At 37.7% G+C, this 144,179-nt stretch overlaps 2 protein-coding genes across 3 annotated transcripts; both read right to left on the minus strand.

Moving 5' to 3' along the window:
* Positions 1–822: 822 nt before the first annotated feature.
* Positions 823–76,204, minus strand: UHRF2 (ubiquitin like with PHD and ring finger domains 2). 2 transcript variants are annotated; one of them, XM_059924753.1, is made up of 16 exons: positions 75,716–76,204; positions 69,795–70,028; positions 61,246–61,505; positions 42,492–42,710; positions 25,840–25,949; positions 23,381–23,567; positions 19,066–19,189; positions 18,690–18,797; positions 15,906–16,010; positions 13,082–13,188; positions 9,683–9,845; positions 8,854–8,994; positions 6,837–6,930; positions 6,375–6,532; positions 2,899–2,997; positions 823–1,873 (listed from the first exon to the last, which is right to left on the minus strand). In XM_059924753.1, exons 1-16 carry the CDS (start codon positions 75,866–75,868, stop codon positions 1,727–1,729), a joined length of 2,409 nt encoding a protein of 802 aa, XP_059780736.1. In that variant the 5' UTR covers positions 75,869–76,204; the 3' UTR covers positions 823–1,726. The 2 variants fall into 2 exon arrangements, with proteins under 2 accessions (XP_059780736.1, XP_059780737.1); XM_059924754.1 differs by lacking the exons at positions 23,381–23,567; positions 25,840–25,949.
* Positions 76,205–130,156: 53,952 nt separating this feature from the next.
* Positions 130,157–130,859, minus strand: TPD52L3 (TPD52 like 3). Its single transcript, XM_059926425.1, is given in 2 exon segments — positions 130,157–130,541; positions 130,543–130,859. Coding segments are annotated over 2 exon segments (564 nt in total). The 5' UTR covers positions 130,722–130,859.
* Between the last annotated feature and the right edge of the window lie 13,320 nt (positions 130,860–144,179).

The raw sequence follows: 144,179 nt of genomic DNA on the forward strand, positions 1-144,179 counted from the left end.
GCAATTTAATGATTCATTTTCAATCTAATTTAAATTTGATTCTTCAAAATAAAAATGATTCTAATGTTTAAAACTAGCCCTAAGTGACAGTAGCTCCAATCACGGTGCTGTGTTTCCCAGAGCTGATTTTGAGCTTAACTGAATGCAGGAAAAGCACTGAAACCAGTCTGGCTTATATTCAAATGTGAGAGTCTACATAGCCCAGAAGTAGATTGCCAGGTCTGGACTCAGCCTGTTTACAGCACAGCTCTGGCACTTCCTTGCCCTATGAACTTTGGCCAGTTTCTTAACCTTTCTGTGCCTTTGATATTCATCCATAAGAAGGGGATAAGAAATCCTGCCTATTAGGACTGTCAGTAGAATTAAATAAATACACATGAACAAATGCAAAACAAATATTCAATAAATATTGGCTCTAATTTATGGCTCTGAATTCAGGGTAGGAAAACTGATTCGATAATATTAAAAGTTTTATGAAAATTTAGTTTCAGAAACTAGAACTGTTTTAGAATATTCTCAGGTTTGTGAAATAAGTAGCACTGATTATGCTTAAATTGAACCTAAGACTTGGTTGTTATAGATAAAAGAATAGTCACTAGGTTCTTAATTTGAAACTTTTTCCCCATTTAGTTAAAAAAAACCCAAAAGATCAAACCCAGGGTGAAATCTGTCCCTTAGTGCTTAAGATTTCATACTAGTTCTCAATACCAAAAATCAAGAGTAAAAAATTGTGCAAAATGTTTCAGTAAAAACACACAATGAAATACTCTGGAAATGACTGATTCTTAAAAACACCTACAAATATAAGCCAAACAAATGTAAAAAAGTGAAACAAGATGAGCTATTTTTCTGGTCATAAAATATTTATTAAGGTATACTTTAGGGAATATAGTGAATATAAAATTTAGGATCACAATATGAAGCAATTTCAATCCTCTCAAAAAGTCAGCCCAGTCCTCAATGCTCTGCAGATGTAAAACCACTGGTGAGACTCACTAAAAGCAGTTTGATTAGTACAGAAGAGGCTTTTCACATGAACATTTACAACTAGATCATCTGAATACCTCTTTTAAGTGCAAAACCACACCACATTACACTAATGCAGCAACAATGCATTCATATTGTTTTCATTAGTAGTCAGCTTGCATAAAACACCAGAAAAAAGCACAATGGAGCTCACAAAATTGGCTAAAAAAATGAACCTGTCCTGCAAAACACACACTGTAATGGAAGAAGACATTAAAAATGTATTATGCACACTACAGAAGCTGCGTTCATTCCAACAATCTCAAGTGTCACTTCCTTTTCTGAAAATCAAATTACATGAACCAGGCACAACTAATATTTGGGAGGCAGTGTGTAGCTAAAATTTCATTTAACTAATTATTCAATGATTTAAAAAATCCCCATAAATCTTTTCTGTCCTGAGGTAGTTGCAAAATAAATCATAACTTGGATATCAACTAGAGCTGAGGCTTTGACTTTTTACTCATTAAAACTAGTTGTTAAACTGACAAGAACTACCTTTTGATATTTAAAAGACAGTTGAGAAATGGGCCTCTTACTACACACACAAGATGATGGCTACGTAGGAAAGAGGATTAGCTGCTTCAGAACGTGAGAGATATGGTCCACCATTGCTTCCACCCCCCACCCCCACCCCAACCATTTTAGATTCTTTATTGTCCAAAAAGCCACAGGGAGCAACACAGTAGAAGTAGACAGATCATCGTCCTTTGCTGTAGCCAGGGAAGAAAAGGTCAAGTAGAGTCTGCAGAACCTCATTGGGAATCATGATGTAATTCTGGCCAAGATCGTGCCGGCAAGCAGGGCAGGAGAACACTTGAGCCTTAAAGGAGCGCTGTAAGCAATCCTAAGGCAAAACCAAAACCAAAATGAAACAAAATAAAAAAACACCTAATTTCACCTGAGGGTAAAGCACATAGAAAGTACTCAACAACTTAGGCTTTTAAACAGAACTAGAAACTTACTGTTTGGCAACAAGAGAAACATAAAACATGAACAACTGTCAAGGCCTGAATCTGCACTATGAAAATTAACCTACAGACGTGGCTTTAGTTCCACCTCTGACACATACTGTGAAACTTCAGGTAAATGACCACTTTTGTATACATTAATTTCCTCATCCAGTAAAAATGAATGTTAGAATTCTGCATGTTTCCACTAGCCTCACCTTCTAGGTTGGATTTTAATCCTGATCTTTCCTGATAGAGCACAAAAGAAAAACAACTCAGGAATCCCCTGCTTAAAACTAAATTACGTATCTACTTTATGAAGTCAATGTATAATGTGCTTTCCAAAAATATATTTAGCTCTACTTAACTGACTCAAGGTCACATACAAACACTTAGTGGAAGGTCGGTTTCCATTTTACAAAAGAAACTAAAGTTCAGAAGTTAGGTCAGGGCACATAACCACCAATCAGTAGAACAAGATTCCAACCTTGGTTTGACTGAAATTCAAATTCCTTTTACACCACACTGATAAGACAATATTCAACTCCTCTGGGCATGCTGCCAGACAGAATCTGTTCTAGGTTCCCTCAAGTACACGAAATTATTTCAGTTTGCACTATAATATATGAAACATACGTAAGCTGTAACAGAAAATAGCAACAACACATTACTTTCTTCTCTATTTCAACCCCTCCTCAATAATTTCAAACATGATAGAATGTTGAGACTATACAGATTTGAATTACTACAGAATTAAAACATGGATTCACCACCAAGATGTAATTAAACGTTTCCTAACCAGCAAGTTTCCTTATCTATTCTGCTTCATGAAAAAAATGCTTGTTCGCATGCTGAAAAGAGGTTTGGAGGTCAGTGTGCCTTCTGGCCTAACAAGGGAAAATGAGAAAGGAGTTCTACTTACTTTACAGACATTGTGGAGGCAATCTGTTGTCACAGGCTGGTAAACTAGCTCCTGGCAGCAGACACACATAAAAGATTGTTCCAATTTTTTCAGAAAATTCTAGAATGGTACCCAAGGAGAAGAAAAAAAGGTTAGCATTTCATAATATATTAAAAGAATTGCAAATAATTGGGGAAAAAAGTGTCAATCCCATTTAGTATGTTTTCTATTAAGAAAAAAATCAAGTAGTGATTGTAACTAACAAGCAAATGTGTAATAGGAAACTGCAGAAATCCCATCCATAAGATAGACACATTAGTTTTTAAATCTTAGGATTGAGTTGCAAAGGTTGCAAAGTCAGGACATATGGCTTCAAAAAGTAAACTTCATATTCCAGAGATTACTATTTTTCACTTAAAAAAATCATGAACAGCTTGTCTCAGGTCATTACATACAGATCTATTTTCAAAAAGCTCCATGGTATTCTAATATATCTCTATATATTCAATCTTCTTCTCTTAAAAAACTTCAATACTTATTTTTTATGCTAAAAAAGATAAAAGCACTTGGCAATAATACTCTAGTATCTAAGACCCCAAAGAATCAACATATTTATTTACCTAGAATAATTTTCTGTGATATGTTGCCCCAATCCCCAAATCCCATATTTTCCTGGTGCTACTGTTTACTCAAATTGGGACTAAATTACAGAAGGTCGAGCTTTCTAAAGCAAACATGATCAGATGGGTAGTCTATAATCTTCAAAAGCCATTACTGGGTTCCATCTTACCTAAGCTGTTTGTTTAACCTAGAAGGAAAAGTAGTTTTTTGAATAGTCACCAGGATAATCCTCAACTCAGTTATTTTTTGGTAGTAGGGGAGTATATTTTATGTTTGTTCTTTATGTTAATAATAAAAGTAGAATCTACAGGAATTTCAAGTAAAAAAAAACCCCAAAGATTCCATTTCATAGTTATGTCTTGATAATAACTTATTTTTAAGCATGGATTATAAAGCTCAAGTGAATTATCAATGAAGTGTTATTCAACACACTAGAAGAATATACCAGTTAGGGGGAGATGTGGAAAAAACTTAACTTTAATACCAGGTACCTTCTCTCTGACAAACTACTTTGTTAATGACTGATATTTCCCCAGTATCTCCACAGTGCCTGTAATATGAGCATACTTAGTATCAACATTTTGAGTTCCTACAATGTACCAGGCACTCATCTACACAGCAGTAATAAAAAGGCCAAGTCTCTGCTCTCATGGAACTTTATATTCCTTTAGGAGAGCAGATTTTTAAAAACTCAACTTCATATAGTAGTATCTGACGAAACAAGGCAAATTAAAGCAACAGAGTAAGGAGGGTCTATTTTAGAAAGGATAGCCAGGGAAGGCCTCTCTGAGGAGTGTAGTATTTTGCAGAGACTTACAAGATATGAAGGAACAAGCCACATGAAGATACAGAGAGGAGAATTCTAGTCAGAGAGATAGTATATGTGTAAAGGCCTAGGAACAGGAACAGGTTGAGTGTGTTTAAATAGCACAGATGTCACTGTGGCTAAAGCAGTTTGGGCCTGAGAGAGCAGCAAGAGGAGAATGCAGAGGTAGGTAGGGATGGATGCCAGATCATATAGGGCCTTGGGAAGGTGTTTGGATATAAGCATACATATGTAATATATGCATTTATTTAAAAGTCACTGCTGGCCAAAACCTGATTTTTCTGGCTTACTAAATGTGTTCCTGGTTTATCTGAAAAGAATGGGCATGAAACCTACGCAGGGCAATAGTACATAAATGTTCAGAGTAACCACTAGCAGCAAGGTCACAGTCACCTGACCTAGGTATAGGTATGTAAGACCCTGCCACCAGGGGCAGGATTTTTATTGTTTTTGTTTGATTGAGAACTGTCAATTGGTGACTTTCACATAAAAGTTAAATTGAAAGAAGAGGTTGAAAAGTACACTTGATTTGCACATACCTACCGAGTCTTGCAGGATTTGACCACTTCAATAATTTGTTAAAAATGATAAACAGGATATATGAAAAGCCACAGATTGAAGCCTAATACACATGTCCAACCCAGACAACAGACGTGCAAAAGAGAACTTCCATGTGCACTCAGGTGGTATTATCCTTCACCTGTATCTGCTACTTTGTCTTCTGCCCACTCACAGCTGGAACTCACCTGAGTTATCACTAACCAGCTGTATCCTCTCCAACCAGAAAATAATCAGACCATGACCAACAACTGCTTGCTGTTTCTTACTTGCTCTAAGTGAAAAGGAATCTGACGTACCAGAGTCAGACTCTCCATATGCCTGGTTCTCTCTTGGCTAAAAAGCAAGTAACACTTCTCACAGAGCTAACTCACTTTTCTCTGTCCTCCAAACATGTAAGTCTCATTCTACCCAAGGACAATGCAAAATATCACATTTATAGACGAAACAAAGAAAAAAAAAACCTCCAGTATCAATCCAAAGGGTATCTGATAAACCTCATTCATTTCTAAGTCTACAAACTGTATCAGGAAGATGTTTCCATAATGATGACTATTTGTCAAACAAAAAGCAACACAAAAACTATGAGAGTTCCCTCTAAATCCACATAAAAGGGGCATATAGATATGCATTAACCCCATTTCAGACACACAAGAAGTTCTGGCCAATGTGCTCAGAAAAATGAAGAAAACATTGGAAGGAAGAAATTACTAAAAAATGACAAAGTGGAATTTCAAGAGAGGATACTAGAGGCTCACCCACAACAGCAGCTTTTCTTTTTGAAGGAAAGAAAGCAGAAGAGTAACGATATTACACATGACAAGGGGCTAATATCTAAGAAAACAGAAGAATTAAATTTATAAGCAAAATTAGAGACAATAAGAACAGTGAGCAAAGAATGAACAATTTACATTTGAAACCCCTACCTTTTGGGATTTGATAAGAAAGCTTCATTGCAAAACACAGCTTAACACAAAACCCAGATGTCAGTTAACCTTGAAATTCCTTTTCATTTTAAAATTTTATCATTACCAAAAAAAAAAAAAAAAAATGGAAAAAAAATCCAAAACATGAAATACTTAAATAAATGCTGGTTTATTTTACTCCTAGGTTGAACGTGCGGGCATTGAAAATTATGCTGAATTGCTTAAGACTTGTTCTATCAGGTAACTTTGAGCTGTAACAAAACTTTCCTGATGAGTTTCAGATTAAACTGAATGTGTTCCACAACTGAAAATTCTTCCTATGAACAGCAACTCACCATAAATTATCAAGTTCAAGCACAGAGAGGTCAAAAAACCAACATCTAAGAGGACTAAAATCAATTTAAAAGCATCAAGTGCTGCCTCATTTCTGAAAGGTGGCCGTACTGGGTGAGAAGATTGGATAAAAGGATCAAGTTTTAACTCACTTGTGAAAATGATAATTCATAGGGAAAATATTTTTCATCATTTGTTAATATTAGAAACTTATTAAAAAAATATTTACATACTGGTCCTTCCACAAGAGATGCAAGAACTTCATCCCATAGCTTCTGGTTTTGATGATCTTCTCTGATTAGATGTTGTTGTTGAGGGGTTAGTTGGAAAGCCTCAACTGCTTCTCCTGAATCTGATGCTTTCAGTACTTTGGAGGCACTTGGACAATCATCTAGATTTATTTAAAAATACATCAGCACACTACAAGTGGTTCTAAGCAGAACTATGAAACGAAAGAGTAAACTGGCACCAATTACGTTTAGCATGAAGATAACCAGGGTAGAGCAGCATTTAACTTTCCCATATAGTTTAGGATACTTTGTTTAGGCTCTGACACTATTAAGATATACAAAAAGCTCACCCCACCCCACCCCCACCAAAAAAAAAATCCCTTCATTTTTCTTTTAATTTCTTATGAGTTTTCTCTTTATTAGAAACTATGTTATTCAGATTTATGTCCTGCAATCATTACCTACCATCTGTAGATGGCCTTTTTGAGGCTCCACTGGCCTTCTTTGACTGTCCTTTAGTCTTCTTCCCTTCCTTATCTGAAGGGTAACCTACTGGATACTGACGAGGGAAAAAAGTACAATGTAGATTTAAGCTTCATAGAGAAGAGGGGTTCTAGATCCTTGTCAGAAATTTAAAAAGGGGAATGGGGAGGAATCTATACTTTCCCTAAATTGAAAAGATTTATATAAAGGACACAGACGTTTAAAGAAACAGAATTCAAAGGACAGAAGACTATTAAAAATCCCCAATTCAGTGTAAAACCATGTAGCTTTGACTGTTAAAGATATTCCATTTAATAATGTGATGATCTTAGTTTCAGATCAAAAAGAAGAAAGAACTTTTTAGGAGTTGTGACTAGGGGGCTTAAAAAGTTTGAGGAAGAAAGGAAAGTAGAATTAGATATGAAGGTAAGTGAAGATCAACCAAAGAGCACAATAGATGATACTCATATAGTTGGGGTTACACTAAGTTATGGAGCCAATCTTAAAAACAAAATACCCCATGAAGGGCCAAATTTCTATCTCGCCAAATTAAGAGGCAGGGGTGGGGTGGGGCGGGAGAGCTTTTAGAAGACCTAAAGCCACTAAATTACTGAATTCTTTATCAACCAAAAGGTTAGACTTTAAGGAATAAATTCTACCCTATTACCCTTGTGTTTTATTGGCTATGCTTTCTTTTGGACATGCTTTGTGATAACACTCATATTTAAAGCTCAATATGTTATACAGCCCTCATCAATGATATTAACTCATCATAGCTGACTGGCTTATATGCTTTGTTCTGCTCAACTGTTTCAAATTTAACCTATCTAGAACACTGCTCTGCTGAACAGTAGACCTGAAAAAAAAATCCTTTGAAAATGGATTTAACAATAGGTTTTAAAAATATTTAGTTATAAAAGGAATTATTTTGGCAGTTATTTTAGCAGCTGATGGGTCTCATTTAAACAATTCTATGAGTTTAAAAAGAAAACAAAAACAGAAACAGACTTGCACTAGAAGAGACACACTCACCTGCCTGGGTGGTCAGACACTTGCCCATAGTTCAGCCCCTACACATGCAGTGTGGGCAGAGCCAGGGGAAATGACAAAGCTGGTAGTCTTTACGAGAAGCACAGCGATGGGGAATGATGGAGGATGAACTCAAACCATGCTCTGAAGTCAGTGTCAGGGACAAAGTCTAGGGTGTATAGGCAGTGGAGGGGAAATGTAGCCATACCATCCATTATGCACAAAAAACCAACAAAGTCTTATATGGGTTAACAGCTGAGCATGGGCAAAGGGAAAAAAAAAAGGCAAAGCACTAAAGGTGGTGACAGGACAAGGAAGCAGCTTTGAGGGGGAAGAGAGAAAAGGGGTGAGGAAAAGTGAGAAGGGTAGAAAGCAGACCACTCTTATAAGCCACCTCCCCCCTTCCCCTACCAGAGACACACCCCCTGTGCCCTCTAGGATAAACTTCCCTTCTCAAGGCGTCTTATATCTAAATTTTAGGTATCCCTTTCCCTCATACTTCAAGTCCAGATTGAATTGGAAATACAGCTGACCCTTGAACAACACAGGGGGTTAGGGCGGGGCCAATCCTCTCAAGTTGAAAATTCCTGTGTAACTTATAGTTGGCCCTCCGCATCTGCAGATTCAACCAACCACAGATATGTACTGAAATGCTTGCTATTGAAAAAAATCCGTGTATAACTGGACCCATGTAGTTCAAACCCATGGTGTTCGAGGGTCAACTGCACTTTACATTTCATCGTCAAGCCCAGCTTTCCCCAAGCACAATTCTTGGTCTTAGGGCAGTTTGACACCTAGGATGCTACTTTTTTACTTCTTTTCCTTCCATATACTTGCATGATCTCATTCCTCACCCCTTACAGTCCACTGACCAACTGCTGTGGGTTATATCCAGTGTTAAGGCACATAGATAGTACAGAGGCATACATTTTTATGAAAATACAAGTAGCCTAGACAAATGTAATCTAACCTGCAAACGTAGACATAGTCTCCTTGACCGCTCTATTCCTTCTGAGGTCCAAGGAGCAGGTTCAACATCATCTCTCCTTAAAAGATAGCGCCAAACCAAGAATCCATGGCTTGATGAAATCTCTGGCCAGTATTTCACCACCTAAATCATAATATTTCAGTACTAGTTTGAAATGTAAAGTTTAGACTTATTCATAATGTCATAATAGCGTTTTAAGTAAACTTGGCAGAACTAAATGCAACTTTGAAAGATACTTGCTCTGCTGTAATAGTAAGTAAAAAATATGCACTTAAATATCGTTTTGACCTTATTTCCTAATTATGATAATTCCCTTAAGTATAGATTGCTATAAATTTGAAGTAGCAGCAAGATTATGCTCATTAATTAATAGAATTTTGCATAATAGATAAAAATGGTGGCAGTAGATGTCTTCATTTTTAAAACAAAGAATGCAACCTATTTTCAAAATTATGATGTGCTCCGCTTCGAAAAATCTATTACAATTAGAATCATTCTGGAAGATATAAGAATCAATGTCTACAACGGCCAAGTTATTTGAACAGTTTTATCATAAGAGAATATATACTTGTAAAAAAACTTAACCCAAAATATAACGCTGCCTTTAGGGACTTTGGATAAGCCTTAAAAGACAAGTGTCAAAATTAAGAGCTCGTTTTGTACATGTTGTATTTCCAGAAAAAGTAGAAAGACCAACTAAGATGGTCTGTTGTTTCCTTTAGCCCACCCACAGTAGAGCAGTTCCCTGTGGCAACCCTGTCTTGAAAGCCCAGGAAGAATGACTAACAAGATGTCATGCCAGATAGAGCACCTTATAAATGCCATCATATCTGTTGCCTTCTTCAGGAGCATATTTGCTGATCTTCCTCCCTTTAAAACTGCGTATCACTCTGACTGGCTTACCAGCTCTCCAATTCCGAGACTCTGCTCCAATTTTATCATCCAATGGAGCATCACAGTTTAGGGCCAATGCCCTAAAAAATAAAACAAAGTCTTTATACCAAGTAATCTTTCTTCAAGTATATAATCGCATCATTAGCTCAATTAAAAGGTGAATTATGCCTTACCTGATGGTTAAGATTCTATGATTCTTTCCATATTATTCCAGATAATAGGATTATGCTTTCCCCCACCAGCAGAGAAGACAAATCAGTTTTCTGATGTCACCCCCAAGCCAGGGGATTGGTTCTCAGATAGCCTGTAGGGTTCTTCTGAAAGTAATAACATCTGTGCCACGTATAATAGAAAACAACTAGAAATACATGGAATTTGCTTTAAATAACGTTTGTTGAGGGAAGGGAGAAAGTTGGAAAACTAAAGCAAGTGATTGTTGTAATAGTTATTTTTGATAAGGGAATGAGGTAAATTGCTGGAAAAATGTAGAAAGAAATCCAGAAAAATAAATTTGTCAGCAAGGTATGAATGACCTTCCTAGGTCTACTTTCCACATTCCAGACAATAGAGATTCCTTAAGTTTAGAAGATAATAAGAACAAGTTTAATATGAGAATATCCTTTAAAGACTTCCAGTAAAAAGGTAAGTTTAAATAAAACTGAAGCATTCAAATACCTGTGCTAAATCATGACAATAAAGATTTTTGGCTGCTCAAGATCACTACATTTTACTGACGACACATGAACAAGGAGGAACACTGAGCTGGAAACAGCACTGGATTTAGCTGAAGCTTCCTTAGTATGTGTACTCACCTAGTAGTAATTAATCAGTAAGGTTAATAGACGTTAGAAGACCTTCCTTGGGGAAACTTAGTCCTGCTCCCCAAAAGACAAACTAGAATGTATTTAAAGTTAGTATTTTTCCTCTAAGACACCTATATCCTAAGTGAAAAGAATCCACTAAGAACATTTAAGGTTAAAAAAAAGATACCCTCCCCTCAAATCTGGTAAAATCAGATATGATACAACATGCTTTTTCAGGGTATAGTTCTTTTTATGCAAGCTCAAAAACAAACAAAAAAAACCCCAAACAAACAAATGACCTTAAGACTAAATGACTAATCTACTATAATCTTTCTATCATAGTTAAAGTAAATGAACTTAAGTGTTTTGTTAAAAATTTTTTTTAATAGACGTGGTCAAAGAGTTAAAGGTCACCAAGTTATCTTTTTTATCTCAAATGGGAGATGCATTAAAACTCTGAGGTAGAAGAAAATGTAGCCATCAATTCTAGGGCTGGTATTATTTATGGAATACCTATTGAGATACATATACTTCATCCTCTTAAAGAGCTAAAGAAAGAGATATGTACTATCTTCACATTAATGAGTGGAATGCTTTGGTGCTCACAGGTACCTTCCATCATAATGACTGCACCATTAACTGGAATTATTAACTCACTTCTAGTTTCACATAAGTATGCAGTCTGTTCAAGTTTGTGTAAAGAGTCTAAGAGGATGAAACTAGGCAAAACAACAAGGCTTTTCCATTACTCTATCCACAGCTCAATCGATTGCCTCTAACCGCCCTGATAAAGGATGGCCAGGTTACCTGCTGCCCTCTTCAGTTTCATAAAGTGGAAGAGCTGAGAAGAAACAGGAACAAACTTCTCAAAAGCAAAAAGCAGGTATCAAACTACCTCTTAGTAGAGAAACAAAAAAGGAATTAGACCATATACACGTCAGGAAAGAGTATACTATGGGTCAGAGCTTTCACCTCAGCTTTCGTGTTTATAAAACATATAGGTACCTTTGCCTAAGAGGCCTTTACAATCACAAGGTGTACTCACAGCTTAATGTATAAATTACCTGAAGGAATGTTAGAGTCTCTGTGATAAGTCAATCCTAAATTGTTTTGAGTTTCTATTTCATTTTCACTACCTTCCTTATTAATATATACATTTTTACTACTTGTCAATTATTTTCTGAGATTGTGACATATGATAAACAGGGTATATTTATTAGATTCTTCAAAAGCTTGACAGGAATCTATCATGTACATTACAAGTGCAGGTAGTTACAAAGGAAGTTTCATTCAAGCCAAATAATCTTATTATTAAAGGGAAAGTATAATTTTCAGATTTGACAACATGAAAAAGCCCTTTTGCAAATTCAAGATACATTTTCATTGACAATACACATCGAAATATTTGTAATTCCTTTTAAGATCATTCTTCCTAAAGAGTTGCTTTCTTGTTAGAAAAAGACTGCGTAGGGGCTGGACTCCTACCTCAGCAATGTTTTCACCAGCAAATCTGACCTGTCTCCTCTGCTGGTTCAATAAAATAATCCTACTGTCAGAAATAATATAGAAGGAAGACATAAAAACAGATTCTATGTAACTTGGTATGCAACAAAGTCTTGAAATCATAAAGTATATTCTTTACTTCACGTGGTAATCAGAAATTAAGGACACACTACTTAAAACTGAGTGATTTAGACTCAGGAAAGCGAAAAATACTCACTTTTACTCAATATTCCACAAAATACCCTTAATAATAGGATACAAAAAATTTCAACTTCATGATCACAAAATTATCAGTATGACAAGTTATAATGTGGTCATTGATATCTGATGGTTTGGGTTACTTAATTATTGGTATTAGCATGCCATTTACGAAATAAAACATTTTGAAGTTATTAAATTTTCTATTCCCATGGAAGCTGGAATATCATGAATATTTCTATAGAATAAAGTCAGCACAAGGTGGCTCTTTTGTACCTAAACATTCTCTTTTTTAACAGTTAAAAGACATTTTATCATAAATCCTAAAAGCACCTTGTGTAGTTCTGATTAAGTTATCTGATGTTTCACTTATGCACATAAATGTGGCTCCCAAACATAACCCTATTTCACATTAGTCTCCTCTAAAAAGAAGTTTGTCACTTTAAAAGATAAATCTGTGTTTAGTAGAACATAACTTTGACCTATGTGGTAGTAGATAAGCCACCTTGTCCTCAATTTCATTAAATTATATAGGTTCCTTTCCTTTAAAGGTTTCAACATGTTTCCAAATGCAAAGCACATGTATTAAGACTGGGAATTATGTCATTTAAAAAAATGATACTAAGAAATAAGTTAGGAAGCTTATAAGTAATTATATACTAATCAGGTAATAGGATTTGTATTTTAGCTATATTAACTCACAATTTAAGATTCTCCTCTACAGTGTAAGTTATAAATTATAGTCCTATAATCCAACTTTTACACAAAGCCCAAATTCTAAACAGTCTTTACAAACTAACAATATAGAGTACCTGTTCATGTTTGTTAATGTTTGATCAGCCGATGGTGCACCAATTCTTTTATTACCAGCAAGATTTTTACCACCACTCCCAGTGTATGTGAATTCATCACCTCGGTCCTGCAGGAGAACATTTTTGGCATTAAAACACCTAAAGCCAGGTATAATTCACCAATTCTTGTTTCAGAGTCAGAACTTTTGGTTCGGATGTTATAAGTTGACATGTTCTCTCAAGGTATCTACCAAAGTAAGGCAAAATTCAAATGCAATCTTGTGTGTAATATACCTTCAAGCTGTATCACTTGATCTAAAGATTTCAGTTTAAGGTTATAGCTTCCAACACCTCCAAACATAGCTATTCTTATACAAATAATTTATAGAATGTTACAAAATAAGGTCTTATGGGTTGGGAATATTGTTTAATTTAATTCAATGTTATTAAAATCAACTTATCAATATTAATTTGTAGGTTCTTTACAGGGCACCATTTTAATAAATACTCCAAAACTGATTTCCCAACAGCAATCTATACCATATCCAAGGCTTACTGTTTTTTTTTTTAAACATCTTTATTGGAGTATAATTGCTTTACAATGGTATGTTAGTTTCTGCTTTATAACAAAGTGAATCACCATATCCAAGTTTGCTGCTAAATTTCAAACTTAAAAATCGTAACAGCATTGTAAGTTCCCCACATTTTACAGTCTATGGGTTTACTCAAATTATATTGGCATAAAACAATTACCTACCATTAAGAAGAAAGTTAGAAAAGAATTTGGATACTAAAAGTTGTATAGCATCTACTAAATGTGAAAAAAACACGCCCAAAGAAGATATTAAAAACTAGCTCCACGAGTATTTTTATAGTAGCTACAAATTTATATCGCTATTGTTTTTGCCTGATTCAGTACTTAAACCGAGGAAAGTAACTATCAGTATGTAAATTAATTCTACTAATACTATCTCAATAGTGGTTCTTCTTCAATGCAAGATTATTTTAACTAGTTCAGACTGAACTTAAGATAATGAAGTTTTCTCTACTTAATTCTTGTTTGTAATAAAGGTCAATTATTTTGCATCTAGTTTTTCCTTTGATTAAAAGTCATAACTAAAATCTCATGGTTTTAAGTGTTTCTATATGTCCTAAAACCTTCATTCAATTCACTTTGTTGACCCAAAATTGAGGTCTATATTTTGAAGAATAAGGTGTTAAGGAATTTCATCTTCAGTGTATACTCCATTTGAAGGAATTCTAATAAATAAGTACATCTAAAATAGTCCAGAATACTTCTTAAATTGATCAGATACAGTCTTCCAAATGGTATCTGGATTGACTTCACAATGCTCATATTTATAACCCTGTCGACTTTTAAAGTTATAACTGTGGTAGTGCTATAAAGGAAAAAGTAGTGTGAACTAGGTAGGAGAGAGCTTAATAGGGACAACATAAGTTCAACAGTGTTTGAAACATAAGAACAAAAACATTTCTGATTATTCTTCAAGCAGCAAATAATCATGTAAAAATAGTTAAATTCTATGTCATTAACTCATCTATACTTGAATTCATCATTATACCATGAAAGCACGCAGATGAAACAGACTGGGAGAAAATACCTCCAAACTACACATCCAATGAACAGTAAAAACAAACAAAACCCACAACCCAATTAGAAAATGGGCAAAAGACCTGAAGAGCTACACCACCCAAGAGGATATACACATAACAAATAAATAAATCATGTCCAACACTCTTAGCCATTAGGGAAATGTCAATTAAAAATACAATGAGCTATAAGTACATACCTATCAGAATGGCTAAAAGAAAGCAACAACACAATGCTGGTGAGGATGCAGAGAAACTGAATCACTCATACACTGCTGATAAGAACAAGAAGTAGTACAGTCACTCTGGAAAATACTTCAGCAGTTTCTTTTTTTCCATCTTTTTTTTCTTTTTTTGTCAGTTTCTTAAAGAACTAATCATGCAACTACCATACAACCCAGCAATTACACTTCTGGGCATTTATCCCAAAGAAATGAACACTCATATTTACAAAAAAACCTGTCACAATTTTAAATGCAGCATTATTTGCTGGAAATACCTGTCACAATTTTTAATGCAGCATTATTTGCTGGAAATAACCAAGATGTTCTTCAATGGGTGAATGGTTGTACTGTGGTACACCTATATCCATGGAACACTACTCAGCAATAAAAAGGAATGAACTATTGACACATGCCACAATTTGAGGATTATGCTGAGTGAAAAAAACCCAATCCCAAAGGTTATACACTATACGATTCCATTTATAAAAATTTTTGAAGTGACAAAATTATAGAAACAGAGAACAGATTGGTGGTTGTCTGGGGTTAAGGGGGTTTGGGGGAACAGATATAGTATGGTGGCTAAAAAAGGGCAACATGAGGGATCCTTGTGGTAAGGGAAATGTTCAGTGTCCTGAATGTATCAATGTCAGTATCCTGGTTGATATTAAACTATAGTTTTGCAAGATGTTACCAATGGCTGAATCTGAATAAAGGGCAAAGACATCTCTGTATTATTTCTAACGCTACATGTCAATCTACAATTATTAAAAATGTAAATGAGCCCAAAATTAAAAATGAGCTCTAAAGAAAATGTGACTATTTTCACTGCAATAATCAGTACACACAAAGATTAAGGACTGCCAATTGATTTACTTTTTGACTGGTAAAGAACTGACCACTTCAACATAAAAACGATGCTAAAAGAGATGGGATTTATCCTGGACAAAGCTTCTGTATTTTACTGAATGATCAAGACAGGTTCTAAAGAACAAGCTTGTATCATGACTTACTACTTCATCCGCAAATCCACCAGCCAGGACAAGAGAGTAAGCGCCATCATTACTTCGACCATGAATTCCACCAACATGGGGTCTATGGACACCCGCTTCGCTCACCTATAACATCAAGAGAGACTCAAAATACCTTTGAACAGTTCGTTAAGTTACATTTACAAAATGGTTTCACACATGTTATTGTATCCTAAAAGCCTCAACTAAGAACTGAATATCACACAGAATTCTAAGCTTTGCTCACAGACTACTTCTCCCCAACTATATATCCTTCAGGTACTGAATTGATGACTCTTAAAACTGCTCAGGCCTAGAATTGTGAGTTTCAAAATAACTATTAAATAATCATTATCCTATGTCTATTGGTAATTCCAGCTCAATTTGGGCAAAAAATAATTTACTGTAAGTGCTCTAGATCTCTTTTTTTCTCATTTCTCATCTTTCATTATGGCACTGTTCCCTAGCCAAGTCAAAAAGGCAAGAGTCATTTCAGCCTCATTCTTCTGTATTCTTCAAACCCATCTGGTCACAAATATTGTTGATTTGATCGCCTAAATCTCTCAAAACCATCTTTTTCTACTTTCACTGATATAAGCCTAGTTTGAGTATGAATACTTAAAACATACCCTTTTTCACTGCCTCCAGCAGTTTTGTTCCTTCAAACTCATTCTACCTATCACAAACAGAATGATCCTTTTAAGAACATATCTGCTTTTAATTTTCAACTGCTTAACATGTATTAAACAGTCTTAATAGTATATTAAGCCCAAGTTAAGTATTACATATTATCCTCTCTCAACCGGGCGCCTAGCTACCTTCCCAGCCTTATCTTCAGCTTCTCCATTTTGGAGCCTATACATCTGAGCCCAACTACTCAATGATAAACATACTACCCATTTTTAGTTTATTCATGCAATTCTTCTATTTCAATGGCCTACTACTTTTCCCCATGTACCTTCAATTCTGGCTCACTTAAACTTAAGTGTCACTTCTTTGTGTACCTCAAACTTCTTAAGAGAAGTATTCTAATTCATTTGTTTATCACACAACTGTTCTTAGCAGAGTAAATCCAAGCCTGTATAGTGGGCTAGGTAAAGAGGCACATTAGATGAGAAGCTGATAAAAGCAACAGAACCTGGATTTAGGCCTTGGAAACACTAGGTACTTTAGAGCATAGGACCATTTGATTCCCAACCTCACCAACCCCGATAATAAATCATGCTGAATCTTCCCTACTTCCTAAACTGCAAATCTATCCTCCTAAATGCTTCGGCCAATGACCTCAGTCATCTTAGACCATATTAATGAGGCTTTTACAATCTGGGAATGAATGACAGGCATACAAAAAAAAGAAGCAAACAAAGAACAAGGCAATTAAAAATACACTAAGTGTATTTTATTATAATTTTTATTTCATATATAAATATTATAAATAATACATAGCATAAAAAATAAATCTTATTTATTATTGTACAGGCATACCTCAGAGATATTTCAGGTTTGGTTCCAGACCACTACAATAAAGTAAATATTGCAATAAAGCGAGTCACACAAATTTTCTGGTTTCCCAGTACATATAAAAGTCATATTTACACTATACTGTAGTCTTAAGTGTATGACAGCATTATGTCTAAAAAACGTACACACCTTAATTAAAAAATAATGCTGTCGGAAAAATGGCGCCTATCGACTTGCTTGACACAGGGTTGCCAAAAAGCTTCCATTTGTAAAAAACATGGTATTTGTGAAGTACAATGAAGCAAAGTGCAATGCAATGAGGTATGCCTGAACTCAGTTTTTTTTTTTACTGTATTTATAGATCCAAAGTCATAATATAAGCCTTGAAAATTGATTTATTCAAAATTATGATATAACCATTGCAAGGATGAGAGGACAGAGTGTGTTAAACTAAATTCTTGTCTTCCATAGAAAGAGATTAATAAAACCAAAATATAAAGACAAAAGCTGTAACATGTTATTTATAAATAAGGAGGTAAATTCAGAAAAAGTAACTTTAAAGTGATTGCCTCTTAGAAACAGAAAATGGTGAAAAAAGAGGGTAGGTTTTTAAAATATAAATCATACTCTAGTATTTAACTTTCCATGCTATGTATATGTATTACATTATTTTAATCTTAAAATTTTATCAGTGGTCTAAGCACCAGTGCTATTCGACTCTTAAAGTTCAGAATCCTGTCTAACTGGAAACTGCTCTTTACCTAAGAGATTTTTTTTTCCACATTAAATTTTCCATAATGAAAAAATTACTTTTCTAAAGAAGAAATTAGAAAAATACAAGAGTTTTCTTTAAGAGGAAAAGAGAAGTAATTTAATCCTTGGATTATCTGACATTTCCTCTAACCAATATCTTAACATTCATTCAAGAGGATAATCCCCAAAGAAAACACCCTAAGTGAGCTTCCTTGCAGATCAATGACATTAAATGAGAACTTACTGCATGACTTAAAGATCTATTTCAAATATTAAATTCTTGGCAAGAAAAGTTCTTCAGAACACTTAATAACTTTAACTACCATAACTATAACAGAATAGTAAAACGAAGTGATTCAAAGGCTTAGAGGAAGCCTAATTCCATGATGTGTGCTCCTCTGTCTGCTAAGCTATGAGCAAGAGTCTACCCATCCTATAGGAAATCTTTCATTCTAACAACTGAATGCCCTGTGATACCTAGGTTAGTCCATTTAGAATCAATCGACACTGACACTGCTACAATTTGAACTATACCCAATTTTACCCTTTCAACTAAGCCAATTTAAAACATACCTGAACTCTAAATCTCCAAGTCGATCCAACAGGAATTCCAGGAATAGGTCCATAATGATTAGAAGGAACAATAGTACATTCTCTAGTGCGACCAACACAGGCCATTCCCTACAAGGTACCGAACAAACTGAGAAATCAGTTATGTTAAATCTTAAAGAAAGCCCTTAATTCCCATAAAATGTGGATAAAATAAAAACCTAACAATTTATATGATTAATAGTTAACAATTTATATGATTAATCAATATAGTTGTTTGTTAACATTTCAGATTCTTAACATCATTTATACCATTACTACTATTGGAACTGAAACATTGTAACTTGCGTCACAGTTATAAACATTGTAACTAGGAAGAAAAAGAGACTTCCTTCTTTACCCTGCCCCAGTCTCTTCGGCTTTCAGTACTAGCTGATGGCATCTTTGCTTTCTTTTTACTCATCTTGAGTCTTTCACCAGCCTTTACAACTTCACTAGAATCAGTTTTACAGGAAGGACAATACCTTAAAAAAAAAGAGGAAAAGGAATTTTGATAATATTATATTAAAGCCAATAACAGAATAATGGCCTTTCTAGGTTAGAACAAGTTTTAAGATGTAATACTTGGTGTATATTACAGAGTTTCAGTTGGCATTTCAGTATTAAGCTTTTCAAAATATTTACATGATTAAGCTCACCGAAAAAAACTTGTCATTCTTTTAGAGAACTTAAAAGATTTTATTATCAAATTCTCAAATGCAATGCAAAAGCCAAACAAGGCTGTCCAATTTAAATGGCACCATAAACTCTGATCTTATCACTAATCCTCAGAGTAGAAATTATTCATTTGAAGTTTTTATCATTAAAGCAAAAGTGGTAAGAATAGATGATTCTAGACTGAACAATGATCCATGCAACTGATATATCTCCCCATCTAAATTGGTTATTAGAATTCTCAGATTCAAAAATGTATAGTCTAATTGCAGGCATAATGAAAATGTGACTGATATTTGCATGCTGAACGGATGTCCTGTCACCTTGCTAAAATCACATATTACCTCCAGAAGGCTTTTTGTAGATATTTTATGACTTTTCTAATTAGAGAATATTGCTGCAAATAAAATGTTCCCCCCACAAAAAAAAGTATAGTTTATTATAACAAGTACACTGGATTCAAGGATGCTTGCTTATATTAGCCTTATCTCTAGCTCAATTTCAATTCCCTATACTTGTTTGTCCTTTAGCCTATCTGTAGTTGGTCATTCTACTGTAACTTGTACACCATTATAATCTGCCTTATATCATTTCTAAAAAGCAAAGCAGAAGTATGTCTATAGAATGAGATGGGACTATTCTTGAGTCACCAAGATATGGAAACTTTGAGTATATCCAAAGATCAACTGGCCACTCCCCCATTAGTCTTAGATTTCTTTTTCTATACTTCCCATTTTATAATGATCTATGCCATGTGGCCTACAGAGTAAAGAAGATGACACCTGTACCCACTAGTTAATTTTGACTGCCTAATTATGAGACATGTAAACAATTCGGTCCCTGAGAAAATTAGTCGGGCAGTGAGATACAGAAACAAATTCAAGGTAAAATTATGTATGATACGGCAATAAATACTATCAAGTAAAATCCCTACTAATTTGGAAATCAGGAAGGCTTCCAAAAATTAATTTGTGGTAAGAAAGATTGTATTTTACCTGATGTGCTAACCCTATAATTTTATCAAAGATCTTATGGTGAAAGCAGATATTATCTCTGATGAGAAAATGAGCTCAGAGGTTAAATATCCAGACAACATAATTTGGAGAAGTGGAAAAGAAGATTTAAGGTTAAGGAATTCCAGGTAAAGTGAAGGACCTCGATATGAATGTAGAAATATTCCATAGAGTAATCTAAGACAGTCTTCTAATTATAGTCATCCCTGGGATCCATCTTTTCATCAAGTTTGTTAAGAACTCAGACACTATTTTGGCACTGGGTAGGGATAAATGTTTGTGATCAAAATATTTGTAAACAGTTAAGGAAAACTACTAGTACATAAAATGAAACAATTTCAGAAAGTGGTAAATGCTATAAAGGAAATACATCAGGGTTATGTGGGTGGTAATAGTGATTAGAAATGTTATGTGTCTTTAGATACAATAGTTAAAGGTTCTGAGGTGGGATTCCAGCTGAGATTCCCATCAAGAGGCCAGGTAAGACATTCCAGGCAAAGAGGCGTTAAATGTAAAGGTCCTGAGGCATAGTAAGGAATGGTACGTTCTGAAGAACATAAAAGTAGTCAGGGGGCAGGTCATAGATGGCAAGGGTTGAGATTTTATCCTAAACGCAACAGGAAGACATTAGGGGGTTTTAAACAGGTGAGTAACCTGATTCAGGACTTAGATCATTCTGCTGCTCTGGCGAGAAGGACAGCTGGTAGACAATGTGAAAGCAAGACTAGTTCGGCATTTACTATACAGTTCAGGGTAGAGATAGTGGTTTGAACTGGGTGGTGAGAGTAGAGAAACATTATGGAGAACTGTAAGATTTGCTCATGTGTTATTGGATGTGAGTGGGGAGAAGAGAGAATCAAAATTAAGTTTAGCTTTTTGGCCCTCAACAAGTGGATGAGATGATCGTATTACCTACTGAAAATTAGGTGAGGAGCGGGATTTTAGGGGACACGTTTGTGGAAATCAAGATCTCTATTTGGACTCACTAGTTTTGTGATACTAGTGAAGCAGGCAGTTGAATATAGGGAATATAAAGCTCAGGGAAGACTGGATCTGAAAATATAAATTCCAAGCTGTTTGCTTGGTATTTAAAGTCTCATGATTACATGAGGTCATCTAGGGAGCAAGGATGAAGAGAGAAAACATGGGTAGTGCTTTGGGAAACTCTGAAATGTGGTAGATGAGAGAAAACCAACAAGAGACCAAGGAAAGGCCGGTGAGGCTGGAGGAAAATGAGAATAGATGATATCATACAAACTACAAAAACAGAGTTAGCAGGTAAACAGGACAGTAAGGAGAAGACTCAGAAGTGACTCTTGGGTTTGGCAACATAAAATGTGTAAGCCTAATATAAGCAGATATAGTTGAGTAGTGAGAGGGAAGGTCAGACTGGAGTGCTGGGGTATGGACAGGAGGAGAGCAAATGGAAATAATCAGTGGAGACAGCTCTGAGAAGCAAGGGAGTGGGCAGCTTTCTCCCACAATACAAAGGTGGGAGAAATGGGACCTAGGAAAGTGTGTATGTGCATGTGTTGTGAAAACAAGAGATTCTAGGATACTAATGAGAATAACCCAGTAATGGCAATTCGGGAGTGCAATTAACTGCAAGAGTGAAGTTCCTCAAAATGCAAAAGGATACGAAACTGTGAGAGCAGGAAGAAAGGTTCGCATTTAGTGAAGCAAGAACACATCGTCCACAGAAACAAAGAGGAAGAAGCACATGAGACTTCAGAGGAAATATAATTACTGGTGATGGTAAAATGCAGGGTGTGACCATGCAAAGTAGTGGCAGAGGGTTAAAGGAAGAAGTTGTATCCTTTTTTTTCTTCCCCCACCCCTACAGCCTCTGCTGTAATACAACAACCTTCCCAACAGGTGGGGAGAGACCAAAGGAATGGAGAACAATCTATTCTTCACAATGATATCAGCTACATAATGGTGATGTTAGTATTTCTGAGTACAGTCTGTCATCCCTCTAACTTAATCTTCCATGCTAACAGCATGAACTGTAGTCTAAAAAGAAAAAACTTCCTAATATGACATCTTAAGAAGCGTATTATAACTTTAACTGGGAACATTATCCCCCAGTCTCTTTTCTAATCCTTTCTGTTTGTAGCTAACACTACTCAGTACAAGTATAGATTCTGGCAAGTATATTTCACCTTGGTGCCTGGTTCTACTATTAACCTCATACGATTAAGTATGATAATCCATACAAAGCACTTTATTAGTGTCTTGCATGTATGAAGCACTTAACTGTTAAGTAACATTATAAAACATTTAATAGGCACATCTAAAATAACTAAGGGGTAGAGGGAACCATCTACAAAGGCTTCCCAGTTGAAGTCATACTTAAGTGAAAAAACCTGAAGGATGAGTATCATCCTGAAGTTACGCAAAGAGGAAAATGTTTCCAAGAAGAAAATGCATCAAGTGTAAACCCAGAGAAGATAAAGAACATGACTTATTTAAGAAGCTGAAAGATATTTAATCTGGCTAGGGTATAGAGTATTTGGGGAAATAAAAGAGGAAAGTGGCAAGGGATACAGTGGGAGAAATCAACTAAAAAACACTGTGCAGGGCCCTGTACAGTAACATAAAGCCTCTGAAGCAAAGGAGTAACTATCAAATTTGCATTTCTGAAAGAACACAGGACTCATATTGGAGAAGGGACTGGAGAGATTAAAAAATGGAGCGAGAGACTGGGTCAGAAGCTGTTGTTATAACTGAATAAAGTTATCAATGCCAAATAACCATTAGTTATACAATTTTAAGCCCTTTAATATACACTACGTAGGCCGTTCTCGCCTTCTGAGATGGACCGCATTCTGCCTACAGAATGTGTGTCTCTCTCAATAAATCTACCTCTTACCTATCAAAAATGTATATACACTACGTATCTTTAGAAATCTACTTTTGGTGTTTCAAAGACACATTTCACATGCAATTCTTAACACAGTAGCAACAAAAATCCCCTGATAATCATACCAGTATTCCTCTTCAGGGACCTTATCCAAAGGAGGATTCAGGCAGTAAATATGATAGGCCATGTTACATTCATCACATAGAACTTGCATGTTGGGTTCCTGTTTTCCACCACATATATGACAGGAGCAAGAACGGCATTTCTTATTTGGGTCTCCACCACAAAAGTCACATTCAGGGTCATTTTTCCCTATTAAGAACAAAATTATAGCGAGCCTAGTCTTAAAATCATTTTTATCTCTATGAATCTTATACAGAAAAACCCATGAGAATAACATGCAGCTTTTTTAACAAAGAGAAAAGAACCATAAGGAATAATCCAGTGTAGTACTTTAAAGTTCCCCAAATGTGCATCGAGATGCCTAGGGGCAATGCAGTGAACTCACGGGGCACTGTAAGATTTATTAAAATTTCAAGCAAAATACAATACTTGAACAAAGTTGTTTGGCTCTAACTACTTAATAAACGAAACTATTAGGTAACACCTATTCTGCAGATCCAAACCTTTCCTTGGGTGGACTGAACTAGGAGGGGTACGGCTGTTAGAAGTTAGCAAACCCATTTTGGTTTTGCTATGCCCCCAATACACTCTTTATTAGTAACAGTATCTAACAGTTTATTTTATTTTTTTATCTTACTTGTCAATTGGTTCAGAACTCTGGCAACTAACAGGTTCCACTTATTGCCCCCCGACTTCCCCCATCCCGCCAGCCTCCCCCATCTAAACCCAAACACCTTCTGCCAAAATATTCACTTGAAATTATAAAATATACATACATACACAGAAATCTTATAGTAATGCTAATACCAAAAGTTAAATTTAAATGTCAAAAGAGTAACAGTTGGATCGATTTTGTGTAAAATGAGGTAAGTTTATAAGAACTATAATACAGACGTAGCCAAATATGTTAAATTCAAAAAGGAAATTGCAGAATAAATTTTTTACACAAAATTAACTGTATAGATACACAAAGATGAATTATATAGATACAGAAAGATGTCTAGAATGACATATATTGTTAGAGTGATTACCTCTTGGGAGTTCTATAACTTATATAGTTCTATACTCTGAATTTCTTACAAATGCACACAATAAATTCGCGAGGAATTTACCGTATCAGAGCTGATTGTTCAATATGAGAAACAGGGAACAAGTACCTGACAAATAAGAGAGGGGGAAAGAAAACTGCCACTGATTTCAGTACTAACTTTCTGACTGATCACACTGCCTATTCTTGCTAATGAATGGAAGGTTACAATTTTGTTTCACTTCCACTAAGGTAGCTGTGACAACATATATAAGTAATGGAAATTTCACAGACCTAAAATGCCAAAGGTATGTTTAGATTTTTGGTTTGGAGAGTGATCTGGTCAATGGCAATCTGGCTGTGGCTCTGAAATGGTTTCTTTACACAGAAGTTCAAAGCTGTAGCTATAACATGATTAGCATTAGACAGAGGAGAGAACAACATATATATGCAGATATACTGAGAGAGAAAACACAAGAAAAACCTAGTCAATCTTGTTTTTCTATTGTGTTTTACTGAGAGCAAGTAAGTCACATTAAATAAGTTTACTCATCAAGTTTACCTTTATTCCTAGAATATAACCATACAGTCATAAACCATAGAAACAGTCATACACAGTATGCCTTAAGGTTCTTAATTCACGTAGATGTATTAGCATTGCAGCCTCAAAAAATGAGTATGGCTTAGACCAGTAACATGGAAATTTATTTATTGATCTGTTAAAGGTCTTGTCTTGTTCTAATCTTGCACAACTGTGGTAAGAAGAGGTTAGGCAGAACTATTTAATCTTGAATATTTCTTTACCCAGAATATACTAGACATTGACACACAGCATAAAGTCAATGAATTGTTCTCCAGAAAAAAAATCAGAATTGACAGAGTATGAGACACTGTAACCTATTTGGAAAGATAGTGATTGAACCATGAATGAAAAGACTTAGAATCTAGTCTACTTCTGTTACCAACTAGCTATATGATATTAAGTAAAATATATACAAGGAAGAGATAAGGCTACATTCTAACATCCTAACGATGACATAAACCTCATTCACTACCTCCCAGAAATTCAGGGCTCAACCAGCATTATTCTTCTCAGGCTCTACTAGTATAAAAATAAGTCTCACTATTCAAAATTAATCTTAAATGGCCACAACATTACCAAAGTGGGTTTTTAATCTGGACAGACTCTATAATAAACGAAACAGCAAGAAAATGGCAATAAAATGCCAAGATGAGAAAATACTTTTTGAAAACAAATTTTATCATTTGAGAAAAATCCATTAAACCAAAATAGATCTTATATCAAAATGGTTGTCTTGAAAATAAATTTGTATGGTCTACAATTTTATACTTTCTCAAAAGTTATTCCCTGGCCAGTTAAAATGGCAATCACGAACAATAAATGCAGTCTCAGCCCATAAGAAAAATCCATACTTAAAAACTTTCCATCTGCCAATGAAAGAGGATGGGCTCCAGGTTTCTCGATCTTGAAGATTTCATTTATGAATCTTATCTGACAGTCATTTAATTTTCCTTCAGAACCCCTGTTTAAAAAAGGAAGAAAGGTTAACCTCTGCTAGCAAAATCTAAATCATACACAAATAGTAATTAAAAGTCAGTTTGGAAACTCGCTGAACACTACCTATTTACAAATGGGGATTATAGCTATTCTAATCACTGAGTTATTGTTTCCAGCAGTAGGAAAAGTCCAGTGATTAATTAATATTTGAAGTTGTGTCACTTTTAATATTAGGAAAAAAAAATTCAAGACTCAGATCATCTGGTGAGAAGATAGCTATCTTGTAAGTTTAATTTAACTTAAAGACTAGGTAAAATGATACTCCCAATTAAAATGAAAGATTTAAACATATTTCCAATAAATATGGCAAGTTTCTGGGTAAATAGATGACCTCTTATTACAAAGAAAAGTCTTTCAAATACTAAGCCATATTTTTCATAGACACATTTATAGCTGTTTGCATATACTTCTTCAAAGTTTCTTGCTGTGATTGTGGATTTGTATAATTCTCCTTTTAATCTATCAACTTTTGCTTTGTATTTTTGAAGATATATTATTGGGTACATACAGATTAAGGATCCTTAAATCTTATGAAATGTCTTTGTATCTCTAGTAATGCATCTTGTATCAAAAGTGTACCTTTGGTTTTTTTGGTTACCATTTGCTTGGTGACTTTTTCAATCATTTCACCTTTTAAAACTTTTAATGTCAAATGCAGAAAATTTATAGATAAATGTATGGTTTAGCCAATTATAAGGTACACATCCTTGTAATCAACCATGACAAGAGATAGGACTGTCAACTACCTCAGCACTTCATGTCCTCCCTCCCAGTCACAACCTCTTCACTCCCTTCCACGAGTTATATTTACCTTAATTTTCTTCAATCTTCTCACCTGTCTGCCTCCCTAAGTATATGATATAGTTTTGTGTTTCAAAAACTAAATTCCTAATATTTTTCCTTATAATTTGTTGAAGAAGCCCCACCATTTGTCCTATAGAGTTTCCCATGGTCTCAATTTTGATACCTGCATTCCCAAAGTGTACTTTAGTTTTTTCTGTCATTTATATTTCCAGTAAATCAGTAGTTGGATCTGGAGTAAAGGCTGAAAACCCTTGGTCTGATGCCTGTTTTTAAAAATAAAGTTTTAATGGAACATAACTATGCCTATTAGTTTATGTATTCTCCATGGCTGGTTTCACGCTACAACAGCAGAGTTGAATTGTGACAGAGACCATCTGGCGGCCAAAGGTTAAACTATTTACTATCTGTCCCTTTACAGAACAAAACTGCTGACCCTTGCTCTACATGTTTACACAAATCCAGGTTCATTTTTTGGGTAAAACTGTCTATAGGTCTATTTTCATCAGTAAGCACCTAATTACTTAGTTGTCTTTTCCTACAGCAGCCATAGATGCTCAATGCCTAGATTAATTCACTGGGGATTGGAAAATGTTGATATTCTAGTTCTTTCATTCCCTTTTTACTTATTTGCTGGAATAATTCCATAAAGAGAAACCTGAGCTCATCAATTACTTGGTGACTCAGTGGTATAGCTCGTATAACAAATATAGATGAAATGCTTTCTTTAGCAGTTTAAAAAACACAGTTCTCAAACATTCTATGTAGGTGACCAATGAGTTTCTATATAACTAGGAGTTCATGTATTTGAGGTGTTTCAATCCATGCTAGTTATTTTCCTTATTGATGTTCAAATCATCTCATCTTTGGCCAATGGGATCTTCCAGTTGATTCTCAAATCTTTCTGACAAGAATTTAGCAGTCTTTGTGGGCTTCCTTGTTATGTGCAAGACAAGATGTTTGTTCTCAGTTCATCTTGTACATTTTCTGCCCCCACCCTGTAGTCTTTTTTTTTTTAATAGATCTCTATTGGAGTATAATTGCTTTACAATACTGTGTTAGTTTCTGTTGTACAACAAAGTGAATCAGCCATATGCATACATATATCCCCATATCCCCTCCCTCCCACCCTCCCTATCCCACCTCTCTAGGTCATCGCAAAGCACCGAGCTAATCTCCCTGTGCTTTGCTGCTGCTTTCCACTAGCTATCTATTTTACATTCGGTAGAGTATATATGTAGATGTTACTCTCAATTCGCCCCAGCTTCCGACCCCTGCCCCCCCCCCCCACAGTCTGTAGTCTTATCTCCAAGGAAGCCTAGTTTCTTTTAGGTGGAAATGGTTATTTCAAGACCACAATTTAGGCACTGGAAAAGCTTTCTAAAACTGGATTGATCACTATTTCTAGACCAAGCTACAAAATTTAGACATACACATTAATACATGTACAAGATACCTCATGAGTTCATGCAAACGCTTTCTGTTCAAATTCAGGACTAAAGGATAAGTCTGCTTTTGACAAAGCAATTATTTCTCTTTCTCCTTTCCCCCACAATCAGAAAATCCTAGTTCTCAAAGACACCAGGGATACCTAAATTAGAATGCTACAAGTACTTCTTTGCTTTACCCCACATTACATATGACATTTTCACCAGTTGTCATTATGATTACAGAAAATACTTTAAAGTTTCTTTGTATATTTCTGCCATGTCTTACAGTTATATCTACAGTGTCAGACCATAAAACCATTACATACTACACTTTCTCCCTTATGTACCTCCCTCTAGTCCCAGTTCTAGATGCAGAAATATTTTTAATGTTTATTACTACTCTATGTCAAATTGCCTACAATCATCTTGATGGTCTGAAACTAGTTCTCTACAAGATTTCCCAGGAAGGGTTCATGAGAACAATTCCTCCCCTAGTTCTTATAAGTTAATGATAGTTTGTCTCCAGCCTTTATACTGAAGGCCACTTTGGCTAGACTTAAAATTCTTGGCTTACCTTTTCTTGACTCATGGATGTCTTTCTGGGATATTTTCCTTGTAAGGGTGCTATCCTGGTTCCTTATTTTTTCTTTTTCTTCTAATTTTGTATGGATTTGACATCAATGCTTTTCTTTTGCTTGTTTTTATAAAATTTTCTTGACCCTTTAGAGGGTATAACTTCAATTAGGTTTGCTAGATCACAGCCACAGAGCTCCATATAACTCAGTTTTGTTGTTGTTGTTTTTTGGAGAAGCATTCAAAACTATGGCAGCTAAAATCTAATCTGATAGAAAGCAGATCAGTAGTTTGAGGCCAAGGTTGAGGGTTGTGGTAGTAATTGTGACTCTGATGGAGCCCACAGGGACTTTTGGGGGGGGGGGTAATGAAAAGGTTCTATATCTTGATTACAGTGGTGGCTTTATATGGTACATATTGCAATATGGTACATATTGCTTTAAGTAAATTTTGCCTCAAAAATTAATTTAAAAAAATGACACTATAGAAACTTCCTTTTGGTATCTCCTGGCTCTATTCCCCTTCCCTATTTTTTAACTGGACCCTTTTTTCCTTTGTCCTTACTGTTCCTGTCCTACTCAATTTGGACTGCATTCCTAGTAGTTTATTCTCAATATGGGACTTTGTCCTGGAATGGAACTTTAGCTGACTAATTTTGAGAGTTCATAGGGCTCTAATCTCTTCAGACCTTACTGCAAACTGTGTATACTCATCCAAACTGGGGTGCATACCCATTTCTGGCTTCAGCTACTGTATTAGTTAACTATTATTACATAACAGGTCACCACAAAACTAGCAGTTTAAAACAAAAATTACCTCAGTTTCTGTGGATCAGCAATTTGGAAGCAGCTTAGCTGGGTAGTTCTGGCTCATGATCTTTCTTGAGGTTTCAGTCAAGCTGTTGACCAGACCTACAGTCTCATATAAAGGCTCAACTGGGGGAAGACCAATGGGCTGTCTGAATTCTCACAACATAACAGCTGGCTTCCACCAGAGGAAGTGACGTGAGAGAGCCCAAAATGGAAGCTTCCATGTTTTCATAACCCAATCTCAGAAGTGGTATACCATCACTTCTGCCATATTCTACTGGTCACAAAGAGCAACCCTAAGAAAATGTGGGAGGGAACTCTGCAAGGTGTTGAGTACCAGGAGGCAGGAATTATTGGGGGTCATCTTAAAAGATGGCCATCATAGCTGCTACTCTCAGGTGAGATAGCTTGCTGAGGTAACTTAACTTATTATTTTGGAGTTCTTGGGTCAATCATATATCCTGTTACCCTCTTCTTCCTCTTGTATAGTTACCGATACCGCACAGGTCTTGTAGCTTTCAGTTGTTTATCTCAGTAGCTATCTTGGTGTTTGTGGGAGATACCACATCACCCTAAATGTTTGTAGATACTGCCCTTAATTTTTGGATTAGATCTTTTCGTTCTATTTGTTTTTATAAGGATATCTAGGAAGATTAAAATCTATGCTGTTGCCATCTTCCTAGAATCCCATCCATCCTTATATTTTCAACTTCTGTGATTTCATATTTAAGGAGATTTTCTTATAAGCAGCGTAAGAGTTTTGTTTTTATTTTAATCTAGTTTGTTGATCTTTGTCTTTATAATATTTAGTTCATATATAGTTAATATAATTGATGATATATTTGTTGCTACCATTTTACCATGTCTTCTACTTTATCTACCTTTTTGTCTTACTCTTCTTGATTGCCTTCTTTTGTATTATTCTATTTCCACTCTTAATTTGCTAATATTTTATTAATTTTTAGTGGTTCTTAGAGAATGCACCATGCAAACCTGAAAAAATCAATCTGCTTTACGTTTTACTTTCAGTACTTTCCTGATCATGTCAGAATCTCAAAGCTTCATTTACTAATCCCATCTTTCACATGGTTATCATGATTTTATTCTACACATATTTTAAACTTATTTTTTTCAGTAGTCTATTGGTACTCACATAGTTACCCTTCCTCTGTTCATAATTATTTCCTATATTTCCTTCTTTCTATCTGAGATCATCTTCCTTCTGCTTAAAGAACTCCCTTTAGTATTTCTTTTAGTGCAAGTCTGTTGGTACTGAATTCTCTCAGGTGTGGTCTGATGTCTTTATTTTGGTTTCATTTTTGTAGTGTATTTTCATAAAGAATGTATTTCTAAGTTGAGAACTTTTAAAGTCAGTGTTTTCAGATGCCATTCCACTGTCTTCTAGCTTACACTACTCCTGGTTAAAACTCAGCCGTCTTCCCTTTGACTCTATCTTTAGTTTTCAGCAGCCTTATTGCGATATGCCACTGTTTTCTTTTTATTTATCCTGCTTAGGAACTGCAAAACTTCAATCTTCGACTGACGTCTTTTATCAGTTTTGGAAAATTCTAGCTATTACATTTTCAAATAGTTTTCACCCTACTCTCTTTTGGGGAACTACAAATAGATGTAAACACACCTCTTCACAAAGTCCCACATATACAACAGTCTTTTCTGTATTATTTTCCATTATATTTTCAATGTTTTAGTTGGATATTTTTCACTGACTTGCCTTTGAGTTTATCCTATCTTCTGCTGTGTCTTATCTGCTGATAAACCAACCTAAGGAAGTCTTAGTTGTGGAAACTGTACTTTTCACTTCTTGTTCTCCATATGATTATTTTATAGATTCTAATTCTCAGTTGAAATTCTCTATCTTTTCAACTATTTTCTTAAGCATATTAATTATAATTAAAGTTCCTGCCTGATAACTTGATCAAGATCACTTATGACTCCATTTCTGTTCTTGGTTTATCTTCTTCTGGTTTTTGATTATGTGGCCCTGTCTTTTGGTAGCACAGTATTTTTGATTCCATGGTAGATAGTATATATAAAACATTAGAGGCGGGCTTCCCTGATGGCACACTGGTTAAGAATCCACCTGCCGGGCTTCCCTGGTGGCGCAGTGGTTGAGAATCTGCCTGCCAATGCAGGGCACACGGGTTCGAGCCCTGGTCTGGGAAGATCCCACATGCCACGGAGCAACTAGGCCCGTGAGCCACAATTGCTGAGCTTGCGCGTCTGGAGCCTGTGCTCCGCAACAAGAGAGGCCGCGATGGTGAGAGGCCCGCGCACCGCGATGAAGAGTGGTCCCCACTTGCCGCAACTAGAGAAAGCCCTCACACAGAAACGAAGACTCAACACAGTCATAAATAAATAAAGAACGTGAATTTCTTAAAAATAAAATAAAAAAAAAATAAATTTATAAAAAAAAAAAAAGAATCCACCTGCCAATGCAGGGGACATGGGTTCAAGCCCTGGTCTGGGAAGATGCCACATGCCGCGGAGCAACTAAGCCCGTGTGCCACAACTACTGAGCCTGCGCTCTAGAGCCCGTGAACCACAACTACTGAGCCCGGTGCCACAATTACTGAGGCTGTGCTCTAGAGCCCACGCTCCACAACAAGAGAAGCCACCACAATGAGAAGCCTGCGCACCACAACGAAGAGCAGCCCCCGCTCTCCGCAACTAGAGAAAGCCCGCGCACAGCAACGAAGACCCAATGCAGCCAAAAATAAAAGAATAAAATAAATAAATTAAAAAAAAAAGAAAAGCATTAAAAAAAAAACCACATTAGAGGCTTCAGTCATTATCTTACCATTAAGAAGGTCCAATCTTCCTTCTGCTGGAGAGATACTGCAGTGGTTTAACATTTTAATTAGCAACTCTGCTGAGGCAAGGCTGGTTCTTCAGCTTTGGTAAGATTTAGTCTACCTGTCTGCCTTAACCATCTACAGTTTTCAACTAAGAGCCTGTTGTATATTCTGTGGGACCACTCCACCAGGGATCCCCAAATTCATGTTTGCCTTCTAAGACTGCTAAAAACTCCACTTTGTTTTTTACTTATGTTTTTAGCCTCCTGCCTAGGAAAACCCAGTAACTGGCAAAAGTCCTAAGAGAACACAGGTCATATGCTTGAGGCATCCCACATATCTGCCAACAGCTCTGATTTCTTGTCTCCATACTGCCGCCAGTTGTTCAGTGAGGTTTGCCCTGTATCCATAATTAGCATAGTCCCCAGGGCAAAAAGCAACTACAAAAGCTAACTGTCAGGCTTCCCTGGTGGCGCAGTGGTTAAGAATCCGCCTGCCAATGCAGGAGACACGGGTTTGAGCCCTGGTCCAGGAAGATCCCACATGCTGTGGAGCAACTAAGTCCGTGCGCCACAACTACTGAGTCTGTGCTCTAGAGCCTGCAAACCACAACTGCTGAAGCCCAGGCACCACAACTACTGAAGCCCGAGCACCTAGAGCCTGTGCTCTGCAACGAGAGAGGCTACCGCAATGAGAAGCCTGCGCACTGCAACAAAGAGTGGCCCCCGCTCGCTGCAGCTAGAGAAGGCCCGCGCACAGCAACGAAGACCCAATGCAGCCAGAAATAAAAAAATAAAATAAAATAAATTAAAAAAAAAAAAAAAAAGCTAACTGCTTTCTAAGGTTCTTCCCTTTCCAGAGTCATACCCCTGGTCGTTCTCCTTACCTCTCTGCTGCCTTTCAGATGACAACTGTACTTGATCTGGCTATTCTAGTTGTTTTAGGTAAGAATGCTGATCTGCTGCCAGCTATTCCACCCTACCTGGAAAGAGAAACCTTCTATGTGCTTCAATAAAGTCATAAAATCAGACAGCTTAAAACTAAAATCACTTTTCCAGTCATTTATCATTTTAAGTTGAAGGCTTACTACATCCATTTCCTCTTGACTAAACTAATGAAGCAAGGCACAGATCACAACCAAAACAGGTAAATAGTCAATTCATTCCTTCAGGAAACAACCTATTTATTTCATTGAAATCTAATAAACGAACAATTGTAAAAATGCATTATTTTATATACTACCAAAAAAGAAACTGGCCTGCAATGGGTCAGTATAAGAAGAACCCTCAAATAAAGATGGGACACCAAATGAAAGCCAACAACTATAAGACATATTATTTTATGAAACCTCAAGCAAGAAAAAAGCCTGAGATGAGCTGTCTAAGAAGGACCCTCAAAGCTAGGACAACAAATGGCTTCTCTCATGTTAAAGAAAAATGGCAAATAAACCACCTTGCACATACAGAAAACAAAGATGCCTGTTTCAATATTACCCCTGGGTATAAGGAGAAAAAGTATCCCCTGACAGATATGAATTCATACTACCTGTGTGGTTTAAAAAAGCTCAAGCAGAAAATTTAACTTCAAGTTCTATAGATGGTACTCCAAGGTGACTAGCAGAAGTAAACTCAAATATCTGAAAGAACCCAACTTTAGTCAGTCCAATAGCAATTTTAAGATACATCATAATTTCAGAGATGTTAAAATATGGAAAACCGTTTATTTCAGATTCTATGAAATATTGCATTTACTGAACATTTATTTTAACTAGTGCTTAGAACAGGGCCTGACACACAGGAGCAAACAACAACAACAACAAAATCAAAGCATTAACATTCCAGTGGTATGCTTGGCAGAGTAATAGGCCCCGAAGACATCTATGTCCTAAGCCCAGGAACCTGTGAATATGTTACTTTATATGGCAAAAGGGACTTTGTTAATGACCTTTAAATAGGATTATCTAGATAGGCCCAATGTAATCACAGGGGGCCTTGAAAAGTAGAAAAAGGAAGAAAGAGCCTGAGGAAGATATGACTACAAATGAACAGTCAAAGATACAATTTTGTTGGCTTTAAACATGGAGAAGCAGGCCACAGGCCAAGGAACTGGGAGGCCCCTAAAATCTGAAAAAGGCAAGGAAGTCAATTTTCCTTCAGTCTCCAAAAAGGAACACATCCCTGCCGACACCGCTTTTAGCCCAGTGAAACTCATAAGACTTCTGACCTACAGAACTGTAAAATAGTAAGTTCTATTATTTAAGCCACTAAGCCTGTGGTAATTTGTTATAGCAATAACAGGAAACTAATACAAGTAGGGCAAGAGAAAATAATAAATGTCAGGTGATAATCAGTATCATAAAGAAAAATAAGTTAGACTAAGGGAGAATTCAATCATATATACACACACCTATGCCTGGTATCTGTCTGTATGTATGATTTTACATAGCGTGATCAAGAAAGTTGTCTTTCGAAGTGATATTTGAATAAAGAAATAAAACAAAAGACAAAGTAAGCCAAATGAGTATCTGTGTGGAGCAGACCAGTCAGAGGAAACAGCATGTGCAAAAGCTCTGAAACAGGAGCGTGTTTATATGATTAAGCAACACAAGGAGGCCACTATGGTTGGAATACAGTGAGCTTTGATTTATAACTTGATATGGACATCAAGTTCATAGTCTGTAAGAATGGTACATTCAATAATAAGATCACTAGAGATGTCATGATAAACAAGTATGGATAAAATTTAGTAAATAAAACCCTAAAAAATGACACAGAATACAGTAAGTACATCCATAGTTTTAGTAAGGTTAAAAATTTTTTTTTTTGCTATAGGATTCAAATTCTACTTAGGAATATCTAATCTAGTATAATTTCATATACTATTAAATATACAAGAGTAAGTGACCAAAGATTTGAAAAACTGATTTAAACCCTAGACTTCTGTTTTGAATTTTCTTCAAAGCTAAAATAGAAACAGAAAATGGCAAGTTAAAAATAGAATTTTGTTAACTAGAATTAGATAGTTTAAGCATATTCACTTTTTGGTACTCACAAATTAAAAATTAGATACAAGCATAAACTTTAACTCCAAGTTCCCTTATCAATTCTCCAAGGCAGACTACAAATCATGTCCTCTGTTTCTTCCTTTGCACCTTCAGTACAATAGAGAGGATCAAAGCTGAACGTTAGTTTTTTTGTAAATGTCTAGTATACGCCATGATCAAGTGGGATTTATCCCAAGAATGCAAGGATTTTTCAGTATCTGCAAATCAATTAATGTGATACACCACATCAACAAATTGAATAAAAACCATATGATCATCTAAATAGATGCAGAAAAAGCTTTTGACAAAATCCAACACACATTTATGATAAAAACTCTCCAGAAAGTGGGCATAGAGGGAACATACCTCAACATAATAAAGCCCATTTATGACAAACCTACAGCTAACATAGTACTCAGTGAAAAGCTGAAAGCTTTTCCTCTAAGATCAGGAATGAGACAAGGATGCCTACTCTCACCACTTTTATTCAACATAGTGTTGGAAGTCCTAGCCACAACAATCAGAAAAGAAAAGGAAATAAAAGGAATCCAAATTGGAAAAGTAAAACTGTCACTGTCTGCAGATGACATGATACTATACATAGAAAATCCTAAAGGTGCTACCAGAAAATGACTAGAGCTCATCAATGAATCTGGTAAAGTTGCAGTTTACAAAATTAATATACAGAAATCTGTTGCATTTCTATACACTAACAACAAAAGATCAGAAAGAGAAATTCAAGAAACAATCCCATTTACCATCGCATCAAAAAGAATAAAATACCTAGGAATAAACCTACCTAAGGAGGCAAAAGACCTGTACTCCGAAAACTGTAAGATGCTGATGAAAGAAATAGAAGATGACAAACAGATGGAGAGATATACCATGTTCTTGGATGGGAAGAATCAATATTGTCAAAATGACTATACTACCCAAGGCAATCTACAGATTCAATGCAATCTCTATCAAATTACCAATGGCATTTCCACAGGACTAGAACAAAAAAATCTTAAAATCTGTATGGAGATACAAAAGACCCCGAATAGCCAAAGCAATCTTGAGAAAGAAAATTGGAGCTGGAGGAATCAGGCTCCCTGACTTCAGACTATACTGCATAGCTATAGTCATCAAAACAGTAATGGCACTGGCACAAAAACAGAAATATAGATCAATGGAACAGGACAGAAAGCCCAGAAACAAACTCATGCACCTACGGTCAATTAATCTATGACAAAGGGGGCAAGAACATACAATGGAGAAAAGACAGTCTCTTCAGTAAATGGTGCTGGGAAAACTGGTCAGCTACATGTAAAAACATGAAATTAGAACATTCTTTAACACCATACACAAAAATAAACGCAAAATGGATTAAAGACCTAAGTGTAAGACCAGATACTATAAAACTCGAGGAAAACATAGGCAGAACACTCTTTGTCATAAATTGCAGCAAGATCTTTTTCAATCCGTCTCCTAGAGTAATGGAAATAAAAGCAAAAATAAACAAATGGGACATAACTAAACTCAAAAGCTTTTGCACAGCCAAGAAACCATAAACAAGATGAAAAGACAACCCCCAGAATGGGAGAAAATATTTGCAAACAATGTGACGGCCAAGGGATTACTCTACAAAATTTACAAGCAGCTCATGCAGCTCAATATCGAAAAACAAACAACCCAATCAAAAAATGGGCAGAAGATCTGAACAGACATTTCTCCAAAGACATACAGATGGCCAAAAGGCACATGAAAAGATGCTCAATATTGTTAATTATTAGAGAAATGCAAATCAAAACTACAATGAGGTATCACCTCACACCAGTCAGAACGGCCAACATCAAAAACTTTACAAACAATAAATGCTGGAGAGGGCGTGGAGCACCCCACACTGTTGGTGGGAATGTAAATTGGTACAGCCAGTGTACCAATGGAGAACAGTATGGAGGTTCCTTAAAAAACTGAAAATAGACCTACCGTATGATCCAGCAATCCCACTCCTGGACATATATCTGGAGAAAACCATGGTCCAAAAGGATGCATGCACCCCAATGTTCATTACAGTGCTGTTTACAATAGCCAAAACATGGAAGCAACCTAAATGTCCATTGACAGAGGAATGGATAAAGAAGATGTGGTACATATATACAATGGAATATTACTCAGCCATTAAAAAGAATGAAATAATGCCATTTGCAGTAACATGGATGGACCTGGAGATGATCATACTAAGTGAAGTAAGACAAATATCAAATGATATCACTTATATGTGGAATCTAAAAAAACATGATACAAATGAACTTATTTACAAAACAGAAATAGTCTCACAGACTTAGAGAATGAACTTCCCAGGGGGGAAGGGTGGAGGGAGGGATAGATTGGGAGTTTGGGATTGACATGTACATGCTGCTATATTTAAAATAGATAACCAGCAAGGACCTACTGTATAGCACAGGGCACTCTGCTCAATAATCTGCAATAACCTAAATGGGAAAAGAATTTTAAAAAGAATAGATACTTGTATATGTATAACTGAATCACTTTGCTGTACACCTGAAACTAACACAACATTGTTAATCAAATAGAATTTGTTAACTAGAATTAGACAGTTTAAGCATATTCACTTTTTGCTACTCACAAGCTAAAAATTAGGAACAAGCATGAACTTTAACTCCCAGTTCCCTTATCAAATCTCCGAGGCAGATTAAAAATCATGTCCTCTATTTGCTTCTTCCTTTGCACTTTCAATACAATATAGAGTATCAAAGATGAAGGTTAGTTCTTTGTAAATGTATAGTAAAACTGATAAACCTTTGGTGAGATTAAATCACAAACTAAATTCAGGAATGAAAAAGGGAACAACATTAACAAAGACTATACACGTTAAAAGATGAGGCTATCCAAACTTATGACAATAAACTAAAATTAAAATAGGTTCCTAGAAAATTAAATCCTATTTCAAGAATAGAAAATCTGAATAGTTCTATTATCATTACAGAAATCAAAAAACCTTCCCACAAAGAAAACTCAGCCCCAAAGGACTTTACTGAGAAGTTTTAACATTCAGGAAAAGGACACAAAACTCTACCATAAAATAGAAAAATATTATAGCACACGATAATTTTATAAAACCAACATAATTTCGAAAGGATAGCTAAGATAGGAAAGTTAATATACAAATTTCACTCATTAACCTAAATGCAAAAATCCTATACAAAATATTGTCAAACCAAATCCAGAAAAGCATACCTACAAAATACCCATCAAACATTATAATTATTGGTAAAATTTTCAAAGAGATATCAGGAGAAAAAAAAGATGCCTGCTCTCACCACCTCCTTTCAGCAATGTACTAACAGGCAACTGGTGAATGAAGACAAAAGTTAGCAATCGAAGGAAAAATACAACACAAAAATGTCATAATTCACAGATTACAATTATAAAAATCCTGAAACAATCTACATGTGAATTACAACTATTAACTCTAGTAAGGCTAATGGATCCAAAATCAAAGGTTACTTATATACCAGTAACAAAGAGAAAAATGAAATTTAAAAAGGATTTATAATAACAAGTGGTATCTGAGGTTAAATAAGGATAACAGACACATAAGGTCAGACCTCTGGAGAGAATTATATCAGGCTGAACCATATAATGGCCAACATTCAAACATTTTGAATCTATAAAAACATTTCATATGGTTCCACCTAATAAAAACATGACAAAATCATAATAAAGACCTAAGTAAATGGAGAGAAATCACACCCATGGATTAGATTTAATGTAGTACCTATCAAATTCCCAATGGTTTTTATGTAGAAATTACCAAAATGATTGGAAAACTCGAATGAAAGTACACAGAGCTAAGAACAGAGAAGAACTATTGAAGCACAAGGTAGGAAGACCTGCTCTGTCATATTATGAAAGTGTGGAACTTATATAAGGACACTCAAAACAGACCAATGATACAGAATAGAGACCAGATGGATGCATCAAATATAAAGATATGTGACGAGGTGATATTGAAGATCAATGAGGGGAAAATGGGCTTTTCAATAAATGATGCCAGGAAAAATGATTATTCATATGTATTAAGTCTAACCCTTACCTCACACTGTACAAAAAGACCTACTTCAAGTGGATTAAAGATCTAAAGAAAGGTAAATATTAAGCTTTTATAAGGTAATAATGGAGAATATCTTTATGTTTTCTGAGTAGGGAAAAGTTTCTCCCCTCCACCTCACTCTATGTTTTATTGAGATGTAACTGACATACCATTGTATAAGTTCAAGGTATACAACATAATGATTTGATATATGTATATATTGACAATGATTACCACAAAAAGTTTAGTTAACATCCATCACCTCACAGTTACAATATTTTTTTCCCTTGTGATGAGAGCTTTAAAGATCTACTCTCTAAGCAGCTTTCAAATATACAATACAGTATTGTTAACTATAGTTGCCATGCTGTACATTACATCCCTAGAACTTATATATCATATAACTGGAAGTTTGTACCTTTTGACCACCCCCACCTATCCCCAACCCTGACCAACCCCCAGTAGGTTTCTTAAAGCAAGACACAGAAAGTATGTGCATTAGGGGAAATTTTTGATAAATTCAACCCCTTAAAATTAAGACTACTACTCAAACATAGGGAAAAAAGATAAGCCACAGAATTGGAGTAGACATTTTCTCCACATATAACTGAAATGGTCAAGTCTCTACTCTACTTTAGGGTTCTCTAGAACTCCTAAAAATCAGTGAGACAGACTACCTAATTAGCTACAACAACACACACTAATATTTGAAACAGGATCCTTACAAGAGATATCCAAATTGCCAATAAACATAACGGTTCTCAATCTCATTAATAGTCAGGGACATGTAAATCAAAACCACAATGGAATACTATTATATACCCACCTGACTAGCAAAAACTCAAGCCTGACAAAAGTAAGTGTGGTTAAGAATGCAGAGCAATGGGAACTCTCATACTACTGTGGAAGTGCAATCTGGTACAACCACTTAAATATTTGGTCCTATCTATTAAAGTTAAAGATGCACAACTTCTACAACCCAGCAATTCTACTTCTAGACAAGACACATTCTACAGAAACTAACGCACATAAGCACCAGGACAGAGGTATAATGTCATGGCAGCACTGCTTGTAACAGCCCCAAACTATCAACAGCAGAATATATTTATACTTTCCCTCTGGTTATTTATCCACTCTTTCCAGTGAAGGGAAAAGATTTCTAACAATGAAAAAAAATTCCCATCCACAAGCCACAGTGACTCCTTTTTGACTCTTGTATCCCTAACATGTCTAGTAAAAACCTAAATGACAGCAAACATAATCCTTTATAGGACAGTGTGTTTTACTTTGGGATAGCCATCATATAATCATTTTCTCATGAGCCAATATTTGCCTATCTATAATTTCCACTCAATCTTAGTTCTAGTCCCTAAAGCCAGAGTGCTCCACTCTAACTGTACCTCAGAATTACTCAGGAAAACATGTTTTAAATAGCAAGCTTTTTTAGCTCAATGTTATGAGTACTGTTATCTCTTCCCATTGTGTATACATGCTTCTTTCCACTTCCTACACTCAAGAACATTACAAGAATCCCTAGATAACTAATTTATGTAGATGCTTTCTCCTTTCCTTCATGATATGTATCCATATCAGAATTTCAAGTTGCTTAGAACTCTGTTAATTGTTACGTCCTTAGCCTGGCAATAGAATCACACTTGTGTTTGTACAAATTTCTGAAACTGTTTTCTAAAAGATAAGCTCACAACATTCTTTTTCTTTATCTTAGGAGTCAGCAAACTTTTTCCATGAAGGGTCAGAGAGTAAGTAGTTCAAGATTCTGTAAGCCTCATGTGCAACCACTCAACAATGCTGTTGAGCACACACACAAAAAACCAGCCATGGCTAATACATAAATGGGGATCACTGTGTTCCAATAAAACTTTATTTTCATAAAACAGGTAGCCAGTGGGCCATAGTTTACCAACCCCTGCTTTATATTATTAATCATAAGCAGATGCTTGATCTTAGATTTGTCACCTCCGTGTTATAACAGATATGATAATATATGTCCATTATATATATAATACATAATATATATAATCAGTTAACCAGAACTTGACAAGAATGTTAGTTTGGCTGCTTCCCTTAAGTAAAAGAAAACTGTCAGGGTCTTTCTAGTATCCCCAACACAACAAATGTACTTCTAATAATTCATTCTAAAGAAAAGAAATGCACAAAAACATATACACAAAGTTGTTTACTTAAACATCGTAATAAAGAACTGGAAATACTTTTAACAGGCTTTTAAAAAAAGTAAATTAGTGACTATTTATCCAATACACTTTACTCAGAAGAACTGAACACAAAACGATGTTGATACTATTTCCCCAAGTATAAAAAGGTAGCTTTGAAACAATGCATAGTACTTTATCACTTGAAGGAAACATCTAAAAGTATTTCTTAAAGAATTAACAATGGAAATATCTGAGTAATATGAAATCTTGGGTGATAGTTTACATTTTGAATTCTCTTCATTAAGCTTGTTTTAAGTTCTTAAATTAAAGAAAATTACTATAAAAGAAAATTTTTGCTAGTCTTGCAAGTCCAGCAGACAGCTGCCTAGGTAGACATTCACTGGTGTTATATCAACATAGATTCTCATAGCAACCATAGCTATTGAAATGCTTTTGTATATTATTGGTTTAACCTAGGAGAATCCTATGTGGTAGGCAAGAATTTCTCTAATAAGATATTCAATTATTTCCAAGGTGCTTTCAAATAATACCTCCAGCCTTAAAGTAGCAATGGAGATTTAAGGGCCATTCTTAATAAAAAAATTCTCAAGAATTTATTAAAACGTTTTCCTCTAGTATGGAAATTTCCATCTTTCATAGATTCCTTTTTTTTTTTTTTTTTTTAACTAAAGAATGTGTGCTTAATACCTAAAAATTACACTCCTTAATTCAGTAATTAAATGGCATCAGTGAAGAGAATCTTACCCCAAGAAAACAGTCACACGAAGTTCTTTTTTGGTCCTTGAGATTGTCTTCAGTGTGGTAATTTCTGCATCAAACCAAAATCCTCTATTACTAGGACTTTCTACATTGTAATTAACCATTACCACATCACCGACATTTAGTTCGTTCCATTTCAAAGTGGTTCTAGCTCGTGGTCGAAGATCCTTTACATTTATTTCTACAGTACCACTTTCCGGATATCTGAGAAGACAGAAAAAAGAATCACAGAACACTGCTTATGATTATCACCAAGGAAGACTAAAATTATATGCAACATGTATAAAAACCTAATCATATTATTCTTAATGGCACTTAAAGTAAATGATATTTATTCCTGATTTTAACTGCCAGAATAAACAAGTCTTGCTAAAATCTTAGTAAGTCATTCTTTGCTAGCTTGGGGGTGGTGGTGGTGATAGGGAATAAAGAGTAGGGGTAAGTAAAAAACCCAAGTTCTTCTTTTCCACATTTTCTTAACCCATGTATAAAAATTACTTTAATAAGACTAGATGCTGACCTCCTCCTGAACTTGGAACCAGTTCATCAAGTTCTGCCATTTGCTTTACGCATAATAAGAACATAAATCTAGTACATTTTCAATGGCCTCCATTTTTCCAGAAGGAGAAAGATAAGATTTCAGTTCTTACATGTAGCTAGCTGCCTAGTAATGGCAAAATGAAAAAACAAAAAAACAAGAGCAAAAAAATCCTGGAATTTTGTATGTATCAGAAAGTAGAACCATGTGAAAGAAATCCAGCAGAATCTTGATCTTACTTGAATTTCTAAATGTAAGCTTAACAAACCTAAACCTGACCCAAACTTAAAGCTTTACAAGGTTCCTCACTTTTTGGCCTAACATCTGGTATCCATAGGCCAAAAACAGCAATGTAACAGTCCACAATGGCTTCTATAAAATTAAGATCTGTTGCCTTTATGTATTGCTTGCTAGTAGAGGGACAAAGAAATGAGTAATATCTGGTTCCTGCTCTTGGAAAACTCAATCTACTGGGAAAGGCCAAGCTACTGTAGCAGTGGTTCTCAAACCGGTGGTTCCATCTGTGAACATGCTATAAATGCAGACTCTTAGGCTCCACTTCTGATCTGACTCAGAAACGCCGGGAGTGAGGCCCAGTGATCTATTTTCACAAATCTTCTCAGAAATTCTCAAGCATACTCAAGTTTGATAAGCTACTGTGCTGCAGAAACACAAGAACAGTTAAATATCATACCGTTCTGTGACAGCATTAACAATGTAGAAAACTAAGGGAAGAGACCATTAACCCTTAACCAACTGAGTGGCCTACTCAAAATTTAAGTGGGCCTGAAGTTGGAAGCAGCTCTAGCAGCTAGCCTTGGCTCTTCCAAATCAAACAAGTACTATGCAGGCCTAGGACCCTCACAGTATACCTAACTCATTTATAATAAATGGATATTAACCCTGGGTAGAATTTTAATCACTCTATTTAATCAAGTTTCTTCAAATTTTAGTTAATTGCGGAAAGAAAAATCTCAGGATTAGCAAGAGGCCTCAGAAACAATCTGGTCCATTTACCCTCTCAGTACTATAAATTCCCCTTTACCACAAGCCTCCCAAATAACCATGCAACCTCTGCTCGGATGGTAAGTGATGAGAGGCCAGCTTTAACCCTAAGAAAAACCATTCTGTCTTCACATAGCTCTGACACAGGAAAGAGAATATACTTGATACTGGATCAAAGATAAACACAGAATGAGTTCCATAGCTTAAGTGCCATGAAGAAATCTATATACTCTCTCCACGAAAAGACCTAATCCTTGACAGTCTAAGCCTGTCACCCTGCCCTCCTCTATCTTCTAAGTATAAAACATTTCAAGTGAATTTCCTTCAACTTACGTAAGGTTTTGAATCCTTTATCATACTGGTCTCTTCACTCAAAATATGTTCTATTTTCAACCTGCCTGGGTTTAAATTCCATTTTAGCTTCCTACTACCGTGTATCCTTGGGAAAGTTACTAAACTTTGCTGTTTTACATGTGTTTAGTTTACACATGACTACCTCTCATGTGTAAAACGCACCTAATGGTAACTACCTCATATGGCTGTTTTGAGAACTAAAATGGAGAAGACTTGTAACTAGATATTTTAGGGCTTTTCTAATTCTAAAGTTGTGAATTTGTTTCCTGACTAAATATTCTTAAGGCCATAAAGGATAGAAAACTATTCTTTTAGATGAGATCCTTTTCTCAGCTGTATTGTGATTTTTACATCATGACATTATCATATATTCCTGTATGATTAACAAAGTAAAAAAGCGTATTTCACTGGTAAAAAGCTCTCCATTTACCTATGATTGCCAAAATTAGATACCAAGAACGGAAATATTTGTAACAAACTTTTAAAATGCTTATTGGAGATGAGTTAAAATAAATCATTGCCTACATCAGAGCAAAGGAATTTAAGCTGTTTGCCCTGAAACTAAGTATGATTTCAGAACAGAATTATAGAAGTAGAGCATATGAATACATCATCTTTATGTATACAGTAAGTGTGTAAAAGTCATGAAAGTGAAGTATACTTTTTCTAATGCTACCCAGAGATGATAAGTCAGTTGCTGTATAAAAAGATATAGAAGGGACCCAAAAACTACTTTTACCAAAGTCAAAAACACGCCCAGACTCAAATATCACTATTTTTCTTTTCTTGGGCATCTTCGTCTACACATATCTTAACATCACATAGAGTGATGACTCAGAAGCTCTGTTCTAACCCAAAATTCTCTCTTCAGATTCATATCCAACTACATCTCTAACACGTATGTCTCAGGAGCACCTCAAATTCAAGAAATTCCCCCATCCCATAATCTGCTGATGGTCAATATTCTCTAAATTTTCATACTCCCAGAAATTGGAGTCATCCCCAATTCCTCCATCCAGTTACTAAGTCCTCCTTATGCTATATACTGTTAACACTTCTTTAATGTAACTCTGCACCGTTAGTGAAGGCCTGCATTTCTCTGAGACTACTGTCAAGGCCAACACATCTCCCTGTCTTTAGGATTACACCTTAGACTCCATTATACTTTTGCCAAAGATTCTAAAACACAGATCTGCTTAAAACATTTTGTGACGCCTGATAACAATTTGTTCATAGGCTGTGGGAAAACAGGCATTCTTACATTGCTGATGGGAATACAAAGTGGTACTGTCTCCTTGTAGAGGGGAATTTGGCAATACACAGCAAAATTGCCTATATATTTACCTTTTGATCTAGGAATTCCACTTCTAGGAATCTATCCCAAACATAAGTAACAAAAAACCCCAGGAAAAGACACATACACAAGGCTATTTATAGCTGCACTATCTGTAACAGCAGGACTAGAAATAATCAAATGTCCATAATAGGAAACTACTTACTATATGATACAATTATATAATGGAATATTATTCTCCTGTAAAAAGGAATATGACATCTGCTATGGAGAGACATTAACTAAAAAAAAGACCAAGATGCAAACAGTATCTACGTGTACTTTCTACCTAATGAGTGTGTGTGGAAATACATACTTGTACATGTACATATATAAGTGTGTATGTATTTGTGAGTATACAAGTAATCACACATACATACATATATTTTGAGACAGAAGGATAAACAAAAACTCATTTAGTTACTACAAAAAGAGGTAAGAAATAGGGTAGAAGGAACCAAGATGGACACTTTTTCTTAATGTACTTGTTTTGAAGTTTTACCTATAGGATCGTTTAATGTTTCACTTGATTATAAAAACAATTTACAAAATGTGAGAAATCCCTAAAAACCAAAAGCAAAATGAAAAGAGTGGCTTAACTACTGAGAAATACCATTACATGTGACTTGAAAATATACTAACTATACATTCCTAGTGGGGTTATACCTATTTACTAAGGACAAAGTAAAAAACATACCAACTTTTCACTAATCATATTGTTTGCAATATTAGTACTGTTAGTCTGAAACCATCATATGAGTAGAATAAAACAAGTCAGTGGTGACATTAATAGAAACCATGATTTTCAAGGTAAGAGAAAAAATAAGAGATTAAGGATATTAAAATGATAACCCCTCAACTCTAAAATTAATTGGAAATATCAATACAAACATTTCCTAGCTGTTTCCAGTGTTAAGACCTAGAAACATGATCAAAACAGGTATCAATGAACAGCCGACTATACGCTCTTACAAAAAGAACTAGGGCTCCTTAAAGAAATGGCTGAATCCAGGCCTGGGCAGGAAATAGAAGAGCTTGGGACATCCTATTGTACCTGAATGCAAAGAAACCCTCATTATGTCAGGTTCAACTTGAAGGAGCCCCACAGGCCAGAGATGAGACAATCTGGGCACCAAAAAGAACTGAGTTAGAGTAAAACAAGTATTAAAATCCATTAGTTCATAATGAGACTTAGTAAAAATCTCACTGACCAACCTCTGGAGGATGCTAGGGAATTTATTCATTCTGAACACTGAAAAAGTTCAAGAATCAATAGTTTATCCTACTTTTTGTATATGAACCAACTGCTTGTTGAAGAAAGCTCCTTATGAAAAAATTATAGCTAATAAATGAAGGAGAGAATGAGGTATCACTATTTTTACTACATTTCATAAAATAGTGGCTGTAGGTAAAGATTAATGGCTACTAAAACTATTAAAAGCTGGCAGCAAATTTCACAATGGATGTATCAGGCTGACAACACCCAAATCTCACCACTAAAAAAGAAAGAAGCAGGTATTATGTGCCTCCCAACGCCATGTAATAGGTAAATAAATACCATCTCTAAACTAGTCTTATCAAATAATGAAATTTAAAACCAATCAAACCTCTAAGTACAGTCATCCCTCCATACTCATGGGTTCTGCATCCAGAGTCAACCAACCACTGATTGAAAATATTCAGAAAAAAATTCCAGAAAGTTCCAAAAAGCAGTTCAATTTGCCAGGCTCAAGCAACTATTTATATAGCATTTACATTGTATTAGGTATTATAAGTAATCTGATGTGATTTAAAGTATACAAGAGGATATGCACAGATTACATGCAAATATGCCATTTTACATAAGGGACTTGAGCATCCATGGATTTTGGTATGCGTGGAGGTCCTGGAACCAATCCCCCATGGATACCAAGGGAAGACTGTATAAACTTTCAGGAAACTAACATTAACAGAGGAACATGTTAAATACCACTACAGAAATGTAATCAGTAAAGTTCAGACTGTGGGAAAACTGAATAAACTGTCACTTGTCTTGTACAAATAATAGCAAGGAAGAAAGAATAGGGGAAACCTGTAGGTTGAGACTTAACCTATCAACTACATGCAATGGGTGGATCTTAATTTTGATCCTTATCTGTAAATCCCAAGTATATTTTAAAAAAATAAGTCAGTCTGAACATTGACTGGTTATTTGATTTTAAGGAATTATTGTAAATTTCATGTGGTTTTTTTTTTTTAATGCTTTAGGGTCCCCACCCCAGGATCAGTGACTCATTCTCACAGAGCACATAGTTCTTCCCATGGTTATGATTTACTACAATGAAAAGATACAAAGCAAATTCAGCAAAGGGAAAAGGCACATGGAACCAAGTCTAGAGGAAACCAGGTGCAAGCTCAAGGAGCCCGCTCCCAGTAGTCACACAAAATGTGCTTAATATGTCCAGCAACAAATTACGACAACATGTGTGTAATGTTACTACCAGGGGTGTACAGTGAAGAATGCTCAAGATTTTTATTAGGGATTCATCACATAAGCACTTAATGTCTAGCACATACCAAAATTCCAGACTCCCAGAAGCAGGTGTTTGGTATAAATCATATTTTTTTTTGCAGAGTTTATGCAGAGTGAACCATTTTTATCAAGGAATGATGGGAATCCTCCTGAAAGTTAAGTTCCCCAACACCAGCCAAAGGTCAACCACACACAGACCTTTTAAAGAGTAGTAAATCTCTGGCCTGATGTTAGCTGTCTTCTGCACACTTTAAAAAGGATCCTTTTAGAGTATTCAACTGAGAAAATAGCTAAGATGTCAAGATCAGGATGAACCTATGAAAAATAGGGAGAAAGAGTAGGACTAGGAAGCAATAGCCCTTAGACCACGATGCTGTCTTTCACTTTGAAAGGAGAAGAAAAGAGGGTTGAGTAGGAGAAACATGAGAGTGTGATACAAACAACATCTTCGCCAATCCAATCGTGAGGTCTGGAGCAATGTTGGGCATAATTGCCAGGCCCTAGAACTGCTGCCACACTTAGTCACCAGCTGGAGGATGCCAAGAAAGAGTGTGGCTTTGGCTCAAACACTGTCACAGATATCAAAAGTGCTGTGGCTAAAAGTTATCAGTTAACTGCATTCATTCCTTGCAGGTCAGCAAGTTCTGTCTTGAAGATCTGAGCACTGTGCCCACCACAGCTGCTAAGGCTATTTCTGGTTGAAAAGACTTAAGGTTTGGGACTTGCTTCAAAATAATCCAGTGGTGGTGCTTGGGGATGCTGGTACGGATTAAACAAGATTGGCCAGGAGTTCATAATGATTGAAGCTAGGTGATGAGTTCTTTCTCTCAACCTCTGCATAAGTTTAAAGATTTCTACAATAAAAAATAAAATGCTCTGTGCTGCAAGTTAAAATCCAAACAAAAGGCTCTTGCCACTTTTTGAAGTTTTCCCACAAGAGTACAAAACTCTAAGTTAACACTCAAGGCTTACAATGAGGACAAGCAGTCTCCTGCCCCAGTCCACCACACTGATTTCTATTCCCCTGATGCAACTGTTTAACTTTTAGCTACTTCTTTTATTTTCCACCATGTTTTAAAGTAACATGCTTACACATTGCTTTTTACTTCAAACTGTTATTCTACCCATCCTTGATGTACAGCTCATTTGCCTCCATCTCTTCTTCCTTATAATTACTAACACAAGGCACTGCTCTAAGTGTTAACATATTTACCTCTTAGGATAGAGGTAGGCACTATTCTATCCCCATTTTACAGATGTGGCACAGAAGTTAACTTACTTGGACAGGAGTAAGAAGCAGAGACATGACTCAAACTCTGATCACCTGGCTCTAGGACTTATAATCTTGCAAGAATTGACAAAATCTCTTGCTCTTAAGCACGTTATACAAACCAAGTTGTTTGTAAAAATCAGTATTTTTTACAATATTTTTTTTACATGTTGACTAAGTAAGTGTTCATAGCTAACTAATGAAGTATGCTTTAATTATAAATCCTTTCTTTCACAACTTTGTTTTCTGTTGAGTACTTAATTCTTCTTTTTGGTTGCTACTTGCTTAATTTTCCATGTACATATTAATTATCCCCATTCTGCCACAGTTGTTAAAACTCTTCTACGTTCAGACATTTCAGGTACTCTACTAGTGTTCTGGGTTGCAAAACATCTTCTAGAGAACCTCTGTCCTATTCTAATCTGGAAAACTTGCTCTTCGGGCTTAGACCTGTTCCACAGCTGTCATGCTGGGATCTCCTTTCATTACTTCCTGCGTTGAATCCTATTTCCTGAATACCATGTTTTCCTCTTTCTTGATTTAAGCCTTGAGTGGGGGTAGAAGTGATTAAAATGCTCTTTCATATAAATAAACCAATCCTCTTCTTCTCAGTTTTATTCCATATGCCTACGTCCAAAGTACCTGGTAAATCCAAGGTCTGAACCTTCCAAAGGTTCTTCGATGTCAATTTACTTGCTTGTTGTTGGCTTATCCTTAGGTTTCAGCTTTTTCTGGCCTAAGTTAGGCATCATTTACCCATTAGCTTCTTACCTTCCAAAATTTTGTTGCTTTCTCTTCTGTGTCTTACTTCTATCACATTTTTTTGTCCTCGGGGGTTTATGCATTTATTCTTTTACTGTCTTCTAGGAGGGTGTAAGAAGGAGTGGAGACAAACATGCAACTTAATCTGCCATGTTTAACCTGAAATCTTTATTCACCTTTAGTTTCATTTCTTACTACTCACCATATATCTCCTACACTCCAGCCATACTAATCTACCCTCAGGTAACCCCGTATTTTGTACCTCCTTAACCTTGGTATCCTGTGGTTCTCCTTCAGGAATACAGAAGTATCTTCTCTACCTTATAATCTCAGAACTTTAGGTACTCTAAATGCTAGTTGTGCATATTTCTATCACAGAACTTACACTATAAAATAGCAAGTTTTCATTGAGAAGCAGAATATACCAGGCCTACAGGGATATACCAGGCCTACAGATGTTTGGAAACATGCAACTCATTAAATAGAAAAATCTTTTGTATAACTAAAGCTCTTAATAAAATGTAATAAACTGGGACCACTGTGTTTTAGGGTAGTTAAGTGGCAACAAAGAATTCTATACAGAGATAGTAAGAAAAAGGCGTTTTAAAGATAACGTTTTTGGATTGCTTAAAACGAAGAAACTTGTAGTTAGCTCCACTGTTACTTAGACAAGTACGCAAGAGAAAGTCTTTTTAAGTATAGGCAGCCTCCAACACAGCATTCCCTGCCTCCCATGAAGTCTAATGTATGGCTGAAGATAACCACTGCAAAGTCTACAAATTGGTCCAAGCGCTGACTTCTTCCAGCATTTGCACTGGCGAAAACTGCAGGAGACTGTATGAAACATTTTGGGAAGTGTTGGAAGCTTGAAAAACTTCTAAAACAGGGCTCAAGATATCCCCAAAGACCTGAAGCAGAGAGGAAGGAACATACCGAAGCTGACTACACTGTGCCAAGAGCCAACGTACAGCTATGGAAGGATAAGACTAGGGTCCTTTTTTTCTCTTATTCTACATGACCTTCTGTTCTTAGAACCTGAAAGTCAAGGTATTACCCCACTACAGGTATAAGATTATTCTAGTTAGCTACTCTGCATCTTTGAGAATTTAGAAACACTTTGGTGTTATAAAGTCTATATTCTCAGATAAGCCTTAAATATCCTTAAGCTTATTTTCCCAGTAACATTTTCATTGCTCCAAATACTCTTTAGATGTCTTTTAGAGATATCCTTCAGAGTACATGCTTTTGATTATCCTGAACTATGTGACATTTTAGCAAAAACCAATTGTGTTTTCAATTAACAAATCATTGAGTAAAACCTGGGGAATTAAATTTCAGGGAAATTGATTAAGCACAATTTTTAAAACAGGTTTGTTATAAAATAGTAAAAGTGCATTTCCTTAGGTGACTTGTAAGCTAACTAATCATTTTAGAAGACTCAAACTGTATTAAGCAAAGTACTATCACTGAAACCTTCCTTCAAAACATGGCTTCCTGGTGTTAAAATGCTTAAATAAGGACAACATTTACCTGGAGGCATGTTCTACTTTAGCAAATCTTTAATGTCATACTACATGCAAAAAGAAAGCATTTCTTAATCTAATAGATAACATTACTCAGTTTCACACCTTAAATGTAAAGCTTACTCACAGACAAAAAATAACTTACTTAAAACTGCTTACAGTAGGACTTTACATATTACATGGAAATAAATCTCACTTGTACAACATGTTAACTATGGTGTATAACTGTTTTAATAGTGGAAACAATGTAATCAGGTTAAAAGATACCTATGCCAAAGATAAATTATTTAAGAGTACTTACCAAAATAACCTGGCTTTATTAATAAATGAAAAGCAGAAAATTTCACTATTATTACTGGATACTTTTCAAGGTTATTGGGGGAAAAAACAGAACAGGGTCAAGTAGGTATTTACAGATGAGGAAATTAAAGCTGAACAAGTTCAAAGAAAACAAAGCAAAAAACTCAACCAAAGACCTAGAATTCAAAGCAAATTCTGATTCTAATGACTAAAACTATAAAGCCTATAAGAGAACCAATGCTCTGTATACTTAATAGGCTCCTGGCTGCCTTTCTGAAAAGCAGATTCCTGGGCTCTACTCCAGGCCCACCCAATGCAGGGAGTGGGGGTGGGATTTGGTATCCCTCAGGAATCTGCATTATAAATATCGTACCTGGGTGAATCCGCAGTGTTGCTGACCATCGTTTTGAGAAACACTAATGTAAAGGAATGATGTATAAATTTGAAAAGGTGAAATCAACTGATATCTGTAGTCATTTTAACTGATACCTGTAATCATTTTTCTAAGCACCAAGTGATCTTTTAACACAAGAGAAGAGCAACAATAAAGTCAAAGATCTAACTTCTTCTGCCCTCCTTTTGATTATCATCCATTCAGAACACTGCAAGTCATAGAAAGAGGAAATATTCTAAGTCTTTGGCAAACATGTCAGTAACAACCAAAAAACAATGGGGGAGACTGGTCACTGCACCAGGGTTCTGAAACTAAACCTCTCATTTATAGCTCCCTACTCAAGATCAACATGACACTCTGATCTGATTTTTAAAAATCTTATTCCTTTTCTCCCATGAAAACCCAGACATCATTAAAACATTTTTGGGATTCCTTTAGAAATAGATCACATCAATACATTCAAGAAAATCAGTTTTGTTACTTTATAGAACAGCAACTTTTATCTAAAAATACCACTTGATTTTTTTCGAAATTGGTTCAGTGACTTCTATTTGCAGTAGCCATAATTAAGAATACTCAAAAGCATGCACCACAGGCTTAGAATAGCTCAAAAAATCTTAAAAGAATGCTGGCAGCAATGACAACATTATCCTAAGACGTTCGCCAGAAGAGCTTTTAATTGTAGCCTAGCGTAAGTTACCCTCCAAGTTCTAAGTGATGCTATGACATTTCCATTTGATCTCAATCCCATGGTAGAACACTGACACGCTGTTAAAAGCAGCAGTTTAACCTATTTGGTTTAAAAATCCTTTGAATACTAGCGAGCTATGCATTTTCCTTACAGAAAAAGACACACAGGTGTTTATTGATTTAAGGTTTCTGTTCTGTGACATAACTGGAGAGAATGACAGAAATTTTTTTAATTATGCAAACATAACTGCTTTATAATATTTTATATATACTTATTTATATATTAAGGTATTTTATAAGCATGCTTCTCTCAAAATGAGAGGTAGTATGGTAGAGTGGCTCTAAGTACGTGCTCTTCTGAATCTCAGTCTACCACTTATCACCTATTCAATACTAGGTATATTAACTTCTCTAAATCTCAGTTATTCCCTCTTTACACTTAGAAAAGTATCCACTTCATTGATTGTTTAATGAGGATTACATGAGATAATCCAGGAAAAGTACTTGTATAGTGCCTGGCACATAGTGTTGTTTTAACAAGAGAATTATTGAACCATGCTTTAAAAAGGGTACTTCAGAATAATCTACTAAAAAGTCAAAACAAAAAGAGTTTTTGTTTCTGAGGTAAACTGATTTCTATTTGAAATGTGAACACTATGGAGCATGAAAGATTATATAAATAGTTTTCATGTCACTATGAAAACTCTCTCTCATGTTTAAAGATTTCAACTTTGCCTAGCCATAGACAATTCACTAAGATATGACACATAAATAAAATAACTTTCATAAGCATTTTCCCTCTTTATATATATATACTTCCTTGTTCAAACTACTATGTGCTTTCTAGCTTACATTTCTCTTTATAGAAATCAGCTCCAATTTATAAATCAAGGTCTCTAAATTAGAACACTAAATTTAATGAAGCAATTTAAAAAACCAAGTCACTGACAAGACTAGTATTCACCTTTTTAACTGACCTGTAAATGTACCTGTTGAATCCTTAGAAGAAGGTATATGGGGAGATTCTGAGATCTAGTTTAACCCTAAGCCCAATTCAGAAAGCTTGTCTTAGAACTATTGACTGATGCATTTAAGAGTCTAATTCAACAGGAAAGCCAGAACTAGATCTCAGAACAAATATTCAACTACTACAGAGTATTCTCCCCTACTCAAGAATTTACCAATACTTAACGGTTGATGGAGCAGACAGAAGAAATAAAGAATACTTTTTAAACAGTGGTTCTGGAGCTAATTCTACAAATACTGCTCCCATGTTAACCTTTCCTTTTGTATGGTCTGGGTTGGGGTTTGAGTTCTTAAGAGGAAGTGCAAGTTTGGGGAATTCAGAGAAATTATCATCAAGTCAAAAGAAACATTATGTGAATGATGATATACTAAAATTGCCACAAAACTCAAAACAGAATATTTCAATTGGTTAAAAAGGAAAAAAAAGAATGTACCAATACAACATAAAAGATAAATTCTCCACAAACACATGATGGTCACTGCTTTCTATGTTAGCCAAGGTACAGATAAAGACTGCATTAGTGGAAAATGGTCCCTCATTTACATGATACAGATCATTTAGCTGGAATGAAATATAATTTCTTTTAGAAAAAGACTTAACTAATCATTTATGTATATGGAAACAAATGGAAAAATCAACAAGCCATAAGCCACCTATACAGGTACTAAAATAAAGATGAATACTCAGATTCCTCAGGTATTGTATATCATCTCCAGCCTTTAATATATTTACTATGTTTAAATTGTCATATCAACCCCTTTCCCCCATATTGGTTCTTAGTAGCAACTGATAAGGCTGTACAAAAGGCAATCAGTGAGTGGTTCTTAAACTTGAGTATACATATTAACCACCCAGAGGACTTATTAAAACACAGACTGCAGGGCCACCTCCAGAGAGCGATTCATTACATCCGGAGTAAGTACAAGAACTTAGATTTCTAACAAGTAATGTTGATGTTCCTGGACAGGACTATACTTTGAGAACCACTAGTCTAAGGCAGTGGTTCTCAACCATGGCTACACATTAGAATCACAGAGGAACTTTTGAGACAGCAATCCCCTGAGGTCCCAAAGATCAATCATACAAGAAGTTCTGGGGGTGGGTCCTGGGCACTGATATTTTTAAAGCTCCTTAGACAACTAATGTGTAGCTAGGGTTGAGAACTGCTAATTAAGAGGAATCTAAACCAAATCCACTAAGAACAGATGTTTCTTAATACAAAAGCAGGGTAAGGATTTAAGCCTTTATCTGTTGATAAAGCAGCCAAACGATGAGTAAAGATTAAATTCAGTAGTGTGGCCTCAGTTGCTTACATACCCAGGGTTTAACTCAAAGTTGTATAAGTGCTGTCTGCTTTAAAACCCAGGCCAAGTCTAAAGCAAGTCTTTAGGTCATACAAAATCGTTGACCTTTGAAGTTATGTAGGCTATTACCAATTACATGTACCCTGTTTAAGGCAGAGTGGCAATAATGCATATTGGTTAACCCTTAAGCTCTGGAGTCAGACAATTTAACAGATGTTACCTCTGGCAAGTTATGTAAGTAAGCCTTGGTCTCTTCATATGGGAGTTAATGTAACTAACATTATAGTTATTCTAAAGATTACATGAGCATTCATGTAAGAAGTTAGCTCAGAGTCTGGCATATAAGAGTTAATGTGATTAAATAGCTGTAAGCTATGCTATAGACATATTAACCTACCAGAAACACTAAGGTAATGATTGCCCCTTTCCCAGTCTACTTCCCTATCAGTCAAGATCATGGCTCATCACCACAATTAGCTTCAGGATCTCTACTCTCAGAAGACTGCAGTCACAGATTTGTGAATTTAGATGTTCAGGACCCTTAACATTTTTAAACCTTAAATAACTACAGAGAGTAACTAACTAATGGGAATAAAGACAACTTTTAGAAAGCTATGGAAATATACAGTACAAGCTTACTATGAAATAAGGGAAAATTTGATGTTCTTTTTCTTTAATTCACCATTTAACCACTCCATGGGTTTATAATTGCCTATATTACCTTGACATTTGCTCACTTCTGAATCCCCTTCCCTTTTGTTTTCTGCCCAAAATACCACTAAAAACAAAAGTTTCAAGCAGGCGTAGTCATTCTCCAATAAACACACTTTAGGGGTGTGGTCATTTTGTGATGTATAAATACTGAATCACTATGCTGTACACCTGTAGCTAACATAATGTTGTAGGTTAATTGTACCTCCTATACTATAGGATGGCTCTAATCAAAAAAAGTTTTGGTGAGAATGTGGAGAAATTGGAACCCTCATACACAACTCATGGGAATGTAAAATGGTGCAGCCACTTTGGAAACAAGTCTGGCAGTTCTTCCCAAGGTTAAACATAACTGCCATACAACCCAGCAATCTCGCTGCCACATACATGCCAAAAAACCAAAACAAATGCCTACACAAAAAAATAGTACATGAAGGTTCCTAGCAGCAAAAAGTAGAAAACACCAGTGTCCATAAACTGATAAATGGATAAATAAACAGTGGTAATATGGAGCATTATTTGACAATAAAGGAATATGGTACTGATATAAGCTCCAACATGGATGAACCTTGAAACATTATGCTAAGTGAAAAAAGCCAGTCACAAAAGACCACATGTTATAGGATTCCACTTATATGCAATGTCCAGAATAGGCAAATCCAGAGTCAGAAGATTCCCGATTGCCTATGGCTGAGAGGGGTTGGGGGAAGGGCTGGTGGGGGTAGGGAAACAGGGAGTGACTGCTAATGGGTACGGGGTTTGTGGAAGACCAAAATGTTCTAAATTAGATTGTGGTGACTGTTGCACAGTCCTGTTAATATACTAAAAAAACACTGAATTTTACACTTTAAATGGGAGAATTGAATGCTATGTGAATTATACCTTAATAAAGCTGCTTTTAAGAAGTTAAAACTTTACAGAAGATTTAAGAATCCGTTGGAATCTAAATCTCTAAAGTCTAGATTTAATATTTGTACTACTAGCTCTTTCTCCCAAAGTACTTACTGGATTGGTTTAATTCTAAAAATACAAAGCCCTTGCTAAGGCAAGGGTGATGACAGATGAATAGTATAGAATAGCCATCATGAAAAAACAAAACAGAACAAACCCACATATATGTTCTTTGTAGCAGGCACTTTGATGTTAACTCCACAATTCTGCTTTATATTATTTGCAGTAGGAAGCTCTCAATTCAGTCTATGTTCATCAAGGAATCTATAGAAAAGAGACCCCTGAAAACAGTAAAACTCTTAAACCTTAAAACATTTCAAACAAATCTCTTAACATAACCTGCTTTTTATGCACTTAGAATATTTGTATCTATAATTTTGAGAGGAAAAATGGAATAAGATTAGCAAACAAATGATTTCACTGAGATTCTAGAACAATATCAACTACTAGATTTGGCTTTTGGGAGTGTTGTTTTGTGGAACACATCTACCTAATAAGTAACATCATAAATCTGTTATACGTATCACTCCTCACAGATTAAAAATTGTTTTTAACTCTGCTCTGACTGGAGTGGGGATTGAAGATGCAGAGTAGTATACCTACTTATATTGTTCTGAGACAGCAATGCTTTTAATGAAATTCATTTCAAAGACTGAGAATTCATTTGGTCTGGTTAATATACTAGGACCTGTAGGTCACTATAAAAGTAACTTTTGAACAGTGCCATTTTAAACTGACAAACACTGCATATCCCAGAAGAATTCCTCGGACAGGTTCCTTGGCCCCATGTACAATACCTCTCTGCACTGGCTAAATGACAGGCTGTTCAAAACGCACTGCTGCACTCAGAGTTTGGAGACAATTAAGCAGATTACTTTCAACTTAATCTATGAGAAAAATGAAGTTAATTCATTGAGAGAAATGTCAGTACTAAATTAGAATCATAAATGGAATGGAATGGCAGCCTATATGTACTTAAAGTCTATTAACTACAAAAAAACTGTCTCACAAATACTGTTTTGGAAGTAAAAAATTAGAGTGACTGGATTAATGACCTCTAACTTTATTTCCCTTTGCAATGTAACATTTCTAGTAATTCCCCCTGTCTAAGGTTGAAGATAGCCAACACTTGTTTTTGTCTCCTTCTCAGTGTAGACCATTCTCTATCTTTAGAGATTTGACTGGTAGGAAGTTTATGTTATCCTGAAACGTACCTTCTATGTTGTACAGAACTTTCACCCAGAGCTTTTAAAATATGAAAACTATCTTGATCCCAGTCTTTTCAATGTAAATACTTAGTTCTTTTAGCTATTCTTCATGTTGATTTTACATTTTGACTTCTACTCTAAAGATGCACCAGGTCCTGTTGGTATTATTCTTAAAGCACGAAGATGGAAAACAATATTCCAAGCAGAGAATAACCAGCCCAGTAAAACGGTAGCACCACCAGTCTTGTTCTAGATATCTTACTTCTAATAAAACATCCTACAGCGTAACTATTTGATAGCTACATTCTATTGACTAAGTTGGAGCTTACTACTCAATAAGAATCTATTACTACTGCTAAGCCACATACTCCACAATCTGTCTTCAATGCATCCTCCGTCCAAGAACATAAGAACTTGTTTAATAAGTTACTGAAATTAACACGAACTTGACTATAGCTTTTAACTTTTCTGATAACCGTGACGAATGAAACTTTAACAGGATTCTTTATCACATCCATATGGGATCATGATTTTTTCTAGATGCTTATACTAGCTTTTTGTTATCTGGGACTTTTATCCAGAAACTCATCTATTTTATTTATTTCATACTTTACTCTGTATAGTCCTTTTCTCTTTTTGAAGATATGAATGACATTTACTAAGCTTCTGATATCTTATGTCTCAAAGAAAGTTCAGCTACCATATCTTTAAATTGCCAGCACTGAAACAATTCCATCATGTAAAATTATTTTGGACAGATAATTTTAGTCTTCTCATGCATGTTGGGTTTAGACTAACATTCATTCTAATCAACACAAACTTCTTCATTAAAAAATAACCAGGGCTTCCCTGGTGGCACAGTGGTTGAGAATCTGCCTGCCAATGCAGGGGACAAGGGTTCGAGCCCTGGTCTGGGAAGATCCCACATGCCGCGGAGCAACTAGGCCCGTGAGCCACAACTACTGAGCCTGCGCGTCTGGAGCCTGTGCTCCGCAACAAGAGAGGCCGCGATAGTGAGAGGCCCGCGCACCGTGATGAAGAGTGGCCCCCACTTGCCACAACTAGAGAAAGCCCTCGCACAGAAACGAAGACCCAGCACAGCCAAAATAAATTAATTAATTAAAAAAAAAATGATTTACTTAAAAAAAAAAAATAACCAAATAAACGCTAAGATATTGTGATTTATGTTCTAACATTGTACCAAACTCAGGTCTATCCCTTGGAAAGTCTTATTCCAAAACCAACCAAGAGCCCCTAAAACTGTAAAAAATTTAATAAGCCTTAGTTCACTTAGTGTTTAAAGCTTCTTACCCTATTTCTACACTGTGCCATTCTATACAATTTTTTTTTTTTTGGCCAAATAATAACTCCTTTATTGGCCAGAATCAGGTCCCAGGTAGCAGGTTTCTGAGTTATTTCTTCTTTTCTCCAAGAAATAGAATAAAAACTTGAAGCAAATCAAGAACTCTACTTGTTGACAGCCGATATACAGATAGCTTAAGTCCTCCACTCTTGTTTCTTTGCCATGGTATTCATAAACCCAGACACTGGTTACTATTAACACATCAACTCCAATCCCTTTCTATCCCAGGCTCGATTTACCAATATTGCCAGTTCTGGCCAATCCCAGATCTTAATACTCACTTTAGTTGTTGGTTCTATTATCATCTACTATGGTAAAAAACAGTATGATTGCACATTTGAAATAAGCCATGTTGGCAAGTTAACTACAACCATAAGAAGTATCAGAAAAGATGAAAGGGATCTACTTTTGACCCCTTTCCAGGTATCCTGGAAATCTGAGTTGACACCAGTCTTTTATACCATTTTTGTTAAGAAAAATCAAAACCATTTTAGGATCTTGAACTCACACCTGATAAAGACTTGGTTTCATACTTTCTATACATATTAAAATGTCACTTGAATGAAGACAAAGATCATTTAGTGTTGAATAAACACTAAATCTTTCCCCATAGTAACTTTTATACTAGGATTTTGAAAATAGGTAAGGAAAATAATTCAGTGTTAAAGTCTAAGCCGTCAAAGCAAGTTCTTAATACTGTTATCACATGAACATTTAAAAACATTTTGTTGTATAAAATAGATGACTAATAAGAACGTGCTGTATAAAAAAATAAATAAAATAAAATTCAAAAAAAAAATTTTTGTTGGGAGAGAGGGATTGGGAAGTGATTGCCGGGCATATAGTTTTTTGGGGGAAAATAAAAATGTTCTAAGAATAGTGTGTGATAATGCACAATGCTATGAATATATTAAAGACAGTGAATTGTACCCTTTAAATGTATAAATTTTATGTGAATTATCCCAATATTAGCTTTTAGAAAATATTTCAACCTCATTCTAAAGGCTATTACAGGGACTTCCCTGACCGTCTGATGGTTGAGACTCCGCACTTCCACTGCAGGGGGCATGGGTTCGATCCCTGGTTGGGGAACTAGGATCCCACATGCCCCACGGCATGGCCAAAATAAATAAATAAATGAATGAATGTTATTACATTACACACTATTATATACTTTCTAGAATATTATTAAAATACATAGCAAAAACCCTAATAGAGGACCAGACAAAGAGAAACCCTTACATGTTGAATTAAGCCAGGTATTAGGATACCCAAAACAACAAACCACTTAGGAGCCAGATGCTAAATGTTGAGGAGCTCTTATTATATTACAACCACTAAACAAACAAAAATAAAAACAAATGGTACTAGACTGAACATGACCCCTAGATGATTTCTTCTGAAAGACTATTATTTGAAAACAATCTTGAGATGAAAGATTTTGCTTCTACAAACAAAAACATGAATGAAGTCCTCAATAGCATGAGCACTTACTCATCATACTCGATACGATAAATAACGTCTTCATCAGCAGCAACAGAGTCTGAATTAGACGTAGAGGGTACATGGTCCAATTTATTTGTGTTCTCTTTGGAATTATGATTTATATTTCCATTAGTCCTTTTATAAGAACTGCCATTCTTCAGTGGAGTTTTGCCACGTGAGTGTCCATCAGAAGCTCTAGTAACACTATGTATACGTGCTTCAAACCAAGCACCAAGGGCAACATCTCTGGCATCCACCAATTCATTTACCTAAAAGAAAGTTTAAAATTAGTTAATGAAGCGTAATTTCATCTACTGCTTCAAAAACATTAATATAACTCAAGTTATTTTGAGGGTTATCATAGTTAATATTTGCAGATATTCATGTTTAAAGTAATTTCAAAGATTAGAACGAAACTATTCTTTTTGGATTATACTGTCAAATCTGTTATTTACTGATATGAAAATTAACTTTCCTCCCAATATTCTTCAATGAAATAGGTATTTTCTTTAACTATTCCTTACCCATATCTATATTAGACCTTTAAAATATAATTCTTGTGTACCCAAGAGTCATTCTGGCATGTCATTCATTAAGAATGTCACTAACAAAAAGCCAGAACTTTGAAGTATTATGACTGTGATATTAATTTGTTCCATTAATTTCTTCAGAATCCTACAGATAATTTAGTCAGTCCAACCAGAAAACACAGTATTAAACAGAAAATAAAACTCGAAAACGAGGGACTTACGCACATGTACAAAGGAAAGAATCTAGTGAACCTACCTATACAGAATGGAGATAAGTTCCACCAACAGCAAGTCACTAGCAAATGCATTATTTTAGTACCTCGAAGAACAAAGAAAATATAAAGAGAACAGAGCTATAAAGATGCAAAATGTATGTAGTCAACTCTAGTGGATGATCCAGAACTAAACCATACAATCTAACAAAAGGAAAACAGGGTATTAGAAGACAGGTATACCAGAGAAATTTAGAGTTACCTAAGGAATCGCGTTTAAAAAAAAAAAAAAATCCTGTCCTAAAAAAGCTGAGGGAATTGGTCTAAAGGTCAAAGCCCTTTCAGGAGGGACAACCAAGAGACATCCCTTCAACTTTTAAAAAAGTCTTTAAAAAGAAAAAAAAAAAAAGACATTACTAATACAAGATCATTACCTAATCAAGCTAGCTCTTCCTGAGGGTCTAAGACCACTTAAGTTATCCAAGAGAATTCTGACAGATGGTATCACATGGGGTAGGGGTGCGGGTGAGTATGTACTAAAGTTAATACCCATATACCAGGTATTATGCAAGGCTCCTTTAGTTAGGCTTGTCTAACTAACCTTAATAATTAATAAATCATATTTTACAGGGTAAGGAAACAAAGGCTCTGACAAGTTAACTTGCTCCAAAAGAAAGTTAATAAAATGTAAAACTAGGATTTGAAGACACCTTGACCTTAAAGCTTATGTTTTTGCTACTATTCATTACTATACACTTTGTAAGGCTATAGCTACCATAGTGATTCCTCTGATGGATCTCAGCAAAGTTGATTGAAAACATTCTGGAAAGAACTGACCATTCTCGATGCCATTAGGACATTTGTGATTCTTGGGAAGAGGTCAAAATATCAACATTAATAGGATTTAGAATACATTGATTCCAACCCTCATGGATGACTTTGAGGGGTTCAGGACTTCAATGTGATGGAAATGGCAAGAGAACTAGAATTAGAAGTGGATCCTGAAGATGTTGGTGAATTGCTGTAATTTCATGGTAAAACTTGAATGGATAAGGAGTTGCTTCTTATGGATGAGCAAAGAAAGTAGTTTCTTGAGATGGAAGCTACTCCTGCTGAAGATGCTGCAAAGATTGTTGAAACAGCAAAGGATTTAGAATACTATATAAACTTAGTTGATAAAGCAGTGGCGGGGTTTGAGAGGACTCAACTCCAATTTTGAAAGATGTTCTACTGTGAGTAAAATGCTATGCAACAGCCTTGTATGCTACAGAAAACTTGTTTGTGAAAGGAAGAGTCAATCTATGTGACAAAGTTGTTTGTGAAAGGAAGAGTCAATCTATGTGACAAAGTTGACAAAGTTGCTGTCTGATTTAAGAAACTGCCACAGCCACCACCACCCTGATCAGCCAGTGGCCATCAACACGGACGCAAGACCCTCCACCAGCAAAAAGATCACGACTTGCTGAAGGCTTAGATGGTTATTTTTAAATAAAGCATTTTAAAAGTAAGGTATGTACATTTTTAAAAGAAATTATGCTGTTGTACACTTAATAGGCTATAGTATAGTGTAAATGTAATTTTTGTATGCACTGGAAAACAAAAAACTTGTTTGACTTCTTTACTGCGATATTCCTTTTTGCGGTCGTCTGGAGCCAAACCCGTATTATCTCCAAGATATGCCCGTAGCCACATTTAGAGAAGAGTCTTTCATGTCCAAGTGTTTGATAAAAACTCAAACAAACAAAAAAACCCCAAGTACGGGAGGCAAGGAAAAATCATTAAAAAATAAAACAGTACCAAGAGCAAATACTAGAGAAATTACCATAGCTAGCTGTAGCACTTTGTATGTTCTGTGGAAAACTGAGGTTTATCTGCAGAGCTTGTGTGTTTAAGCCCTTGCTTATCACTTACTAGATGTAACCTTGAACAAGTTACTTAACCTGTCCCAGCCTCAGCTTCTTTTATAAAGTAACATACTTTGCAGTAATATTGAGATTAGGTGACAAATCTGTATGATGTGCCAACCTAGCAAGCATATAGTAGGAAGAAATGAAATAACTCTCCTTCCACTAAGTATCAACATATGTCCTATGTTAAAACTTAATTAAAACTCATAGTATGGTCTTATTACCATACCATGCTTATTTAGTAAATACATTAGCCATTTAACGTTATATACGTTACCTCCTTTAAAAATTACAATGCAACGTCATTCTTATTTTCCAATTAGGTTCAAAAGTGAAATACACTTGCCCTCAGAAGATACACAGCTAGAAATGGGAGCTAAGTTGATAAAGGTTTCTCTAACTCTGAACATGATTCTCTCATTATACCGTGTTTCTTCAGAGTTACAAATCAAAACACAATATGGTTCCATTTATATAAAGTTCAGAAAGAGGAAAATTAGGGATGCATACATAGGTTAAAGGTTATTAGAGGTTAAGTGTAATAAAAGGTTAAAGTGGGCTTCCATGGTGGCGCAGTGGTTGAGAATCTGCCTGCCAATGCAGGGGAAACGGGTTCGAGCCCTGGTCTGGGAAGATCCCACATGCCGCGGAGCAACTAGGCCCGTGAGCCACAACTACTGAGCCTGCACGTCTGGAGCCTGTGCTCTGCAACAGGAGAGGCCGCGACAGTGAGAGGCCCACGCACCGCGATGAAGAGAGGCCCCCGCTCGCGGCAACTAGAGAAAGCCCTCGCACAGAAACAAAGACCCAACACAGGCAAAAATAAATAAATAAATTTATTTTAATAAATAAATAAATAAATAAAAGGTTAAAGCTAATAAAAAGTAAAGAAATGACTACCATAGAAGTTTGCGTAGTAGTTACAACTAGGGAGGAGGGAGTTTAATAAAGAGGGGCACATGAGAAGCTCCTGGCGTACTGCTGTTCTATTTCTTAATTTGAGTGGTATTTATGGACACTGACTTCATAATATCTTGTTAAGTTCTACTCTTATTTGTTGTCTATTACATTTCATGATCAACAAGGTTAAATAGAGCAGCACTGCACTATAGACAAAAGACAGGAAATATAAGAAATCCATGATTTTTACTTAGTAATTACTGATAATTTTCCTCTTTATTTGCTACAATAAGCATAGACATGTAAAAAGTTTTAACAGTGCCACACACTTAGCTAAACCCTAAAAGCTTACTATCATCATGCTAAACAGTTATTATTTAAGCCAGAATGAGTCATTTCAACAGTAAGATCTGATGTGAGTCATACAAAGCTTCCACATCTAAAAACCAGAATTAAAACCAATTTAGGCATCAGAGGTCCACCTGGTTTCAGAAAATAAATTGCTTCCTAGAGTGTGGTTCAATGTGTTGTACAATGGGAATGGATGGACCCAGCCTCTGCACAATCTTCCACAGACTTTCTAAACATGATAGTGATATCTGGTTTTTTACAACATGTGAGAAGCTATCTGAAATTGACCAAATATCACTCAAAGTTATCAAATAGGGCAAAACAAGACTGATATTGGATAACAACTTCAGATTAAAATTTCATCTTAAAGTTTAAATGTTTACCTATGTCTGTTTTGAGTACACTACTTTGAAAATCCACTTTTTGTGCCTGCTTATCATGAGGTCCAAAAATATTCTTAGGCAAAAGGAAGGGAAAGCCTCCAAATCTGTTTGCTCATCCATAAAGAAAAATCTTTATAAAGCAAAAATTACATAGGCAAGAATTCATGAAGAGGAAAAAAAAAACCTCCCAATTTTTAAATGATTCAGACACAATTTAATGAAAGTTTGATATACCCACTATTCAGAGACTCGCTCTAAGGAAAAGACAAAATTCAAAGCAAACTCAAAATAAGTCAAAAGTAGAAGCCTCTGAGCATTTTCAGGCTAGCCCAAAAGAATATCTAATATAATTATGAAGGCAGAGGGCAATATCATCTGTTTACCTCATTTCTAGTACCTAGTACAAATATACACGAAATATCTAAATACTCAATGAATGGATTATCCAGAAATAAGCCCTTCTATATGAAAAAGTCACTAGTCAAAATTTCAAATATCTATGACAATTACCGAGGTTCATCCAAAAAAGCAAGTAAGTTTGTGTTAGCCTCTTCAACTAAAGAGGAAGGTTAAGTGCAGCTTTGACTAAACATATTACTTTACAAATAACAGTAGCCTTTTGAGAGTTTACATGCCAGGTTCCAAGTGTATTTCTAAATGAGGAAAGGGAGACAATGTACTTACTTGCCAAATTTGTCAAACTCAGAAAGCGGCTGAATTGAAATTTGAAACCAAGTCTGACAACAAAGCTCAAGTCCTTAACATCTATGCTATATATTAATATGAAATATAAGAGATGTTTAAAAATCGAAACAAAACCAAGTACTAGAAATAGGTGACAGCCAAAGTGCTAACACTGCAAATAAAAAGCGAAGATCTGCTAAGAGAAGTAGTTTCTCATGATGTTTGTCTGAATTAGTTTGGGGGAGGGGACACAACTGGGTATTGAGAAGTGTGCTAAACAGAGAATTTAAATCGACCTTAACTACTTAACCTTGATTAATCTCAGATCTGCAGATTCATAAGCTGGTCCTCCTATGAAAACAAATTCATACCTACATGGCCCAAAACAAATCAAGTCAAAAGTAGCAGCTTCTAAACTGTTGCCCTTAAAAGTTAAAATGTAATAATGTAAGCTTAATATGGACACAGATGGTTACATATTTATAGATACATGGATATACAGGAGTTATTATACATACTACATGTATTTCCTTGCTCTGTCAGCTGAGGGCCCTAAAAACAAGAACACCCCAGTAGCAAGGAGCACCTAGAGCCCAGATCTTAGTTTCCAATACCATTCTCCAATTACAGGAACCAAGGCTCCTTGGAGAAATGGTTGACTGCAGGACTGGGGCAGGAAACTTACAAGATGAGCCCGAAAGAAAAGCGCTAGGGCTAGTGCCAGTGCCAGAAAGAAAGCGCTTTAACGAAAATCAAAGAAATCCAAAATAATGGGGGTATATGGAAGGGACACAGGAGAAAAAATATCCATACTGATGTCAATAAATGACTGAAGAAATGGAGAAGAGACAAGTCTCCTGCATAAAAGAATTCCTAATAATTTTTGTAGATAATCTGACTCTATGCAGTTTGGGCTGCATAGAATGACTTCATCTCAAAAAAATACAGTATGTAAAGGGCGGTGGGGGAAAATAAACTGACAGTGAAGAAATGTGACACACACTACACCTTGGCCGGGTGATTATGGTTCACATCAACAGTAGTAAGTTACTATTGATGTAAAACCTAAATTATAATCACCAAATAGAATGTCGACAGTACAGTGCCCTAGATATGTGATGAAAATAGCACTTCACCTCTGTGCTCTTCCTCCCAAAATATGTAAATCCAGTCTAATGATGAGGAAAACAAATGAATCCTAACATGGCATTTTACAAAATACCTGACCAATACTCCTCAAAACTGTCAAGATCATCAAATACAAAGTCTGAGAAACTGCCACAGCCAAGTGGAGCTTAAGGAGATGTGACAACTATCTTAGTATAATACTAATGTAAATGTAATATGGTGTCCTAGATGGGATTCTGGAACATAAAAGACATTAGGTACAAGCTAAGGAGATATGGTTCATTAATTATAACAAACCTGCCACACACTAATGTAAGATGTCAACAGGGCAAACCAGGTGTGGGATATATGGAAACTCTGTAGTATCTTCCCAATTATGCTGTATATCTGAAACTGTTCTAAACTAACAAGTTTATTTTTTAAATAATATGAAAAAATATCAAGTAGAAAGTTTTGGTAACTGAAAGAGTGATGAAATCAATGAGTGACGTAGACAACAATTTGGCAAGTGGGCTTTCAATATTAACAATTCAATCTGAACTGTGAGCACTACATAAGGCACTAATTTATGTAAGTTTTGTGCATATCATGTAAGTTTATTCCCAGACTTTTGTTTTGTTACTATACTTTTTTCTTTTACTAAATGATCATAGTAAGGAAAGCTACTGGTAAACAGCCACTCTGCTGATGGCTCATAATGCTCTAAGGTATTTTCTCAGCTTTCCAGGTATTTCTAAGTAAAGACTGCCTTCTCCAGTATTTACAACACTTTGTTTTCTGCTTATCTGTATTACCTAGCACTTCTAGAAAGATGTTAAACAATAGCATTAACGGGCTTCTTTGTCTGGCTCCTGTCTTTAATGGGAATGTTTGTGGCTTTTCCCCACCATTAAGCATGATGCTGGGTGTGGTTTAAAATATTCATCTATTCCATCTGTTCCTCTTACCAAGGATTTTTAAAAAAAATCAGAAATGAATTCAAATTTTTATTTAGATGCAGAAAACAGATTAGATCATTTGTTTTCTTTGGTTTATTAATATGAAATATTAAAATATTTCTTAACAATGAACTATCCCACTTCCTGACAAACCACAATTAGTCAAGGTATGTTCTTATATACAGTTATAATTTTATTTGCAAAACATAACAGGTTTTACATCAATATGTAGTGATACTAGTGTGCTTTTTATCATGTTTTAAGTATCAGTATTACACTAAATTTATAGAACAAATGAAAGCTTTCCTTTTTTTACATTTGTGGGTCAATTTAGATATCTTTGTGGGTTTAAAGCAATTCATCAGTGTAGCCAGGCCAGGTACTTTGATACAACTCTTTGCCAGTTTTGATTCTTTCCATTTTTATGATCTGTTTGCATTTTTCCATAGATCTCTATTTGCATTTTCTTAATTCATTTTGTCTACCAATCTTTAATTTTTAGCCTTGAAAAAGCTCTGAAAAATTAAGTTTGGGTCCCAGTTTATCCCAACCAGTAAGAATTAAGAAAAAATATATGGATAGAAAAAGATGGAGCAAAACTGTCAATTATTCCTACAAAATTTACTAGAATTTGAAGAAGTTGCTGGATAACAAAGGTCAATAAATAAATCAATTGCATTTCTACATACCAAACAAATCGCAATTTTAAAAGGCAACCATTTGTAACAGCATCAAAAACAAAGCTGCTAGAAATAAGTCAAAGATATGTAAACAGAAAAGTAATTGAGAAAGATGTCAAAGATCTAAATGAATGGAGACATCTATCATCCGTGAATGAAGGACTCAACATTGTAAAGATGTCAATTCCCCAAGCTGATCTACAGATAAAATATGCATCGAAATTCCACCAGCACTTTTATTTCTAGGTAAAAATTCCTGAAGAAATTCTTCAACATGTATACCAGGATACACATAGTTGGTTCAAAACAGCACAGTTTATAACAGCTAAAACTGGAAACAGCCCAAATACCTATTAATCATGGATTAGATAAATGTATTGTGGCATGTTAATAAAACGCAATAACATAATAGTGAAAAATATCTATATGCAAAAAAGAAAAAGTTCAAATACAGGCAAAACAAAACATTGTTTAGCGATACATACATAAGTAGTAACACTAAAGAAAAATAAAATGACCATACAAGTGAGAACAAGTAGTTTACCTCTTAGGGAGAGGGAGATGTGTTCTGGTAGGGGCACACAGGAGGCTTCAAAAAGGAACTACTTAACCTTGGTGGAATTACACAGGTGTTTGCTTTATTATTCTCTGCACTGTACATATACATTTTATACATTTGTCTATATATCTTTCACTAGTATTTCAAGATTACTTTTAAAAGTTAAAACATTAACAGCCCAATCTTTACTCTCAAACAGCAATCAATGTTTTCTTGTTCACAACACCCTGAAGAGAACATATCTATATTCTCACAATTAACCAGAAGTCTGAGGAAGACAACATACCTTGTATAGTCCAATGCCAGGATCAATAAGAAAATCATGAGTTGATGTAGACGGCTGACCGGAAGGTCCCACCCTTGGGGTTTTCTTTACTTTAGGTGGACTCTTAGAACAGGGTTTGGCCTGTACATCAGTCTGTTTAGATGTGCTAGGAAGGTCAGGGTCTGGACGAACTAGCAGCTGAATTATATCATTCAGTCCAACATCATAATCAAATAAAGTATATCCATTTTCTAACTAGAAAAAAAGGATAGAAAAAGATTAAAATGCTTCTCTCAAGACTCAATCTTTCTACATCCTTAGTTACTCAAATGTCCTAGCTAAATTATTAAAATAAAATACAGAGCACTGCAATTTAGTGATTGTGAAGCCATTCCTATGGCCTCTGATGACAGCACCTTCTCAGGACCTCCATACATTCTTAAGAACCATTCTATATCAACTATAGGGAAATCTGATAGCCACTGAAACCAAAAATGTTATCACTGCTGCTGTGACCTCATCACCTAGGCAGAAAAACTCTAAACTTCAACAAGTTTTGTGTATTTTAATGAATCTACAAGAAAGGTGAATTTTGAAAGTGAACTGTTTTATGACCTTGTGTTCATAAAGACGTTTAACCATTTTATCTTTCTGAAGAGTAATTTTAAAAAATCAAGCGGAAAAAAAATTCAAGCAGGAATAATTACAATTCTTGCTTATGCTACTCCAACTTGCTCAAAGTTCTCTGTAAAGGTGATCAAGTTGTATTATGAAAAGTATTCCAGGATGACTAGTGAATAAATTATCTTGCAACTTACCCATATTTTGGCAAGGTCTCTATAAAGGACTGAATGGCGTCCACCAGCCCCACCCCCAACCCCTCCCAAATACGGTGAAGTCCTAATCCCAAGTAACTCAGAATGCGACCTTATTTATTTGGAAATAGGATCTTTACAGATGTAATCAAGTTAAAACTAGATGATAAGGGTGGGCCCTAATCCATTGTGATTGGTGTCCTTATGAAAAGTTTGAATTTGGACAGACACATGGGGAGAAAATAGCCACGTGACTGGAGTGACACATTTACAAGCCAAGAACACCAAGGATTGTTAGCAAACATCAAGAAGCTAAAGGAAGCAAGGAAGGATTCTTCCTTAGAGCCAGAGATAGCATGGCCCTGCTGACAACCTGAGTTCTGGCTTACAGCTTCCCGAACTGCTGGACAATAAATTTGTTGTCTTAACCCACCTAGGGTTTGGTACTTTGTTACGGAAGCCCTAGGAAACTAAGTCTCCATTTTGTTTCTTTATGAAAGTCAGTTGGCCATTTTTCTAAACTCCTTGAAGTTCAGAACTACCATTTCCCCAAAAACATTACCAATTTAATCCCTAGTCATTCTTCCCTCTTTGTATGTTAATACCTGTCACCATTCACAGCTCTAACACAATAAAGCCATATGTGAGAAGTCAACCAAAGAGAAAAGAATGAGAATCTGTCCTTGAATGACAAACTTACTAATGTACTAGGTAAGGTAACTTTAATTCAAGTGGTCCAAGAGTACACTTGGCACAATCCTGCACACTAAGAGTGTTCACACCGTTAAACAGAATAAGGGATTGAGAAATTCAAATCTTCCAGTGGGGGAATTAAATGAGACATTATCTCACAGATTAGTTAACATGCTTATTTCAAATAAGTCTAAGGAGTCTTCCAAGTCAGTAAGTAGATAAGCCCTTATAGGGACAGGATGTTAACATGGCTTATCTGATTTAAAAAACAAGAACTCCTGGGAAAACCTCAAGGAGCAAAAAACTACACATTCACACCTTCATTTTGACTTTCTCCAACAGCATCCCCTTCCCTCCCCCCCACCCCCAAGTAAGAACACACCAATTCTGTAACAACTGAAAAAGTACAACTTTGATTAAACATACAGCTGTTGCACATTATGACAACTACAAAAAAATGTCATGTTCAAAGTAGGGAAAAAACTAACAGCACAGAACATGCACATTAAGTGGTAGGGCATGCCCCAAAATGAAGATAGCTGTTAAGGTGATGAAATAATTGGAAATCCAAAGTATTTCCATAAACACTTTTCCACTGAAATTTGAGGTGTCAGTGAGAGGGACCTTGGGGGCATTCTTATACCCAACCCCTCTGACTAGTTTCTAGGAAGTGATCAGAGTAAATATAAGCTGCTTAAAGTGAGACTTGGTTTGAAAGGAAAAATAGCATCTTAAGTCATAGTGAAGCGCTAAGCATATGAAGACATGAAGCCCTGTAATAGAAATTAGGCCCACAATAACAAGTAATCACTTTTCCTCAATTACTCACGCTCGCTAGGATAGCGACTTTTACCCAGATTATATAGGGCTTCCTAATTCATAGGTACCCTCCCAGTTTTCCTGAAACAGTGATTACTATTCACCGCACAGAAAGTTCCACAGAGTTAGGCTATTGTGAAGAGTTGCGAAGACTGTTGGAATGTTATTTTAAAAGTACTGGAAATTCCCTGGCGGTCCAGTGGTCCTTGCGCTTTCACTGCCGAGGGCGCAAGTTTGATCCCTGGTCAGGGAACCAAGATCTTGCAAGCTGCACAGCTAAAAAAATAAGAATAAGTACTAAAGTTCTCCCAAATTTAATGAAAGTATAGATTGAAAATTACCTGCACTTAAAGTATGCTGAGTGGGGGAGAAAAGGACTGGGTAATTTGGAAATTACAAACACCTATGAGTTTCATGCATTTAACTATAGTCCATCAATGTCTCACAGCAGAAAATGTTTGATAACTGCCATCCTAGAAGATGGGGTTGCAGAATTTACAATATTAGAGAGGCAGGACTAGTCCTAGAATTTTTTCCTTGAATTGGGTTGAAGGAAGAAATTCCAGGTAACAGTAAGAACGGCAACAGTGATGCAAGGGAAAACTAGGAAGCAAACACGAATTGGCAGTGGCTGAGAAGGCAGAGAAGTCATTCCCAAGGGGCTAATGATAAGGGATGCAGGTGGAGGGCATTACACTTTCACAGCATATACACTATAACACACACACACACACACACACACACACACACACACACACACACACTCAAGTAGGCAAACACTTTTACTTTGTACTCCATGTGAAAACTGAGTCCAGGGGCAAAAGGCAACTACTCAGTTTTTCTTCAGTTCTGGTTCATGCCCCACATCTACGATCTATTCTAAGAGTCCCTACAGTGGTACAGGGAAGGAAAGAGAAGAAGGTAGAGAATCCTTTCGAAGTAGGAAAAACTCTGGATTCTCAAAAAGATTTAGAGATCCACCAATATAACTCTTCCTTAAAAAAAACCCCCAACCCCCAGGGTGCAAACTCAACTTCCCAGAGAAGAATATCCAAATGAGGTTACCCTACTTTAACTGGAACTTACAGCCCTGAATTGCTGCTCTCCATTCTGACTCTCTAAAGTAGAGAGAATCACATAATTACAGAGCTTCTCAAGCTTCATTTGCATACAGACCACCTGGGGACCTTGTTAAAATACAGATTCTACTTCAGTAGGTCTGGTGTGAGGTTCCCAGGTGAAGCTAATGCTGTTGGTCCTGCTGATCCAGGGACCATACTTTGAACAGTAAGAAACTAGTATGAGGCTATCCTTCAATATTCATTTTCAAACTCTGGTGCTCATCAGAGTCTCCCATGGGGTCTTGTTAAATTCAACCACTTGCAATTCTGGGGTGAGCTGAGCATCTATAATAAATATCCACAGGTGATTCTGATGTTTTCCAAGGATTAAAAGCGGCAGACCTAACATACAAAGGTGGGGGGAGGGGGGAGACCATTTACATCATGGACACTGTAAATTTGATTTTATTTATGACATTTTTCACTATGTGGCAGTAAGGCATCTTGAGGAAGGGTGGCCTTTTTCTAATAAGCACAAAGGCGTTTTACAGGATAAGGGCAGCCCTGTGACACCAATCCAACAGTAGGACACACTATCCTGTCCAAGGACTGTAGACACCAAAGAGGAAAGGAGAATAGAGATAATAATCACTGCCATGGCTACCTGTCAGCTCATAAGGAACAAACACAGCTTCAGCAATGTCTTCCTTCTGTCTCCAACTAAGTACAGCACCCAAGGTCCATTCCTAATTCCTACTGGTTTATCCCTATAGTGAAATCAAAGTAGGGAGTTATCAACTGTCCTGGGCTAGGAGGTACATAATGTTGTTATCCTCAAGTTTTTCCCTGAACCTGGAATAGCCTCCTGGTTTCCTGAAAATGTACCCTGTTGCCTTGAATTTATCCCAATCCCTACCTTTTCCTAAAGACAGCCAGGTGCACATTTTCTTTTTATCGTATTTGATAATTAGACTGTAAGGGGTGTCGCCCAGGAATACATTTTCATGCTTCATTTCTATCTCTGGTGAAGTCACCAAAGTATCCCAGGAATTCATGTACTATTGTTCCTAGCTAGAAAATAAAATTCAATAAACTTGATTACATGCTTTTCACTTTTGACCAAAAGATAAAAAGGTGTCAGCCACTGGAGGCATAGCAATATAAAGCTACATAGTGTTTAATACACATACATTTATTTCTAAAGCAAAGTTTACAACTAAATTGAACAGCTATTTTTACAAGTCTAACATTAGAAGATCAATATAAAACTGGCTACTAACACATATCAAAGATGCTATCGTTTACTTGAAAACAAAAAAACCCCTGGCTCTTTCTCAGAGTGTAATCTTGTTACTCTGAAATTTCTGGGCAGTTTTCAAAGGGTAAGCCTAGGAAGGGGAGAAAAATATTCCTTTCAAACCCTTTGGCTGTAGGAAAACGGCTACTTCTACCAAATCAAAGAGAGTTACACTTATTTCAAACCACAGGATTGGAGCCAAACTATGATCTACCAACTGGAGGATGCCAACTTCTTTAGTGGATTAACGTTTTTTAAAAAAAAAAAAAGGCAATAAAATAGGATGGGTCTGGGTCTCTAGGTACAGGCCATGTGAGTAGGAAAAATCTTCTTCAATGGGCCAGACCAAGGCTAAACTGTTCAACTACCAGCGACGCCCACAGACACCCTCACCGCCAAAAAACACTTTCAGCCTTCAAGTATGTACCGCTGGCTATGCTCCAATTGCTGTGTTAAAAGCTTGAGTGAGGGGTCTATTAGAAGGTGAAAAATAAGAGCAAAACGAATCTTTTACACTGCTTTTCACTCTGCGAACAACCCCCTTGGCAAACACCGGGCAGTTTAAACCTGTCCCGGGTTACATCAACAGCTTCTTCAGCCCAGGTCTCTAATCTGCCCCACGACAGATTTGATTATAGGAAAAGAGGTGAGGGAAGCGAGGACCAGAAGTTCTGTAAACCCTTCGAATCTTCAGTATATACAAATCCCTTCCACAGTGAGGAGACAGACTTCGGGTCTTATGCCCCAGAGGGAGCAATGTATGTTTCCCCTCCTATTTGGGAGCCCGGAGCCCGGCAGAGATACGGAAGCGATACGAGCCGTGAGCCGGGTCAGCGCGGTTGGGAGCGGGGGCCTCCGACCCTCCCCACCCGCGCTTCGGCATGGCCGCCAGAGCCCGCTGCCCTCCCCGCCCTCCAGGGGCCCCGGACCCCACCAAGCGCGGGAAGCGAGGGAACCCAGGCGCTCTGGCGGGCTATGCCTGCGGCTGGTGACCCGCTTGGTAAGGGCGACGAGGTCTCGGCGCTCGGGGCGCCCCCGCCGAGCGCACCTGCAAAGGGGTCGACCAGGACCCCGCTGCGCCCTGTAGGCGGGCCCAGGGCCGCACTCTGAGCCTCGCGGGTTGCCCACCCGAAGTGGAGCTAGGTGCGCTCTGCGCGCGCGGTGCACCAAGCCCTCCGGCCCGCCCAGCCCACGCATCCCCGTGGCGCCCCGCTGCCCTTGCTGGGCTTCCAGAGGGGTGCGGTGGGCGCGCCTCACCTGTTTGCCCCGGTAGAAGAGGCGCTGGCACTCGGGCCGCACGTCGAACAGCGCCCACACCCGTTCGCGCAGCTCCTCAATTGTGGCTTTCCGAGACACGTCCTCAATGGTGCGCGTCTGGGAGCCGTCGATGGTGCGAACCTGGATCCACATCTCGGCGCCGGGAGAAGGGGCCGGCTTCGCTTTGTCTCCCCCTGCGCTCTGGGCGCCGCGCCCCGCCCGGCCCGCGCCGCTTCTCCGGCTGCTCTGGTTCTCCGCGGCCGGCGGGCGAGCGCGCGCACAAGCGAGGAAGACCGACCAGACGCCGGGCCCGACAGGCGGCGGCGAATGCTAGACCGCGAGCCCACCTAAGAGAGCGGAGGAGGGAAGTAAACCGGAACCAGTCGGAAGCGCGGCTGAAGCAGCCCCCGCCTCACAAATAGGAAACAGCCTTGTCTGCACCGCGCGGAGTGTTTACTTATAGAGCTCTAGCTCCCACATGGAGGTCACGGCGCCAACCCGGATCTCGCGAGATCTACCCCGGGCTCCGCCTTAAAGAGGAAGCGACCAGGGAAGTGGCTATAGACCTGAGGGAACTAAAATGGGCGGGTGCGGGGAGGGCGGGGCGGAGGGGCGGGGCCGCCGAGAGCCGTTACTTGCGCCTCAGCGTGCACCTGGGCCCTGGACACGCCCTCTAGTCTTCGGGTGTCTGGCGGTTAGAAGGCCGCCCACATGGGTTGCACCCTTGGTCTCGGTTTCGCGACCCAGAGCGCGAGCGACTGCTCAGGCTTAGCCGATTCGGTTCTGTGGTCTCAAAAACACACCAAAGATGAGAAACTCTGACGTGCACTTGTATGATCATGAAAAGCGGTGTGCGTGCGCGCGGGCGCGGCCTAGATTTGTGAAAAGCGTGTAAGGAAATGAACCCGCTTCACCGCGCTCAGCCAGACACCGCCAGCCACGCGGCCTGGTGGGGCCGGCCACCCAGGAAAGGCCTTGGGGATCCTTCTGCTTCGCGAACTCGTTTCCCGCCCGCCCGAATGCTGCCTTCGCGCGGAAACCAGCTTCCTGGGGTTTCCCGCCGCTGGGCCGAGGTGGCGGCCCTAGGCCTGCAGGCTGCGGGGCCGGCTGGGATCGCCCTCTACGGGCCCGCTGAGCTCGCAACCGGACCTCGGGCCACGGAGGCGTTGGTGCCGTCGCCCGGAGGGCCTCTCGCGGTTTCCGTTTGTGGACCTTCCGGGTTAGTGAGCATTTGGCCTAAGGGATTGCGGGGTCATGGAAAATGCTTTTAAAAGATGCAAAATTACACACCCCCGAAGAAGGAATTCCAGAGAGCCTACCAGGAATAAATTCTCCGAAACAGGCCCAAAGCAGGGTTACCTAACACACCGAACAGTGGGCTTATTTCAAATAAGAAGGGAGAGAGCATATGAAGGTAGAAAAAATTATATATATAAGATTTTGACTTAATATTGGCCAAAATCCATAACGTGACTATTCAGGCTGGTGGAAATTATTACCTTAAAGGTAGAGCAGCATTTTTGTAATAACCACTTAAGATAACTGCAAGTACGGAGAAGTCCAGTAGTATGATAAAAAAAGATGGCCCAACATGGGAGGGACAGAAAGAAATGGAATACAGATACACACTTCGGTTTCTGCTCTTGTTGAAAATTTTACATTCACTGTATCCTCTAAATATAATTCATCTTGTCTGCTCCTGATTTAAGTAAAGCAAATACTGAGTATTCATTACATGTGTAAATATTAAACATGCTTATAACCTGCCCCAATAAGAGATAGCTATTTGCTATTATAGGATATGCTATGCCATTGCGGAGGCATGTTAAGATTTTTTTTTTTAATTCTCCGCTCACAAAGAATTTACAATCCAATTCAGATAAGATTTAGAAAAAATGAAAATATTGAAGAATAATTTAGTACTAAATAGTCTGTTGTTGGTTAAAACAACAATTAGAGATGAGTGAAGGGGGACTAGAATGATCTGTGAGCTTAAAGATAGGGGTACAACTTGACCTGAGTTAAATGGTATATTGTAATGAAGGCAGCATTTAAGTGTTCAGTTCGCGGATTGAGATAGACCTGAATTGTAAACCCAGTTTTGCTGTTTTCTTAAAATGTGATCTTGGACGAATTATTTACTTCAATTTCCTCAATGTAAAATGGTGCTTATAACATCTAATGAGTGTAGAGAGTTTAGCATAGTGCCTATCCCTTGCTGGTACACAATAAATTATTTTTGTGCTATTATTATGGAGAGGATTTAGTTAAGTACAGAATGCCCAAAGAGGAGAGAGTGCTTAAGCAAAGACAGGAGGTATGCATTTTTACAGGTCAGAAGAGATTGCATATAAGAGAAAGGTTGACTAAATGGAAAAGAACACAGTGTGAATATTAGCATTCAAAGCAGTAGATTTTGTGGGCCCCAGGGAGAAACTAAGGTTTTTAAAGGAGTCCACTGTTGTGATTAAATATGCCTTTGGAAAGACAGAAGAAGGAATGTGGAAGGATGCCTTAGGGAAAAACTAAGGGACAAGGAGAGGAGGGGGAGATGCTGTCAGAAAGCTTATTGAAGAGGCAATTGTGTCAGTTTTGGTGAAATTTGTGGCAATGGGTGAGAGAAGAAAGGGTAGCTTCTAGAGTATTCTAGAAAATCAAGCCTATCAGACTTGTAGAATGTGTGGATATGAGTAATGAGGAAAATGGAATGCTAAGAATAATTCCCAAGTTTCCAGTTTGGGAGACTTAAATGATGGTTTTGGTAGATGGTGATGCTCTTAACTAGAAGAGGAAGCAAACTGGGAAAATTCAGTGAGTTCCCTTTGCACTGTGTAGCATTTGAAATGCATCCAAAATATACCTACATGGAGATATCTAAGTGACAGTTGGAAATGCGGTCTAAAGTTTTGCAGGGAAGTAGAAAAGTTCTGAAAGAGGAACTAGTCAAGATCTCCTGTACTCATTCCCATAAGACAATTTGTCCTTCTTAATGTGGTGGGTCTTCCATGGAGAACCCTTGGTGGGGGGGGGGAGGATGGAGGGAAACTACTGTCAACATTGGGTATCTACTGGGACAGTATAGGATTTCTGTTAATCTAGTCAGTGTAGATCCCAAATGATTGACAGAACAGGGCTTAGAGCTGTGAGACTCAGAAAAGATACATTTGTCCTGTGCAGACCAAATTAATTACATCTGGAAACATGAGCTTTTGTGAATAGTATGTTACTTAGGCTATAAATAACTGCAAAGAGTGCTTTTATATGTAACAAAATACATCCTTCTGTGTTTCTCCACATAGTGCATGTTGTAACTAAGGTTTTCTCTTCCCCTGCAATGCTGTTGTCTGCTTAGGAAGCTGCCCGGTTTTAAAAACAAGATAGAAGTTCTCTGACAAAAACCATAATATCAGAGAGTTCTGACATACCATGCCTTATTACCAGATGTGTAGCTGAAACAACTTGGATGTGAGCAAGGAAAGAAAAGAGGAATTATTTACATGGATGAGAAGCAAATACTAAAGTTTATGCCATCTGTCATGATTCAGTATTCGTTCAAGTTAAAAGAGGCAAAACAGAAAGATAAAAGATTGATCGTAGAACTAAATATTCTAGAATCTTATCACCCCTCAGAATATCTCATTTTCTCAAAGTCAACACACACACACATATATATGTAAAGTGAATTTCAATCTGGTCTCTAAAGTTCTGATTACCACCTTTTCATCCGCACATCTTTGATGATTACCTTCCTTTTGCTCCTCCAGGGCCACTCTCTACCGGCTGGCTGTCCTGGAGTTCAAGGGCAGAGAGTACATCAATGGGGTCAGTGCTCTCAGGCTTCCAATTGAGTTTGGCCAGTGGGGAGGAAGCACAGACAGGAAACTGCAGGATGGGAAGAGAGGGAGGTCAGTATATTTATTCCCCTGGCTTTCTTCCTGAAAGGTCACCTCGCCTTCCTGGGAAGTCACTACTCCTCCAAAAGTGACCTGCTCTGCATGACTCACTTTTCCATGTTCTGGTAACCTCTCCCTTCTTTTATTTTATTATTTTTTAAATTTACTTTTGGCTGTGTTGGGTCTTCGTTGCTGCACGCGGGCTTTCTCTAGTTGCAGCGACTGGGGGCTACTCTTCGTTGCGGTGTGTGGGCTTCTCATTGCGTTGGCTTCTCTTGTTGCAGAGCACGGGCTCTAGGCATACGGGCTTCAGTAGTTGCAGCATGTGGGCTCAGTAGTTGTAGCTCGCGGGCTCTAGAGCACAGGCTCAGTAGTTGTGGCACATGGGCTTAGTTGCTCCGCAGTAAGTGGGATCTTCCCAGACCAGGGCTTGAACCTGTGTCCCCTGCACTGGCAGGCAGATTCTCAACCACTGCACCACCAGGGAAGCCCCCTTCTTTTATTTCTTTGGGTCTAGGGACTGTAACATTTTTACAGTCTTAGATTCATACATATTCCTTCAGTTCCCTATACCTTGGCTCACAGCCTCTTTTTTTCCCCCTTTTTTCTTTTAATTGAAGTATAGTTGATGTACAATATTATATAAGTTTCAGGTATACAATATAGTGATTCACAATTTTTAAAGGTTCTATTCCATTCATAGTTATTATAAACTGTTGGCTATATTCCCTGTGCTGTACAATATAATCTTGTAGCTTATTTATTTTATACATAGTAGTTTGTACCTCTTAATCCCCTACCCCTATTTTGCCCCTCCTCCCTACCCTCTCCCCAGTGGTAACCACTAGTTTGTTCTCTATATCTGTGAGTCTGTTACTTTTTTGTTATATTCACTAGTTTGTTTTATTTTTTAGATTCCACATATAAGTGATATCATACAGTATTTGTCTTTCTCTGTCTGACTTATTTCACTTAGCATAATACCCTCCAAGTTCCTCCATGTTGTTGCAAATGGCAAAATTTCATTCTTTTTTATGGCTGAGTAATATTCCACTGTGTGCATATGTGTGTGTGTGTGTGTATTTATATCTCACATCTTCTTTATCCATTTATCTGTTGATGGACATTTAGATTGCTTCCATATCTTGGCAATTGTAAATAATGTTGCTATGAACATTGTTGGGGTGCATGTATCTTTTTGAATTAGTGGGGTTTTTTTAATACCCAGGAGTGGAATGGCTGGGTCATATGATAGTTGTATTTTTAGTTTTTTGAGAAACCTCCATACAGTTTTCCACAGGCCCACACTCTTTTGATTGGTCCCTTGTGGGGAAAAACAAAACATTAGAAGTACCTTAACTGGAGGTTTTCTATTATAGTTTCTAATGCTATTTCTAAAAGAACTACATGTTACAAGAAGTGAACTAGAATTTCCATTGACTAAAAAGCACTTCATATCGTGATTCATTACTTAAACTAGCCATATTTTAAAGGGTGTTCTCTTTTTAATTGAATCACAGATTTTTATTGTGGAAATCTACTTCATAGATCATTCCTGTCTAAGCTCTTTAACAAAGGAGAAAATGATTTGGACAAGGACATGTAATCAATGAGTGACAGGGTTAGAGCTTAAATTTCCCATGTCCTTCCTCCTTAGCCAGTGTTCTTTACCTTTCAGCTATCCGTCTTTTGTTTCTCTGGAGGCCTCCCCATCCACTTTGTCCAGAGAATAATCCTCATCCTTCTTGCAGTGAGTGCTCTGGTTCTGTGGAATACCTGATGGTTCAAATAGGACTGGAGATCTGGGATTCTCATTAAACACCTGCAGTTTATTCCTGTTTTCAGTCACATGCCTTCTGAGATTGGTCCTTCTTATTTTCAACCTTTCTGAGGGTTTTTGGATCAATTTTGCTCAGATTTCTCCACTGAAGGCTGTTAGAGTTTAACTTCCTGATGATGGGGTCAATTTAGTGTTCAACTTCCATTTACAACTTGCTCTGCAAAACAAATTTTAGAGGTTTAAAATAGCAGTCATTTTACTGTTTCTCAGTTTCTGTGGGACAGGAATTCTGAAATGGCTTAGTTGGAAAGCTGGAGTTCTGGATCAGAATATGTCATGCTGCTGCAGTCAGATGCAGTTAGAACTGGAAGAATGGGGACTAGAACAGTAGGGAACTAGCTAGGCATCTCTCCGTAAGAAGTCTCAGGACTTCTCCATGTGGTCTCTCTCTCTGGGCTGGATTGGACTTTCTCACAGCATGGCTGCCTCAAAGCAGTCAGGCTGCTTACATGGTAGTTGAAGATTTTAACAGTGAGAATTCCAGTGAGCAAAGTGTAAGCTGTATCACTTGTTATGGCCTAGTTTGAAAGTCACATAGTGTCACTTTTACCATATTCTTTTGACCAAAACATTCACAAAAGCCCACTCAGTTTCAGGGGGAGGGGGTAGAGACCCCGCCTCTAGATGGGAGTGGTGTCAAAGCCACATTGTAAGAGTATATGGGATGGAAGATGTTGCAGCCATCTGGGGGCAGTAGAATCTGCAACATAACTCCTCCATCTAAGTTTTCCTTTTTTTTTTTTTTGTACAACCGAGAGTTTTCAAGTTATGAAATGCATCAGTCATACAAAAAAAGGTATAGAGAATAATGTAATAGACACTTGTATTCACCACCTTGCTTTAGAAATAAAACATTTCAAATTGTTAAAACCCCTCTCTGTTTACATTCCTCTTTCCCTTTTCCAAAGAGATAAACATTGTCTTATTTATTATTGTCATGCCTGTCTTTATACTTTTAATACATGTATCTCTAAACAGTAGTAAATTTGGGGTCTTTTTAAGCTTTGTATAACATGATTCTTTATAACACAAACTTACTTTTTAAACTCAGTATTATTTTTCTGATACTTACTCATGTTGATATATAGCTCTAGTACAAAGTTTCTTAAAGGCTCATATAGTAAATGTTAGATTTTTGTGGGCAGACAATTTCTGTTGCAGCTAGTTATTCTGCAGTTGTAGTACAAAAGCAGCTCTACTCAATATGTAAATGAGTGGTGTACCTGTGTTCTGATAAAACTTTATTTATAAAAATAGATGGCAGAGTACAGAATTTGGCCTATGGGCCATAGTTTGCTGACCCCAGCTCTAATATAAAATTTATGACACTTTAGATATATTGTGTTCCCTGAAAGTTATTTTAGGTTATAACTCATCCCCAACCCCATCCTTATCATGCTTCTCTGCATTAAGAAGAAATTTTAGAAATTTTAGGAACACTGAATAAAATTGACAGATTTACTAAATTTTGATTTATGAAAAGCCTCACTGGACTCCACTTTTCGTCTTTTATTCTTGAGGGTAAAGGTCAGTAAACACCTACCTTTAGACCCTTCTAGCCACCCTCTTTTGAACTTAGACTGGCTCTTTCCTACCATGTCTTCTCTGCCTAGAAAATTTTAATTCATATGTTAGGATTTCCTGCAAATGCCACTTCCTTGAGGATACCTTTCCTGATACCTCCCAGCTGAAGGAAAGACTTCCTCTGTATTCCCATACTTAGTTCATATGTCTAACATCTAACTCAGAGCTGTAATTATTTGTTTGCATGATTGTCTTCCCCATTAAAATTTTGATTCCCTAGGGAACAGAGACTTAATCTCTTAATCTTTGTTTCCAACACAAACAGTGCTTGGTACCTAGATATACTTAACAAGTGGTTGTTGAAGGATGGAAGGGAGGGAGGGAGGAACTAGTATTCAGGTGTCTACTTGGAATGAGAAACAAGTTTGCATAATATGCAGGGCCTCTAAAGGCAAAGACACTTCTCTTCATCATTCTACCCCACCTCACCTGAGATCATTTCTTCATGCCCTCCCACTTCCTCTTTGCAGGGAGGCAGATAAATCATGTCTTCTTTTATACAGATAGTTATAATTTCTGCATAGAAAAAACTTTGCTGTACATTTTCTAATGATCTAAATTCCTAAGTTCTAAGGTATTGAACACCCTCAAAACTATTACTATTTATGAAAAAGGACAAGAAAATTGAGATAAAAAATAGATTTTTTTCCTAGACTATTTTAGAGGAAAAAATAGTTTCAATCTCACTAATATAATATTTAGTTTGCTATAAGGATTATTGCCTGTGAAGGAGAAAGGTTACTGACATTAAAATACTTTCTATAGAAAGGTACACCCCCCCTCCTCATTTTCCAGTTAAAAACACATGTTGACATTATTTTGCAGATTTACATGAGTGAGAAATACTGTATAACTGATCCATATCCATTTAGTAATTAGTTTGTTTAATGCAGATTTAATGAAGTTATGTAGCATGACGGAAAGAACATGGGCTCTAGAATTAGATAGACCTGAATTTGAATCTGGGTTCTTCTCATTACCAGCATTATGGCATTGGGCGACTTATTTAATTTCTCTGAGCTTTGATTTCTGTACCTGAAAAGGGTATAATAATACCTCTCATAGTGCCACAAGAACTAAATGAGACAAAGTTTTATTGCACAGGCACTCAATAATGGTTACTTTCCTCTGTTTTTGTCACAACATCTGAGCGCATTCAGTCAATAGAATTTATTCTGGTTTTCAAATGATCTTGTTAGTGATTTGCGATAATAAAGAATTTGGGATGGGAAGCATTGGTGTTATTTTAAAAAGCATTTTATGGCTTTGGATTTATGAGCCTGAGGGAACTCTTTCCAATAGGGGTTCTGTCAGCTCAAGATGGAGATAAATTATGAAGTGCTAACTTCTGCTTGGCAAATTTACATGTAGCTAAATTAATTTGGTGTTTTATTAGTTCAAAAAGCAAATCATGTTTGTGAGGCCCTTGAGGCAGATTTCGATCCTCTTTTGAAATCCCAGAGGATTTCCAAAACTGAAAAAAGATCTACTGTCTGCCTTCTCTCTGCTCACTCCCAGACCCCAAATTAAAAACCTAAAATATAACTTTGTAAAGCCAAAAAAAATTACAACACAATTGCGAGAAATATTTACAAAAATACAGTCCCATTTTCTCATTTTCTCCCTGGTACCTAAAATGTTATTTATACAATGTGAATAAACCAGGTACATCTAATGCACTCCTTCCAAAACTGTACTATTAAAATTACATTTTATAAGGTTTCCATACAGTGAAGAAATTTTATTATCCCTTCTAGGTTGTTGAAAGAGAATTTTTCTAGAATATTTAGCCTACATATTTTCTTTTACAAACTAACACAATTTTTTATCATAAGCATTAATATAATTTATAGACTACAAAGAATTTTAACAGAAGACTATATTAGACTGGGAGTTAGAAGGAGCTGCTTTGGGCAAATCATAGCTTTTCTTGGCTATCAATTTACTACCTGTAAATTGAGATGAGCAGGAAAGGTAGTATTGGGTCAGTGTAAGCTTCTCGCTCTTAGCTGGTGATGCAGTGGTTGAGAGCGTCAGCTTTGGAGTAAACTATGTGAGGCAAACATCAGTTTCCTCAACTGTAATTGATTAGGTACCTAGTAGATTTGTGGTGAGAATAAATGAGATATCACATGTAAGTACTTAACATACCATTCAGTGAATGTTGACTACCACTATCAGCAGCAGCTGTTGGCAGGACTCAGAAGCAATTTAAATGTGAATTTCTCCTAATAATAATTAAGAATTCCTTCTCCATCAAGTACTTGAGATATACTTCTTGTATTTCTTAGGTTTTGCTGCCTAACGAACCATCTCAAAACTTAGAGGCTTAAAACAACAGCCATTTATTTAACTCATTATTCTATGTGGTAACAATTTGGGCTAGGCCCAGCTGAATAATTCTTCTCTCAGATGATGGCTGGCTGGATCTAGAATGGCGTCACCTGAGATGATCTATCACTGCACCATATAGGTCTAGCCTGGGCTCGTTCACATTGTGGATGTGCAGGGTTCTACAAGAGCCAGTATAAGCCAACAAGGCCTCCTGAGGCCTAGACTTGGAATTGGTACAGGGTCAATTCACCAGGTTTTATTGACCAAAAACAAGTCATAAAACCAGCCAAAACTCAAGGAGAGGGAAAATTGACTCCTATTCTTAAAAGGAGGAGCTGCAAAGATTCATTGCAAAGGGATAGAGAGGGAAATAATTATGGCCATTTTTGTAATTAATCTAAAACATAACTCCTACCAGTCCTAGTCATAATAGATTACCATTGATAATCTTTTATGACTTTAGTAACTTTGTTAGTCTACTTCTCACAATCTTCCAATATTTCAGTCTACCACAGATTATTGCTATAAGTGTGCTTCATGTATGTGCTGGTACAGGCTGAATGTTTTTGTCACATGACCAGTTGATGCTGGTAAACTTTGATCTACCTGAAATTTATGATCCAGTATCATTTTATCTAATCCCTGATAAGGCAAAATTATATATAATAATTTCTTGAGTGACCCCACAGAATATATCATGATACAATCTGAAAGACATTAGAAATTATTGTTTTTTTGGTTTTTACCCATAAAAATAAAAGTTGCTGGGCTTCCCTGGTGGTGCAGTGGTTGAGAATCTGCCTGCCAATGCAGGGAACACGGGTTCGAGCCCTGGTCTGGGAAGATCCCACATGCCGCAGAGCAACTAGGCCCGTGAGCCACAATTACTGAGCCTGCGCGTCTGGAGCCTGTGCTCCGCAACAAGAGAGGCCGCGATAGTGAGAGGCCCGCGCACCACGATGAAGAGTGGCCCCCACTTGCCGCAACTAGAGAAAGCCCTCACACAGAAACGAAGACCCAACACAGCCATAAATAAATAAATAAATAAATAAATAAATAAATAAATAAATAAATAGTTCCCATTTAAAAAAAAAAAAGTCATGTTCCTTGCTTTAAAAAAAAAAAGTTGCTTTTAAGAATATCACAACAACATTTAGTTTCTTAAAACTTATCACAAGTCTTGGTAGAATGGACTCAAGATAAAAAGACTGAAAATATTGAGTGTTAGCAGGAATATAGAGCAGCTGGACTTTTGTACATTGCTGGTGAGAGTGCAAATTGATTAAACCAAATTTGAAACCTGGGCATAGAAATTAGTGCGTATGTTCAATAAAATGTGTACAAGAATGTCATAGTAGCTTTAGTTATAATAGCTCCAAATTGTAAATTGCCTAAAAGTCTATAAATAGGAGAATGGATGAACAAATTGTAGTGTATACATACAATAGAATACTGTACAGCAATAAAAAAAGAATGAACTACTAATATAGCCACAATATGAATGAATCACAAAATTTTTGATTAAGTTAAGCCAGGCACAAAAAGCACATACTATATGATTCCCTTTATATAAAGTTCAAGAAGATGCAAATTTAATCCATACTTTTAGAAGTCAAACCTCTGGGGAGTAAAGGAATTGCTGGTGTTGACTGGGAAGAGTACAAGCAAAACTTCTGGGTGATGATAATATTCTATATTTTGATGTGGGTAGGGGCCACAGCAGGGTTTAGATATGTAAAAATTTAGTGAACTATACACTTATGATGTATTGACTTTACCATATGTGTATTACAATATACATACACATAATTATATAGATTTCCTTCTTAGAAAAAGTGGATTTTAAAATTCTATCTGTTGGTGGCATAAATGAAAATGTAAATCTTATCCCTGGCCTCAGGTTGATCTGTATAGAGAAATTAAAAAGCTTTCTGCTCTTCTTCCTCCTCTTTCAGAGATTAATTAGGGAGAAAGCCCAGTATGAGAATTTGATCTGGTGAAAAGTAAAGAAAAGCTAAATTTAAAAGCTTCTTATAAACACACACACATAGAGCTTCCCTGGTGGTGCAGTGCATAAGAATCCGCCTGCCAATGCGGGGGACACGGGTTCGAGCCCTGGTCTGGGAAGATCCCACATGCTGCGCAGCAACTAAGCCCGTGCACCACAACTACTGAGCCTGTACTCTAGAGCCCACGAGCCACAACTACTGAAGCCCATGAGCCACAACTACTGAAGCCGGTGTGCCTAGAGCCCGTACTCTGAAACAAGAGAAGCCACTGCAATGAGAAACCCGTGCACTGCAACGAAGAGTAGACCCTGCTCAGCGCAACTAGAGAAAGCCTGCGCACAGCAACAAAGACCCAACACAGCCAAAAATAAATAAATTAATTAATTAAAAAAAAACAAAAACAAACCAAACACACACACACACACACACACACACACACACACACAAATAAAATCTTCTTAAGTGTTCTACAGGTTCCTGACTTAAGAATATTGATAAGAGATTGGTTGTTCTGTTTTTTGGGAAAGGTATGGTACATACACACATGTATGTGAATATATATGCATGTGTGTGACCGTGTGTGCATATGCTCTTTGCACACATGTGGTGCACCTATGTGTGCACATGAATGGGTATGTGTGTGCATGTGTGTTTTCTACTAGATTTCCATAGGAGGAGTGAGGAGGCATAACTGTCCTCTAAAATAGCAAAGGTTTCATGAAAAGGTGTATGCTTTGAGTCCCAAAATTCTGCTGAAGATTCCCAAGGACTATTATCCTAGATATAACAATGCAGATTTGGGGAAACGTCCAGCTTCAGGTGAATTGCTCTAGGTGGAGGTGAGATACAAGGCACAGAGATTATGAGTAGTATGTTACTCCTGTGTTAGGGACTAGAATATTTCTAAAGTAGGGTTAGCACCACACTGTGAAGGGAAAAGGAGGGTAAGAGTGAACTATGAAGGAGGGTAGTGGAAACAAGTCTAGGAACTAAGGTGCTGGTCCAAGGGGACCTTTATTTCTGTTCATATAGCATCCAGTTCTATGTTTTTTCCTATATTGTAATACACTCTGTCTTTCCCACAATTTTTCAGAAAAGCATAGTACCCATTCTGCAGCCTTATGTTAGTGGTGCTTTGGGGACAGTGGGGAGGGAATTAAGAGACAAGGCAGTAAACAGAAGAGCAGCCTTACCACCTCACCTCTCCATGGGGCCAATGTAACTGGAACAACAGGGTGTAGAGAGGGAGGATGGTGATCCTAGAATTCACAAGGCCACCAGTAGTGAAGTGAACCAAACCTCACTGTGGAGGTGGTGGTTAGGAGTTATGTGACAACAGAGAAGCTGCTATAGCATGGACAAATGCAGGAGGGGATGAGAGACCACCTGAGGTGAGGCAGCAGTGGGAAAGGTGGGGGAGAGCAAGCAGACACTTGGTTCACAGTGTGGTGTAGGATCTTTGATAAAGTGACTGGAATGACATGTGAATGAGAAGATAGGAAAGAATACGAGCTGTTGGATTATTTTTTTCATGTGTTGAAATACCCCATGCATATAATTTTAAAAAGTGAAAGTTAAGAGCCAAAATGCATTTGCATTTAGCTTCCTGATATCATGAAATTATGGGGACAAATTGAAGCAAGGTACAAATTTTTAAAAGTAGGGTTATACTCAAAATATATTCCTTGAGGATTTCAGTTATTCTGAATTATTCATAGATTGGTGGGGAAAAAAATAATGGATTAGAAATGAATGTGGTTGAAATTGGTGCATATCTTCAGCAACTTTATCCAAGGTCAGCATATATGCTAAATGAATTATAATTGTCAAAAAGGTCAAAAGAAACTCAAGGAGAGTGAATGTAATTGAGACAGGGTCATGGCCTTGTCAGATTTTGGATTCAGTAACTTTAGCAAAGCAACTCTTAAAATATTGCTTGAGGGTTTTTATATGTCCTCTAGTTTGGGAATCTAAGTAGAAATAGAACAGGTGCCCTGAATGTCTCCTTTGAAGCAGGAAGTCCAATCAGGACAATAAGAGAGGTAGTAGTGGTGCACAGAGGAAGTATGATTTCCCTGTATCTTTTCTGGGCTGAGTCCCAATGCATATATGGTGATTAAGTTGGTAACTCTGAATGTGGCTCAGTTTTGTAGCAATCAATTCAACCATGATGTAGTCATTTTTTTTTTTAATAAATAAATTTATTTATTTACTTTTGGTTGCATTGGGTCTTCGTTGCTGTGCACAGGCTTTCTCTAGTTGCGGCAAGCAGGGGCTACCCTTCGTTGCGGCGCGTGGGCTTCTCATTGTGGTGGCTTCTCTTGTTGTGGAGCACAGGCTCTGGGCGCACAGGCTTCAGTAGTTGTGGTGTGCGGGCTCAGTAGTTGTGACTCGTGGGCTTAGTTGCTCCGTGGCATGTGGGATCTTACTGGACCATGGCTCGAACCCATATCCCCTGCACTGGCAGGTGGATTCTTAGCTACTGTGCCACTAGGGAAGTCCATGATGTAGTCCTTAAAACATGGTCATTCTATTTGCTATTGTGTATAGAACCAGTTTATTATTTTTCTGTTACACTGTTTGGAAGATTCCTGTGGTTTTTTTTTTTTTTTTAATTATCATTTGTAGGCATTTATCTGTGGCTTAAAAATACTTGGTGATTTAAATGCCTCAGATGTTGTATAGTTTGCTAGGGTTGCCATAAGAAAATACCACAAACTTGGGTGGCTTAAACAAATGAAATTTATTTTCTCACAGTTAGGAGATGGAAGTCCAAGATCAAGGTATCCACAGGTTTGGTTTCTCCTAAGCCTCTCTCCTTGGCTTTCAGATAGCTGTCTTCTCACTGTATGTTCATATGGTCTTTTTTCTGTGTTGGTGCATCCCTGGCGTTTCCTCCTCTTCTTATAATGATATCATGTTGGATTTGAATCTTACCCTTATGACCTATTTAACCTTAGTTACCTCTTTAAAGGCTTTATCTCCAAATACAGTCACATAGAGGATTAGGACTTCAACAGATAAATTCTGGGGGAGGGGGACACAATTCAGTCTATGGGATAATGCTACACCCATGAACTTAAAATTGTCTTACTTTTCAGATTCCTTTTAGGATTACAATTTACTACTAATTACAAATAGAAAAATACCTTAAGTAAAGGATGAAATGCTATTTAAAAAAACCCGGAACTAATTTAGGAATTTAAAATTTACTTCAGCCAGGTAGAACCTCAGATTGCTAAGAGTTGAATGAATTATAGCCACATGTTGAATATTAATCTTAGAAAATGCAATTATCTAAAATGTTAGTAAGCTCACTGGCAAATAGATAAGAAAAAATAACTGTGTAGAAAAAAACGCTGTGAGAAAGAATACAATGATCTGATCTTTTTTACTTTGCAAAAAAAAAGAAAAAGAAACTAGATGAGATTATCTTCAGAGCTCTTTTTCCTTTTAATAGATCAGATAAATCCTAAAATAGCTTAAGTAAAGAATTTTGCTTTCTAAAGCTAGATCGTTAAGATGAAATGTTTTTCTTAAAAAACAAAGAACTCAATAATTCAAATTAATAGTTTCTAAAAATAGGTAGTGAGAAAAGAAAGAGTTTTGTATACATAACCAAAAGAGACAGAATCTATACATATGTTTTATCTTAAGAATAGATATTGGTTTTAGAATAAAAAGAATGTACTGAGACAAATTGTTTTGAAAAATAATTGTTCTGATTTGGCTTTCCTGATGTGAATGCAAGAGAAGAAGCCTGTGGTTGCTTGGCTGGTTTGTCTGCAAATCTGGAGTGGCTCTTGCATGCTGGCAAGTTTTGGTGTGCTTGTTCTCAGAAATTCTCCCTATTCTGAAAATCCAAACCTTTCATTAGGGTTTAAAATATGATGTCATGATCACATAAAGTTATAGATATAAAAGACATTTTTAATTTACTTTTCAAAATTCAAGTTAGAAAAATTTACAATCTGTTCCTTTTCTCCAGCAACTATAACCACAGATAATGACTACTGCAAATATCTTAATTTTGTTGAAAATCCAGGTAAGATATTTTTGTTATTGCTGCTCAATGATGTTTTCTGGGACAAAGGAAATGTTTATATACCTGTATGCCTCACTTTAATCGTTTCTAGAATGGCTTATAAAAATCAAAAGAGAAAGTCATTCCCTTTTCATTTTTTCCCACTCTGACACTGGTAAATAAATGCACTTCAAAAGTCTATAAAGCAATAATAAAAGCCTATTGCAGGGAGTAACATGATATATTCAAAGTCCTGAAAACGGAAAACCTGCAACCTAACATACTCTACCCCAAAAGATTATTGTTTAGAATAGAAAGAGAGATAAAGAATTTCTCAGACAAGAAAATAACTAAAAGAATTCAGCAATACTAAACCTACCGTAACAGAAATGTTGAAGGGTCTTCGCAAAATAGAAGACAAGCAAGAATCTATAGGAAAGGGAAAATCATAATAGGAAAGACACGTATATAAGAGGATTGAGGATCACTTAAATAAGCCAGTGCATAGATTAAAATACAATAAAAATAAGGCATAAAAGCAATTATAACTACAATTAACAGTGAAAGGATAAGCATGAAGATATAAAATATGGCACCAAAATCACAAAGTGTGGGGAAGGGGAGTATAAAAGTAAAGATCTTTTAGAATGTGTTTGAACTCAAAAGGCTATCAGTTTAAAGCAAGTAGATATAGTTATGGGTCACAACATACTTGAACTCCATGGTAACCACAAATCAAAAATATGCAATAGATTCACAAAAACCAAAAATAAAGGAACTCAAGCATACTACAAAAGAAACCCATAAAACCACAAAAGGAAAAACAAAAAGGAGAAATGAGCAAAGAAGAACTATAAAACAAGGATTGAAATGGCAATAAGAACATACCTATCAATAATTAATTTAAATGTCAATGAACTAAATGCTCCAATCAAAAGACATAGGATGGCAGATTGGATTTAAAAAAAAAAACCAAGAACCTACAATATACTGCCTACAAGAGACTCACTTCAGTCTGAAAGACACACACAAACTGAAAGTGAGGGGATGGAAGAAGATTTTTCATGCAAATAGAAATGATAAGAAAGCAGGAGTAGCAATACTCATATCAGACAAAATAGACTTTAAAACAAAGGCCATAAAGAAAGACAAAGAAGGGCATTATATAATGATAAAGGGATCAATATAAGTAGAGAATATTACAGTTGTTAACATATATGCACTCAATATAGGTGCACCTAAATCTATAAAACAAATACCAACAAACGTAAAGGGAGAAATTGACAATAACAGAACAATAGTAGGAGACTTTAATACCCCACTGACATCAATGAACAAATCATTCAGAGAGAAATTCAATAGGCAACAGAGGTCCTGGACTTCCCTGGTGGCACAGTGTTAAGAATCCACCTGCCAATGCAGGGGATATGGGTTCGAGCCATGGTCCGGGAAGCTCCCAAATGCCGCAGAGCAACTAAGCCCGTGCACCACAAATACTGAGCCTGCACGCCACAACTACTGAGCCTGTGTGCTGCAACTACTGCAACCCGCGTGCCTAGAACCCATGCTCCACAACAAGAGAAGCCACTGCAATGAGAAGCCCATGCACCACAATGAAGAGTAGCCCCCACTCGCTGCAACTAGAGAAAGCCAGTGCACAGCAATGAAGACCCAATGCAGCCATAAGTAAATAAATAAATAAATGAAAAAAAGAAAACAGAGGTCCTAAATGACACAATAGACAAGTTACATGAAATTGATATCTACAGGACACTACATCCTCCCCCCCAAAAAACAAAACAAAACAGAATACACGTTCTTTTCAAGTGTGCATGGAACATTCTCTAGGATAGATCACATACTAGATCACAAAACAAGTCTCAACAAATTTAAAGGATAGAAATTGTTTCAAGCATTTTTTTCTGACTGCAGTTGTATGAAACTAGAAATCAACCACAGAAAGAAAAACAGGAAAAGAATGAACACATGGAGACTAAACAACATGCTACTAAAAAAAAAAAGGGGTCAATAGTGAAATCAAAGAAGAAATGAGAAAATACCTCATGACAAATGAAAATGAAAACACAATCTTACCAGATCTATGGGATGCAGCAAAAGCAGTTCTAAGAGGGAGGTTCATAGTGATACAGGTCTTCCTCAAGAAACAAGAAAAGGGGCTTCCCTGGTGGCGCAGTGGTTGAGAATCTGCCTGCCAATGCAGGGGACACGGGTTCGAGCCCTGGTCTGGGAAGATCCCACATGCCGTGAAGCAACTGGGCCTGTGAGCCACAATTACTGAGCCTGCGTGTCTGGAGCCTGTGCTCCGCAACAAGAGAGGCCGCTATAGTGAGAGGCCCGTGCACCACGATGAAGAGTGGCCCCCCGCTTGCCACAACTAGAGAAAGCCCTCGCACAGAAAAGAAGACCCAACACAGCCATAAATAAAATAAATAAATAAAATTAAAAAAAAAAAGAAAATGCTCCCTATTTCACACACAGAAAAAAGAAACAAGAAAAATCTCAAATAAACAACCTAAACTACCACCTAAAAGAATTAGAAATAGAAGAACAAACAAAACCCAAAGTCAGCAGAAGGAAGGAAATTAAAATATCAGAGAGAAAATAAATAGAGATTAAAAAACAATAGAAAAGATCAATAAAACTAAGAGCTCGTTTTTGAAAAGGTAAATAAAATCGACAAACCTCTAGCCAGGCTCACCAAGGGTGAGGACCCAAATAAACAAAATAAGAAATGAAAGAGGAGGAATAACAACTGATACCACAGAAATACAAAAAAATCAAAGGATAATACTATGAGCAGTTATATGCCAACAAATTGGGCAACCTAGAAGAAACGGACAAGTTTCTAGAAACACACAGCCTGCTAAAACTGAGTCAAGAAGAAACAGATAATTTGAACAGACTGATCACTAGAGGTGAAATAGAATCTGTAATTAACAACAACAAAAAAAAAAAGAGAAAAAACTCCCTGCAAACAAAACTTCAGGGCCGAATGGCTTCACTGGAGAATTCTACAAAACATACAAAGAAGGACTTATACCTATCCTTCTCAAACTATTCCAAAAGACTGAAGAAGAGGAAACAGTCCCAAATTCCTTCTACGAAGCCACCATCACCCTGATACCAAAACCAGACAAAGATACTATAAAAAAGAAAATTGCAGGCCAATATCTTTGATGAATATAGATGCAAAAATTCTTAACAAAATATTAGCAAACAAAATCCAACAATACAAAAAAGGATCACACACCATGATCAAGTCAGAGTCATTCCAGGGTCACAAGGGTGGTTCAACATATGCAAATGAATCAATGTGATACAACACGTATTAACAGAAGGAAAGACAAAATCACATGATCATCTCAATAGATGCAGAAAAAGCCTTTGACAAAATTTAACATATACTCATGATAAAAACTCTCACCTAAGTGGGCATAGAGGGAACATATCTCAATATAATAAAAGCCATTTATGACAAACTCATAGCCAACATAATACTCAGTGGTGAAAAGCTGAAAGCCTTACTGCTAAATTCAGGAACAAGTCAAGGATGCCCACACTCACCAGTTCTTTCCAACACAGTATTAGAAGCCCTAGCCACAGCAATCAGACAAGAAAAAGAAATAAAAGGTATCCAAATTGGAAGGGAAGAGGTAATTGTCACTATTTGTAGATGACATGATACTCTATATAGAGAACCCTAAAGTATCCATGCAAAAAGTATTAGAACTAGTAAATGAATTCAACAAGGTAGCAGGATACAAGATTAAAATGCAGAAATTTGTTACATTTCTTTACGCTAATAATGAAATATCAGAAAGAGAAAGTTAAAAAAAATCCCATTTAAAGTCACATCAAAAAAATACTTAGGAATAAACTTAACCTAGGAGATGAAAGACCTATATGCTGACAACTATGAAACATTGATAAAGAAAATTGAAGATGATTCAGAGAAATGGAAGGATATCCCATGCTCTTGGATTGGAAGAATTAATATTATTAAAATGGCCATACTACCCAAAGCAGTCCACAGATTTAATGCAATCCCTATCAAAATACTCATGACATTTTTCACAGAACTAGAAGAAATAATCCTAAAATTTATATGGAACCACAAAAGGCTCAGAATTGCCAAAGCAATCCTGAGGAAAAAGAACAAAGCTGGAGGCATAATCCTTCCCTAGACATGTAGATCAATGGAATAGAATAGAGAGTCCAGAAATAAACCCATGCACCTATGGTCAATTAATCTATGGTAAAGGAGGCAAGACGATACAATGGAGAAAAGACCATCTCTTCAACAAGTGTTGTAGGAAAAGTTGGACAGCTACATGCCAATCAATGAAATTAGAACACTCCCTTGCACCATATACTAAAATAAACTCAAACTGGTTTAAAGACCTAAATGTAAGACCTGAAACCGTAATACTCCTAGAGCAGAACATAGGCATAACATTCTTTGACATAAATCATAGCAATATATTCTTCAATCAGTCTCCCAAGGCAAAAGCAATAAAAACAAAAATAAACAAATGGGACATAATCAAACTTAAAAGCTTTTGCATAGGAAAGGAAATCACAAACAAAATGAAAAGACAACCTATGGACTGGGAAACAATGTTTGCAAACGATGTGACTGACGAAGGGATAATATGCAAAATATACAAACACTACATATAACTCAACATTGAAAAAGACAAATGACCCAATCAAAAAATGGGCAGAAGACCTAAATAGGTATTTCTCCAAGGAAGACATACAGGTGGCCAACAGGCACATGAAGAGATGCTCAACACCTCTAATTATTAGAGAAATGCAAATCAAAACCACAATGAGATATCACCTCATACCTGTCAGAATGGCTGTCATCAAAAAGTCTAAAAATAGGGCTTCCCTGGTGGCGCAGTGGTTGAGAGTCTGCCTGCCAATGCAGGGGACACGGGTTCGAGTCCTGGTCTGGGAAGATCCCACATGCCGCGGAGCAACTAGGCCCGTGAGCCACAACTACTGAGCCTGCGCGTCTGGAGCCTGTTCTCCACAACAAGAGAGGCCGCGATGGTGAGAGGCCCGCGCACCGCGATGAAGAGTGGCCCCCGCTTGCCGCAACTAGAGGAAGCCCTCGCACAGAAACAAAGACCCAACAAAGCCAAAAATAAATAACTAAATAAAATTAAAAAATTAAAAAAAAAAAAGGTCTAAAAATAATAAATGCCATAGAGGGTGTGGAGAAAAGGGAACCTACCCACACTGTTGGTGGGAATGTAAATTGGTACAGCCACAATGGAAAATAGTATAGTAGGTTCCTTAAAACACTAAAAATACAGTTGCCATATGATCCAGCAATCCCACTCCCAGGTATATATACAAACAGATGAAAACTCTAATTTGAAAAGATATAGCAGCACTATTTACAATAGCCAATACATGGGAACAACACAAGGGCCCATCAACAGATGATTGGCTGAAGAAGATGTCATATATATCAGGAAGCTTGCACAAGCCTCTTAGATAGCCTCATCCACCAGAGGGCAGAGAGCAGAAGCAAGAAAAACTACAATTCCTCAGCCTGTGGAAGGAAAACCATATTCACAGAAAAATAGAGGAAATAAAAGGGCAGAGGACTATGTACCAGATGAAGGAACAAGATAAAACCCCAGAAAAACAACTAAACAAAGTGGAAATAGGCAACTTTCCAGAAAAAGAATTCAGAATAATGATAGTGAAGATGATCCAGGACCTCAGAAAAAGAATGGAGGCAAAGATCGAGAAGATGCAAGAAATGTTTAACAAAAATCTAGGAGAATTAAAGAACAAACACCTAGAAGAATTAAAGAACAAACAAACAGAGATGAACAATACAATAACTGAAATGAAAAATACACTAGAAGGAATCAATAGCAGAATAACTGAGGCAGAAGAATGGATAAGTGACCTGGAAGACAGAATGGTGGAATTCACTGCCATGGAACAGAATAAAGAAAAAAGAATGAAAAGAAATGAAGACAGCCTAAGAGACCTCTGGGAGAGCATTAAACGCACCAACATTTGCATTATAGGGGTCCCAGAAGGAGAAGAGAGAGAGAAAGGACCTGAGAAAATATTTGAAGAGATTATATTTAAAAATTCCCTGACATGGGAAAGGAAATAGCCACCCAAGTCCAGGAAGCGCAAAGAGTCCCAGGCAGGATAAACCCAAGGAGAAACACGCTGAGACACATAGTAATCAAATTGACAAAAATTAAAGACAAAGAAAAATTATTAAAAGCAACAAGGGAAAAATGACAAATAACATAAAAGGGAACTCCCATAAGGTTATCAGCTGATTTCTCAGCAGAATTTCTACAAGACAGAAGGGAGTGGCACAATATATTTAAAGTGCTGAAAGGAAAGAACCTACAAGCAAGATTATTCTACCTGTCAAGGATCTCATTCAGATTGAACAGAGAAATTGAAAGCTTTACAGATAAGCAAAAGCTAAGAGAATTCAGCTCCACCAAACCAGCTCTACAACAAATGCTAAAGGAACTTCTCTAAGTGGGAAACACAAGAGAAGAAAAGGACCTACAAAAACAAACACAAAACAATTAAGAAAATAGTAATAGGAACATACAAATCGAAAATCACCTTAAATGTGAATGGATTAAATGGTCCAACCAAAAGACACAGGCTCGCTGAATGGATACAAAAACAAGACCCATATATATGCTGTCTACAAGAGACCCACTTCAGACCTAGGGACACATACAGACTAAAAGTGAGGGGATGGAAAAAGATATTCCATGCAAAGGAAATCAAAAGAAAGCTGGAGTAGCAATACTCATATCAGATAAAATAGACTTTAAAATAAAGAATGTTACAAGAGACAAGGAAGGACACTACATAATGATCAAGGGATCAATCCAAGAAGAAGATATAACAATTATAAATATCTGTGCACCCAACATAAGAGCACCTCAATACATAAGGCAAATGCTAACAGCTATAAAAGAGGAAATTGACAGTAACACAATAATAGCAGGGGACTTTAACACCTCACTTACACTAACGGACAGATCAACCAGACAGAAAATTAAACAGGGAACACAACCTTTAAATGACACAATAGACCAGATAGATTTAATTGATGTTTATAGGACATTCCATCCAAAAGCAGCAGATTACACTTCCTTCTCACGTGTGCACAGAACATTCTCCAGGATAGATCACATCTTGGGTCACAAATCAAGCCTCAGTAAATTTAAGAAAATTGAAATCATATCAAGCATCTTTTCTGACCACAACGCTATGAGATTAGAAATCAATTACAGGGAAAAAAACGTAAAAAAGACAAACACATGGAGGCTAAACAATACGTTACTAAATAACCAAGAGATCACTGAAGAAATCAAAGAGGAAATCAAAAAATACCTAGAGACAAATGACAATGAAAACACGATGATCCAAAACCTATGGGATGCAGCAAAAGCAGTTCTAAGAGGGAAGTTTATAGCAATACAAGCCTACCTCAAGAAACAAGAAAAATCTCAAATAAGCAATCTAACCTTGCACCTAAAGTAACTAGAGGAAGAAGAACAAACAAAACCCAAAGTTAGCAGAAGGAAAGAAATCATCAAGATCAGAGCAGAAATAAATGAAATAGAAACAAAGAAAACAATAGCAGGGATCAAAAAAACTACAAGCTGGTTCTTTGAGAAGATAAACAAAATTGATAAACCTTTAGCTAGACTCATTAAGAAAAAGAGGAAGAGGACTCAAACCAATAAAGTCAGAAATGAAAAAGAAGTTATCACGGACACCACAGAAATACAGAGCATCATAAGAGACTACTATAAGCAACTCTATGCCAATAAAATGGACAACCTGGAAGAAATGGATAAATTCTTAGAAAAGTACAACCTTCCAAGACTTAACGAGGAAGAAATAGAAACTATGAGTAGACCAATCACAAGTAATGAAATTGAAACTGTGATTTAAAATCTTCCAACAGGTCTTCCCTGGTGGTGCAATGGTTGAGAATCTGCCTGCTAATGCAGGGGACACGGGTTCGAGCCCTGGTCTGGGAAGATCCCACATGCCGCGGAGCGACTAGGTCCGTGAGCCACAACTACTGAGCCTGCGCGTCTGGAGCCTGTGCTCCGCGACAAGAGAGGCCGCGATAGTGAGAGGCCCGCGCACCGCGATGAAGAGTGGCCCCCGCTCGCCGCAACTAGAGAAAGCCCTCGCACAGAAACGAAGACCCAACACAGCCATAAATAAATAAATAAATAAATAAATAATTTAAAAAAAAATCTTCCAACAAACAAAAGTCCAGGACCAGATGGCTTCACAGGTGAATTCTATCAAACATTTAGAGAAGAGCTAACAGCCATCCTTCTCAAAATCTTTCAAAAAAATGCAGAGGAAGGAACACTCCCAAACTCATTCTACAAGGCCACCATCACCCTGATACCAAAACCAGAAAGAGATACTACAAAAAAAGAAAATTACCGACCAATATCACTGATGAATATAGATGCAGAAATCCTCAACAAAATACTCGCAAACAGAATCCAACAACACATTAAAAGGATCATACACCATGATCAAGTGGGATTTATCCCAGGGATGCAAGGATTCTTCAATATATACAAATCTATCAATGTGATACACCATATTAACAAATTGAAGAATAAAAACGATATGGTCATCTCAATAGATGCAGAAAATCTTTTGACAAAATTCAACACCCATTTAGGAAAAAACTCTCCAGAAAGAGGGCATAGAGGGAATATACCTCAACATAATAAAGGCCATATACGACAAACCCACAGCCAATATCATTCTCAATGGTGAAAAACTGAAAGCATTTCCTCTAAGATCAGGAACAAGACAAGGATGTCCACTCTCGCCACTATTATTCAACATAGTTTTGGAAGTCCTAGTCACAGCAATCAGAGAAGAAAAAGAAATAAAAGGAATACAAATTGGAAAAGAAGAAGTAAAACTGTCACTGTTTGATGATTACATGATACTATACACAGATAATCCTAAAGATGCTACCAGAAAACTACTAGAGCTAATCAATGAATTTGGTATAGAGCAGGATACAAAATTAATGCACAGAAATATCTTGCATTCCTATACACTAACGATGAAAGATCAGAAAGAGAAATTAAGGAAACAATCCCATTCACCATTACAACAAAAAGAATAGAATACCTAGGAATAAACCTACCTAAGGAGGTAAAAGACCTGTACTCAGAAAACTATAAGACACTGATGAAAGAAATCAAAGATGACACAAACAGATGGAGAGATATACCATGTTCTCGGATTGGAAGAATCAATATTGTGAAAATGACTATACTACCCAAAGCAATCTACAGATTCAGTGCAATCCCTATCAAATTACCAATGGCATTTTTTACAGAACTAGAACAAAAGATCTTAAAATTTGTATGGAGGCACAAAAGACCCCAAATAGCCAAAACAATCTTGAGAAAAAAAAACAGAGCTGGAGGAATCGGACTCCCTGACTTCAGACTATACTACAAAGGTACAGTAATCAAGACAATATGGTACTGGCACAAAGATAGAAACATAGATCAATGGAACAGGATAGAAAGCCCAGAGATAAACCCACACACCTATGGTCAAGTAATCTATGACAAAGGAGGCAAGGATATACAATGGAGAAAAGACAGCCTCTTCAATAAGTGGTGCTGGGAAAACTGGACAGGTACATGTAAAAGAATGAAATTAGAACACTCCCTAACACCATATGCAAAAATAAACTCAAAATGGATTAAAGGACTAAATGTAAGACCGGCACTATAAAACTCTTAGAGGTAAACATAGGAAGAACACTCTTTGATATAAAACACAGCAAGATCTTTTTTGACCCATCTCCTAGAGTAGTGGAAAGAAAAAGATAAATAAACAAATGGGACCTAATGAAACTTCAAAGCTTTTGCACAGCAAAGGAAACCATAAACAAGACAAAAAGACAACCCTCAGAATGGGAGAAAATATTTGCAAATGAATCAATGGACAAAAGATTAATCTCCAAAAAATATAAACAGCTCATGCAGCTCAATACTAAAAAAACAAACAACCCAATCCAAAAATGGGCAGAAGACCTAAATAGGCATTTCTCCAAACAAGACACACAGATGGCCAAGAGGCACATGAAAAGCTGCTCAACATCACTAATTATTAGAGAAACGCAAATCAAAACTACAATGAGGTATCACCTCACACCAGTCAGAATGGCCATCATCAGAAAATCTACAAACAACAAATGCTGGAGAGAATGTGGAGAAAAGGGAACCTTCTTGAAATGTTGTTGGGAATGTAAATTGATACATCCACTATGGAGAACAGTATGGAAGTTCCTTAAAAAACTAAAAATAGAATTACCATATGACCCAGCAATCCCACTACTGGGTATATACCGAAAGAAAACCATAATTCAAAAAGACACATGCACCCCAATGTTCACTGCAGCACTATTTACAATAGCCAGGTCTTGGAAGCAACCTAAATGCCCATTGACAGACGAATGGATAAAGAAGATGTGGTACATGTATACAATGGAATATTACTTAGCTATAAAAAAGGAATGAAATTAGGTCATTTTTAGAGATGTAGATGAACCTAGAGACTGTCATACAGGGTGAAGTAAGTCAGAAAGAGTAAAACAAATATTGTATATTAATGCATATATGTGGAATCTAGAAAAATGGTACAGGTGAACCTGTTTGCAAGGCAGCAGTAGAGACACAGATGTAGAGGACAAACGTATGGACACCAAGGGGGGGAAGCGTGTGGTGGGGGGAAATGGTGGTGGTGGTGGTATGAATTGGGAGATTGGGATTGACATATATACACTAATATGTATAAAATAGATAACTAATAAGAATCTGCTGTACAAAAACATAAAATAAAATTCAAAAAAAAGAAAAAAAGTGTGTATATTATTATATATATATAATAGAATATTAGCCATAAAAAAGAATGAAATAGATTTACAGCAACATGGAGAATATTATACTTAGTGAAGTAAGCCAGATAAAGACAAATACTATATGATATCATTTATATGTGGAATGTAAAAATAATGCAAATGAATCTATATGCGAAACAGAAACAGACTCACAGATATAAGGAATTTGTTGTTGTTATTGTTTTGACAATGGGACCCTTGATTAAAGTTTCATGTAATGTTTCTTGGATAAATGACCTCCACAATGAATTATTTAGGATTTGTAGTTTTCCTTTTTTTCTCAATTGATTTTAATAACCTTTGTAATTAGACATAGATGTTCTCTAACAAATAGCTTAAACTTCTCCATTTTCAATTAAAGACATTAGACTGTAGTTTTTTAAACAAGTTCTGGTAGTAAAGAAAAGTGAATTTTGTATAAAAAAAACTTTATCTCATTTTAAGTGTTTATTATCCATAACCCCATTTTCTTTTTAATTTAATTTAATTTTTTTATTGAAACATAGCTGATGTACAGTATTATATAAGTTATAGGTCTACAATATAGTGATTAACAATTTTTTAAAGTTATACTCCATTTATAGTTATTATATAATATTGACATTTTCTCTGTATTGTACAATGTATTCTTGTAGCTTATTTTATACATAATAAATAGTTTGTACCTCTTAATCTCCTACCCCTATATTGCCCCTCCCCCCTTCCCTTTTCCCACTGGTAACCACTAGTTTGTTCTCTATATCTATGAGTCAGCTTCTTTTTTGTTATATTCACTAGTTTGTTTTAGTTTTTAGATTTCACATATAAGGGATATCATATAGTATTTGTCTTTATTTGTCTGACATTTCACTTAGCATAATACCCTCCAGGTCCATCCATGTTGTTGCAAATGGCAAAATTTCATTCTTTTTTATGGCTGAGTAGTATTCCGTTCCGTTACTCCTAATTTGACAACATTTGTATGTGTGCCTTTAGAATCTGTCTAAATCATTCAAATTAGTTTTCCCTGAAAGAACTCTTCTTCTTTTCTTTTACATAATATTGATCAAATAAATAATTATAAAACAAGTACAGGGACTTCCCTGGTGGTCCAGTGGTAAAGAAAACGCCTTACAATATGGGGGATGCAGTTCGATCCCTGACCAGGGAACTAAGATCCCACATGCTACCGGGCAACTAAGCCCACCCGCCACAACTACTGAGCTCGCGCACCTCAACTAGAGAGCCTGTGTGCCACAAACTATAGAGCCCACGCACCCTGGAGCCTGCACCACAACTAGAGAGAGAAAATCCACATGTCATAACTAGAGAGAAGCCTGCTTGCTACAACTAGAGAGAAGCCTGTGTGCTGCAACGAAGAGCCCGCGTGGCAGCTAAAGACCCAACGCAGTCAAAAATAAATAAAAATAAATAAATCTTAAAAAAAACCAAGTATAATTGGCATAAAAGTATTTTTTTTTAATAAAAAACACTGACTTTTGGTAAGCAGATAATTCAGAATGGTAAGGGCAGATCAAAGACTAGTATACTGGTATCAAGGACTTGATGGGTCCTGGCCAGCAGTGTGTTTTATAGAAAGAATAGAGTGCAGTTTATCTAATAACGTAGTTAATCCAGGGTTGGTTGAGAGAGTTTCTACTAAACTGCCTTCCAACAAAGTTCTATTGATTTGCCCTCTTATCAGCAGTGTATGAGAGTGCTTACCTCCTTCTACGCTAGTTCTCAAACTTCAATGGCCATGAGAATGACTTGGGTAGCCTGTTAAAAATGCAGATTCTTTACACACTATTCTAATAGATTCTGATTTGGGGCAAGTCCCAAGAACCTGCAAAATACAAACCAAATATTTGTTAGGCAGGTGATTAGTCAAAATATTTAACTTAAGGATGAGATTCTATGATTCTCATTTGCCCACAGTCTTCTAACAAAATTTGGTTAAGATAACAAAATAACCCATCTAGGTTATTTTCCCTCCTTGATCCAATGTATTATTACTAGAGAAATGACTCTTCAGAAAATAATTCTGTTGGTCCAGGTTTTCTGTGATAGAGATTTTCACCATCTAATATTCAGATTTCTTTTAAAAAATTGAAGGTAGATGTTTGAAAAGTCCAAATGCATCTTAACAGTAGAGGGTAGATCCTCTGAAGCACACCAGGTGGGTTTTTCAGAGTTGGGTTAGGATTCAGAGGTAACTCTGATTTTTGACTGTGTATCTGTATTAAACAATTTCAAAGGGGCAACCTCTCAGTTTTTATGCAGGTGGCTTTGCCATTAAACTGAATTTAAATAAACCAACAGCCAGTTAAATGAAGGAAACTGTTCTTTAAAAATTATGTCTCTAATAAGTCAATGATACTAACACATGAATTTATAATAAATAGGAGGTAATGCCTGTTATCCCCTAAAACAGCGGCAGCAACAACAACAACAACAAAATACCCATTTCTCTCTGTACCATAGGAAACCAGAGTTATCTCATTAACACCTCTGGAGGTTTAGGAGTTTAATGAATCTTGACTAATTGCAGTGTATCTAACCAGTGTCTTATAGAGCAGAGTCGGGGGTGAGGGGATGTTTATCAGGTTTTCTTGCTGTTTTGTCACGCTTGGTACTCAACTGCAAAGGAAGATAATTTTCTTACTGGGGTTTCTGAACTTTTTTTCCTAACTAGGGCTCTAGGACACTGAGTTAGCTTGGAGAGCCAGGGCTGGCCTGCTGGAGTCGGTGGATGTCAGAAGAGAATGCCCAGAGGTCAGGACAGAGTTGAAATCTGAAGAGACTATCTGCGGCTTTAGTAGGGGTCTTATTTTAAGGTGGCTGAGGCTTCCATCTGTGAGTCAGGCCTGAACTGTTTTTTTTTTTTTTTTTTTAACTTTTGGGTTTATTTATTTATTTATTTATGGCTGTGTTGGGTCCTCGCCTCTGTGCGAGGGCTCTCTCTAGTTGCGGCAAGCGGGGGCCACTCTTCATCGCGGTGCGCGGGCCTCTCACCGTCGCGGCCTCTCCTGTTGCGGAGCACAGGCTCCAGACGCGCAGGCTCAGTAGTTGTGGCTCATGGGCCCAGTTGCTCCGCGGCATGTGGGATCCTCCCAGACCAGGGCTCGAACCCGTGTCCCCTGCATTGGCAGGCGGACTCTCAACCACTGCGCCACCAGGGAAGCCCAGGCCTGAACTGTTAAAGGCCCCAACCTTCTTAGAGAAGTGTGGGGCTAAATGTACATGAGCATCTGTCTGAAAGTCCAGGGCTCCACTGAAGAGGTCATTTGGTGAGGAAATCACCCTTGGGAGCAAAGAAGGTCTCTTGGTAAAGTTTAACAGGTAAGGGAACTAACATTTATTGAATGCTTTCTTATATGCATCTTCTCATTTAGCATTGTCATCATCCCTCAGGAAGTTAAAAAATGGTTGAAATAAAAGACAAAAGGGTTGCAGTAAAAGGTACCATCTTTATAAGACTTGCTTTTGCATCTATAGTATGGAATGTTCTAGCCTACAGAACTGGCTGATGTCAGATAGGGATATGTATCATAGTCCTTAGTTCATGGATGTACTGACAAAGACTGTTTCCTTGACCAAGTTTAGGTTCCTTTGAGCCCTCTTTTCAATTAGGCCTTAAGCTTGGCCTATAGGGACTGCAGACCCTAAGCACAAACAATTTCATTCACTGCCTTCCACACTAAGAGACCTGAACAAACCCTTGAACAAAAGCATGGTTTCTAACAGCTCAAGGCCATATACCTGGGATGTTCAAGCCCCCCCTTAAGTACCTGCCTGGGAAAGCTCAATCTGCCAAAAGAATTTACTGTTTCAGTCAACATCTGAAGATAGGGCCCCTGTCTCCCAGTCTCTGTGGGAGGGTACCTAACTTCAATAAGAACCAGTTAGAAAACTCAGATGGCCTAATCATACTGACCAACCTGCCTACCCACTTTTTGTAATTTCCCTCTTCCCTGACTCTGTTGAGCTCCTACGTATTCTCTTTGTCTACTTCCTCATTCTCCCTTTAAAATGCCCAGTCACCTCTACATGGATCAAAATTGAGCTTGGTTTACACTGGACTCCCTTAACTACAGCCGTAGTTACTGCGTAAATCTGTCTTTACTGCCTTTAACTAGCATCCAGCTTTGTTTCTCTTTGAGAGTTTTAACAATAACTTTGAATGGCTCTAGCTGTGAGATGACATTTTCCCCTATTTGTGCTATGGGTACATAAGACCTAGGTTATATGTCTTCTCAGATCCATTATGTTCCATTGTTCTTGGCTGCTTATCACAGTAACTCTATGGCCTGTCTGATCCATCTGGAACCAGTGGATGTCCAGAGGGAATGTAGAAGTGCAGGGGCATTAATGCTATATGAGGCAAACCTGTCTAAATAGAGTAGGAAACAGGAAGGAATCAGTAGATAAATTGCCTACCTTTCTTCTCCCTAACGAGTGATTTCAAGACACAGTGGTTCTTATGGCTTTTCTAGAGAGGTCCCATGACCACTGGACAATCCACTGTATACCTTATGAAGCTGTGGTCACCTTAGTAATGCTCTACTTTGTATTTGCCTTGTCTCGTTCCCTAGCTGACTTCTCTTTTTTCCTCTTGCTTCCCTGGAATTGCACTCCCAATAAAACAGTAGCACAAAAGCTTTGCCTCAGGCTCTGTGTTTTAGGGAATTGAAGCTAAGAAAATAGATTCCAGGATTAGCCATAAATAGCAAACTCTCAGGATGGAATTTTGGAGTTGGATTGCCTACTTGACTAAAAGCAATTGAGACCCTATTGCCCAGTGGTAACTGGGGTAATAATGACCCCTGGTAGTGGGATCACAATTAATGAAACTTCACCCGTGATTAATTGGGAGGAGATGCAAGGCAGAAGGCAAGGCATTGTGAGATCATTATGTGGAAATTGGTAATTATAAGACTTGTTATGTGGGGTGGCTGCTTTTGGTGGCAGTGGAAATCTTATTAAAAGAAAATGATAGACTCGGGGCAGCTAATTGCTAACTTAAAGGATTCTCTGAAAACCAGAGATGTCACTGGCAGTCTGGTCTCAGGGTAGAATGGGTTGAAAATCAGATCCAGATTATAATTATAAAGACAGTAGAGATGTAAAGGAAATTAAATTTGTAGCTTCCATGAATATGCTAGAGGGCAGAAAGACCTGTGTAATGAGGATATTTGAGTGGATAAACCTAAGAACCCTGAACTAAAAAATTCCCTGGAATGTTCCCGGGCCAGTGGAATCTACCTGCTTTCTTTGACAAAGGAAAGCAGCCTCCCCTTTCCTAGAGGCTGTGCAATGGCCTAACAAGATGATACTTGTTCTCCTCAAAACTGCCTCTACTATACCTTATTGGCTACAGGCAAGTAACCAGGATTATATTTCAACACAGCCTGAGAGGAAAGGTATAGTCTGCTTAGGGGAGAAATAGACTACCTATCAAACAAATGACAGGATCTGGCCACTATATATCCGCAGGAAACAAGGGAATATGTGTAAGAGTGGGTTTTGGGGATATTAGATGGGGGGAATAATATAGGGCTGGATAGGGGAGAATTCACTGATATGGGGGTATTCTCCCATGATTAAGGATTCAATGCTCTAGGACCTAGAGCTAGTTTAAGCACACTATCAAGTTGGCGCCTTGAAACTTGGTCATGACAGTGGCCTAGAGTATGTGAGGTGATGTTGCTAGTCATCTTGGCATTACATTAAGCAAAAAGGACGTATATGCATTAGGGAAGCAGGAATGTTAGAATGGATTTACCATGTACAGCCTGAGAATCTATCACTGATTATGTTCCCTGAAGGACCCAGAGCTCATTCCCACCTCTAAGGCAGTAAGAAATATACTAGTGCTAGGTATGCCAGTTTCTTTAGGAAGCTTGGTGGTGCCTGTTCTCTGCAGACCATGCCTGCATATGTGGCATGGAAGTTAGGCTGCCTAATATCAATGAGGTTGATGGGATTTCAGAATGACAGAGACGAGTGGCAGGACAATTCTCAGAGGCACAATGGACATAATTATTGCAATGGAAATCAAAATCAGAGTAGCAATTAGAGTGCCTTGGTCTACATGGATCTATGGTGATTTTAGAGATGAGATAGATGGAGAACTGACCAGGGCATTGCTTGACTTGTATAATAGAAAATTGAGAGCTGGAAAGCTGACATCAATGCTACAATGAAAAAATCACCCAGTTTCTAGAACTAAATTGGTTTATAGACCCAGAATCCATTTACTGAAGGGGAGACCAGGTCCCCTTGAGGAAGAGTCTGGCAATGCCACCATAGTATATATGAAAAATATTTTTCTGATCCTTCCCTAAGGGGACCTTTGGTCATTTACCAGAGTAACTGCGCCAGAGGAAAGGGCAATACTCAGGCTTTTCAAATCTGTTAGATATGAGGTCTGAGGTGGCTCTGGCACTGATATTAGGAGACCCAAAATACCATCCTGATCTTCTAGTTAGAATGGAAGTTATGGCAGCCAGATGATAAATGGGGTATTAGCCCAAGTCCAATTCACAGTAGGACCAGTGAGTCAGCAGACCTGCCCGGTAGTCTGTAGTTAGTTCCCTAGTCCTTGAGTATATAAATGGAATAGGTATTAGCTGGAATAGATATCAGAACTCTTACATGGGTTCCCTGCACTATGTAGATTAAGGGCCATTATTTTTAGAAAGGCCAAGTGGAAGTGCCAGAAACTGACCGTTCCCACCCCCATTCAAGAATGTAAATTAGAAACAATGCCTCACCTGAGAAAGGATTGCAGCAATTAGTGCTACTATTGGACTTGAAGGATGTGGGGATGGCGGTCCCCATCATATTCCCTTTCAGTTCACCTCTATATTCTCTCAAAACCAGATGGATGATGGTGGATGCTGGTGGGTCACCATGCATCCAGTCTGGTGACAGTCCCAGTCATGGCTGGTGGGCAGGATATGGTTATCTTTACAGAAGCACATCGATTTATCCTCTGGCGTTTGCCATGCAAGTATCAGTTAATAAATGCTTTTCTTCCAATTCCCACCAGTAGGAAGTATCAAAATCTCTTTGTCTTTACATGGCAGGAACAGCATTGAAGTAATGCCCTATGGGAAAGAGGAGATGGAAAAAAAGCTGAAAAATACATTTCTTGCCCTTCAAAGATTCCAAGATGAAGTAATTCCAAAAATGCCTTTCTGGAGATATCCTACATTACCAAACAACTTGTTAAGTCTCTTTTAAAGGTATGGCCAGCTCAGTAAATACGAAAAAGATTGTATTGGGTTGACCAAACCAATATTTACCTTTTTCTCCTTCCTTGCCTCACTTGCCTTTTTCCCTTCACTTTTGCCTACCTGGGACTTCCTTGCCTCCAATGAAGAATTAGCAGACAATTTTGCTTCATGTTGTTTTCTAATAAATCTGAATTAAGAAAACGGCCCTCCACACACTCCAAGTGGTTGAACCGAAAGGGAAACATAAATATGTAGGTAAGCAGAGATAAGTTTTGAAAGACAGCTGCTCTTCTCTATATAGACATTCTGAATAGCCACGTAGCATCTGGTCATTTTAATTTACATTTATCATTTAGTTTGTGTCAGCAAACCAGTGTCCATGAGCAATTATTTCAAGATTGCAGGTACTAATTATTCTAATCTCTGCACCAGAATCCAAATATGATTGACATTCTGATTTGGAAAATATTTTAAAAAGACGGTCTTGACTGTGAATGATAAAGTTTGTGTTGCAGCATTAGTTCGGCAATGGCCTTGTGAAATGCTGGGTTTAATCCTCAAACCTTGAAGCACTGCGTATATTGGAAGACTAGGAGCAAGTTCCTGGCTTTTCATCAAAAGAGGCAAGAACAAAAGTTTTCTTGGGGGTAGCTTGAGCTTTGAGTTTCCCTGGCTTTCTGGTTTAACAAAGCTTTAATGAGTTGACATTCAGGCAGGGCACAGCTGAAGGCACTGCATTTAATTTAACTCTTCTTTTCTGGGAAGACCTAACCAAATATGTTGAGTAATTTTACTTCTTTGTTCAATAATTACTTTCTGTGTCACTGTATTCCATAACATGCTGTGTAACACAGAGTCTAGAGATGTACATACCAGTGGGAGTGGCTCCTTCAGGAGGATGAACATAGGGAAAAGGTCCTTGTAGGCTCTAGGGACAGACTTGAGGCTGTTTGGTCAGAACCTTCTGTTGTCCTAGGAATCCCAAGTATTATCTCATAGGGTGATCTAATAGGGAGGTACTGGGTCTTGGTGGGCATGTCTCTTGTCTTGTGGACCTTGCCCTATAGGGAAGGACATAAATGAAGGAAGGCTAGATGGGACCGTATAAAGTACAGGACTCAGGGCAGGGCCTGGGTCTAGGGGTGGAAAGGGAGCTTGGAATGATCAAGGAACAAAAAGACTAGTGAAGCTAGAAGGAGGTAAGCATGGGAAGCTGTGGTAATAAGCTGAGATTGATGATCTAAGCTTTGAAGACCATGAAAAGGCTTTTGGATTTTTTTTTAATATAAATTTATTTATTTATTTCATTATTTTTTTGGCTGTGTTGGGTCTTCGTTGCTGCGTGCAGGCTTTCTCTAGTTGCGGTGAGTGGGGGCTACTCTTCGTTGCTTTGCGTGGGCTTCTCATTGTGATGGCATTGTGATTCTCTTTGTTGCGGAGCATGAGCTCTAGGCACGAGGGCTTCAATAGTTGTGGCACACGGGCTCAGTAGTTGTGGCTCGTGAGCTCTAGAGTGCAAGCTCAGTAGTTGCGGCACACGGGCTTAGCTGCTCTGCGGCATGGGATTTTTGTTTTATTGGTATCTTGTTTGCCAGTCAGACTGCAGTCAGGTCTGTGGAGCCTTAAATGAGAGTTGATTGGGACCTTGTCTGAGGCATATCTGCAAAGCTTTTGGACAGAAGATCTTCTGAAAGAAGGGACTTGAGATTTCAGCTAGTCTGTGGTCAAGCAGAGGTCAAAGAAGACCAAAATATTCAGATGGAGCCAAGGTGATATCGCAGCTCTGAGGAAGGAGCTTTGTATAGTATGATGCATACCCCTGGGCCTGGAACTGGAAAGAGGACCTGTTCCAACTCACCTGAAGACTGGGCATGAGGTAGAAGGATGCACACTTTGCTGTGAAGCTGCCCATGTATCCTTTTGGTTTCACTTACAAACACTCTAAGGTTCTTTACAGCAGTGCCCTTGGACACCTTTCTTTGCTCTCTACCTCCCTGTAAACTGAACCACATTTTGTCTGATTCTCAAGTCCTTGTTCTGAAATCCTAACCTGCGGCCTTTGGGTTATGTATTAGCTCTTTGTCTTGCTTTTCAATGTAAGCTTTCCCTACTGGATTGTGATTTAGCTGGCCCATCTGACCTCCTGATGCCACATGGCAAACACTGTTCCAGTTCTGACCACTTGGAATCTAGCTTCTACCCTAGCTAGAACAACCTCTGCCTCCCAAACAAGGAGAAATTGAGCATTTTGTTATGAACCGCTGGATTCAGAGCACCTGCTTGTTTGCCCTGGCAAAAAGGCAACGGCTCTGCTTTCCTTTACTCCCTAGGCCTGGGGAATATGACACTACAGAAGGAAAATTTAGAGTCTTGAGGACAGATTTCTGGGTCCATTCAGTCATTGGAGGTTGGGATGTAGATACAGACCCTGCTTTCACAGATACTGGGTCTAGCAGCTGCTGTGGGCAGCTAAGCCCATCCTTGTTCACCCATCCAGAGAGATTTAGAGGGAATTGAGTAAAACTCTCTGAGATTAAGCAGTCATAATGATTCATGAATATCCAGAGCTCTGATTGGGAATTGGTGGGGGGTTGGGGTGGGGAATGCTGTTGGGTGCAAACTGGTTGCATTTCTGACATACTGCATTTTAGGAGATGTGGAGGGTGATAACTTTAGAAGCCCAGCAGTCATGTCCGGGGGGAGGAGGGAGCAATGAAGTTCCACCCACAAGAACTGATAGGCATTGTTCATCTGCCAGGAGAAAGGATTGACAGCTCTAGAGCTTTATGGGCTATCCTGGGGGAAATGATCCAAACTTCCACCACAGTTTAGCGACAGCCTCAAGAGTGGATTATGCAACGAACTAGTTCAGGTCACCAGGCTTGAGCCTTCCAATATTAACAAGCCTCTGTATAAGGCTAGAGATGGAACTAGAACATACCGTGACTCCCTCTTTCTCTTGGGTGATAACAGAACCACTCCTCAAGGTGGACGCATGTGTGTGCACACATGCGTGCACCTGTGTTTGCCTGTCCCCCCTCTGTTTGCCAGCTCCCCCAAGCAGGACACCTATATCCCTATAAGACATTGTGCTTATTTTTATGCGGATTGCATTATTCATGGTCTATTTCTAAAAAGGTACTTGCTTAAAGATCGTTAATTGCACAAAAAGTATAGATTAATTTTAAGGATTTGTTACTGGTAATAATATTCAAAAACACCTTCCTCTGGCAAGTGCACTCTTTCCTACCGAGAAACCCTTTGGAAGTGTTTTGCACATGATACTTGCACTATAAAGATGCCCCTGGGCAATCCTTGGTGATAATGGCTAATGTTTAATAGTGGCAGCTGGACTTCTGCTATTTGGGAGGCAACAGAGTAGCTGAGAGCCTGGCTTTGAGTTAGATGCACCTGGATTCAAGTGTCCACTCTGCCATTTGCAGGCTTCGAAGACTTGGGCAAGTTCTTTAGTCTCTCCACCTTAAGTTTCTCATTTATGAAATGGGAGAGTTACTTTCTTCCTTACAGGGCTTTAGTGAGGATTAAAGAACATAATAGAAGTAAAATCCTTAGCACATAGGAGGTGCTCAGATGAATGATATCAAGGTTTATTGGACTTTTTTAAAAAGTCACTGTCCGGACACTTACGAATGCTCTTTAAATATTTGCCAGACATTTCTTATATGTAAAAATGTTAATTACTGAAGAATCATTTTAAAAAGCCTGTTTTGTCTCTTGCTATTTTCAAATCATGGTTTGTTTTTTTTTTTTTCCCAGAAAATAACTTGCAATGTAGAAATATTTCCAGTTACTAGAAGTTTAATGTCTTGTTTTGCTAAGGGCCCCCAAAAAGAATAAATATGATTTGGTGTCTAAGCTTGCACATAAACAGTGAGCTATAGCTCACTTAGTAATGGCATCTTTTCAGAGTTTAGTAGACTTTCAGCTTCAGTAAGAAGACTGCATGAGTCATTTTCTCCACTTCCCCCCAATTCCTCCCCCCCACACAATTATACTAAAGTGGCTAAAGTACAGTTTAATAATCTGAATTTAGGTAAACTTAATTTTCTGAGCTTACTTTTATCCGATTTGCTTTAGTAGTTTTCATGATCAAAATGCCCAAAGAAGCTAAAATTATACCTCCTTCCAACTTTTACTCGTTCTCTTATATTTTACTTGTTCTCTTGTATTTCTTTATCTCTAGAATGATCAGGAGGCAATATAAGAAGGCTGTCAAGCAAAAAGGACACACAATCTTTCCTTGTCTGATGAAGCCAACAGTCCCAAAACACATTAATATATCTTCCTCTCTCATTTGAGAGTTGCACAGGCAGTCCCCCTGTTGGAATGCCAGAATTCCAGTGGTTTGTTTGTAGAAGTGAGTTATGTGGAACTCAGAATGCATTCTCCATAGAAACCATGTTGTACACGGTGGTTAGCTATATTTAACCTATAATGCTTTGAAGTGGAGTTCCAACAGAACTATAAGACGTGGCCATTCAACAAGCAGTATTTTTACAGGGAAATATGTTCAGGGGTCCAACTAAGCATGCCAGGAATGGAGCCTCTTCCCTCCTTCCCATCCCCCATTTTCTGAGCCTCTGTTGCCTAGGGCAGGGAATCTCCCTAAGAGATGATTGGGAGGAGGTTAATGAGGTGGGGAGCTGGAGGCTTTCAGAGTCTGGGGACCAGAGTATGATGTGTTGTGAGAAGCTGAGAATTCTCCCTTGCTTAGCTTCAGAGTAGCTCCTGACACACTTGTCTTTTACTTTCTTTTTTTAAAAAAATTTTATTTTATATTGGAGTATAGTTGATTAACAATGTTGTGTTTGTTTCAGGTGTACAGCAAAGTGATTCAGTTGTACATATACGTGTATCTATTCTTTTTTGAATTCTTTTTTCATTTAGGTTATTACAGAATATTTAGCAGAGTTCCCTATGCTGTACAGTGGGTCCTTGCTGGTTATCTATTTTTTTTTAACTTTTTATTTTATATTGGAGTATAGCCAAATAACAATGCTGTGATAGTTTCAGGTGTACAGCAAAGCGACTCAGCCATACATATACATGTATCCACTCTCCCCCAGACTCCCCTCCCATCGAGGCTGCCACATAATATTGAGCAGAGTTCCCTGTGCTATACAGTAGGTCCTTGTTGGTTATCCTTTTAAAATATAGCAGTGTGTACATGTCAGTTCCGAACTCCCTAACTATCCCTTCCCTCCATCCTTCCCCTCCTAGTAACCATAAGTTCATTCTCTAAGTCTCTGAGTCTATTTCTGTTTTGTAAATATGTTCATTTGTATCATTTCCTTTTAGATTCCACATATAAGCTATATCATACGATATTTCTCTTTCTCTGTCTCACTTACTTCACTCAGTACGACAATCTCTAGGTCCATCCATGTTGCTGCAAATGGCATTATTTCATTCTTTTTAATGGCTGAGTAAATTCCATTGTATATATGTATCACATCTTCTTTATCCATTCCTCTGTTGATGGACGTTTAGGTTGCGTCCAAGTCTTGGCTATTGTAGACAGCACTGCAATGAACATTGGGGTGCATGTATCCTTTCAAACCATCATTTTCTCTGGATATATGTCCAGGAGTGGGATTGCTGGATCATATGGCACTCTATTTTTAGTTTTTTGAGGAACCTCCATACTGTTCTCCATAGTGGTTGTACCAATTTACCTTCCCAACAACAGTGTAGGAGAGTTCCCCTTTCTCCACACCCTCTCCAGCATTTATTGTTTGTAGACTTTTTGATGATAGCCATTCTGACTAGTGTGAGGTGATACCTCATTGTAGTTTTGACTTGCATTTCTCTAATAATGTGATGTCAGTGTGAGCATCCTTTCATGTGCCTCTTGGCCATCTGTTGGTCTTCTTTGGAAAATGTCTAGGTCTTCTGCCCATTTTTTTGATTGGGTTATTTGTATTTTTGATATTGAGCTGCATGAGCTATTTGTATATTTTGGAGATTAATCCCTTGTAGGTTGCATTGTTTGCAAATATTTTCTCCCATTTTGAGAGTTGTCTTTTCGTTTTGTTTATGGTTTCCTTTGCTGTGCAAAAGCTTTTGAGCCTAATTAGGTCCCATTTGTTTATTTTTGTTTCTATTTCCATTACTCTAAGAGGTGGATTGAAAAAGATCTTGCTGCAATTTATGTCAAAGAGTGTTCTGCCTATGTTTTCCTCTAAGAGTTTTACAGTATCTGGCCTTACATTTAGATCTTTAATCTATTTTGAGTTTACTTTTGTGTATGGTGTTAGGGAGTGTTCTAATTTCATTCATTTACATGTAGCTGTTCAGTTTTCCCAGCACCACTTATTGAAGAGACTGTCTTTTCTCCATTGTATATTCTTGCCTTTTTTGTCATAGATTAAGTGACCATAGGTGTGTGGGTTTATCTCTGGACTTTCTATCCTGTTCCATTGATCTATATTTCTGTTTTTGTGCCAGTATGATACTGTTTTGATGACTGTAGCTTTGTATTATAGTCTGAAGTCAGGAGAACCTGATTCCTCCAGCTCCATTTTTCTTTCTCAAGATTGCTTTGTCTATTCAGGGTCTTTTGTGTCTCCATACAAATTTTAAGGTTTTTTTTCTAGTTTTGTGAAAAATGCCACTTGATAGGGATTGCATTGAATCTGTAGATTGCCTTGGGTAGTATAGTCATTTTGACAATATTGATTCTTCCAATCCAAGAATATGGTATATCTTTCCATCTGTTTGTGTCATCTTCGATTTCTTTCATCAGTGTCTCTTAGTTTTTGGAGTACAGGTATTTGCCTTCTTAGGTAGGTTTATTCCTAGGTATTTTTTTCTTTTTGATGCAATGGTAAATGGGATTGTTTCTTGAATTTTTCTTTCTGATCTTTCGTTGTTAGTGTATAGAAATGCAACAGATTTCTGTGTATTAATTTTGTAACCTGCAACTTTACCAAATTCATTGATGAGATCTAGTAGTTTTCTGGTAGCATCTTTAGGATTTTCTATGTATAGTACCATGTCATCTGCAAACAGTGATAGTTTGACTTCTTTTCCAATTTGGATTCCTTTTTTTTTCTTTTTCTTCTCTGATTGCTGTAGCTAGGAATTCCAAAACTATGTTGAATACAAGTGGTGAGAATGGACACCCTTGTCTTGTTCCTGATCTTAGAGGAAATGCTTTCAGCTTTTCACCATTGAGTATGATGTTAGCTGTAGGTTTGTCATAAATAAGTTTTATTATGTTGATGTATGTTCCCTCTATGCCCACTTTCTGGAGAGTTTTTAATCATAAATGGGTGTTGAATTTTGTTAAAAGCTTTTTCTGCATCTATTGAGATGATCATATTTTATTCTTCAATTTGTTGATGTGGTGTATCACATTGATTGATTTGCAGATATTGAAAAAACCTTGAGTCCCTGATATCAATCCCACTTGATCGTAGTGTATGATCCTTTTAATATATTGTTGGATTTGGTTTGCTAGCATTTTGTTGAGGATTTTTGTGTCTATGCTCCTCAGTGATATTGGCCTGTAATTTTTGTTGTTTTGGGGTATCTTTATCTGGTTTTGCTATCAGGGTGATGGTGGCCTCACAGAATGAGTTTGGGAGTGTTCCTTCCACTGCCATGTTTTGGAATAGTTTCAGAAGGATAGGTGTTAACTCTTCTCTAAATGTTTGGTAAAATTTGCCTTTGAAGCCATCTGGTCCTGGACATTTTTTTTTTTTTTTTTTGGCTGTGTTGGGTCTTCATTGCTGTTTGCGGGCTTTCTCTAGTTGTGGCAAGTGGGGGCTACTCCTTGTTGCGGTGCATGGGCTTCTCATTGTGGTGGCTTCTCTTGTTGCAGAGCACATGCTCTAGGTGCACAGACTTCAGTTGTTGCAGCACGTGGACTCAGTAGTTGTGACACGTGGGCCCTGGAGTGCGCAGGCTTCAGTATTTGCGGCATGTGGGCTCTAGGGCATGTGTTCTTCAGTAGTTGTGGTGCGTGGGCTCAGTAGTTGTGGCTCGCAGGCTGTAGAGCACAGGCTCAGTAGTTGTGATGCACGGGCCTGGCTGCTCCATGGCATATGGGATCCTCCTGGACCAGGGATCGAACCTGTGTCCTCTGCATTGGTAGGTGGACTCTCAACCACTGTGCCACCAGGGAAGTCCCTGGTCCTGAACTTTTGTTTGTTGGGAGTTTTTAAATCACAGTTTCAATTTCAGTACTTGTGAATGGTCTGTTCATATTTTCTATTTCTTCCTGGTTCAGTCTTGGGAGAATGTACCTTTCTACGAATTTGTCCATTACTTCAGATTGTCCATTTTATTGGCATATAGTTGCTTGTAGTAGTCTCTTATGATCCTTTGTAAATATTTCTATAGTGTCCGTTGTAACTTCTCCTTTTTTATTTCTAATTTTATTGATTTGAGTCCTCTCCATTTTTTTCTTGATGAGTATGGCTAAAGGTTTATCAATTTTGTTTATCTTTTCAAAGAACCAGATTTTAGTTTCATTGATCTTTTCTATTGTTTTCTTCATCTCTATTTTATTTATTTCTGCTCTGATCTTTAGGATTTCTTTCCTTCTACTAACTTTGGGTTTTCTTTGTTCTTCTTTCTCTAGTTGCTTTAGGTATAAGGTTAGGTTGTTTATTTGAGATTTTTCTTGTTTCCTGAGGTCAGATTGTATTGCTATATTGCTGCTTCCCTCTTAGAACTGCATTTGCTGCATTCCATAGGTTTTGGATCATCATGCTTTCATTTTCATTTGTCTCTAGGTATTTTTTGATATTCTCTTTGATTTCTTCAGTGATCCATTGGTTTTTTAGTAGCATATTGTTTAGCCTCCACGTGTTGGTGTTTTTTACAGTTTTTTTTCTTGTAGTTGATTTCCAATCTCATAGCGTTGTGGTCGGAAAAGATGCTTGATATGATTTCAGTTTTCTTAAATATACTGAGCCTCATTTTGTGGCCCAGCATGTGATCAATCCTGGAAAATGTTCCATGTGTACTGAGAAGAATGTATATTCTGCTGCTTTTGGATGGAATGCTCTATAAATATCAATTAAGTACATCTGATCTAATGTGCCATTTAAGGCCTGTGTTTCCTTATTGATTTTCTGTCTGGATGATCTGTTCATTGATGAAAGTGGGAATGTTAAAGTCCCCCACTATTACTGTGTTACTGTTAATTTCTCCTTTTATGGCTGTTAGTATTTGCCTTATATATTGAGTTGCTCCTATGTTGGGTCCATGTATAGTTACAACTGTTGTATCTTCTTCTTGGGTTGATCCCTTCATTATTAGGTAGTGTACATTCTTGTCTCTTGTAACAGTCTTTATTTTAAAATCTATTTTGTCTCATATGAGTATTGCTACTCCAGCTTTCTTTTGATTTCTATTTGCATGGAATAACTTTTTCCATCCCCTCACTTTCAGTCTGTATGTATCCCTAGATCTGAAATGGCTCTCTTGTAGGCAGCATATAAACAGGTCTTGTTTTTGTATCCATTCAGCCAGTCTATATCTTTTGGTTGGAGCCTTTAATCCGTTTACATTTAAGGTAGTTATTGATATGTATATTCTTATTGCCATTTTGTTAATTGTTTTGGATTTGTTTTTGTAGGTGTTTTTTCTTCCCTTCCTCTTTTGTTCTCTTCTCTTGTGGTTTGATGACCATATTTAGTGTTATGTTCAGATTCCTTTTTCTTTTTTGTGTGTGTATCTATTATAGATTTTTGGTTTGTGGTTACCATGAGGTTTTGATATAGCAGTCTATATATAGATAAGATTGTTTTAAGTTGTTAGTCTTTTAATTTCAAATGCATTTCCAATATCTTGCATTTGTACTCTCCTCATAATTGCTGTTTTCTTTTTTCTTTTTTAAACATCTTTATTGGAGTATAATTGCTCCACAATGGTGTGTTAACTTCTGCTTTATAACAAAGTGAATCAGCTATACATATACACACATCCCCATATCTCCTTCCTCTTGCATCTCCCTCCCAACCTCCCCATCCCACCCCTCTAGGTGGTCACAAAGCACTGAGCTGATCTCCCTGTGCTATGCAGTTGCTTCCCACTAGCTATCTATTTTACATTTGGTAGTGTATATATGTCCATGCCACTCTCTCACTTCATCTCAGCTTACCCTTCCCCCTCCCCGTGTCCTCAAGTCCATTCTCTATGTCTGTGTCTTTATTCCTGTCCTGCCCCTAGGTTCTTCAGAACCATTTTTTTTTTGCCTTAGATTCCATATATATGTGTTAGCATATGGTATTTGTTTTTCTCTTTCTGACTTACTTCACTCTGTATGACAGACTCTAGGTCCATCCACCTCACTACAAATAACTCAATTTCATTTCTTTTATGGCTGGGTAATAGTCCATTGTATGCATGTGCCACATCTTCTTTATCCATTCATTTGTCGATGGACACTTAGGTTTCTTCCATGTCCTGGCTATTGTAAATAGAGCTATGATTGATGGTTTTGATATCATATTTGTGTGTGGATGATTTCCTACCTCTACTGTATGTTTGCCTTTACCAGTGAGCTTTCCATTCATCCTCTTCTTTTTTTTTTTTTTTTTTTAATTTTTTATAGCTACTTTATTTATTTATTTATTTATTTATTTTTGGCTGTGTTGGGTCTTCGGTTCGTGCGAGGGCTTTCTCTAGTTGCGGCAAGCGGGGGCCACTCTTCATCGCGGTGCGGGGACCGCTCTTCATCGCGGTGCGCGGGCCTTTCACTATCGCGGCCCCTCCCATTGCGGGGCACAGGCTCCAGATGCGCAGGCTCAGTAATTGTGGCTCACGGGCCCAGCTGCTCCGTGGCATGTGGGATCTTCCCAGACCAGGGCTCGAACCCGTGTCCCCTGCATTAGCAGGCAGATTCTCAACCACTGCGCCACCAGGGAAGCCCTCATCCTCTTCTTGTTGCTAGTTGTGGCCTTTTCAGCCTAGAGAAGTTCCTTTAGTATTTGTCACAAAGCTGGCCTTGTGATGCTGAATTCACTTAGCTTTTGCTTGTCTGTAATGCTTTTGATTTCTCCGTCAAATCTGAATGAGAACCTTGCTGGGTAGAGTATTCTTCGTTGTAGGTTCTTCCCTTTCACCACTTTAAATATATTGTGCCACCCGCTTCTGGCCTGCAGAGTTTCTGTTGAGAAATCAGCTGATAACCTTATGGGAGTTCCCTTGTACATTATTTGTTGCCTTTCTCTTGTTGCTTTTTATTTTTTCTTTGTCTTTAATTTTTGTCAATTTGATTACTATGTGTCTCAGTGTGTTCCTCCTTAGGTGTATCCTGCCTGGGACTCTCTGTGCCTCCTGGATTTGAGTGACTATTTCCTTTCTCATGTTAGGAAGTTTTCAGCTATTATCTCTTCAAATATTTTCTCAGGTCCTTTCTCTCTCTCTCTTCTCCTTCTGGGACCTCTATAATGTGAATGTTGGTGTGTTTAATGTTGTCCCAGAGGTCACTTAGACTGTCTTTCTTTTCTTTTTTTAAAATTTGAATCTCTTTTTTTAAAATTAATTAATTAATTTATATTTTATTTTTGGCTCTGTTTGGTCTTCGTTGCTGTGTGCAGGCTTTCTCTAGTTGCAGTGAGTGGGGGCTACTCTTTGTTGTAGTGTGCAGGCTTCTCATTGCGGTGGCTTCTCTTGTTCTGGAGCACGTGCTCTAGGTGCATGGGCTTCAGTAGTTGTGGCACATGAGCTCAGTAATTGTGGCTTGTGGGCTCTAGATTGCAGGCTCAGTAGTTGTGGTGCACGGGCTTAGTTGCTCCACGGCATGTGGGACCTTCCCGGACCAGGGCTCGAACCTGTGTCCCCTGCATTGGCAGGCAGATTCTTAACCACTGCACCACCAGGGAAGTCCCTATTTATTTTCTTTCATATTCTTTGTTCTGTTCCATGACAGTGATTTCCAGCATTCTGTCTTCTGGCTCACTTGTCTGTTCTTCTGCCTCACTAATTCTGCTATTGATTACTTTTAGCGAATTTTTCATTTCAGTTATTGTACTGTTCATCACTGTTTGTTCTTTAGTTCTTCTAGGTCTTTGTTAAACATTTCTTGTAACTTCTTAATTTGTGCCTCCATTCTTTTTCTGAGATCTTGGATCATCTTTACTATCATTACTCTGAATTCTTTTCCAGGTAGATTGCCTATCTCCACTTCACTTAGTTGTTTTCCTGGGCCTTTATCTTGTTCCTTAATCTGGGACATATTCCTCTGCCATCTTGTTTTGTCTAGCTTTCTATGATTGCAGTTTCCTTTCCATGGGTTGCAGGGTTGTAGTTCTTCTTGCTTCTGCTGTTTGCCCCTGTCTCGTTTTGGCTTCTTCTTTGTCTTTGGATGTAGGATACCTTTTTTGGTAGGTTCCAGCGTTTTTTTGTCAATGGTTGATCAGCAGTTAGTTGTGATTTTGGTGTTTTCTTAAGAGGAGGTGAGGTCACATCCTTCTACTCCACCATCTTGTCTCCGCCCCCAGGTATTTACAATACAAACCAAAACAGACTTGTTCTGACTACTCGATGTCTCCATGGCAACAACCACCACAGCCGCTTGGCCCAAAGAACTCAGCGAGGCGCTTGCTCCTCCTTTGTTCCCACAACCACCACCACCTCGGAACAGCGTGCCACACTCCCAGCTCACAGCACCCCAGCTGACCGGCGATACCTACCCAAGGCACCTAGGTGCAGGTGGCCCTCAAATCCCACCATGCCTGCACTCCCTCCACCCCCTCAGTCCTCGGCATGTGTGACCCTCCTTCTTTTTTTCTTTCTTTTCATCCACTAATCCCAATTATTGATCCTCTTCCTTCTCCCTCTACTGCCACAAACAACCTCTTCCTTCAGAGAAGGATTTCTCTCTTCTCATTTTGGATCAGAACAAGGAGTCCCCTCTACTTGCCTGGTCCTGAAGCGAATACACAGAATACATAGAGTCAGATATTCTATGACATTAACAAAAAAATTTCCCCCTGACCTTCTTCTCAGTGTTGCGAGTAGGTTCTATAGGTTAAGGTCAAAACCCTAGTTAATGGTAAGTCTTTTTCTACATAAGGAACTGGTGCAAGGTTTATCCATATTTCAGTGGGAGTCATAGATTTAGGCTTTAATGATAAATGTTTCATCACGAGATGTGACTGATGGAAGTTTAGGGATGAAGAGCATGACTGTGGGGTTTGTGTAGCACAAAATAGGGTAAAATTACAGTGTGAGTAGCACCCCCTAGTGTTGAGAAGAAGCTGTAAGTAGAGGGGAGGTGGCTGGGAGAAGGGGAGTGTCGCAGGGTTTGTCTTTATTGCTTTGCTCTCAATCCACTCATGCAGGAGTAGGATCCAGAGATCCTGGGTTCAGCTGTTAAGAGACTTATGAATAAAGTGCTTAAAGTAATTCAAGAGACAGCATCCAGGGATGAAACCAAAACTAAGATGCCATCAAAAAAGACTGAGGAGAGAGGTGAAATCCAAGTGGCCAGCAATGAGAGATAGACAGTGGAGGAAGCTAGGCTGAAGCAAGGGACTCCTGGTGTACCCTGGAGAGACTCCTAGCTGCTACCTGGGGGAACACTATAAGCATTTCTTTTTCTAGGACTCTCAAGCTTTATAAGGGAAGGAAACTTTTGAAGGCACTGAGTAAACTTGCATATCATTCCTCAGATCACCACCAATTCTGCCTGAGCTAAGGACAAGAGTGGTAAAATAAGAGTGAGAAGCCTTTGAATGCAGATATCTGAGCAGGTGAAATAATCAGAAGTAAAAGCCAGAAACCTTAACAACCAGGTATAGGGTAGAGTTGGTCACTGGCTGCCTAGATGCCCTTAAGTTTTTAACGACTTCAGACATCTCCTTGGTTTGGACCTAGTTTGATTTTCTGACTCTGGCTACTCTGATTGTTTGTTGAAGTTGATATTTGCCATCATGCTGACCCCATTCTACGTACAGACCAGGTTTCACTTATTGTCCCAACCCTGACTCCTTTCTGTCCTGTAGAGTTTGGTGAGATATGAGGAGGACCAAGCCAGTCAGCTCCTGGACTTTCTTCCCTCCTTTCATTTATCTATTGAACACTTACTATGTGTCAGACACTGCATTAGATGCTGGGGATATACTAGTGAAAAAAACTGACAAAAATCTCTGCACTTATGGAATTTACATTTTAGTTGAAGAGGCAGACAGTAAACAAATTGCAAAAATGTAATCTGTGATATATGGTTCTAAACCCAGAAATGAGGAGATGGTGGTTAAAAGTGTACATAGGGTGGCCAAAAGGGGTGACTTTTGAGTAAAAATTTGAAGGAGATTATATTAGTCTGGTAGAGCTGTCATAAAAAAAATACTACAGACTGGGTGGCTTAAATAGCAGACATTTGTTTTCTCATAGTTCTGGAGGCTGGAAGTCCAACAGCAAGGTGCTGGTAGGGTTGATTTCTGGTGAGACTTCTCTTCCTAGTTTGCATGTGGCTCTGCACTTACTAGCTGTGGATTTTTTGGAAAGTTACTTTACTTCTTTGAGTCTTGGTTTCCTAATCTGTAAAACTGGAATAATAAAGAATCTACCTCAAAGAGCTATAGTAAGGATTAAATGAATTAAAGCCTGAAATGCGTTAGAATAGTTTATGGTCCATAGTAAGTAGCAGATAAATGTTAGCTCTTATTATTATAAATGTTTGCCTTCCTGGAAATTATATACATTACCAACTAGCCAATCTTTGGTAACTCTAAATGTGTGAGTTGCCTATCTCCTCTCCTGTAAGGTTCAGATGGGCTTATCAGGCTTTCATAGACAGCAACATAGAGTCACAAATCAAAGGGCAAACTAAGTCCATTAGGAAAAGATAAGAGCCATTTGATGGGAACACTTGGTTTGAATAAAAAATTCACAGGGCCAGAGGTAGGTTCAAAGTTTGGGGTGTAGAGGACCAAAGGTTTGGAGTCAGACAGAGGCAGGGCAGAGTACAGAGGAAGAAGGAGAGTTCAGTGTGACAGCAGGCCAGAAAGAAATGAGATGGTGTTCAGGATGGCTGCTGCAACGCTTCACCCCACTCCCCTAAACTCCCCACCCAACCCCCTCAGGAGAGCTTCATGAAAGGCCCTGGCCAGGGTCTAGGATAATTTTGCAGTGGGAGGCTGATTCCCACTACCATTTTTCTAGCTCCATAAAATCTCCATGGCATTAAGTACCATGGGAGAGGGAGCCAAGGTGCCAACCAGCAGGTGTCTAATATTTCTATTTTTGGGACTGGGAGATAATATGTAAAAGTGGGTAAAGGTCTAGATGGACTAGGCTCAGCAAGGACCAATGGAAGGTGGGATGAATATGCAGAGATGGGAATAATTAGATATCAACTTCCATAGGGTGGATAAAGATTTTGAATATACTAAGGAAGACATATTTCACTTTTATGCAGGGATGAGTGGAGCAGATGTTTCATCTCCAGTACAGCCTCAATCCAATAGTCATTGGTGCCTTTGAAGGTATTTTATACACCTCCATTGGTAGTCTGTGGCTTTTCTAGCTACCAACCACTAGGGTGTTACTAATAATCAGGAATTTTGGGGTAAATAACAGTCTGGAAGCTATAAGAGTTATGGAATGGTATATGTTGGGTAATGAAGCAATGCTGTGAATTATTATATGAGATTTTGTGGTGATAAGGAACATTGACCAGCCAAATTGTCTGTAAGAAGTGTTTACAGGCTGACATGGAGGCATAGTGCCTTTTGCTTGTGTTTGTGGAGATTGAGGGACCATTTTGTAGGGCAGCTTCCTGTTGCTTGTTTTTCTGTATAATAAAAAAATTGGCTGGTCTTTGTCCCTGATTCCTTGTAAGAAGACTCTAAATCCTTGGAATTCCCTGAGTGATAGGAGTGTCTTTGTTATTCATGGTAGGTCCCTGGATAGTTTCAGGATGGGGGCTGGCAGTGCTGGAAAGACCCAACCATGTGATTAAGGTTTGGGGATTTGAGTCACATTATATTAACCTGACCTCCCAACCTCTGGAGAGAGAAGGCAGCTGGAGACTGAGTTCAATCATGTGGCCAATAATTCAATCAATCATACCCATGTAATGAAACCCCAATAAAAACTCTGGACACCTGAAGCTGGACACCTGAGCTTGCTAGTTTGGTAATCATACATTGATGTGCTGGCAGGATGATGCATCCTGAGGACATGGAAGTTTCAGGTTTCCTCTGAGATCTCATTCTTTGTGCTTCTTCATTTGGTCAATCCTGATTTGTATCCTTTATAATAAAACTGTAATCATAAGTACAGGGCTTTCCTGAGTTCTGTGAGTCATTCCAGTGAATTATGGTGTCTGAAGGAGTAGTAAGAACCCTGAAGGTTTGTAGCCAGTTGGTTGGAAGTGTGGGTGGCCTCGGTTACAATACAAGTTTCTAAGTCAATATTAGGATATTTGAAGCGATACCATGAAGTTAAAACATGAAAAATCTATATCTATATGAGTGTAGAGACCAGTTTCAACCCAACTGAGACTTTTAATCTCTTAGTTATAATGTTCTAGAAAGAAAGTTTGGCTTAGCCAAGTTTATGAATTATTCCTCTAACTTAGGTAACATTTTTTTCTCCAATTAACTGCAAGTTTTAATGCCATGGGTCTGAGGCAAGGTAGCCAGGATTGGGGTAGAGGTGACCAAAACCTTCAACTTCCAGAAGAACCCACTTCTCTTCTTGAGGTGGTCATTTATTTGGGTGATAGTATAGATAAACAGGGAAGGAACTTTTAAATTACCTGGTGAACTCTCAGGAATTGCCAGACATTTCTGACTGTTTTAGGGACCTGCTTAGTAATTTCTGAGAGATGACCAAGTGCCATGATAATGTCTCATAGTAGCTGGCCAAGGTGCATCATCTTGAAGGCATTCTGCCATTTTTCACTTGCCTTATGTGAATGAGGCTCTAGGCACTGGAAGTCATGGCATCATCAAGCCTCCTATCAATAGATCTGGTCAGAAGGAGTGGGACATGGTCTCAGATGGTAACTGTGGCCCCAGTAATTTTGATAGAGGGGCACTCATCAATTTTTCTTACATTGGAATTCATGGACAAGAACTGAAATTCCATGGCCCAGATGCGACTGACCTCATTTCTTAGCAGAATCAACAAATGGCACCATTGTGCCCTTGATGGGTAGGGCCATCAAGCACATTGCCTAGCACTATCAGAAGACCTACACAGTTCTGGATCACTGCTCAGCTCTCTGCAGTCCATGCAGTTCATGAGAGTAGGTATGTGATATATTTTCTCTCAAATCTGAAGGTTAGAATAAAGTAGTTTCCAGAAGTGCAGGTGAATTTCTCTGGGAGTGATGCTTGCAGTATGCTGGGGTATGTATGATGCTAATGAACAAGGGCTTGGTACTCTACTCCCATCCTTGCCAGCTGCGTGGAGAGTGTCATCTGTGGGAGTTGGAACTTTCAACCTTGTCTCTACCTTCCACTCCAGCCCCTTCACTCATATGAGCAATGGAAGACCAAGAAAACTGAGAGCCTCAGGGAATTTTGTTCCAACATCACTCTCAACCAGTGGTTCTCAGGGGTTGAGCCAGACGGGGCATCTTTGAGGGTTCACATATTCTGAGAACTATTGGAAATTGCATCCTGAAGTGGCCTAGTTAAAGTAAAATAGACTGAGGCTAGGCTACAAAATCCAAATAGGGCTAGATGAGCAGAAGTGATCAAATTATAAAGGTGAACAGGCTAGGGAATGAGGGTCAGCAATGCATGCGAAGGGTAGAAGCAAGTGGAAGAAAGAAAATCTGGAGGAAACCTTTGACCCAAAGTCCACATGCTCATGAAGGCATTTTATTTGGTATCCATGGCTGTTGATGCAGGTATGCTGGAATCCAATAGAAGAGCCAAAGCAAAATGAATGTGCAGCTCCAGCATTGTCAGTATCAAGTCTTTTCAATTCTACATCTTTATCAACTTGCAAATCTGTCCTTCCCTCTCTCCTATGCAGTTGCTTTCTAAGTTTTGGAGATTCTATCTCTTAAATACTTCTCAATCTACTTCTATGGTGACTAGAGTGATACATCTAAAACATGTATTTGAGTTAAGTACCTTCAAATCCTCCTCATTTCCTACAGGATTAAATACTAATGTCAGATAGCATATACAGAAGACTATTTGTGATCTTGCCCCTGCTTATTTCTCCATCCTCGTCTCTCACCACTTCCCCTCTCTCTCTAGCCACAATGACTTATTGGTATTTCCTGGAACATGCCATTCTATTACATTCTTTCATGACTTAGTTCCTCTGTATATTGTCTGGAATGTTCTACTCTTGTATGTCTGGCAAATTCCTACTAGTCCTCTAAGACTTTATGCCTCTCTGAATTCTTTTCTGACTACCAAGGCAGAGTTGAACACCAGTTCTTTACATATGTCTTCTATTTTAGCACCTACTGCAATGAGTTGTAATGATTTGAAAATCTGTTTCTAGAGAGCATGGGCCATGTCTAATTGATTTCTGTGGTTTCAGAGCCTGGCACAGTGCCTGACACATAGTAGGATCTCAAATTATCTCTGAATGGGGAAGTGAAATGCTTTAAAAGCAGGAGAAACTTGTCAACAAGTTCATGTTGATAATCTCTTGGATTCAAGATTTGATGTCTGAAGTGTGTGATATTGATTCCTTCATTAATTCAACAAGTATTTATTGAACATCTACTGTAAGCCAGGCATGGGAATACAATGATAAACAAAAATAGTTGTGTTCTTCACTGCTCTCAGGGGGTTGAGGATTTATTGGGGGAAACTGTTACAGCATTTGTTTGAATTACTACATAAAATAGAACATGTTCTGGGTTTGTCTCATCATGTCAGCTGGAGATTTTCTCTAACACAAGGCTTTCTGCAATATGGGGTCAAAGCCTTTGCCTGTTGGGCTACTTTGGCTTCATGAATGCTGCAAGTTTCTCTCTAGTTCTTCAGCACATAAAACTACAACAAATTAAAACACAACATGTAAAATAGTTGAACATCTTATTTTAATCCAGGCAAAACGTTGTCCTCAGAAATATGTGGACTTTACATCAATGACTTTATAGTTTACCAAGTGCTTTTGCATTTATAGTGGTATTTGGTTTTGCTTGTAGGAAAACCAAAGGAACATAGGGGGAGCGTTCAAAAATCAACAAAACAGGATCACTTTCTTAGGCTGTAGGGACTACCTTTAGACAGTGAGACATTATCAATATATATACCCAAGAAAATAAAGATTCTAGTCCCCCTGCTAAAAGCCAATGTAAGACACAAACTTTTAACCTGCATTGTTACTGGAGGAATGAAAGAAGCTGCCAGGTCCAGGCATGTTGAAAATAGAAAAAAACAAAAAACAAAAAAACAAAAAATCCAAAACATAGCTCCTGTGAAAATCAGATATGAGAAAGTTCGAACAAACCCAAACCAGGTTCCTGTTCCTACAGGCTCCTACTATCTTGATATCCCCTGAGGGTTGGGTTTTGTTTCCTTCTCCGTTGGGGTTAGCTATAAAGAAGGACAAACTTGGAGTCAAGGTGACCAGTGATGTACAATCAGTTAGGTCCGTTAAAAGGCATACTGGCCAGAATTGCAGGGGATAGACATTCTGTTTTAAATGTCGTTTGAGACAGGGGTTTATCTTTCTTGAATTTGGCTATGCTGTTTTCCCTTCAGTCCCTCAGCTGAAGGTGATAACTAACAAGGAATCGCCGCAGAACGGAGAAGCAATTTTCTTTCTTTTAGGTAGCATGCTGCTGTGGCAGAGACACATGGCCACAAGGATTCAATTATAAAACTCTCATTTTGATATATAAAAAGATTACAAACAAAGCACGGGGCAAAATAAAGTTGCAATTTCAGCTTGAGTCCAAAGTAGTTGACAATCTCCTAAACTGAAGCTAAAGTTATTTTGCTTAATTAGGAGTTAAAAAAAATCACTTCATAAAAGTCATAGTATTATGTACCAATTAGTCTATTAATATTTTTCCCCCTTTCTGAGGGTCTCAGAGAAAAACAACATTTTTCTTGATCATCTTTTTAAGATAAAAACCGTAGGCCAGGTAGAGCTTTCAAGCTTCTTTCTAGGATTTAGGGAAGGAAGGAAGGAAATGGGGAGAGGATAAAATTGCAGATTATTTCATACCTTTTACCAGTTCTAAACAGAAACCTACTTTGGCCTTTTGATGCACTGGTTTTTCCAAAAAAGGAGTTTTGGCTTTGGCCTAAAATCCCTCTGGAACCATTGTCCTGTCCATTTAAATGCAACCCCAGGAAGGCTAGTATAGTGATACATCTCACATATAAACTTTAGTGTAAAATAACTGGGTACAAAACGTTGGATTCTTTATCTCAACAGCAGCAAATATCTATGTACAAATGGGAGCTACTTTTCTCAAAACCGGACTCTGTCCATTTCCTGAATTAACTTTACCATTGTGGTTTGGTTGTTGTTTTTGGTGGGCAGAGGTGCAATTGGGATGAGGGAAGGGAGTTCTTGCACTGGTCAGGTGGCCAGGCAAGTTTACCAAGGAGCTCATTCTGGCTCCAGAAAGGGGAGTAGGTCATCCCTACTTCCCGAAACTGGATCACTCCCACTCCCTGAAACCGGGAGCGGATCATCCCTACTCCCGGAAACAGGGAGCAGATCATCCCCACTCCCCGCTGAAGAAGGAAGGCAGTCACTGCCTAGCTCTCTGCCACCTGCGACTCTGGACTTGATTGTCCCCAGAAGACCTTCAAAGGATCTGAATGTGGCCGATTTCTTCATGTCTCCAAGCTTCCTGCAGATGGCAGAGCCCATGGTGGACAGGGCAGCTGACCTCTTTTGTTTCATTTAGGCTTTGGAGACCTGAGCATCGTGCCAGCTCTTGGACAGATTCTGCCTCAGCCCCACCAAGGCCGTCAGGTCCAACTTCCTCGAGCTCCACGCAGAGTCTCTCTTTGGCTGCCAGCACACAGCGTAGGGTTACAATTTCTGCCTCCAATTTACCAACCTCAGATTTGAGCTTCTTTTTCTCCGCCTCTGTGAGATCCTCTGGTTCGGCAGTCCGGTGGGATTCATACGTGGCCGCAGAGGTCTCTATCATGGCGCCTGGCATCGGCTGAGAAAGAAGATCTTCATGAAGAGAGTCCAGGTCCAATTCTTGGTAGAGATAGTCGAACTCATGGCCAGAGGAAAAGTAGTCTTGGCCAGCAGAGTCGAAGTCTAGGCCTTCGGGGTCAGACTGTAGGGTGGGGTGGGATGGATCCATAACTTGGCCAGTGGAATGGACGCTGTGGCCAGTGGGTCAGTGTCCTGGCTGCGGAATAGATGCCTTGGTTTACCGGGTCCACTTCCGGATGGGGTTGGAGGTGTGGCTGGGGGGTAGGGTATGTTGGGTTGAGGTCGTGGAGGCAGAGGTGGGACTTCTGGCCCGAAGGCCGCGGAGGACAGAACTTGGACTCAGCCTGTGCACCTCCAATGCTCTTAGTGGGTTAGACATCACAACGTCCCTGTGAGGTAGGTGCTGCTACAGTTGTCAGGGAGGAGAGGTATTTTCCCTCCTGCCTCAGAGGTGACTGGTCCTGCCCTTCAAACCAAGTCTGACTCCCCTTACGGACCTCTTTCCACCACAGCAGCCATTTTTAAAACCTTGAAAATCAGTTGAACTTTTTGTGCTAACAGAAATTTATGACAAAGCCTCATACATAAAATAAATAAAAACTGCCTCAAAGTGGGGCAGGGAGTCTAGGACTCCTGGTCTTGTACCCTCCCAATTTTCCCTTCCCAGCTTCCCTAAGGGGCCTGAGAAACTCCTGGCACCACTCATAAGGTGTATATGAAGGCCCCTCAAAACTCTTAAGTCTAACAGTGCTCCCATGGCATGAAGTATCAACAGTGCCAGAGGCTTGGGATAGTGGAACTTAGAAAGTGAGTCTGACCAGTCACAATTGTCTATTTTAGGGAGGGAAAGGGAGGGAGAATGAGTAAATCTATAATAGTTGTGTCAAGTTTAAGCTTAAGAAAAGCAAACGCTACTGTACTATGAGAATTTAAGAGAGAAGAAATAAGATATATGCAAATAGACAGTGCATGGGTTTTCAATGTTGCAGTTGCATTTTCTTTCTTTTCCAAGCATCCACTTACATTTCTGAAGGCACGTCTGTCCATATACATGGTTATCAGTTGTGGGAGGTGGTCTGCACAGAAAAGTAGTAGTAGTTGAACAGGCTCTGTCAGGATGCCAACGTACCATATCCCCTACTTCTTTCTATTCAGAGCTGGTAATTTATACAGCGGAAAAATCAGGACTTCAACCCAGTAACGGCAGGTGGTCAGGTATCATTTAGCTCATTGCCTGGCTGCTCATTACCAGGGAATAGCCTTGAGCAAGTCTTAGTTTCTAGTGGTTTTGTTGGATATTCTGGTAGTTCTTGCAAGCATGATCTTGTGGAACCTGATATGATCCTCAGCAAATTTCAGCTGTTTGCCATACTCATGTCTATGTAGCTATAATTAAGCATCTAGCTGGGCATCCAAACCAACTTCAAACCTTTGGATTTATACTTAATAATCCTTTCATATAGCTCAGTAGTGTTTATTATTGTCTTACTTTGAAGTATGTGCCTCCCTGGATTAAAAAATGAGGATTGTCCTTGTTGAAAACATGAAGGCTAATGAGGGATTTGGCTGTGTGTATAAAGGCCTGAAAAGGGCAGTAAGGACTGCCTAGAAACTGTTTTGTTCCAGAGGCTGAACTCTTCCTCAGTTGCCTGCAGAACGCTAGTGGTTTCAGGAATGTTCTAACCCTGAACCAGTGCTCTTCTTTTAAAACTGAGGATGAAGGGTAAAGAAACCCCTGAATTACACGGAGCATACATTTGTCTATTCCAAGTTGAGACTCCAGATAACCATATTTGAGCTTGCACTTGATTATCCTTCTCTGAATTGTTTCAGCCACCAACCTCACTGCCTATTTTCTTATTTCTATGTTTCCTCACCCTTCAGTTCAAAGTATGAAATCTTTTGTTAACCTGTGATTCTTTTTGGTAGAGTAATGATTTCCCTCATAGCAAAATTGACCTGACCTCTCTGAGAAACTTCGTTTCCATATCCCAAATCAAAACATGGCCTCTGAATATTGGCCATAAAAAGAAATGAAATTGAGTTATTTGTAGTGAGGTGGATGGACCTAGAGTCTGTCATACAGAGTAAAGTAAGTCAGAAAGAGAAAAACAAATACCGTATGCTTACACGTATATATGGAATCTAAAAAAAAAAAGGTTCTGAAGAACCTAGGGACAGGACAGGAATAAAGACGCAGACGTAGAGAATGGACTTGAGGACACGGGGAGGGGGAAGGGTAAGCTGAGATGAAGTGAGAGAGTGGCATGGACATATATACACTACCAAATGTAAAATAGCTAGCTAGTGGGAAGCAACTGCATAGCACAGGGAGATCAGCTCGGTGCTTTGTGACCATCTAGAGGGGTGGGATAGGGAGGATGGGAGAGACATGCAAGAGGGAGGAGATATGGGGATATATGTATGTGTATAGTTGATTCACTTTGTTATAAAGCAGAAACTAACACACCATTGTAAAGCAATTATACTCCAATAAAGATGTTAAAAAAAAAAAACAAAACACAAAACAAACAAAGAAAAACATGGCCTCTGGAAAGGGGCCTCCTAGCTAGTAATATTCTGACCTCCTGAGTAGGCCTAGAAAAATAAGTTACACAATGGAACAGTCCATTTTATTAGGCTTATGCATAACCACATACAAAACAACACATATGTTTTGAAAACGTAGATCTATCAAATGAAATTTTACTTAATTTATAATGAATCTAACCAACTGTTTGAATAAACTATCTTTTTAAGATGTAAAATACCAAACTATTGCCCCATGATTTTAGAACCTCAGCTCTCTAGATTAGACAATGAAATAATCAGTATTCCACAGAAAGGCTCACAAAACTGTTCATCTGAAGCTTAAAGCTTTTCGATGCTATTTGCACACTAAAAACAGCCAAAATATTTGATTCAGTAACCTCTGAAGAAAGAGCTTGAAAATTATTTTTAATCCCACAATGGATTGCTATATTATTTTCCCAAGAAAGACGTTATTGACCTATTTTTAGCAAAGAATAAACTTTGAATTATTTTTCTAGTAAGGATGATGGATTTATACCAATCCTTTGTAAATGTAAAGGTAAATGATACAACAAAATGGTTTTTTTCTCTTAATGTTTAGAAGCCTGTATATTATGTTTTGGAAATAAATTATTGAAACTTGAATGTAAAAGCAAAGTCATACCACTCACCAGGTCTGGGTTGTTTGGGGATGGAAGGAGCGAGATTGTAGTAATTGATACTTGAGTCTAGAAATGATTAGGGACTTGTACCAGTGTCAGCCGTTTTAACCACTTGACTTCTTTTGTTATGGAAGGTCAATGCAGAGCTTCCTGATTACATCAGCTCTTGTAAAATAATCCACATTGGTGGTTCAGACTGCTTCTAAAGAACTGACAACTCACCCTGTAGTCCGGTCATTTGCACTGCTAGATTTAACCATAGTGAGTTCTCTAGGACTTTATTTCTATGATGACAGAACTACTACCATGAACATTTTGTTCATTTTAGCTGAAAAACAGGAAAAATGTTTAAATGTTTAATTGGGCCTGAAAATAAGGCATATAGTTGAAAACCTAATCCAGTAAGAATGTTTCAAGAGTAGGAGAAGAAAATTGGTAGTTAGGCTTTTCTTGTGGAAAGCCATAATATTATATTTGATTTCAGTTTGCAAGTTATTTTCATAACTATCTCACATCATAGCCCAGCTCCATCTGTAATATATGCAGTGAGTCACCTTCCCCATAGATATTCTCCAGCATGAACTGGAATATTTGCTGCAGTTTACAACTGCACAGGTTATAGGTAACAGTCCTCACATTTCAGTAGTTCAGTTGGTCTTCATTTAGAACCAGGGTGACATTTCCTTTCAGCAGCCCTTCTACATGGACTAATTAACTTAAAAAAATAGTGAGGTATATTATAGCGTAGGATTTTCTTCTCTGAAGCCCAAACATACTATCAGGATATTAAATTGGAGCTTATTTTAAGTTGGAGAGTTATTCACTCTCTTTGGTGGTGTATATAATTGTAGCCGGAATCCTTGGGGGAATCAAATTAAAATTCAGAATCTGGTTGAATCTGAAGAACTAATGTTCTCCTCTCCGCATTTGCATGAGATGATATGTACGGGATGAAGGGGCTTGTTAGGAGGAATTTTACGTACGGATCCTCAGAGGTAGAAGAAGAGGAATGACAGGGAAGTGGAGGGGCGAAGAGAAGGGAAAAGAAAATGATCAAAAGATATAGGAACGTCCCTAGATTAAAAATGAAGATTCTTCCTGTTGGAAACATGAAGGCTGTATATATAAAGACCTACAAAGGGTAGTAAGGGCTCTTTAAACACTATTTTGTTCCAGAGAATGGACTTTTCTTTTGATGCTTGCAGAAACACTAGTGGTTCCAAGAATTTTCTCAGACTGAACCAGAAACTGCCCTCTTAATGCTGAAGATGAAGGGCAAAGAAGCCCAAGAACTAAACTAAATAAAGGGCAGTATGAGCAGACTTTAGGGGGAATTTCACAACAGAAGGTGTTCTCATTCCCTGTTTTCATTTGCATGAGGAAAGTGGGGGGAACAGATTATCCCTTCCCAGAAGTTTTGATTTTGTTTTTTCTCCTTACGTGTTGGAGGATAGCAGGTTGGATGGTAAGTCCTGGGGACAACAGTAGGGAGTCATCTAAGAGAAGAATGTAGGTGAAGCTGGCACATGAATCAGTAAAGACTTGGTCAATTATGGGCTGGTAGAAATAGGTTGTCTGTGCTCTGCTAAGGAACCCAGGGTTCGGTGTGTTTCTCTAGTCAGGATCTAGAAATTAGGAGGATTCCTTAAAACGGAACAGGGGGTTGTAAAAAGACATTTTTACACTTGCTTCTCACTATCACCCTCCTCCCCAGCCAACACACTTCCTGAATTACATGCAGTTTCAACAAAGGCGTAGACTGCTATTAAAATGTCTGTAAGGGACCCAGATTACTTGACCCTTAATTAAGCAGGAAAATTTATCTAGAGGATGTTCAGATTTTGAGTACTAAGAGATACACTTTCCCTCAAGGGACTGGGCACAGACTGGACATCCATAGAGAGAACAGATTAGAAGCACATGTAAGGGCTGGTCCTGAGCATAGAGGACTCCAAGAAGTGACTGGGGAGACTTGGTGGCGTGGGGTGGTGGTGTGCTTAAGTCCTGAAGCTTGGCTCTGAGGGTTGAGAACCAGCAAAATGTGGGGGCAAAGCAGTTTGACTCACTTGTACCCAGTGGCTGCAGAGACCTGGGGGCAATCAAGCTGCTAATAGAAAACTCACAATCTTTTAAAGATTATGACCATTGTGGTGAATTTGCTATAACACATAAAACCTAAGGCTTGGACTCTACTCCGTAGTTGCTTAGCTCTTCTTGTTTTAAATCTGTCATGCCTGCTATGGCAACAGCATAATTACTTTATTTCCTCGATTCTGAGACACAATCAATTGTAAGACACATCTTCATTTTAATAAGAGGTTTCTAGGAGGAAAAACCTGTATTAAATCACACACTGATTAAATCATGCAATCCCAATTTTAGAAACATTAAAACGCCACAAAATGTGAATATTAGAAGTGAAGAAATACAGTAGTAATGCAGCAAACTATAAACACTAATGGCTCCGCTTGATTCTTCTACTGGAGTTCAGAATGGACTTTCATTTGTACTGGTTCCTCTTCTCTTTCTGAAAGAAAAGACAGAAGGGAAATTAGCATTTATTAAATATCTTCTACAATAATAAAAATAATGGAGATATCTAATGTTTATTGACTACTTATTATGTGCCGGGAATTGTTCTAAGTGCTTTCACATGTGTTATTTCATTTAATCCTCATAATAATCTTGAGAGGTAGGTATTAGAAATACTATTAATCTCTGTGAGACTCAGTTTCCCATTTCTGCAGATCAAGAAACTGAGATGCACAGAAAATAACTTGCCACATAGTTATTAAGTAGCAAATTTGGGATATTACTCTATAAACCTAGGGCTGCTTCATTTTTTTAAACTCATACTTAAAACTCTTTATTATCTTTCTTACTTCTGAAATATAATATGCATGTAAAAGTATACATATGTACTTTAAAAAATTATAAATGTAAATAACTATGTACTCACCACTCAACTAACAAATAGTGTTTCCAGTGTTTTTGAAGCATGATACGTGTCCTTCTCATTCTATTTCCTTCCTCCCGGTTAACCTCTATTCCAAATTTTGGGGTGATCATTCCTTTTTTTCTTCATAAGTTTTTACCTCCTTTTGTGTCTATAAATAATGTATTACTTAGTTTTGCCATTTTTTGAACTTTATTTTTATTGAGGTATAATTGACACATAACAGTTTCAGGGGTATACCATAATGATTTGATATTTATATATTTCTTGACCCTTGAACAACAGAGGTTTGGACTGCACAGGTCCACTTATACATAGATTTTTTTCCAGTAAATACGTACTGTAGTACTACATGATCCACAATTGGTTAAATCCATAGTTGTGGAATCATGGATATATTGGGCCAACTGTAAATTATATGTAGATTTTCAACTCTGAGGGGATTGGCATCCCTAACCCCCGTGTTGTTCAAGGGTCAACTTTATTGGGAAATGATCACTATAATAAATCTAGTTAACGTCTGTCACTATTTTTGAATGTTATATAAATGGAATCATACCTTATGTATTCTTCTGTGACTTGCCCACTGTTTTTAAGATTCATCCGTGTTGGTGGTATTGCTATAATTTATTCGTTTTCACTGCTCTATAGTAGTCCTTAGTATGTATATAACACAACATATTTAAACATTCTATTTATGAAAGTTCTTTACTGAGACACTGAGACTTTACTGAGACTTTACTGAGTTCTTTACTGAGACTTGAAGGTTAGTTTCCCTGGTATACCACCCCAGGCCAGAAGCCTGTCTGAAGTCTACTCCTGCATATACACTTAATGTTTTCTTGCACATGTGACTTCATATTTGTTCACAATAGACTGTTCTTTCCTGAAATATATCCTGAAACATATTTGATGTGTTATCTTTCCAGCCTCATTTCTTCCACTTCCCATCATATACTTTGTACTCCAGGGCTAAATTACTGCAGTTCTGAAAACTTCAAATTCACTGTATCCTCTTGCCACTAGGCCTTTGCACATGTTTCTCTTTCTGCCTGGAATGCTTATTTCCTGGCTAACTCTTGCCCACCTATCAGGAGTCGTCTGGTTGCAAAAGCCTTCTTCCAGGGGCTTCCCTGGTGGTAGAGTGGTTAAGAATCCGCCTGCCAATGCAGGGGACACGGGTTCAAGCCCCGGTCCGGGAAGATCCCACATGCCACAGAGCAGCTAAGCCCATGAACCACAACTACTGAGCCTGCGCTCTAGAGCCCATGAGCCACAACTACTGAGCCTGCATGCCACAAATACTGAAGCCCGTGTGCCTAGAGCCCGTGCTCCGCAAAAGAGAAGCCACCGCAATGAGAAGCCCGCACACCGCAATGAAGAGTAGCCCCTGCTCGCCGCAACTAGAGAAAGCCTGCGCACAGTAACGAAGACCCAATGCAGCCAAGAATAAAATAATAATAATAATTTTAAAAAGCCTTCTTCCATTACATTCTGGTTTGGGCCTTCTCCTTGAGTTAACAGAGGGGACTTCCTGCTGTCATCTCAGGGTTTAGTCTGAGTTGGTTTTCTGGAGTATCCAATATATTACTGAATAAAACTGCATATTGCACTTGGTGCCTGGAAAGACTGTATGAAAGGTCTGTTTTGTATACTAGTAACTCTAATGAACAGGAAACATGGAAATAACCATTGTTAAAAAATGTCCTTAGGTTGGGGGTAGGGCACAAATCACATCCTTGTTGGTGAAAGAGAGATGGAAAAATAAAGATTATTTTCATTTGCCTTCAGGTCTTTTGGCTAGATTCCAGAGGACTTTCTCCAAGAGCAACAAGATAAAAGCCACCCTCTTTGCCTGGAATTAGTTCTCTGGCATGGGAAAGAAAACCTCTCATTTTTTTCCCTCTTTGTGTTTTTCTGACACTAGCTGCTTATCTATTGAATATCTCACCAAGAAGTGCCTCAAGGGATGAGTGGAGATGGTAAGTAAAAATCATATATTTGGTTATATACTTTTAAAGAAATAACCTATTGATTTTTTAATAGTTTTAGATTTACATTTTTTAAAGAAGGGTTTATGCAGACTGTTTTTATTTTTAACACACATTTTTTAATGTTTTTGTAATTTTTCAAAAAATTTTATTGGAGTATAGTTGATTTACAATGCTGTGTTAGTTTCAGGTGTACAGTAAAGTGAATCATACATATACATATATCCACTCTTTTTTAGATTCTTTTCCCATATAGACCATTACAGAGTACTGAGTAGAGTTCCCTGTGCTATACAGTAGGTCCTTAATAGTTATCTATTTCATATATAGTAGTATGTATATGTCAGTCCCAACCTCCCAATTTATCCCTCCCCACCTTACCCCCTGGTAACCATGTTTGTTTCCTACATCTGTAACTCTATTTCTGATTTGTAGATAAGTTCATTTGTACCTTTTTTTTTAGATTCCATGTATAAGCAATAGCATATGATATTTGTCTTTCTCTGTCTGACTTACTTCACTCAATATGACAATCTCTAGGTCTACCCATGTTGCTGCAAATGGCATTATTTCATTCTTTTTTATAGCTGAGTAATATTCCATTGTAAATATGTACCACATTTTTTTTTCTTTTTCTTTTTCTTTTTGTTTTTTGTTTTTTGCTGTGCTGTGCGGCATGCAGGATCTTAGTTCCCCAACCAGGGATCGAACCCGTGCCCCCTGCAGTGGAAGCACGGAGTCTTAACCACTGGACTGCCAGGGAAGTCCCTTTACCACATCTTGTTTATCCATTCCTCTGTTGATGGACATTTAGGTTGCTTCCATGTCCTGGCTATTGTAAATAGTGCTGCAATGAACATTGGGGTGCACGTGTCTTTTCGAATTATGGTTTTGTCCAGATATATGCTCAGGAATGGAATTGCTGGGTCATACGGTAGCTCTATTTTTAGTTTTTTAAGGAACCTCCATACTGTTCTCCATAGTGGCTGTACCAATTTACATTCCCACCAACAGTGTAGGAGGGTTCCCTTTTCTCCACACCCTCTCCAGCATTTATGGTTTGTAGATTTTTTATGATGGCCATTCTGACCAGTGTGAGATGATATCTCATTGTAGTTTTCATTTGCATTTCTCTAATGATGTTGAGCATTCTTTCATGTGTTTGTTGGCAATCTGTATATCTTCTTTGGAGAAATGTCTATTTAGGTCTTCTGCCCATTTTTGGATTGGGTTGTTTGGTTTTTTGATATTGAGCTGCATGAGCTGCTTGTAAATTTTGGAGATTAATCCTTTGTCAGTTGCTTCATTTGCAAATATTTTCTCCCATTCTCAGGGTTGTCTTTTCGTCTTGTTTATGGTTAATGTCCATTTTCTATTCCAGAATTTCACCCACAATACCACATTACATTTAGTCCTAGTGCCGTCTTAGCTAGGCCTGTGACAGTTTTTTGGACTTACCTTGTTTTTGATGACATTGACAGTTTTGAGTAGTGTTAGTCAAGTGTTTTGTAGAATGTCTATCAACTTGAGGTTGTCTGATGTTTGGGGGAGGATGACCACAGAGGAGAGTGCCATTCTCATCACATTACATCAAGGGTACTTGACATCACTGAATTTACATACTTTTTAATATCTTTAGTTAAATGCCTGAGTGGTGAGACCATTGATATTGGAGTCTGAAGACTGAATTCAGATCATGATTCTGTCATTTATTAGTGTGTGACTTGGTAAAGTTACTTAATCCTTCTATTCCTGTATCTTTGTCTGTAAAGTGAGGCTAGTGATACTATCTACCTTATTAAATTAGTAGATACATGAAAAGCACTTAGAGCAGTGTCTGGCACAGAGGAAGTAGGAGGTAGGTTCTGACTATTTTTTTTAAATAAATTTATTTATTTATTTTTGGTTGCATTAGGTCTTCATTGCTGTGTGTGGGATTTCTCTAGTGTGGTGAGCAGGGGCTACTGTTCGTTGTGGTGCGTGGGCTTCTCATTGCGGTGGCTTCTCTTGCTACGGAGCACTGGCTCTAGGTGCGCGGGCTTTAGTAGTTGCAGCATGTGGGCTCAGTAGTTGTGGCTTGTGACCTCTAGAGTGCAGGCTCAGTAGTTGTGGTGCACGGGCTTAGTTGCTCCGCGACATGTGGGATCTTCTCAGACCAGGGGTCGAACCCGTGTCCCCTGCATTGGCAGGCGGATTCTTAACCACTGTGCCACCAGGGAAGTCCTTGACTATTATTGATATTATTGACTAACATGAGATTTGTGTATTTCTATTAATGTGTCTTCTTGTCTCTCTCTCCCTCAGAATATTAAACTATTGGTGTTTAGTGACAAAACAAAAATCACAAATAACCTGGGTTTTAAACTTTGAACATGGGAAGAGCTTTGTCTTTTCATTTCTTAGGGTTTGAATTATCCCTAAAATATTGTACATTGCTTTAAAATTTTCATTGTCTGCCAATGAAAATTCTTTACAGGAGACTCCTTCAAAGGATTTTATTATCAATTTGTTTGCATAATTCAGTTATTAAACTTGTGCTACATTCACTTACAATTTGAAAATTCTCTTCAGAATGCTGGCTCTTTTAGCCACTGATCCACAGATATATTTCTGGTTCCCAGGCCAGGAGTGCAATTCTGATTAATAATCTATGAAAAAGTGTTATTATGGTTTTCTTCTCTTCGGCCCAGGCAAAAGAATCCCAGGATGTGTTTCAGCATTTATTAGTATTACAAATGAAGATTTATATTTTTTTCACTGCATAGTTAATGATTGATCTTAACCGCTCCAATAAGGGAAGACAATTGCATTTACAAACTGTATGTCTCTTTTCTGATGCATTTTTCAGTTTTCTATTTGAAATTCTAAGTGATTATTTATTTATTTATTTATTTATTTAATTTATTTGGCTGCGTCAGGTCTTAGTTGTGGCATGCAGGATCTTTGTTGCATCACGCGGGATCTTTCATTCTAGCATGTGGGCTTCTCTCTAGCTGTGGTGTGTGGGTTTTCTCTTCTCTAGTTGTGGCGAGCAGACTCCAGGGCACGTGGGCTCTGTAGTTGTGGCACGTGGGTTCCAGAGTGTGTGGGTTCTGTAGTTTACGGCACATGGGCTCTCTAGTTGAGGCGCATGAGCTCAGTAGTTGTGGCACACGGGCTTAGCTGCCCAGCGGCATGTGGGAACCTAGTTCCCCGACCAGGGATCGAACCCACGTCCCCTGCATTGGAAGGCGGATTCTTTACCACTGGACCACCAGGGAAGTCTTTTTAAGTGATGATTTAAAAAAAAATTTTTAAATTGAAGTATAGTTGATTTACAATGTTGTGTTAATTTCTGCTGTACAGCAAAGTGATTCAGTTGTGTGTGTATATATATATATTCTTTTTAAAATATCCTTTTCTATTATAGTTTATTATAGGATACTGAATATAGTCCTCTGTGCTATACAGTAGGACCTTGTTGTTCATCCCCAAGTGATAACTTTGAATACTGATGATGAATATTGGAACATGTTCTTTTGCTGTTGGGATTTTTGAAAATTTCATTGGAAACTTCACAAAACGTTTTATGCAAATTGAAATATGCATAATTTAAAATATTTTTGTCTAATACGTTATATTTTTCCTGGAAATGGTATAATCCTGGCTGTTAGTCTCTTTTCTTTTTGCTTTGTTTCTTGGTAATTTTGACCGATAGAATAGAGGCATTTGTAGAGGATCTGTGTGTGTTTATGTGTCTGTGCGTGTGTGTTCATGCATGCATGTGTGTGTGCGAGTGGGCGCTCATGCATGGGCATGCTCCTGTGTTGGATCAAAAAAAAGAATTTCTACATTTACCTTTAGCAGCAGAAGAAATTTTTACTGAATACCTACTATTACCCACTTACTCTTTTAAGCACTTCACCTACATCATCTCATTTGATTCTTCCAATAATCCTCTGAGGTCAGTACTCTTATTGTTCCCATTTTTACAGGTGAGGAATCTGAGACAGAGGGAAGTTGAATAACTTGCCCAAATTCACAGAGCTGATAAGTGGCAGAGCTGGAATTCAAACCTAGGTCTATCTGACTCCAAAGTCCATCCTCTTTACTCTACCATTGCATGTCCTCTGGAACATCCTCATTATTTTTCTCTTGAGATATGGCATATATAACTCTCATAGTATCTTTGTGTGTATTTGTCTAGAAATATATCCTTCTAGACTTAATTTTTAAAATTGAGATATAACATACATAAAGTGGCCAAATCTTGAGTGTATAACTCAAGGTAGTTGTACATATGTATACACCTATGTAACCACCCCCTAGATCAAGACATGGAATATTTCTGACACTCTAGACGACTATCTCATGCTCCTTTCCAATCATAGCCATTCTTCCCACATAGGTAGTCACCAGTCTGGCCTCTATTAACATAAATTTTGCCTCTTCTTGAACAGCCTGTAAATGGAATATAATAAACACTTTTTTGTGTGACTTCTTTTATTTAAAATTATGTCTGAGATTTATTTATGTTGTTATGTGTTTATTTTGTTATGTCTTTTTTATAGCTATGTATAATATCCATTTAAAGTGAACATTTCTTTCTAGCTGCAAAAGAAAAGCTTTTGATTATACCTTGTCAGGCTTTTTTTCCCCCTATGCATACATGATTACTAGTTTTGGATTATATATACATTTCTGTTTTATAACCTATTATTTTCTCTTAACAGCTTATCATGAACATTTTCCATGTCATTAAATATACATTCATTTACAATGATTTAAAATATTTTAAAAAACATTTTTATTTAAAAAATTTTTTTTGTGTGTGTATGTGTGGTGATGGGAGAATATGTAAAGCACTCACAAGACACAGAATTCAAAAGGTACAAAAAGATATGCAATGAGAATTCTCCTATCCTTACCCTACTCTACCTGCTCCCCACCACCCCAGGATCCAGTGTTACTATTGATATTTTCCTTTTTTAAAAAACTTTTTATTTTATATTGGAGTATAGTTGATTAACAATGTTGTGGTAGTTTCAGGTGTACAGCAAAGTGATTCAGTTATACATATACATGTATCTATTCTTTTTCAAATATACCACAGAAGTTTTCCCACTGCAGTGAAAGTTCTGAGCCCCACATTAGCCTTCTCAGCCTGGGAGTCTGGCAACAGAAGGAGGAGCCCCCCGAGAATCTGGCTTTGAAGGCAAGCGGGGTTTGATTGCAGGAATTACACAGGACTAGGGAAAACAGAAACTCCACCCTTGGAGGACATGCACAAGGATCTGTGAGCACCAGGACCCAGGGGAGAAAAGCAGTGACCC

The sequence above is a fragment of the Balaenoptera ricei genome, chromosome 6, assembly GCF_028023285.1.
Source record: "Balaenoptera ricei isolate mBalRic1 chromosome 6, mBalRic1.hap2, whole genome shotgun sequence".
Classification (NCBI taxonomy): Eukaryota; Metazoa; Chordata; class Mammalia; order Artiodactyla; family Balaenopteridae; genus Balaenoptera; species Balaenoptera ricei.

Bases quoted from the DNA above. Each gene is read 5' to 3' on its own strand.
- UHRF2 (XM_059924753.1), bottom strand. From the start codon at position 75,868: ATGTGGATCCAGGTTCGCACCATCGACGGCTCCCAGACGCGCACCATT. The intron at 9,846-13,081 runs GTACTCTATATT...TTTATTTTTTAG, and splicing joins ACATTAACAAACATGAACAG to GGCATTGGCCCTAAACTGTG. The intron at 1,874-2,898 runs GTAAGTAGAACT...GTTTTGCCTTAG, and splicing joins GCCTCCACAATGTCTGTAAA to GATTGCTTACAGCGCTCCTT.